The following is a 140,554-nucleotide window of genomic DNA, read 5'->3' as shown; positions in this document are numbered from 1 at the left end:
CCATTCCCAGCAGCCGCAGCCATGGAGGCTCCCAACTCCAGCTCCAGGGAATATGATGCCCTCATCTGGCATCTCTTGGGCACCAGGCCCAAGCATGGTGCATAGATACACATGCAGGCAAAACATCAAACACATAAAATAATAATAAATACATCTTTTAAATATGTATATACACTTTTTTTTTAAAGAATGCTTAACCAGAGCCAGATGTGCTGGCACCAGCCCCCAACCACTCAGAAAGCTGAGGCGGGAGAATCACTTGTGGTAGTGAGACCACCATCTCTCTCACACACACACACACATGCGCACAAAGGTGACCTACTTGGGCACAAAGTAGCTGTGATTAGGTTTTCTGAAGAACCACCGTGTGGGTAAACTACTAAACATTTTCCAGGCCACGTTTCCAAGGGAGAATGCGGTGTACAGCCTTGAAGAGATTAGCACCAACCCGCGAGGTGAGCTGCCCTGTGAGGTAGGGAACTCGGCAGTTTGCAGCAACGGCCTACCACTTGGCAGGAGTGGGTTTTCCGTGATACGGAGACAGAGGCAGAGCCAGGAAGGTTCTGCCCTCTACAAATGAGGTTTTCGTTTTCCTGACTGAATGGATTCTATACACACAAACTAAGAAGGCAGCCCTGCAGAGATTGGGGTAGAAACACACCCACGTTATTTTAAGATGTTAGCGTGGAGAACTTTAATCAAAGGGAATCATCTCTCCTGATAACTGTTCTAGGCGTGCTGTAAGGCAGCCAGTGTGGTGGACTACACCAGAGTTCAGAATGTGGAGCAGGGGACCAGGGTTTTAGTTCTGCTCCCGCTCTGTGTGACCTCTGAACCCCTCCCTAAAGTGACCTTCCATAGTCTTTGCCATGCTAAAGGGTACTGCTCCTCTGACCCAGCCCTCCTATAACAGGTCTAGGGCTACCATTGGGGGTGCTGGGGCTACACTTGTGGACGGCCAGAGACCACCTCTGTCGGAAGCATCGGCCACACTCAAGGCAGGGGAAAGGCTTCTCCCCCGTGTGCAGAAGCTGGTGCTGAGCCAGGTGGCTCCACTGGGCAAAGCGTTTGGAGCACAGGTCACAGGCATAGGGCCGCTCGCCTGAGTGCACACGCCGATGACTGGCCAGCAGCGAGGGGTAGGCAAAACGGCGGCCACAGTCCTCGCAAGCGTGCAGCTTCTCCTCCGTGTGGGTGCTGCGATGGATGGCCAAGGAGCCGCTTCTTCGGAAGGCACGTCCGCAGTCCGGGCAGGGGTAGGGTTTCTCGCCTGTGTGCAAGAGCTGGTGCTGGAGCAGGGTGCTGCGCTGGGAGAAGCGGGCTTCACAGTGCTCACAGGCATAGGGCCGCTCCCCAGAGTGCACACGCCGGTGGCTAACCAAGCGAGAGGAGGAAGAAAAGCGACGCTCACAGTCAGGGCAGGGGTAAGGCTTCTCTCCAGTATGGATGCGCTGGTGGATGACCAGGGCAGTGCGCTGGCGGAAGCGACGGCTGCATTCTAGGCAGGTATAGGGCTTCTCTCCGGTGTGCGTTCGCTGGTGGATAGCAAGCAGAGATGGGTAGGCGAAGCGACGCCCACAGCTCGAGCACTGATGGGGTTTCTCGCCCGTGTGCGTGGTCCGGTGATTGGCCAGGGACCGGCTCCGTCGAAAGCAGCGGCCACAGTCAGGGCAGTGGTAGGGCTTCTCGCCTGTATGTATGACCTGGTGCTGAGACAGGTTCTTCCGCTGGGAAAAACGTTTGCCACACTGGTCACAAACGTAAGGGCACTCACCAGAGTGTGCCCGCCGGTGACTGACCAACAGTGATGGATAGGAAAAGCGGCGCCCACAGTCCGGGCAAGGGTAGGGCTTCTTCAGGTTCTGGGCGCATTTGTGGCTCTCCAGGGCGGGGTGGTCAGGGAAGGTACAGCCACAGTCAGGGCAGATGGGGCCCCCAGATGTCTGCCTGGGAATCAGCCGGGGTTTGCTGGGTTTCCGCCCACGCTTCCCCTTTCGGGGTGCTTCCTTCGGTGGGAAAACTTCCTTCTCTTCATTCTTCTGTCTGGTTCTGGTTTCTACCAGGAAACAGAAAAATTAAGTACCGGTTCCTATGCTTGCCTTTTAATGTTAAGGGTTACGAGAGCGATACACTCAGATCCTGTCAAGTGTTAGTGTCAGAGAGCTAAGAGTGGGGTGCAGATGTGGAAGGCATGAGAGCTCCTTATCCAGCCCGTGTAAGATGCGGGGTGGGCGCTAGTCGGACTTTTAAAACCGTGTTTGGGGGCGTTTGGCTTGATTGGCAGAGCGCTTGCCTCAACTTCATGAAGCCCTGGGTTTAATCCTGCACCACATAAAGTGGCTCACCTTGGCTACATCACTTTACTAAGATGCACCAGACTTTGTCCTTAAAAACAAACAAAAAACTTGAATGTTTCTATTAGCCGTGGGGTACCCAGAAACCTTGGTAGGAACTGTCAGTATCTTCCGATGTTTGGGGGGTTTGTTTAAACAGGGTCTCATGTACTTACTCTAGGCTGGCCCCCAACTCACTAAGGGGGGTGACCTTGAACTTCTTATCCCCCCCCCCCTTCTTCCACACCCCGAATGTTAACATTACAAGCAGGCACCACAGCTTCCTGATCCAGGGCTGGGATCAAACCCGAGCTGTATGCAAACGAGGCAGACACCCACCCAGTAAGCGGCTCTCTCAGCTGCCCTCCAGGGCTTTCTGATATGGTGCAAATGTGTATGGCTCCCCATACCTGTCCTGCATACAAGAGCACACAACTCGCAGCTGTATGCACTCCACTGACTTCCTTTCTCCCACTTAATGTGTATGTGTATCCTAAGGATCTTTTCCCTAAAGAGCATGGTGACGGCGCTCCTGCAACTGGACATAAGGACCCTTGTAAGCTGCCCCAATGTGGGTTCTGGGATGGGACCTTAGGGCTTCTGGAAAAGCAGCAGCTGCTCTTAACTACTGGGCCTTCTCTCCAGCTCAGAACTTCCATTTTTAAAGCATTCCTGTACTGGTTTTATGTCAACTCGACACACACTGGAGTCATTTGGGGAGAGGGAACCTCAATAAAGAAAATGCCAGGGGCTGGAGAGATGGCTCAAAGGTTAAGAGCACTAGCTGCTCTTCCAGAGGTCCTGAGTTCAATTCCCAGCAACCACATGGTGGCTCACAACCATCTATAATGAGATCTGGTGCCTCTTCTGGTGTATATATGTTAACAGAACATTGTATGCATAATAAATAAATCTTTTTAAAAAAATAAAGAGCCGGGCGATGGTGGCGCACGCCTGTAATCCCAGCACTCGGGAGGCAGAGGCAGGCGGATCTCTATGAGTTCTAGGCCAGCCTGGTCCACAAAGGGAGTTCCAGGACAGGCTCCAAAGCTATAGAGAAACCTTGTCTCGAAAAAAAAAAAGAAAGAAAGAAAAAAAATAAAGAAAGAAAATGCCTTCACCAGGTTGGCGTGTGGTACATTTTTCTTAGTGAGTGATTGATGTGGGAGTGCCCAGCCCATTTTTGGTGCCATCCCTGAACAGGTGGCCTTGGGGTGTATAAGAAAGCAGGCTTAGCAAACCATGAGAAGCAGGCCCATAAGCAGCCCTCGTCCGGGGCCTCTGCTTCAGTTCTTGCCCCTGACTACCCTGATGTCGTGCCATGATGAGAAAGTGTCATCGACCCTGTCCTCCCCAGGCTGCTTTTGGTCACCGTGTTTGTCACAGCAGCACAGACCCTGAGACAGGAACTGGCACCAGGAGTCGGGTACTGCTGTGGCAGACAGGGCCATCTGTTTAGAGGAGGAGTGTGGTGGGAAAGCTGTTGAGGGCTGGGGGTGCAGAGGGCTGTTCTGTGGGAACTCAGAAGACAATGCCGAGAGCAGGACACGTGACGAAGGCCTGGCTTGTGAAGAGCCAGAGGGAAGTCTGAGACTCCTTAAAGACTCAACCAAGACCATTTATGTGATTATATATATATATATATATATATATATAAAACATATATTGAATATATAAATATATTTTGAATTTTTGAGACAGGGTTTCTTTGTGTATCTCTAGCTGTCCTGGAACTCACTCTGTAGACCAGGCTGGCCCTGAACTCAGAGATCGCCTGCCTCTGCCTCCCAATTGCTAGGATTAAAGGTGTGCGCCACCACCACCTGGCTATGTGATAGTTTTAATTAAGAACTACTAAACTGAAACCTTTGCTTAGCTAGGACAATTAATGCCAGCCAGGTGGGTCTGAGAAATTAGCACGATTAAAAAATACCAGTACCACCAAGGATCATAAATGTCGGAGTATTTCCTCAGGGTCAGTACACAGAGCTGCGGTCCATGATGGGGCCAAGGCTGCATCTCATGTGGGCAGCTGAACTTGGTTACATGTAAGTCTGCCAGGTCCTCTTAGTTTGGAAGGCATAAAGGGTCATGGGGAGCAACTGAGGCCTGGCACTGTGGCAGGCAAGTACAGACCACTGGTGAACATGGCAACTTCAGCTGAAGTTGGAACCTCGGGACCGAAGGGGTCAGGGAGGGAAACTGGAGCTGGGCAGGGTATGGCAGGGTCAACGTCTCTAACGGGAGCCCAGCAGAGGATAGTGGGGAAGGGGTAGCCTCAGCATTTGGCAGATCCATTACCACAGCTGACCAACACCCACAGCAGCAGCTGCCGAGTGGAGCTGGCTTAGCAAACAAGGTGCATGTGCTGGGGATGGTGGTCATGGAAGTGCCACTGCCAAGTCTGCTGGGCCCAGAAGACGGTGCGGCCGGCAGTCTGAAGCTGAGAAGTTCATACTGTTGGACCTTCCTTTAGCTTTGATTTTATTGTAACTGTGCTCTGGTGGTTACTATTTGGAATAAAGTACACAACTTCTTGTTGTTGTTGTTTCTTTTATGGGAACCTGTAGTTAATTTTAGAGAGATTTGGGATATTCTAGAGAAACTCTTTGAAAGAGAATTTGGACGTTGTAAGGAGACCCAACTTTTGGAGGGTCTGAATTGAGGCCCTGGGATGAACAAGGGTAACAGGGATGTGTTTGTGTGTCAAGGTGACAAGGGGCCAGTGTGGATTGTTTTATGTCAACTTGATACATACAAGCTAGAGTCATTTAGGAAGAGGGAACTCAATGGAGAAAATGCCCTCACCAGACTGGCCTCTGGGCAAACCTGCATCATCTTAACTAGTGATTGGTGTGGGAGGGTCCAGCCCACTGTGGGTGGTGCCATCCCTAGGCAGGTGGTCTTGGATATATAAGAAAGCAGGGGAGCCGTCAGTAAGCAGCCTTCCTCATGGCTTCAGCTTCAGTTTCTGCCTTGAAGTTCCTGCCCTGACTTCCTTTTGATGATGGTCTATAATATGAAAATGTAAGTTAAATAAACCCCTTCCTCCCCAAGCTGCTTCTGGTCATGTTGTTTATTACAACATAGAAACTCCTGACTTAAGACAACTCCCAGATAGGCAGCTGCTGGTCTAGGACTTTGAGAGCCGCAGCTGTAAACAATGTTGAAGACCTTTGAGCCCATTTCATCCAGGAGTGCACAGCCTAGGAGCACGTTCAAATTAACGGGCCTTTTCTTTTCTTTTTTAAATTCAAGAGTGAATCAGGGCCTAGAGGGATGGCTCAGTGGTTGAGGCTTCCTACTCTTCAGAGGACCCGAGTTCCGTGCAATGGACGGTAGGTCCCAGATCCTGGGGAGCAGGATCTTTTCCAAAGCTCAGTGATTCATTTATGTCAATGGACTACTACAGGTAGTTAGCTTGCTACAGTACAAGCAACCGGTTACCCCTAACCAGACCAAAATTCTGAGTCGAAAGAGTTTAGAGGGCTGCAGGGTCTCCGCGGGCACTTTTAACTCACTTCTCTGGAATGTTACCCATCTCCGGTACTCCAGCGGATCTAGGGCTGCCGGTTCCCAATCATCGGTATTTCGTTCCAACCAGGAGATGAGAGCTGGTTTGGGACCCGCACATCCTGGGGGAGGAGAACCAGTCAGAGGGCTGGCCTCGGGAAATGATGCTTTAAAAGAAAAGTATACCGAGGCTCTGCCCCCACCCCTAACAAGCTGGCCGCAGGTCAGGACCCTGGGTCCCTGCCCCCAGTCTACCCCGCCCTCAAGCTCCATCATCCCTTAGGCCCCGCGTAAGCCGATTGGGCCGGGCCTCACCGAGCGCGCCCAGGAGGCCGTAGGTCTCGCGCATCACATCCCGGTACAGAGTCCGCTGCGCGGGCCGCAGACAGCACCACTCCTCCGAGGAGAAGTACACGGCCACGTCCGCGAACTTCAAGGCTCTTGGCCTCCTGCCCCTTCTCCGAGTAGGTCCGGTCTCTCCGGGTGCCCGCGCGGGGAGCGGAGCCGGAGGCGGCGCCATCGGACCTGCGTCCCCGCCTTGCCCGGGCACCGCGCACCCTGAGACCTGGGAGCCCGGCCGGGAAGGCCCGGAGTAAATCCGAATCTGCCGCCGGAGGGGTCAGGCGGCCCAACGCCGACCACACCGTTATTCAGGAAACTCCCGCTGGAACTTGGGTGACAGGCACCGGAAGATGCCTTCGGGGAAGATGGCGGCGCCGCTCCTGCACCGCCGCTGCCTAGAATACAGGCAGGTTCCAGCTATCGATTTTATTGACCCGAGCGCCATGCCGGCTTCTTAACCTCCCTGCCCTAAAGTGTAATGGCGCTGCGAGATGGCTTCATGCCTACTTTCCACCTTATCTATTGCATTCCTTCATTGGTCGGTAGCTGAAGATCGGACGTTCTGATTGGGTGTCGGCGAAGGCGGCCCGTTTGAATGAAGCCGAGCGATTCTTAAGGGCAAGAAGGTGGATGGAGTGTTCCGAAACAGGTTTTGAGAAGTGTAGAAGTAGGAGGCCCTCCTTGTGTTCTCCAGCGTTTGTTTGCCCAGCTGGGGAAGACGTTTCTACGTATTCCCCCTAGGGAACGTCACAGAACGTCAACATGGATTTGTTGAATATCTGCTTTCTATACCATAAAGTTGTCTCAGCGAGGAATTCTGAAAAGTCCTAGGAAGGACGGGAGCAGTAATAACGTTTTTTGGCACGTCTAGTAACACTGAATGACTCGAAGGGTAAGTTAACTAATCTTGTACCTTGGGCAGCTCCTAAGTAGTCTATGGACACGAACGACTCACCTTTCAATGCTTTAGGAAGTTTGACTTTTGTTTGGAGGCTAAACCAATAACTTGTGCCTACTCTTTCTTTGTACAGTGGGATGCACATTTAGGCTGCTAAAGAGCAGATGGCTAGCTGGTCAGTTCACTTGGAAGGAAGCAGGGAAGTCACGTCTCCACCGGGGCTTTCCTAAATAGTGTGGTTGTGCCATCAGCATGTTCCAGGATAGCATGGACAGCAACACAGGGAGAACCTGTTTTTAAAGGAAGGGTATGTAGCCCAGTGGTAGGGCATTTGCCTAGCATGCATGAGGCTCGAAGTTGTATAAAAATATCTTTAAAAATGGATAACCAGGACTGGGTGAGAAACCAAAGCCTCGTATAAATATCAGGACAAACTGTAAGGAAGATTGCCTGCTGTTGAGAAGTGTGGAGAAGATCTACACATCAAGAGGCTACACAGAGACCTCTGTGCTTTTGCTGTTCTTCCCACACCAGTTGAGGACAACCAAGAACTTCTAATCCTCCTACCTCTTAACTCCCGAGTGATAGAATTAAAAGTTGCATAGCACATTCAGCTTTATTTGGTGCTGGGGATGGTTTAGGTATATTAATTAGGGTTTCTATTGGTATCATAGATGAAACCAAAAATCATGTTAGTGAGGAAAGGGTGTGTTTGGCTTACAGTTCAGGGATGAACTCAAGGAGGGCTAGAACCTGGAGGCAGGAGCGATGCAGAGGCCATGGAAGGCAGTTCCTGGCTGTCCTAGAACTCACTTTGTAGACCAGGCTGGCCTAGAACTCGGATTTCCCTGCATGTATCATCTCTGTTGAACCACGTTCTTACTTAACAGATTCACCCAGTCCAGTTTCAGACTGTCCTTTCCTGGACTACATGTTCTTCTCTGAAGCATCTTAGCTAAGCACAAACCCTATCCCTGCACTGTGTGGCCAGCACTCACCAATTCATTTCTGATTACTCCTATATCCACTCTCTGAAAGGGGATTTTCTAGTTCCTACAGACCTTGTCACTCTGTGCACTGTACTTTATTCTTCTCCTGCCCCTGCTTTATCTATGTTCTATAGATAACATAGAACATTGCCTATAATTTGGCACTCATTGTACCAGCTGGGAAAGTTCCTTCATTACCAGCTCATACACAAAGATGTGTTGTGGAACTTTCACTATGTAAAGGTGTGTTGCATTTGTTCAACTAGGCAAAGATGTGTTACATTTGTTTATGTAAAGATGAGTTGCTGTTTCACCTTTCCTGCCTAAGGCTCCTGATTGGTTTAATAGAAAGCTGAAAAGCCAGTAACTAAGCAGTAGAGGGATAGGTGGGGCTGGTGGACAGAGAGAATAAGTAGAAGAACAGAAGAAAAGAGAGGAGAGAGACGAGAGAATGAGGAAGAAAGAAAGGGAAACATGGGAGCTGGCCAGCCAGGCAGTCACTAACCAGTCAGACATGGAGTAGGACATACAGAATGAAAGAAAGGTAAAAAGGCCCAAGGCAAAACATAGATGAAGAGAAACAGGTTAAATTAAGTTATAAGAGCTAGTGGGTCAAGCATAAGTTAAGGCCAAACATTCATAACTAATATTAAGTCTTTGTGTCTTTATTTGGGAGCTGGACGTTGGACGCCATTTGTAGGTGGATTTTTTTCATCCTGCCTGCCAGCTCTCAAATAACCAACACAGAGACTTCATATTAATTATGAAAGCTTAGCCTGGCGGTGGTGGCACACGCCTTTAATCCCAGCACTCGGGAGGCAGAGGCAGGCGAATCTCTGTGAGTTCGAGGCCAGCCTGGTCTACAAGAGATAGTTCCAGGGCAGGAACCAAAAGCTACGAAGAAACCCTGTCTCGAAAAAAAAAAAAAAATTATGAAAGCTTAGCCAATAGCTTAGGCTTGTTTCTAACTAGCTCTTATAACTTAAATTAACCAATATCTTTTCATCTATGTTCTTTTTAAATATTTATTTATTTGTTATGTATATAATACTCTATCTGTGTGTATGCCTGCAGGCCAGAAGAGGGTACCAGACTTTATTACAGATGGTTATGAGCCACCCTGTGGTTGCTGGGAATTGAACTCAGGACCTCTGGAAGAGCAGGCAATACTCTTAACCACTGAGCCATCTCTCCAGCCCTCATCTATGTTCTTTTACATGATTCAGTTACCTTTCTTTACTTTGTAATGCCATGCTGCTTGCTTTGTGTCCTGGCATCTCTGCTCTCCTTCTTCCCAGTGTTCTCTCTGCCCTGAAAATCCTACCTTGCCATTGGCCATTTAGCTTTTTATTAAACCAGTCACAGTACCACGCACACGATGTAAAGGAATATTCCATAGTAGGTTGTTGTTATTATTTTGTTATCATTGTGACCAAATGCTTGACAGAGACGAGAGGATGAATTTATTTTGGCTCACAATTTCAGAGGGTTTGGTTCACAGTAATGTGGCTTCATGCACTTGGACAGAACAGTATGGAGGCAAGAACATGCTGCTCATTTCACATCAGACAGGGTGGAGAAAGAGAGAGAAATAGTAAGGGATCAGGAACAATATATCCTCAAGGACCTACCCACAGTGATCTACTTCTCCTGCTAGGTCCTGCCTTCTAAACTTCCCTGTAACAGGCTTGTCCCACTAGCTCCTATAACTTATTTTAACCTGTTTCTCTTCGTCTGCATTTGCCTTGGGCTTTCTACCTTTCATTTCATTATGTCCTGCTCCATACCTGTCTGTCTGGTGATGGCCTGGCTTGCTGGCCCCAGCATTTCCCTACTGTTCTCCCTTGTTCTCTCTTCTCTCTCTCTCCTCTTACTCATTCTTTCTGCACACCAACCCCACCTATTCCTCTACTGCCTAGCTATTGGCTGTTCAGTTTTTTATTAGACCAATCAAGTGCCTTAGCCAGGCAAAACAATACATCTTTACATTGTTAAACAAATGTAACCCATCTTTACATAGTTATATTCCACCGTACTTTCTAGAACGAAATAGCACCACTGGCTTTGGACCAAGCATTCAACACTGAGCCCATAGAGGACAGTTCATACTCAAACCATAACTGTGGCTGGGCAGGAGAGAGATGAGGAGAAGATGAATTCTATGTAGGGCGAATCTCATCCTGTTTACCACCTGTGCACACACCTATCTGTGAATGGCTGTGGGAGCCTCTGTGGCAGATGCTCTGCCCGTGGTTACTTCACCAGTAGAGCATCTCTCTGTGTAGGAATAATGAAGGCAGTTTCCTAGCTGGCACAGTGAGTGGCAGATTATAGGCAATGGTGGCACTGACCGTGAAAATGTTTGACAGTGGTAGCCAGAAGGGAGAGGTAGACACAGTGGCACCCACAGCCTGCAGACATCTGCATCTGTGCACAGACAGGCTCAGGTGGAAGGTACAGCCAAAGTTGGCGCAAGGTGTAGTCTGTCTCCAGGACGGAGTAAGCTCTCTGAGAGAAGTAGGAGCAAGGGCTGGGGGTGTGGTTTAGTGGAACAGCGCTTGCCTAGCATGCATGGGACCCAGGATTCCGTTGATAGCGCTGTTAAAACATACAAAAATGAAATAAAAAGGTAGTATTATAAGCTGGGGTCTCAGCAAGGGCAAAGAGGGCATCTTCTAGCTGGTGTGTTGGTGCACATCTTTAATCCCAGCACGTGGCAGGCAGAGACAGGCAGATCACTGAGTTCAAGGCAGCCTGGTCTACAGAGTAAGTTCCAGGACAGCCAGGGAGAGCCACATAGGAACCCTGTCTCAGAAACACACACAACCACATCTTCTGAGCTTGGGTAGCCAAGAATCACTGAAGCAAGCAGGTCCTTATGGCTTCAAGTCACTGCACAGGGTCTTGCCATACGTTCATGTGAGTATTCACTTAAACAGGCTGTTTCCTCCTCCTCTCAAACAAGGTTCCACTGTGTAGTCCAGGCTGGCCGTGAATGCATGGTGACTACCCCTTCCTGCCTCCCATGCACTGCCACATCTGGCTTCATCAAGACTCTTGATGCTTGATCCTCCTTTCCTCTGTTTTCATTTCTTACTCTGGCTTTTTGTAAAGCAAGAGAGTTTGGGTTTCTTTAAGTTTGAGGCCAGTCTGGTCTTAATGGTGAGTCCCAGAATAGTCAGGACTTTTATTAAGAGAGACTGTCTCAAAAATCAAAAGAAAAAGAAAATTGTCTTTGTGGGTACAGTTTGGGCTGAGACCAGCACGAGAGATTGTTCACACAGGGCGCTTATGTGGAAATCTTTATCCAGAGACGCCCCATCTGGTGAAGCAGAAGCAGCAATTTTCTATTTAAGAAGAAGAAGAGGAGGAGGAGGAGGAGAAAAGGCTGCAGCATGATAGAAAGACAGGGAAAATTCTAGTAGCACAGGAAGGAAAATGAGCCCTCACTCCTGAGTGAATGATGCCTCTCACTGAGATACAAGAGTCCAGCACAATTAACATCTGTTGTGAAAGCTGCCAAAAGCACAGAGAGAGTGTTTCTTTTATATAGAGATGTGAACAGCAGAGAGACAGTGTTTCTTTTATATAGAGATGTTTCAGCCAGGTGTGATGGCACACACCTTTGACCCCAGCACTCAGAAGGCAGAGGCAGGATGGATCTCTGAGTTCAAGTTCAGCCTGGTCTTAATTTTTTTGCGTATGGGTGTCTGTGCACCACCCAAATTCCTGCAGTGCTTTTGGGAGGCCAGATGAGGGTGTCAGATTCCCTGAGACTGGAGTTACATCTGTGAGCTGCTGTGTGGGTGCTGGGATGAACCCAGGTCCCCTCAAAGAACAACCAGCGCTCTTACTGCTGAGCCATCTCTCCGGATCCCATCCCTGTCCCCACACACCTTAACCCGAGTTTTTACCCTGTCAGAAGGTGATCCTATCCAGGGCACCTTGGGAATCAGCCTATGACCTCATACCCAAACAGACTAGTGGGAAAAGGCTTCTCAGCAACCTCTTCAAGTAACTTGGGTGCCACCAAAATGGTTTAAGTGGCCACTCATGACCTTCCTATAAGAAGTCCGTGCCCCTACTTTCAAGGGCGCCTGGGTACCTTTTGATTTTATGTGACCTCCGACTCTGCTTTATACTGGCTCACACTGAGATTCTTTTTTAAGTTGATTTTGTTTGGTTTTGTTTTTTAATTATTTCTTCGGGCATAGAGGAACTGTTCTTTCCTGCTCCCTTGCGGGATCCAGGGATCAAACTTAGGTCCACAGACCTGTAAGTGCGTGCCTCTGCTCCTGAAATTCCACTTCTGAGAGCACATCAAAAGAACTTACTGAGCATGGCAGCACATGCCTGTAATAATGGCATTTCTGGAGGTTGAGACAGAAGAATCCTGCGTTCAAGGCCACCTTGGGATAAATAGGGAGAGCCTGTGGGGGAGGGCAGGGGAGGAAGCTGGAAGGAGACCCTCAAAGGGACATTCGTAAGCCTGTGTCCTTAGCAGCATTCAATGAAATAGCCAAAGATGGTGGCATCAATAGCTGAATGTATAAACAAAAACGTACAGTGGAATATCCAGCTTAAAATAGAAGGTAATTGCTGACACATACTGAACATGGATGAAGACTGTGGTATGAGATGAACGAAGCTGGTCACACAATGGTAAGTGCTATGGTACTCTACTTAGAGGAGACATCTACAGTAGTTCCTGTTTTGAGACAGGGTTTCTCTGTGCAGCACTGGCTGACCTGGAACTCACTCTGTAGACCAGGCTGGCCTCAAACTCAGAGATCCGCCTGCCTCTGCCTCTGGAGTGCTGGGATTAAAGGCGTGTGACAGCACCTCCCAGGCTAGGAAATGAAATTATTTTAGTAGATAAATATTTGAGTTGTGAAAGGAAAAAGTTGTGGGGAGTGGATACCTATCGATGACAGAACACCTGACTACTGAACTATAAAATAAGATGGTAAATTGTATATCGTGTATGATAATAAAGATGCTTTTTGAGCCTCTCTTTTCCTAGCTCACCATCCCACTTCCACCCTTTGGAATACCTTTTTCTTTCTTTTTTAATGTATTTATACAGTGTGTGTATTTGATGTTTGGGGAACAGTGCGTGTCTGGAAGCAAGAGGACAACTGTAGAGTTGGCTCTCTCCTTCCACCTTTGTGTGGGTTCTGGGGATCACATTCATGTCACCAGGCTTGCACAGCAAGCCCTTTATCCTCTGAGCCATATTATAGCCAGCCTGTTTTCCTTTCTGAATAAACTGTCTCTATTACTAAAAATAAATAAAGCCAGGGCCTTGTTGGAGGAGGTGTGTCACTGGGAGTGGGCTTTGAGATTTCAGAAGCCCCATCAGGCTCAGTGTGTCCCACGCGTGTGAATCATATGTGAACTCCGAGCTGTTCTAGGACTTTGCCTGCCTGCAGCCACGTGTTCCCTGCCATAATTGTGGACTAACGAATGGTAAGCAAGCCCCCAATTTTAGGAAGCATGGAGTTTCCTGACTCACTGATAGGCACTAGAGGAACGTGGAATGTTAAACATACAAGGTTATTCATTCAAAGTAAGGGATACATAACCTGCCCAGAAGGCTGGGAGCAATGTGGTAATAGCCTGATGACCTTTGCACTATCTGTGTGGCAGGAATCCACACCAGATCCCCAGACCCTTATCATAAGCTTGTTTTTCTCAGCCAATCTATAGATCCCATCTTTATGGAAGGTGTCATGTGTACTTTACAAAGAGTTTCTGCGTAGACACATCTGATCTTTATTTAACTTGGTTCCACAAAAAGATTTGTGAGTGCTCTCTTGTGCACACGGGATTAAGTTAATTGTCACAGGAATGGTTACACTAAATTGTACTGTGCTTAAATATGCCTAAACTGTTCAGGGTCAGACTCCCCACGTCTGGCCAACACCAGCTACTTGGCCGTGTTAAGCCAAGCTCGCCCCCATGGATCATTACTGTTTGTCTTGGTTACAGAGATCCCCGCATCAATTAAACGCTTGTCTTGTTCATGGCATCTTTTCACAGTAACACAACAGTAGCTGTCTTATTGCTGTGGTGAGCATCGTGACCAAAGCAACTTGGGGAGGAGAGGGTTTTTTCAGTTTATGCTCCTACATCATAGTTAATCATCAAAGGTCGAGACAGGAACTCAAACAGAGCAGGAACTTGGAAGCAAGAGCTGATGCAGAGGCCATAAAGGGATGCTGCTTGCTGGCTTGCTCCCCATGGCTGCTCAGCCTGCTTTCTATAGAACCCAGGACCACCAGCCCAGGATGGCACCACCCACAATGGGCTGGGCCCTTCCCCATCAATCACTAATTGAGAAACTATCCTACAGGTTTGCCTACAGACTAATCTTATGGAAACATTTTCTCAGTTGAGGCTCTCTCCTTTCTGATGACTCCAGCTTGTGTCAAATTGATATAAAACTAGCTGGTCGGGTAACTAAGACATTTCTTATACCTAACCTACTGAATGCAATAGCTCAGACTCTAGAGCCGTGGTTCTCAACCTTCCCAATGCTGTGACCCTTTAATACAGTTCCTCGTGCTGTGGTGACCCCCAACCATAAAATTATTTTTGTTGCTACTTTATAACTGTAATTTTGCTACTGTTATGAATTGTAATTAAATATCTGGTATGCAGGACATCTGATATGCAACCCCCATAAAAGAGTCAGTCAACCCCCAGGAGGTTACGACCCACAGGTTGAGAGTATAAATGATTGTGTGGCTGATTGGGAACAGTGTCCAACTCCCTTTTTTGGCCTGTGAAGACATCAGACATGATATACATAGTGCACAGACATAAATACAGGCATAAAATAAAAATTTCAAAAATAAATGCAAGATGGGCATGGTGGCTCAGGTCTATAATTCCAGGATTTAGGAGGCTGAGGCCTAATGAGTTCAAGGATAGCGTGGGCTACAGTATAAGATGCTGTCTCAAAAAGTCAGTCAGGCTTTGTTAGTGGATTTTTCTGAGCCTCCCTCCAGCTCTCAAATCACGACTTGGAGACTTCTATTAGTTATGAAAGCTTGGCCAATAGCTTAGGCTCGTTTCTAACTAGCTCTTATAACTTAACCCATTTTTATTTATTTACTTAATGTCTTATGGCTTTATTACCTTTGCCCTGTACTGCCCATGCTACTACTTGTCAGTCCTAGCATCTCATCTCGACTCTACCCTTCTTCTTCCCAGAGTTCTCTCTGCCCTGAAAATCCTGCCTAGCCACTTGGGCGTTCAGCTGTTTATTAAACAAATCCAAGTGATACATATTTGTTGTTGTTTTGTTTTGTTTTTACTCTTTTGGGGGCCTGCCATCCAGCTCCCATATAAATACACAGAGACTTTTTCTTTTTTTTTTTTTTTTTTTTGATTTTCGAGACAGGGTTTCTCTGTAGCTTTTGGTTCCTGTCCTGGAACTAGCTCTTGTAGACCACGCTGGCCTCGAACTCACAGAGATCCGCCTGCCTCTGCCTCCCAAGTGCTGGGATTAAAGGCCGCCTGGTGGAACTAGCTCTTGAGACTTATTCTTATTTATGAATGTCTGGCCTTAGTTAGCTTAGCTTGTTTCTAGCCAGCTTTTGTAACTTAACTTATCCCCTTTCTCATCTACATTTTGCCCTGGGCTTTTTGCCTTTCTTACTTCTATATATCTTCCTTTTCTTCTTAGTCCGTGCCTGGCTGTGTGGCTGGTGTCTGGCCCCTACCGTCCTCCTACCCTCCTTTTCTCTCTCCCTCTCTTCTCATTGCTCTACTTCTGAGCCTAGATTTCCCCTCCTCTTATTTATTCTCTCTGCCTGGCAGCCCCACCCATCCCTCTCTCCTGCCTAGCTATTGGCCATTCAGCTCTTTATTAGAACAATCAGGTGTTTAGACAGACAAAGTAGCACAGCTTCACAGAGTTAAACAAATGCAACATAAAAGAATGCAACATATCTTTGGATCATTAAACAAATGTTCCACAGCATAAACAAGTGTAATACTAATCTTAACTAATATTCCACAGCACATATTCACAGTGTACAAAAAGATTCCACGGCAAGGCTTGATGTTGCAGACCTAATCCTATTACTCAGGAGGCAGAGGCAGGATGATCACTGTGAGTTCAAGGCCAGCCTGGTCTACAGAGTGTGGTGTTATTTTGTTTGTGCTCTAACAGATAAAGCTTGCCTGAAGATCAGAGGGTGGAGCTAGCCACTAGTTAACCATAGAGGTCTGGAGGTCTGTACAGACAGACAAGAAATGGTATGGCTGGGTAGAGAGAGGAATGTGAGGTGGGAGGAGACAAGAGCTCAGCCCTTTTTTTGGCTGAGGGGTTAGCAAGGTAAGAGTTGGCTGTGGCTCGCTCCTTTGTCTCTCTGACCTTTCAGCATTTACCCAGATATCTTGCTCTAGGTTTTATTATTAAGACCAATTAGAACTCATGCAACAACAGACCGAGTTCCAGGACAGCCAGGGCTACACAGAGAAACCCTGTCTCCAAGAAAACCTAAAAAGAAAAAGCAAACAAACAAACAAACTGCTAAGGCTTTAATCATAATAGCCAGAAAGTGGAAACAAACTAGACATCCCTCAACCAAAACATGGATAAAGAAAATGTGGTATATTTACACAATTTACTCAGCTGCTAGAAAACAGACATCATGAAATTTGCAGGTAAATGGATGGAACTAGAAAAAAAAGCATCCTGAGTGAGGTAACCCAGACCCAGAAAGACAAACACGGTATGTACTCACTCATAAGTGGATGTTAGCTGTAAAGTAAAGGAAAACCATGCTACAGTCCACAAATCCAGAGAAGCAAGTAACAAGGAGGGCTCAAGGAGAGGGGAGACGTGCATGGATCTCCCTGGAAAGGGGAAATAGAATGGATTCCAAGTGTGGGTTGGGGGTGGTGGGAATGGGAACAGGAGAGATCAGGTGCAAGGGAGGGATGGAGAGAGTATTGGGGGACATTATGGGTCGAGGTTAGAAACCTAGTGCAGTGGAAATCTCTGGAATCTATGAGGGTAACCCTAGTGAACACTCCTAGTAATGGGGGATATTGAGCCTGAACTGGCCATCTTCTGTAACCAGGCAAGGCCCCCAGTGGAGGGAGTGGGACACCAACCCAGCCACAAAACCTTCGACTTACAATTTGTCCTGCCTGCAAGATAGATGTGCTGGGGTAAAGATGGCGCAGAACTGGTGGGAGTGGCTAACACTATAACTTGACATAAGGGTATGTGCCTAGTTTTATTGTAAATTGTTATGTCATGCTTGCTTGATATCCCTGGTAGATCTGATTTTTTTTCTGAAGGGAAATGGAGGAGTAGTGGATCTGGGAGAAAGGGAAGGTGTGTTTGCAGGGGGGAACTGGGAAGAGAGGAGGGAGGGACAGCTGAGGTTAGGATTAACATATAAGAGAAGAAAAATTAATTACCTTGAAACCAATTAAAATTAATTAACAAATAATTAAATGGTTGTTATTTTTGACAAAAATTCAATGTTCAATTTTACCAATAAAGACTTGGGAGACAAATGCTGGGGTGGAAACCTACTAGCTCAGAGGCAGAGAAAGCACCCAGCTGACCTTCCTCCAATCCAATGTCTCCCTTCCACTTCCTGTATCTCTCTCTGTCCTGACTCCCTCTTACTCTCTATGGTTTTTTTCTTGTTCACTTCCTGTCAATTTTATTTAATCCTATTTGCAATAAGCAGAAAGCTCTTGGGTTAAAGGTGTGCACTAGGACTGAGCCACACCACAACTAGAAACAGGCTTTTCCAGGATATAGTGCAATCTCAGTGTGATAAACTACCCTGCAGCAAATAGTGCCTTTAAAAAAGCATGAATACTGCCAAGGCTGGGACTGGGGTCTAGTCAGCAGTTAAGAGCACTTTCCTGCGTGCAGAGGGCCTGGCTTTACTTCCCAGCACCCATAGTGCTTCACAACCATCTTTAGATCCAGTTCTAGGATGTGAAGCCTTCTTCAAGCCTCTGGACACTGGGCATACAAATAGCATACTCACATAATGCAGACAACCTCCACACACATGAAATAAAAATAAACATTTAAAAATATTACTAAAGGGGGGGCTGGAGAGATGGCTCAGAGGTTAAGAGCATTGCCTGCTCTTCCAAAGGTCCTGAGTTCAATTCTCAGCAACCACAGGGTGGCTCACAACCATCTGTAATGAGGTCTGGTACGCTCTTCTGGCCAGCAGGCATACACACAGACAGAATATTGTATACATAATAAATAAATATTTTTAAAAAAATATTACTAAAGGAAGAAGTTAAATACAAAAGACAATCTTATAGTTGCATTTGTGTGGCCAGTGGTGGCGCATGCCAGTGGAACTTGCTGAAGGAGGCGTGTCATCTCCAGTGTCCTGGCTTTCCTCATTGTCGCTGCCCTCTGAAACAGCGTTCCTATCCACTGGGAAGGAACATTCTCCTCTGCTGACTGACGATTTCTAGCCTGAGTGTCTTTTATCTTCCTGTTCCACCTCAGATTCGGCTTTAGGTGACTCCTCACTCTGCAGCGGCTCTAGAGCGTCTGATATTGAGTGACTTACAGACCACATTTCTAACTGTACAGGCTCTCCCTTCCGATGAGCTCTCCTCAGAGCTCTCCTCACCTGCTTCCATAGCTGCTGAAGCCAGTGGCAGGGCTGTGGCATTAACACCAAGAGCTCTGTAGCTGTTTTCCTTGGCTTCCACGCCATCTCCTTTTAACAGGTGTTGTAATAACTGCACAGACCCTAGCTCCTGAGATGGAGAGTCCCCTTCCACTGAGGGCACTTGTCCTACCAGTTCTCAAAGTGGCAGGCTTCTCTGTGCTTCAGCAGATATTTGTCCTATTTCAAGCCACGCATTGGGCACCATAATGTCACGTGTGTTGTGGGCACTGGTGTGGGTTCACGCGAGGCCATCAAAAGAAGGCTGGAGACACTTTAAGAATGAACTTAGTCTTTTGTGGCTGCAGGGTCCAGCCTCAATGGATTGAAGCATTTCCCTTTGCCCAGGGCATTTTTATTTTTCCCATATTTCCAATTAAGCCAGTTGATTTCCATATGCCCAAAACAGCCTGGATGAAGCTTCCAAAATTACAATGCCAAGTGCAAATTCTTGATTCATCAGGGAACACAAGTTTTCCAGACTTCTTGAACCACTTTTCTCATGGCTCTGGGGACTAAGAATTATTTCATTGTACATTTGGGTGGGTGGATTATATGGTATGTGAGTATTTCAAGAAAAGTATTAGCTAGCCAGACTTAGCGGTGCTTATCTGTAATCCCTGCACTTGGAAAGCTAAGAAGGATTGCTGTGAATTTTCAGCCGTCCAGGGCCCTGTGATGGCTGTTCTTGGTCGTCAGCTTGACTACATCTGGAACTAACTAACCACTTGTAAAGGGTACTTTTTAATTAAGTCTTTTGAAGTGGGAAGACCCACCCCTTGGGGGTGAGGAGAGTTGAGACAGGGTCTCTTTGTGTAGCCCTGGTTGTCCTGGAACTCTGTAGACCAGGCTGGCCTCAAACAGAGATCTGCCTGTCTCTCCTTCAGAGTGCTGGGATTAAAGGTGTGCCTCACCACTGTCTGGCAATAAACATACTTTTTAAAAGTAATTTTTCTTTTTTTTTAAAAGAACAATTAAGAAAGGCACCCTACAATGGTTTCTTGCCTCCACATAAACCAACACACATGCGCGCGCGCGCGCACACACACACACACACACACTGATTTGGAACAGGGAATCCTAGGGAAGTTGGGGGCTTTGGCTAGGCGGGAAGAGCACATTCACAATGCAGAACGCCAGTAAATGCCCATTTCTTCCCCACAGCAGTCCAGCTCCTAATAAAGGGTCTGCTGGTGCAGGCTCTGCAAGCATTAGGACTCTACTCCTTCTCACGCATTCCTAAAGACTACCTGACCCCCTGCATACTACAGGCTCCTCTTCAGAATAGAAAGGACACTGAACCTGCTCCACCCAGCAACCCTTTGGTCTCCTGCAGTGGAGCCTCTACTGAACCTTCCTAGAGGCACACACAGTTCTCTAGGAAGAAGTAAACTTAACACCAGTGAATGAATCCCTCTGCATCCACTTAGGCTCTAACCAGTCTGTCCAGAAACTGAACAAGTCCAAGGACGCACCAGCCCTAATCGTTAACCTTGTATATTCAGGGTCCCCGCCCTGCTTTTTCCCTCATTCCCAGAGCCTCAACCTCGAGGAACCCAAGAGAATGGAAATTTCTTAGCTCTCAATATTTACTGGCATAGGAACAAGAGGAAGAAAACAAACGTAAGGTTTTATGAAATGTGGAGAACTTCAGCTTCACTACTGTTGTCCAAATAGATCAAGAAACTTGACATAGTAGTTGACCATTGACTGGCCTTTGTAAAATTCGGTCGCCTAGTGCTCCAGCCGTACTGCCCTCAATTATAATGGCGGCGCTGTCCCAGTTTTAGCTTCTTGCCCCTAGATATCATGGCTGCCTGGCGGTTTCACGTAGCTTCGCCTAACCCCGGAAGACCAGCACTAGCGATTGGGCGGTGCCCAAGACACAGAGAAGAAGGCCTCCGACGGTTGGACAGAGCTGCGTAAGACTGGTTTTAAAGAAGCCGGAGGTGGGAGCTGTCGAAAACCCGGGATTTTAGGAAAGCTGCGGTGAGCGGCACAGGGGAGGGGTGGGAATGGGGGGGACCCGGCAGGAGAAAGGGCAGAGAGGCGGGCGTTGAAGGAAACGTTTGAGCCATCTGGTCCCGAGCTCCCGAAAACGCGGGGCGGGGACCCAGGCAGGGCGGGGGCTTGGGGTGGGCTGTTACCGGTAGGCTGGACCTTCCGGGATTGGAGTGAATGGGTTGTCGGTTTGACAGGGTATACCCCGGCATCCCGGCTGAGTTCGTTGATGAGCTTGGGCCTCCCCCGAATGGAACTTTGTTAAGACGAAGCTCACAGTGGGAGGAGGCGAGTCGCGCGGCTTCTGATTGGAGACCCGCGCCGTAGGAGTCTTTCCACAGAGATCCAATTTAGGCGATCTGGTGGGAGGGAGGGCTGTCAGTATGTGGAGTAATTCTTCTGGAGCCCTTGTTTGGCGGGGCGAGGATCACCGAGGAATCTAGCGGAAACGGAACCTCCCAGGACCGGGATCCCAGCGGATCCTTGAGAACCCCGGGGAGGCTTCTACGGGGACAAAGGTCCCAGAAGGCTCGAGCCTTGGGAGAGCTGTGACCTCCGCAATCCAGTCTAGGCAGGTGCCCGGCAGGGCCCGAGTGGTCAAGGCGGCTGCCGCGGGAGGACCCGGCTCCGAGCGGCCAGCTGGGGGCGCCCTTTCGAGAAAAGGCCCGTGGCCTACCGGGAGCCGCAGGCGGACCATGAAGGGCGGAGTCCCGGGGGAGGAGCTGGCCCTCACTCCCCACTCCCCTGTTCCCCCTTTACCCCAGGCCGGAGCCTGGGATCCCCCAGGGACTCCCTGGAACCACCGCTTTCCCTATGGACTTCCCTGGGGACTCCAGGTGAGAGCGCTCCCCGCCCGCCTGCCTGTCTTGAGCCTGGGACACGGGGATCCTGGCGGCTGTACCCGACCACTACAGAGCCAACAACTGGTTCAGGCAACTGTCTTCTACTTCTTTCATCCTCCAGCCCTTCTAGACAGTCAAACCTGTGCCGCCAGCCCCTAACGCGAGCATTATGGGAAGCCAGGAGCCCGAAAAGACCGAGGCTGCAGCACTTGGGGACTCCTTCGCCCCTGGAAAAGGCCTCTCGGAGGGTCCTGGCCGTGGTGCTGGAAGATGTCATGGCTACAAACAGGGTGAGCCCTTTAACTGAAAGACGCCTCCCCTTCCCAGTCCTCCACCCCCGCCCTGGCTCAGTACTAAAGTCAGACCAGATCCCTTAAGCCAGCATTCAAAGCAGTCTCCTTAATGCAAGACTTCTGCATGGTTCTGGGGTGTGCCTGTCCTCCCCGCACCCTCCACTGAGCTCCTACTAAATATGAGAAACTTCTGGCTACCCTGCCCCCCCGGGAAGCATGCTGGTTGTGTCTTTGGTTACACGACAGAGATGAGAAAAACGTCACTTCTTTTTCCATTTCTTCAGAGCCTAGGTTAGATTAGATGACTTACATTTCACACCTGCAGGTCCTGACTCTACTATCTCACTCCTAATTCAGACCAAATCACTTCCTTTAGGGATCTGAGTGAATTCTAGCTGAAATCTGTCTCCTCTGTGACTAGGGACACTGAGACACAGGAGCTCCTGTCCAGTTGGCCTCATTCCATTACTTTGGTCTTTGCTGTCGTTTTGTCTTACTGAGACAGAGTCTCTCCTTTTAGCCCAGGCTGACCTGGAACTCTCCATCTTTTTTGTGCTAGCCTCAGAAGTACTGGGATTATATAGGCATGAACCCAGCTTGGCTCCTTTTTAACAACTCTTCCTCTCTTAGGTCCCCCTGGCATACCAAGAGGACACCTCCAGCCGGATGCATCACAACAGTCACCCAGATTCTGTCTGCAGACAGTCACCAGCTTTACCACCCCAGCAGGTCAAGTGGCCCTTACAAGCCAGGTGAGTGTGGCAGGGAAGGGAATAAGCTGAGAACGCAGCTGAGCCCACTGATCCCCCCACTTTTTCTCTAGGCCTCCTGACCCACTGCATTTGTGCCGAGAACCCTTAAGCCGCATCCACCAGTCCTCTCCCACCTTGCGGATGAGCTCAAGGGCAGCCTCTGGCCCAGAAGAGAGCCCTTCACAGAAGGTGGACCAGGTCACCCAGCCCACCCTAGTGGTGGTACTGGAAGACATTGCCAACTCCAGACAACCAGTTGAGGTATAAGAAAGTATGGTGAAGGGCTGGAGAGATAGCTCAGTGGTTAAGAGCATTGCCTGTTCTTCCAAAGGTCCTGAGTTCAATTCCCAGCAACCACATGGTGGCTCACAACCATCTGTAATGAGGTCTGGTGCCCTCTTCTGGCCTGCAGACATACACACAGACAGAATATTGTATACATAATAAATAAATAAAATATTTAAAAAAAAAAAAAGAAAGTATGGTGAAGATCTCTGGTTCCAACTAGGGCAAGCATGAGGCTGGGTGAGGTAAAGGCAGTACAAAAGAATTTTAAAAAATAATTTATTTTTATTTTATGTACATTGGTGTTTTGCCTGCATGTACATCTGTATGAGGATATTGGAGCCCCTGGAACAGGAGTTAAACAGTTGTGAGCTGCCATGTGGGTGCTGGGAACTGAACCTGGGTCCTCGGGAACAGTAGCAGTGCCTCAACCACTGAGCCATCTCTCCAGCCCGCTTCACCGCCCCCTCCTCCCATTCACTATGTAGACTTGGGTGGCCAAAAACTTGGTGTGTAGACCAGGCTGACCCAATTTATAGCCTGCCTCTACCTTGCAAGTATAGGGATAAAGGCTTGTGCCACCACCCCAATAACAACATTTTATGTGGTAGACAGTACCTGCTTGGTTGTAGACAAAAGATTTTTTTTCTTCTACCCTTTATTGAGGTAGTGTCTACCACATAAAATGTTGTCATTGGGGTGAGCAGATAGCTGGGGAATAAGTTAGGCCATGGGGGAACAAAGATGGCTTCCTGCTTTTTCAAATCACCTCCCCTGTTTATATCCAGGGTTTGGCTGAAGAAGGGCCCAGCTTCATTGTCCCAGCACAAAGGTGAGATGGCTGGAGAAGGGATTATCAAAGCTATCACTCAGACATCCAGAGCTGGGGACGTCAGGATTTACTTGTCTAATCCTTCCTTATAGCTCCTTCAGAAGTCTTAAGGGCCAGGGGAAACACTGGCCTAGGAGGGACCTGGACTTGGAAGCACCCCCAACTCTTACTTTGTCCCCTCACCCCAGAGCTGAGCCTATGACAAAAGTTCATCAGCCAATGCCTGCGCCCAGAGAACTAGACCCTCCATTCCAGCCGTCCACTCTGCCTGCGGACCCTCCAGAGAGCCCACTACCGGGTAGGACTTGAATAGAGGAATAAGACTCAAAAGTCTGGAATAGGCAACATAAGCTTGAAATATCAGGGGAAGAACTATGGATGGGACTTAACCCATCCATAGTTAACCCATCCCAGGGCAGAGCAGGATGGACAAAAATGGGATTTGGACCTCAGGGACTTCAGAGGGTTTTTATTTTATTTTTCAGCACTGGGGATCAAATCCAGGGCTTAGGGCATGTTAAGCAATCCTACTTCTAGGACTTTAGGATCAGGTTCACTCCTCTAGAGACAGGTTAGTGTTGGGGAAAAGAGACTGAGGCTTGTGAGGTGGTGCTTAAATCACCTGAGGGTAAGGAATACCCACCTGTGACCCTCTCCTTTCCTCAGCCCCAGATCCTGCTCTGGAGGCCCCATTGACCCCACCACCGTCCAGCCTTTTACGCCCCCGTCTCAGTCCCTGGGGCTTGGCCCCTCTCTTCCGTTCCGTCCGATCCAAGCTTGAGAGCTTCGCTGACATCTTCCTCACGCCTAACAAAGCACCACAGCCTCCACCCCCATCACCTCCCATGAAATTGGAGTTGAAGATTGCTATCTCAGAGGCTGAGCAGTCCAGGGCTACTGAGAGAATTGCATCTGTCAGCCCCCGGCCCCCTATCCGCCAGTGGCGGACTCAGGACAGTGCCCCACCACCTGTCCCTAAATTAGCTCTGGGCCGAAGCTACTCCTGCCCTGATCTGGGGCCCCCTGGCCCAGGTAGCTGTACCTGGCCTCCTGTTCCATCCCAGCCAAGCCAGTCCAGGCCCCGGAGACATACTGTGGGTTGTGGGGAGATGACCCGGACCCCACCGCCTCCTCGGCCCTGTCTCCGGAAAGAGGTCTTCCCTCTTGGAGGAGTGGGAGTCTCACCTTCTCTCACTACATCTTCCTCATCCACTGCATCCACTTCCTTCTTCTGCGAATCAGCAGAACCCAGGTAGTGCTCTTAATAAACCTTTCTGGAAGCCTTGGCTACAGCCTGAGCCCGGCCTCCTTTGCTCAGTAACCAGTGACAGAAGACGGGTGTATGCTCTGTGTTTCCTTGTCCCTGACTGTTGACCATCTCTGCAGATTGGGTTCAACCAAGGGGAAGGAGTTAAAAGCCTCAAAGGACAAGGTGCTTTCTGACCCAGACACCAAGGTAATGAATAAAGAGACGGGAGCTAGCTGAGGCCTGAGCCCATGCCTTCCCTTCACCCTCTGCCCCATTTCTGCAGACCACGGGAAAGGTTTCTGGATTCAGAATACGGAGGACGCCCGTCCGACTACAACCAAACCTTACACCAATGGGGCTGCCTAGACCAGTCAGGTGAGAGGCTCAGAGGGCAGGGAGCTACCATGACCAAGTAGGTGACAGCTCGTATCCCTCAAGTACAGCCTTGGCTCCTCTCAAGGAGCGTAGTCCAGCCTGGAAGACTCAAGTTTAGCAAGGACGTGGCTTGTGCTTAGAACTTCCTCACGCGTCACTGCTGACTCTCACATGGCCCCAAACCCGAAATTCAGTGGCTTTCCCTGGACCTTCTCAGGACCTCCTTGCTCAGGGTTTCTCAGTGTCCTTTGCTTTTGCTTCCAGATTGAACAAGAAGGAGTTTACTTTGGAAGAAATTTATACCAATAAGAATTACCAATCACCAACAGCCAGAAGGTGAGAAACTTGGAAGGTCTGAGGGCAGCAGAGGGCCGTTGGAACCAGGGAGCATGCTCGTAAACACCTCTTCTCCCTGCCCGGCCCAGGACCTTTGAGACCATCTTCGAGGAGCCGCGGGAGCGCAATGGGACTCTGATTTTTACCAGTTCTAGGAAACTCCGACGGGCTGTAGAATTTCGGGACAGTAGCCTTCCTCGATCCCGTCGACCATCACGAGGGGCCCGCGCTGCAGCTGGCAGGACCCTTACTCCTAACCTGGCACCCAGCCAGGACGTGGGACGTCTGCTGCAAGAACGGCTGAAGGAACTAGACGCCTTGCTCCTAGAGGAGGAGAGAGACTGAGAACAGCCCTGTCAGCTCTAGGAGCTCTCACTGTTTGTCCATCCGTCCTTCAGGGAGGGGGGAAATCTCTGGGTCAATTGTATTTTTTTCTCTATATTTCTATAAAGTTTTCAATATGTTTCCGATTCCTTTGTGTCTTCAACAGAGTTTAAGACCAACTAGTTACACTGCTTCTATGTTGGTCGCCAAAGGAGTAGAAAAAGGGGACAGACAGTGCCAGAGAAGAAAAAAGGGGGTTGCAGACAAGTGGGTAGCGTGAACCTAGAGATTCCCCACCCCACTCTCGTCCCCGGCAGTACTAGGGGATCAAATCTAGACACACTCTCTCCAGCCCATAGATATCGCTCTCGAGAACATTTTTATGGGGGGGATATTTATGAAGGAAAAACAGAAACGCCACTATACACTCACTACTCATATACATCCTAGAAATTTAAAGACTTTGGAATAGACTAAGGCCTTGATCAAGATGGTCTTGAATTCCTTCCAAACACTGTAATCACCCACCTAGAACAACCAACCATAGATACTTGTCCGGTACAAGTCCTATTAGGGAATTTATCAACGAGAACACCAGGTGAGTTTGTCAGGGAAACGCACATTACAGTAAGAGCCAGGGCCAGTGGCCAGCAAGGCTCATAAAAGGCGCTCAGCAGATACACCTGGAAACCAGAAATCAATCCCCAGAACCCACAAGAAAGTTGAAGCCTTCACAAAGTTGTCCTCGGGCTTCAGCGTGCACATCACGACACTAACACCCCTACATACATCAGGCCCACCGCCACACAATAACGATACATAGAAAAACCAAAATCCAAAAACCAGAGATCAGAGTCACATAACAGAAAGGCTTCGGACAGTGGCCAGGGCCCTCGCTCTGGAGCAAGAATCCAGTCTGTTCGTACAGATCCCCTTAATAAAATGGAGCAAACAGCAAATATTTACCTCGAACACGATTACCAAGTGAATTAAGGAGAAAGAGTACTCCGCACACGAATGCAAAGTGCTTTTTATTGCTGAGCGCAAGAAGGGGAGGCCGCCGCTCGATGCCCGCAGGAACAGGAGCTCGGTCTCCGCCCCGCTGCTGACGCTCGCGCGCTCGCCGAGCCTCCCCGCACGGAGGCGACGCGGTGGAGCGAGCCGCCCTAAAGCCGCAGGCGTGGCTTCCGCCGTGCGCCTGCGCGAAACGCCGACAGGCGGACAGGCATAAGTCAAGTCCCGACCCGTCAGAGAACGCGCCCAGGCGCCAGCGGCCCGCCCACGCCAGGCCCCGCCCCCCGGCGCCGCGCCTCGTCGCCGTCAGGAAGCGGCCAATGAGCAGAGAGCAGGAAGGGGCGGGGGGCCCAAAGGGCCGCTCCAAACACCTACTTCGGACCAGCCTAGTCACAAGACCTGGGGGCGGGGCCAATCGGACCGTCCAATCCGAGGCCTGAGGGCGGTTACATCCGGCACTCCCGCGACTCTGGCTCCGCCCTTCGCGTTGACGTCTACTTGCCAACCTATAAACGCCTGAGCCGCGGAGGGAGGAGGAAGGAGGCGGAGAGTGGGAGGAGGCGGAGAGAGGAAGGAGGCGTTGGCTGAGGAGGAAGAGGGAGGAGGGGCAGGGAAGTTCTGGCGGAGCGGAGGCCGAGACTCCCGAGGAGACAGCGGGAGGCTACGGCGGAGTTCCTCGCTGCTCGGCGGCCTCTCCGGATCTTTCTGGACACAAGTCAGTCGGAGACGAAGGAAAGGAGGAAGCGGCTTTTATGTCGGCGGACAGAGGAGCTCTATCCGTCACCGTTGCCTCACATCCGGGACTTTGGAGGGCAGGCTCCGCCCCCTTGCACCTTTCAAGGCTACCGGAGGCGTAGACCTCTTTAAATCCCCTTAAAGGGGTGGGCACCAAACTCGGCCGACTCCAACGCCAGCCTTAAAGGGGAAAGCTGCCGAAGCTGACAAACAGAACTGTTGGAAGAACTGGGGCGAGCGGAGTTTTCCCACCTCCCGTCCCACGCAAGAAGTTCTTTAAATTCATCTTAAAGGGGAAGTGGCAGCGTGTGGCGGACTAGAAACTTAACTGCGAGCTCTTAAAAGGAACGGCCTACTGTTTGAAAGCCTCTGGACTCTTTAAAGGGGTGGCCTCTTTCAGCCGGAGGACTTAAGACACTTTTAAAGGGGAGGTCGCGCTTTCCGCCCCTTTTAAAGGGGTGGCCCTTCCTCTTCCTCTGGGAGACTTGCCTCGACCCCTGGCACGGGGCCGGCGCCGCACTAGACCAGCCGGACACTGTGGAGTCGTCTTAAAGGGGCCGGGGGCTGGACAGTTTGAGGCCTCGCCTTAAAGGGACGGCCGCTCAGTTTTCGTCGTCGCGGCCCCGCCAGCCCTACAGGGGGGGCCTTCAGGCTTGTCGCCCCGGGGGCGGCGCCGGCTCTCTGGGCCTTGGCCTTGGGGCAAGCCAAGGGCCAGCGGATCCTGTTTTAAAGAGGAAGCCGGAGCTCTCCCGTCCCTGTGCGAACGGCAGCACCGCGCTCGAGACCCCGGGCCTTTGGACAGGCCGCTTCGGGCCCCGCCGCCTCCGGATGCGGCGCTGAGGGCCGTCACCATGGAGACGGCCGCGGCCCCAGGCCCGGGCTGGGCAGCTGAGGGGGAGCGGCGGCGAAGACGTTGCTCGCGGCGAGACCGTGATCGGGAGCAGCGGCGCCGCCGAGGTCCAGGCGGTGACGCGCCCCGGGCCTTGTTGGCCGCCCCGCGCGGCTCTTCATCCTCGTCGTCACCGCCGCCGCCCGCCCGGCCCTGGTCGTCAGCTTCGTCTGGAGAGCGGCCTGGGGGCCTGAGGCGGCGGCGGCCCCGACCCAGGCCTCGACCCCCGAGACCGCGAGCTCGGAAGCGGCCTGCCGGGTCGGGCAGCCGCGGAGAGGAAGAGGAGGAAGAGGAAGAGGGGCCCGCAGACGACGGGGAAGCCGAGGAGGAGCCTGAGGAGGAGGAAGAAGAGGAGGAAGACTTGATCGATGGCTTTGCCATCGCTAGCTTTGCCAGCCTTGAGGCCTTGCAGGTGTGTCCTGATAGGAATTGGGGGTCTTTGGGAGGAGAGTCAGAAGGGCAGAGAGAAGGATACAGCTCTCGGAGCGGATGGCATTGAGGGGGCAGTGGTGACACCCCAAACCAGAGCAACCGGCTCCTCTGGCCTGGCTTCTGCCCCACCCTGGGGTGGGAGGAGGTAGAGCTAGTCTCTAGGGACTACCTAAGTTACCCCGACTGAGAGGCAGTGAGTAGCTTGGTCACCCTTAGTTGGGGAGCTTTCCTTTCTCCAACCATTTCAGTCCCACCTCCTCTTCTACAGAAGGATGCATCTCTTCAGCCCCCAGAGCGACTGGAACATCGGCTGAAGCATTCTGGGAAACGGAAGAGGGGGGGCTCCAGTGGGGCCACTGGGGAGCCAGGGGACAGCTCAGAACGTGAGCCTGGCCGGCCCCCTGGGGATAGGCCCCGCAAATGGCCCAATAAGCGAAGACGGAAAGAGGTGAGCCTGTCCCAGATCCCAATCCTTCAAAAGTCTTCAGTCAGAATATCATTCGAGTAGGTTGGTTTTAGCGTGAGCATCAGAACTGCCAGTCCTAAACAGTAGTCCAAGTTCTAAGAGCAGAGAGGAAGCCAGAATAAATTGGACAGCAGCCCCCCCACCCAGAGCAGGCCTGCCAAAGACTTGACTGCAGTCAAACTCGCTTGCTTTTGCTTGTGCTGTGTACTACAAACATGCTGATAATTTAAGACTCATCAAAGACACTTGACACTTGGTTGAATTGTAAATAAATTAGATGTCCCTGCCTTTCCCTCTAGCTGGTGACAGCCTCTAGGGAGAAAGAGACAGTCAACAAGCAAACACCTAGCCTCATTTGAGCAGCTGTACAAGGCAGTGATCCAGGAGCAATCTAGAAGTGCTGCAGAAACCCACATGAGGAAGCCACTCATTCTGTCTGGGGGATGGGCAGCAGGTTGTGGTTAGGGAAAGCCCCCTAGAATGTCTTGGGCCCCAAAGTAAGAGTCAGAAGTTTGCTGAGGAAAGAAATGAAGAAAAGTTGTTTTGAACAAAATATATGAGAACCTGGTGTATTAAGAAGATAGTAAGAGCGTTGGGAATGGAGGTGGGAAGCACCCAAAGAAAAAGCTAGAAAAAGTGGCTGAGAAGATTGTAAATGCCCTTGAATGCCTTTCTGGGAGTTGTGGCTTTATACAGTTTCCTGGCCAGTCAGCCTCCCTCACCTCTGGACTCTGGTCTTTCTCAGGCCTTCTCCCGTCACTCTGTGGAAGCTGGATATATAGTAAGTGTTATCCACCTATAATGGCTCCTCCCTTCCCTCTTGGGTCCCACTCCTCTTCTATCTCCTGATATCTCTCTCTTTCCTTCTCAGTGTGACGCAGAAAGTGATCTGGATGAGAGGGTGAGTGGGGCTAGGACTTGTTGGGTGGGCATTGTTCCATGTGTTTAAAGAACTTCCACAAGTAGTAGACATCCTTCCCTGGGATGGGAACATGGTTATACAGAACAGGATTAAGTTCTGAGGAGGAAGGGAGGGAAAAGGAGGTGTTGGGGTGAGGGATGGTGCCACAGTGTGTGTATCAGAGGACAGCTTTCAGAAGTCAGTTCTTCCACCATGTCGGTTCCAGGGCTGGAACTCAAGGCTTGAGGCTTCCCAACAAGCACTTTTACCTGCAGATTATCTGCTGGCCCTGGTTTTTTTCTTTGTTTGGATTTTGAATTTTGGTTTGATTTGGGTTTTTGTTTGATTGATTGGTTGTTTTGGTTTTTGTTTCTCATTTTAGTTTGTGTATGGGTGTTTGTCTGCATGTATGTTTGTGTATCACCTGTATGCAGTGCTTGAGAAGACCAGAAGAGGGTATCAGATCCCCTGGAACTGAAGTTACAGGCAGTTGTGAGCCTCCACGTGGGTGGACCTTCTGGAAGCCAGGGCTCTTATATGCCGATCTGTTTCTCCACATATAGACCCCACCCTTCCACCCATTATATTTAATGGTGGACTTGGCTAGGTAATCAGAGAATTGAAAGTTTGCTTATTGATCAAGCATCCTTCTCAGAACCTTTGAAGCATCCACTAGCTTTCTCCAAGAGTCCAAATTGAGTCTGGAATTGAGTGGTCCTTCCTATGGCCATCAGCTTGTTTGTATAATTTGAGTTTTGCAATAAAGATACCAAACCATGGTTGATCAATGCAGATGCTCAATCCTGTAAAGGTCTGTTTCACTTTCCTTCTTTTTTTTTCCACCTCAGGATAGGGTTTCTCTGTACAGCCTTTGCTGTCCTGAAACTAGCTCTGTAGACCTAGCTGGCTTTGAACTCTCAGAGATCCACCTTCTGCCTCCCAAGCACTGGAATTAAAGGCATGCACCACCACCCAGTCTATTTCAGTTTCTTATTAGTGATTTTTGGAAAATAATGTGCCCTTGGAGGTAATGTTTTACCTCTTTACTCCTATAAGTAACTACTTTTATACAACCTAAGGTGTGTGTGTGTGTGTGTGTGTGTGTGTGTGTGTGTGTTTCTTTTAAAGTTTTTAAACAGGGACTCTGGTAAGCCAGAGGGTTATTATGGTCTACCTAAGGGGATGGTCCCTATCCAGTTCTAGCTAATTATTGTCATGTTAGAACAGGGGACCTTGTCAAAAGGCCCTCAAGTCTTGTTTTAATAAGGACTCTTCCAGCTCTGAAAATATAACCAATTTAAAGGTGTTGTGGGATTTTTTTTTCTTCTTTTTATTACTATTCACAAACCATACAGATTTGCAGGCCAGATAGTATTTTAAAGATTATTTTATTAGGACCAGGCATGGTAATGTTACCTTTAACCCCAGCACTCAGGAGTCAAAGGCAGCTAGATCTCTCTGACTTCGAGGCCAGCCAAGGCTAAATAGTGAGATCCTGTCTTAGAACAAGCAAAAATATTATCTTACTTTTTAACAGTATGTATGTGTGTGTGTGTGTGTGTCCATACAAGTGAGTACAGATGCCTGCAGAGGCTAGCAGCTTTGAATTCCCCTGAAACTGGAGTTAGAGATAGTTGTGAGCTGCTTGACATGGGTTAGGACTCTAACTCCTCTGTGCCAGCAATACAAGCTCCTAACAACTTAGCCCTTTCTGCAGCCTTCCAGCAGTCAGTCATAACTGACATTTTTCCTTTGATCTGCTGTCATCTCAGCCATCTCTGCCTGGCATAGCAGATTTTTGGCCTCAGTGTACCACTTCCTTCTTTAAGCCCCATAAAGTGCATATTCCAGTGGATCATAGCTAGGCTGATGAAATAGATTTGCCACCACCACCAGTTGATAGCAGGCTCCAGAGGCTTAATTACCTACCGTCCTCTACCTTTCTCTCCCAGGTCTCCGATGATGACCTCGACCCTTCCTTTACTGTCTCGACCAGCAAAGGTTGGTCTAAGGGCTGGGGTGGAAGCATGAAAGGGACACGGGTGAGCATGAACCTCTGCTGAGCATGTCTACCATCCTGCTCTCACAGCCTCGGGTCCTCATGGCACCTTCAATGGGAACTGTGAAGCAAAACTGTCTGTGGTCCCTAAAGTGTCGGGCCTGGAGCGGAGCCAAGAGCAGCCCCCAGGGCCCGACCCGCTGCTAGTGCCTTTCCCCCCAAAGGAACCACCACCTCCACCAGCCCCTCGGCCTCCTGTCTCATCCCCTACACCCTTACCAGCTACCCCCAGTCTGCCACCCCCACCCCAGCCCCAGCTGCAGCTTCGGGTCTCACCCTTCGGCCTCCGGACTTCTCCCTATGGCAGCAGCCTGGACCTCAGCACTGGCAGGTGAGTGTACAGGGTCTGGTCTGATCTGGAAGAGCTACATTCTGTAACAGGGACATGGGATGAGGTCTAACTTGGGAGAAATTGGAAAGTTGGAGTGACACTGGGAAAATAAATTGAAAGAGATTACTACAGGGTTTATACGTTCATATACAGGGGAATCTACTTGTGCCTTTTCAGAACTGTATTTCCTGGTGAGAACTTGGTGTAAGGTGCATCTGCTACAGATAATGTTGGGAGCATACTTTGGGAAGTGCACGCATGATGATTAACAAATGCTGACTTCGGTGTCAGTCGGACCTAGGTTCAGATTCTTTCTCTCCCACTGTGTTTTTTGACAAATCATGAGAGCCCCAATTTCCTTTCTTATGAAATGAAATAATAGTATTTCTTTCTTAAAACTGTCTTGAGGATTGATTCTGAGTGAATGCAGTGTTTCCCAAAGTGTGTACACTCGTCATTGGGGGACATGGAGTGATTTCAGGTCTTGGCCTGGTAAACTCTAAAATATTTAAAGTTAGCTGCTTTAGGAGAATATGATGATACCTCAGCTTTTTGATTTAACATGTTACTGCTTAGGATAAGGCCTGAAAAAAAGTGAGTTATGTTATAGAAAAGGAATTGGTATAGTACAGATGGTTGCATGGCTCCAGTAGCACTGGGGAAGGTGATGCGACATGTTGGAGACTTGCATTGGCTCCTAAAGCAGATGCCAGCAGTTGCTCTACAGTAAGTACTCATTAAAGGGTAAGAGTTGATGACACTACTGTTATGGGTTCCTCACTGTTGTTTGTCCTCATTGTTATTATTGAGAAAACTAAGGCTCAGAGAGGGGCAGTGACTTGCTCAAGGTCACCCAGGGTGTTAATGGCAAGATGGGCATAGAGTTCAGGCTACCTGATTCGCAGAACAGGATAATGTGGTGCTGCTTCCTGTGTCTTAGGGTGGTAACTTTGGTGGCCCATTGTAATTAAGCATCAAAATGAATGTTCTGTTTTGTGCTGTGGTTGAGTCAGAAAAAGGAAAGTCATATGGCAAGAGATAACAGAGGCATCTTTGTGCAAACCAGATCTAAAGAAGAGAAGGGGTTGTTGGGTGTGGGAGGCATCTCATCCTGAGACTGGGTTCTCTGCAGGGAGTCCATGGGGGCCAAGTTCTACCATCTCCCATATTGGAGAACCAAGGCCACAGCATCACCCAGGCTTCTGACCCACCTCCTGTTAGAGCTAGCACCTCCCACCCCCTCACTCATCTCCCCACTTCTCTCCCCAGCTCTTCACGGCCGCCCCCCAAGGCCCCGGCCCCTCCCGTGGCTCAGCCTCCCCCCTCATCATCCTCTTCGTCCTCCTCCTCCTCATCTGCCTCCTCCTCGTCCGCGCAGCTCACCCACCGGCCCCCGACGCCCTCACTGCCCCTGTCTCTATCCACCCACAGCTTTCCTCCCCATGGGTTGCGCCCACCACCACCACCCCACCACCCCTCCTTGGTCTCCCCTGGCCCCACCCTGCCCCCACCCCCACCTCTGCTGCAGGTGCCAGGGCACCCTGGGGCCTCAGCCGCTAACGCCCTTTCTGGTGAGTTTGGGGTCCTGGCAGGGTGGAGTGGTGGGGGGCCATGGCCCCAAGCATGGGCTCAGTTGACTTTGGCAGGGACCAAGGGCCTGCGGAGGGAGTGGCTCAAGGCTAAAGGGAAGGCCAGTTCACCTGGGCCCAAGGAGGCTGACTTGGTGGCGCCAGGTATTAAAGCCTTCTTCCCCTCCCCTCCCACAGAGCAGGACCTGATCGGCCAGGACCTGAACTCTCGCTACCTGAATGCCCAGGGTGGCCCTGAGGTGGTGGGGGCAGGGGGCTCAGCCCGGCCCCTGGCCTTCCAGTTCCACCAGCACAACCACCAGCACCAGCACACCCACCAGCACACCCACCAGCACTTCACCCCCTATCCCCCGGGCCTGCTGCCTCCCCACGGCCATATGGTGAGCTCCTCCTTGGGCTGCTGATGAGGCTCAGAGGCCTAAGGGAGGGTGTCTCCTGCAGGAGAAGGAAGATCCTGGGTCCCTGGCTGGCAGCTCACTCTTCCCTTCTCTTCCCTAGTTTGAGAAATACCCAGGAAAGATGGAAGGCCTTTTCCGACATAATGTGAGTGTGTGTGAGGGTGTGTGATGTGTGGGAATGTATGTATCGGTGGAGTTCAGTCTTCAACTCCAAAAGCAAGAACCTTAAGCTTGGGAAAGCTCTTTGGGGGTGTTAGGGTGGATTCCAGAGATGGGTAGATCAGACCTGGGCTACACCTCCACTCCCTGCTTGGACTAGTGCCCTTCTCTCCACAGCCGTACATGGCCTTCCCTCCCGCTGTGCCCGGGCTCCCTCCCGGTCTCCCGCCAGCTGTCTCCTTTGGCTCCCTGCAGGGGGCGTTCCAGCCCAAGGTGAGCTCCTGATCCAGAAACTACCACTTCCCATCCCTTACAGACATCCTGGACCCCCCCTATGCCTTCTTTCCATCCCCCAAACTGTATTAGCCTCCTGCCCTCCCTTCTGGACCCAGGTTTTTGCAACGCCATGCTCCCTCTCCTGTCCCATCACCCATCTTAGTTTTAGATCCCTTTTAACTTGGCACTGGCTGTCCTGTCTGATCCCTACACTCCCCTTCCCCAGAACACGAACCCTGAGCTGCCACCACGACTGGGGCCAGTGCTGAGCGGGCTCCCCCAGAAGGGAACACAGGTGAGGGGGGACAGGTCAGGCCCTGGGGGAGTTGAAAGGTATATTGAGGGGAGAGAAGAGTTGACTAGAGAGGAGGGTGAATCACTGACTCTTCCCTGCAGTCCACCCTGAGGAGTCTAAGGAGAGGACTTTCGTATAATAAGTCTGTGCAGGCATGAGGAATAAAAGGTTGAGGATAGGGGCTGGAGAGATGGCTCAGAGGTTAAGAGCATTGCCTGCTCTTCCAAAGGTCCTGAGTTCAATTCCCAGCAACCACATGGTGGCTCACAACCATCTGTAATGGGGTCTGGTGCCCTCTTCCAGACTGCAGGCATACACACAGACAGAATATTGTATACTAAATAAATAAATATATTTTTAAAAAAAAGGTTGAGGATATAGTCCCAAGAATAAAGTAATGAATGGGGCAGTAGTTTTGTATTTTGGTTTTGTTTGGTGATACCGGAGATCAAACCTAGGGTCTCATACATGCATTCTGCTACTGGGCTGTATCTCTAGCAAGACACTGGTTTTTGCAGTTATTTTCAAATATAAATCACATGATTCCTTCCCACCCACAAGTGGGAAACAATGAAAAAATAAACTTACAAAATGACCAGAGTTGTTCCCTGGCTCCCACATGTATCAGACTTCAGGGCTCTGAGAACACTGTAAAATATGTACTGAACATGTTTCCTGAAGGATAGACTAGGCTTTCTGACTTCCTTAAAAGGTTCCCTTGCCTAAGGAATCCGTGTTGCATGGAGGTGTTACAGGACAGGCTGCTCTCTGGTAGAGAAACCTGTCCTACCTAGCCATCCCAACAGGGACCTCCTTAGCATCTTACTCAGAAACCTGGTGTAGAGAAAGCGATGCCTAGAGTGGGAGAGAAATGGGAAAGATGATCTGAGGGAGCCACAGTCTCGGAGATTTGTGGGAAGGGTACTTGTAGAGGTGTGACACTCAGGTCAGTAAAGAGGTCTGAATCGCCTCCAATCTCTCCTTTACCATCCCCAGATCCCTGATCATTTCCGGCCACCTTTGAGGGTGAGTTTGGTGAGGATCTCAGGCTGCATGAGGCTGGGGGCTGGTTTCAGGGTGTTTGGCTGAGGGGGGTGGGGTCCTGCTTGGGAACAATTAAGTTCAAGGTGTGAAGGCAGCCAGATGTAAAACAATAGAAAGTACAGGGCTTTAAGTCACAAACTGGTCTTATATATAACTGGCCATGGGACCTTGGGCAAAACAGTTTAGCTCTCTGAGCCTCAGTTTCCTTAGGCTTTAAGATTAATCTAATTATCCCTCAGTTTGGGGATGATGATTGAGGATGCTGTGTGGCAAGGCTCGGCCCAGGGCCAGGCCTGGAATGGGTGGTGAGTGAACATTTTTCCTTCCCTTTCCCTTTGGTCATCTGGGGGCGACAGAAACCAGGAAAGTGGTGTGCCATGCACGTGCGTGTGGCTTACATGATCCTGAGACACCAGGAAAAGATGAAGGTACTGGGACTGGAGGGCTCGGGAAAGTGGGTCTGAGAGGCAGGGGTCATCTTAGGTAGTGACCTTCAACAAAGCTCAGAAAATTTTTTAACAAGAAGCCTTTTCTCCTGTCTCCATCATTGGTGAGCAGTTCTATGCACCTACGTTCTCTGCCTAGTTTGGTGTGGTTAGAGAACATGCTAGAAGAGGTGGTAGAAAGTATCTAAGTCTCCTTCTGGTACTAGCCAGCCCTTGGAGGGAAGCTAGGGGTGAGAGAGTAAGAGCCAGGGACAATCTAAGAATAATAGGATTAGAAGGAAAACTAAAGTCTAGATCAGACCTAACTCCTCACTGCCCCTCTCCCTATGTCCCATGCAGGGTGACTCCCACAAGCTTGACTTTCGGAACGACCTCTTGCCCTGCCTTCCGGGGCCCTATGGAGCCCTGCCTCCTGGGCAGGAGCTCTCCCACCCGGCCTCCCTCTTCACTGCGACTGGTGAGTCTGGCCAGCCCTCTCAGAGCCTATAGCCCAGTGTCCACCTTGCTCCCACTCATCCTCATCAGAATCTCCCACCTCTCTGCCCCAGGAGCCGTCCATGCTGCAGCCAATCCTTTCACAACAGCTCCCGGGGCCCATGGACCCTTCCTGAGCCCCAGCACCCACATTGGTAAGAGCCAAGAAAATTTTGGGCTTCCTTTACCCTGTTCTTAACATGGAAGTAGAGATGGAAACCAGACGTAAGAAACCACTCTAGTTGAGTAGATAGGATTTTATTTGCTTTGTGACCTTAAGCAGTCATTCTCCCTACTCTGAGCTGATTCCCTCTTCTATGGAATGGTATGGAAGGGTGTGATGGTCCCACCCTGCTGCTGCTACTCCTGTCTCTGAAGTAGTCAGTGATAGAGGATAGTGTTCCCCCTGAGAGTGGAGAAGAAAGATTGTGCAGGCCCAAGGGAGAACATGGTGATTGGCCTAGGGAGGTTTCCTGGGAAGATTTAACCAGACTATAGGTGGACCAAAAAAAAAAAAAAGTTGACTCCAGATAAAGGTGTTTCTGGCTAGAAAGACTAAGGATCCCATGGAGAGGTTTGCTAGTTAATTCTGACAGATTGTGACTATGTATGAAGTAAGGATCAGGCTGAGAAAATGTTACAGATAGAGTGAAGCTGGCAAAAGTCTTCAGGCTAGTAGTTTGCTACAAAATTGAGAGCTGCCAAGAGGTCTCAGATATCTGGAGTTGGTACAGATAAGAATTTGACTTTTGGCTGGGCAGTGGTGGTGCATACCTTTAATCCCAGCACTGGGAGGCAGAGGCAGGTGGATCTCTGTGATTTTGAGTCTAGCCTGATCTACAGAGCGAGTTCCAGGACAGGCTCCAAAGCTACACAGAGAAACCCTGTCTTGGGGGGAAAATTTGACTTTTATAGTTAGACATGCCCCAGGCTAATGATACTTTACAGCTAGATGACTTTTGGCAAGTCATTTCACCTCTCTGAGCCCGTTTTATCATTTGAAAGTGAGAATTGTCCTTTTTACTTATAGAGTTGTTTGTTTTTTGTTTTTTTTTTTTTTTTTTGGTTTTTCGAGACAGGGTTTCTCTGTGGTTTTGGAGCCTGTCCTGGAACTAGCTCTTGTAGACCAGGCTGGTCTCGAACTCACAGAGATCCGCCTGCCTCTGCCTCCCAAGTGCTGGGATTTAAAGGCGTGCGCCACCACCGCCCGGCTCACTTATAGAGATTTTAAAGAGGCTAAACAACAGTGTCTGACCTGGCACAAGAGATGCTCAGTAGGGCTGGAGAGATGGCTCAGTGGTTAAGAGCACTGCTTGCTCTTCCAAAGGTTCTGAGTTGAATTCCCAGCCACCACATGGTGGCTCACAACCATCTGTAATGAGATTGGTGCCCTCTTCTGGCCTGCAGGCATACATGCAGAATACTAAGAATACTGTATACATAATAAATAAATAAATTTTAAAAAAAGAAGTAGCAATTATTAAAAGAGAGAGAGATGCTCAGTAAATGGTTGTTAAAACTAAGTCACTGCAAGCCGTTATACACGCCTTTAATCCCAACACTGGGGGAGGTAGATCTCTATGAGTTCCAGGCCAGCCAGAACTATGTAATGAGACCCTCTTTCAAAGAACAAATACCAAAAGTCTAAGCCACTTAGGACTCTAGCCTCACTACTCACCTGCCTCTTCCCCACCATTTCTTTGGGTCTGCTCAAAATTGCCCTGTGCTCTGACCAGTTTCCCTTTCCCCCCACAGATCCCTTTGGGCGTCCCACAAGCTTTGCCTCATTGGCTGCCCTCTCCAACGGGGCCTTTGGAGGCCTGGGCAGCCCCACATTCAGTGAGTGCTGGGTAGGGTGGGAAAATGAGGGGTGGGAACTGCAACAATAGGGCTATATGCTCAAGCTGGGCCTGTGAGGTTACCTCTGTGGAGTGTTCCCCCTCCTGGCCCCTGTCACTTTCTACTTTACCTTCTACCAGACTCCAGCGCCGTCTTTGCCCAGAAAGAAAGCCCAGGAGCCCCACCAGCCTTTGCCTCCCCACCAGACCCATGGGGCCGCCTGCACCGCAGTCCTCTTGCCTTTCCTGCTTGGGTCCGACCCCCTGAAACTGCACGGACACCGGGCTCAGACAAGGAGCGACCTGTGGAACGAAGAGAACCCTCTGTCACCAAGGAGGAAAAAGACAGGTATGTCCTCTACATAACTGCAACCCTATGCACTGCAGTGCTGTCAGCCACAGGAATTCCTTCATTCTGTTCCCTTGTGCCTGCCCACCTACCCCACCAGGGACCTCCCTTTCTCACGGCCCCAGCTGCGAGTTTCTCCTGCTACTCCTAAGACCAGGGCTGGCGAGGAAGGAGCCCGTCCAGCCAAGGAGTCTGTGCGGGTAAAGGAAGAGCGGAAAGAAGAGGCTGCTGCCGCTGCCGCCGCCGCTGCTGCCGCTGCAGCTGCTGCTGCTGCCGCCGCCGCCGCCGCTGCTGCAACCACTGGGCCTCAGGGCCTTCACTTGCTTTTGGAGAGGCCCCGGCCACCCCCTTTTCTTGGCCCTAGTCTGTCAGAGCGCTGTGCAGGCTTCTCAGAGCCGGCCTGGTTGGCAGGGCCTCCACGCCTGGCCAGGCCACCACGCTTCTATGAGGCAGGTGAGGAGTTGACTGGACCAGGGGCCATGGCCGCTGCCCGCCTCTATAGTCTAGACCCTGCTCATCCCCTGCTCTACAGCCGTTTGGCTCCTCCACCACCACCTACTGCAACTCCAGGAACCCCTCACCTTCTCAGCAAGACCCCACCAGGAGCCCTTTTGGGAGCACCACCACCTCTTGTGCCCGCTCCCCGACCCAGTTCCCCACCTAGGGCCCCTGGCCCAGCCCGGGCTGACAGGTGAGGAGAGGTGAGGGGCAGGGGCAAAGCTCCACCCCCTTTCCCCATTCCTTGTGACAAAGTCCTAGGGCTGAAGTTTTTAAGCCAGGGTTGGAAGGCAAAGGTCACAATCTCATGGCCATCTCTGAAGTCATGGACCTGGGAAATAGAATCCCCAGCCCCCCCTCCCACAAGGTCAAGTATCTCGTGGACTGTGGGGTCACTGGGAGGACAGAGGTCATAAGCCTCTAGAAAGAAGTGTGTGTGTGAGTGTGAATGTGTGAGTGTGCACACGCGTGCACATGAGGGGGTTATTTCAGAGGTTATGGCTCATGACCTAAGGTGCACCATGCCCCCTCTAAGGGCCTCTAGGCCCTTGGCCTGCCTCCCCAAGGGCTCACTAAGCCAGAGGCCAAAGTGCCCCCTCCCCTTCACCTAACACCCAAGTTCTCATGCCCTCTCAGGGCTGAGAAAGGAGGAACTAAAGGAAAAGGGGTTCCATGTACATATTTATCACCCCTTCCACAAATATCCCCAGACCTTTTGTACATTTTTACAGGGGTGCCCCTCCCAACAATCCCCTTCCTGGTTAATTAAATCCTCAGACTGGTGCTGTGTTCCTAGCCTCTGGCCTCTCTGTAGGGGGAGGGTGTCCCAGGGGGAGAGCCTGGAGGGGACAGGCAGGAATCCAGGGCTTGACCCTGGGTGTGTGGGGTCCATCAGGGGGTAGACCAACAGGGAAAGGGACCTAGAATCTAGGCTGGAGGGAAGGGCAAACACTATTCGGCTGTCAGCCCAGGTTCCCCCAGACTTGTTCTATTCATTCTTTGTGGCCCACTACTCTAACAGACTCAGCCTTCGAGCCTCAGACTCCTCTTAATGGCTAAGTTCCTACCACCACCCTATTTCCAAGTGCCCTCAGGACTCCTGGGCCCTGTTCCACAGAACCCTGTCCCAAACTAAGGGAGAGGTGGCCAGAGAAGGTCACCATGAAACACACACCAAAGAAGGGGGTTGGTTCAGGGGTGGGCAACACAGGCAGCTTCTTCAGCAGCCTCCCAGCAGCAGCCCCAGCCTTCCCAAAGCAGCAGCACCTCCAGGCTGGGGCCTAACTAGAAGGCAGGGCTCAGTTTAACAAGACCGGAACTTTGACTTTTTCCCCAGTGGGGCTTATTCTGTAATATGACTTGCGAATATTTATATAAAAATGAGTGTTACAATGAGACACCCCCACCCCCGGCTCCTCTTTCAGTCTGTGTGAGTTGTCTGGCATGGGTTGGATTGGGTCCCAGAATGAGGAAGGAATGAGGACAATACTGGCCATGTCCTCCTGATAGAGGGTTTTTTTCCCCTCCCTCCTACCTGGGGAGTTCTGCCACTTCTGAATGGGTGAGTTGATTAATGATAGTTGTTGACGTTTTCAAATACATTAGATTCAAACAATGTAGAAAGACATTGAACCATCCACAGGGCTAGTCAGTTATTTGGTGTGTGATCTCTTTATCTGTACATCTGTGTTAGAAAAGACCCATAATTTTCACAGATAGATCATTTTTGCCAAAACAACATTATCACTACAAAATAAATACATGAACACAAAGAGCAAAGGAAGGGTACCTCAAATCCTAGCTCAGAAAACCACTGTTTAAAAAGCCAGCTGTATGGCTGGGCATGGTGGTACACACCTTTAATCCCTGCTCTCTGGAGGAGGAGGCAGAGGTAGGTGGATCTCTGAGTCAAGGCCATCCTGGTCTATAAAGTTGAGTTCCAGGGCAGCCACACTTAACACTATTAAGACCTTATCTCTCTCAAAAAAAATAAAAAAGCCATGTGGCATGTGGGACTGAAGAGATGGTTCAGTTAAGAACACTTGACTGCAGGGCAGAGCATGGTGGTGCATGCCTTTAATCAGGCAAGCCTAGTCTGCATGAATAATTTTGGGCCAGCCAGGACTACATAGTAAGACCCTGTGTCCAAATAACAGCAAAAAATTTGTTGCTCTTTCAAGGGAGCTAGAATTATTTGCCCTGTTTTACAACCATCCATAACTCTGGTTCCAGGGGATCCATTGCCCTCTTGTGGCCTCTGAGAGCATCAGCTGTGTATGTGGTGCAGACATATATACACAAGCAAAGCACTGATAAACATACTTTGTTTTTTTAAAGACTTAAAGCATAGTAAGAATTTGGACTGGGGAGAGATGGCTCAGCAGTTTAGAGCATGTATTAGTCCTGCAGAAACTTGGGCTTGATTTCCAGCACCTACCTAGGGCCTTACAGACATCCATAACTTCATTTCCAGAGTATCCATTGCCCTCTTCTGATGTCCTCAAGCACCAGGCATGGACATGGTACACATCAATCTCTGCAAGCAAAACATTTGTACACATAAAAACCTTTTAAAAATTATAATAAAGCCGGGCGATGGTGGCGCACACCTTTAATCCCAGCACTCGGGAGGCAGAGGCAGGTGGATCTCTGTGAGTTCGAGACCAGCCTGGTCTACAGAGCTAGTTCCAGGACAGGCTCCAAAGCCACAGAGAAACCCTATCTCGAAAAAACAAAAAAAAAAAAAATTATAATAAAAACAAATTGTTTAAAGCTCTAAACGGGGGCACATGCTTTTAATCCCAGCACTTTGGAGGCAAAGTTCAGTGAGATTCTGAATAAAAAAAAAAAGAATGAAAAAGCCAGGCATGGTGATACTGCCTATGATCCCAGCACTTAACAAGGCATGGTGATACTGCCTATGATCCCAACACTTAACAAGGCATGGTGATACTGCCTATGATCCCAGCACTTAACAAGGCATGGTGATACTGCCTATGATCCCAGCACTTAACAAGGCATGGTGATACTGCCTATGATCCCAACACTTAACAAGGCATGGTGATACTGCCTATGATCCCAACACTTAACAAGGCAAAGGCAGGAGTATTGATTGAAGGCAGGTATGGCTGCAGTGTTCTACAGCAAGGCCCTGGTTTAAGGAAAACTAACTCACTGGTAAAGTGCTTACCCGGCATATGCAGAGCCCTGGGTTGGAAGGATCCTCAGTGCCTGTGAAACAAGTTAGGGAAAAGGTACACTGCAGAGGTAAAGAAAATAAACCTAGGGCCCTGCATATGGTGAGATAGAAAAAAATACATAAAACTATACACTAATTCAGAAAACCACTATTCTCAAGCCTTGATTCCTCCAGTTATTTTTCTGACTGCTTAAAATATTTTGAAAAAGCCGGGCGGTGGTGGCGCACACCTTTAATTCCAGCACTCGGGAGGCAGAAGTAGGCGGATCTCTGTGAGTTCGAGACCAGCCTGGTCTACAAGAGCTAGTGCCAGGACAGGCTCCAAAGCTACAGAGAAACCCTGTCTCGGAAAAAAAAAAAAAATTTTTTTTGAAAAAATGGGATTGATCCTATGAACCAGTTTTGAACCTCCATTTTATACTTGGCTTGTTTTGCCGTGGTTCTTGCATGATCTCACTAAGTATTCCATGCCAACCTTTGTCCAGCCCAGGACCACCATGCTTAGTTTAGTAAAATGACTACCAGAGTCTATCCAACCTTTCCCAGGTGTTTTCCCACATATACCTCTGATATCCCAAATGGGGTCCTTTCCTATGTCTGAGTTCTACATCCCCTCCATCCCCCTATTTCCACCTCTCGCCAGCACCCAGTTTAGAAAGCTCCTTTTTTTCTTAACTGCCTTTATTTCAACTGCCATTGACATTTTGCCAGGCCTTAAACTAGTAGGACAGAAGTAAACAAATCCTAGGCCACCTGGCATTTGGCATTCAGTTCATTATGAGACAAGGGCAACAAACACATACTATGTAACGAAAATCAAAGCCTTTTGTGCGTACCTGGTGCTTCAGGAGTCCAGAAGAGGATGTTGGAGTTTTCTTTTTTTTTTTTTTTTTTTTTTTTTTTTTTTGGTTTTTCGAGACTCGGTTTCTCAGTAGCTTTGAAGCCTGTCCTCCTACTTACAGAGATCCACCTGCCTCTGCCTCCCGAGTGCTGGGATTAAAGGCATGTGCTACCACCACCCGGCAAGAGCTACTTTTTTGTCTGGTCTCATAGCCACCAGTTCCATAGATTTCTCTGAGCTTCACGCAGGGCAACTCCATAAAGGATTGCCAGCATTTATGAAAATCTAAGCCAAAATTAGTTCCCATAGAGAAACTGATGTTAGGAAATGGGTTTTGCTAGAACAACCTCAACACACTAGCTATTAAGAATTTTAAGATGATGGGCAGTTTGTGGCACTTGGGAGGCAAAGACAGGTGGATTTCTGTGAGTTTGAGGCCAGCCTCACCTACAGAATGAGTTCCAGTTCAGCCAGAGCTACACAGAGAAGCCCTGTCTTGAAAGAAAAAAAAAGGAATATTAATATTTGGGAGCTGATGAGTTGACTCAACAGTTAAGAGCACAGGCATGGCGCATACTTTTAATCCCAGCAATCCTGAGGCAGAAACAGAAGCAGGTGGAGTTCGAGGCCAGCCTGGTCTACAGAGCAAGTTTCAGAACAACCAGGGTACGTAGAGAAAGCATCCTGAGAAACAAACAGAATTGCTGCTTTTGCAGAAGGCCCATGTTCAATTCCCAACCCCTACATGACAGCTCACATCCATCTGTAACTTTTGTCTCCAGAGATCAGCAGCCTCTTCTGGCCTCTGCGAGGCACCATGCAGGAATGTTGTACGTAGATACACACACAGGCAAAATACCCATACATAGTCCTGGGTGTGTTGGCACATAGATCTTTATGAATTGGAAGCCAACTAAGACTATATCGTGAGACTGTCAAAACAAAACAGCCTGTGTGTGTGTGTGTGTGTGTGTGTGTGTGTGTGTGTGCGCGCGCGCACATAACTTTGGGTAGAGAGATGGCTCAGCAGTTAAGAGCACTTGCTACTCTTCCACAGGACCAGTTAAATTTCCAACGCCCACATCACAACCATCTGTAACTACCTCCAGGGCCCCTGGCTTCATGGGCACCTGCACTCAAATACACATACCCCAAAGTGCACACACACAATTTAAAAATATATTTGTGATTTTGGTCCAAGTGTGATGGCTCCGAGCACTTAGGAGGCAGAGTCAGGGGGTCTCTGTGAGTTCAAGGCCACCTGTTCTACATAGTGAATGCCAGACAAGCTAAGGCTACATAATAGTACCTTACTTTGCCTAAAATGCAAAACAAAACCCACATGTACATACATACATTTTATTTATTCTTTTGAGACAATCTCTTCATAGTCTAAGCTGATGTCAAACTTTCCAACCTCCTGCCTCAGGCTCCCACATGCCACTGTATCTAGCTGATAGCTATATAATCTTCAATCTTAGGGGCGCTGATGTTTTAAAACAGGGTCTCACTATATAGTCTTAGCAGATGTGGCATTTACTATATAGACCAGGGTGTCCTCCATCTCAGAGATTTCCTGCTTCTGCTTCCCCAATACTAGGATTAAAGGTATGCACCACCATACCTGCTGAATCCTGAGCATTCTATTGTTTAATATAAATGATTTTTGTTTCATGTGTATAAATTTTTTCTGCATGTATATGTGTGCACCACATGCGTGTATTGCCCTCAGAGACCAGAAGAGGGCATCTGATCCCAAGACTGGAATTAGAGATGGTTTTGAATTGCCATGTGGTGTTTGGGAAATGATTGAGTCATCTCTCTTACCCTTGAACATTGCACTATTTTTATGTTATATTATTCTTATTTGTAAAATACAAGATTTTGGGGTTTTTTGTATTAGGAAGAATCATTTGTAGCCTCACTGGCCTTGAATTCGATACATAACCAAGGATGGCCTTGAACAACTGTTCCCTGTGTGAGAAAAGGTGTCCCAGTAAGTAGCTAGCTCTATCTGACCTGAACTCATCATGTAGACCAGATTATCCTTGAACCTGTAGCACCACCTTGCCTAGTTTTACAAGGCCATGGAATCATACTCTGGGATTTGTACCCTCTAGGCAGGTACTCTACCAACTTAGTTACATACATTCCTACCGTGTTTGCTTCTAGAGACTATATATGGCCAACGCTAATGTTAAGCTCCAAAACTTCCTACTGTGCTCCTCAAGTATTAGGATTATAAATATATGCCACTCTACCAAGTTCAGGTGTTTTTAAACAATTTGAAAGGACTAAGGAGATAGCTGAGTAAAGTGTGTACTGTGCAAACTTGAGGACCCGAGTTCAATTTCCAGAGCCCATGTTAAAAGCCATGTGTGTAGTGATCTTCAGGCCAGTGAGAGAACCTGTCTCAAAAAATAAGGTCATACTTCCTGAGAAACGCCACCAGAAGCTGACCTTTGCCCTCCGTGCAAATGTCCCTAAACAAAACAAGTTACCTTGGAGCCAGCTAGTTGTGTGTATATGGTGTAATCCCAGCATTCAGGAAGCTGATGCAGGATAGCCTGAACTATACAGTGAGACCTTAGGTTTAAAGAAGAAAAAAAAAGAAACCCTGTCTTGAAAAACCAAAAAAAGGAAAGAAAAGAACAAGTGGATTAAGGTTACTCTGACTCCAAACCAGATCTAAAACTGGGTGGGTGGGGTCTGAATCACTGACCTGAAGATCAACGCAAATACAGAAGATTGTTTTGACTCTTGCTTGTAACTAAAAATGCAACTGTGCACACCATACCAGGTGTTTTGGGACAGTCCTGGTATCAAGTATTGCAATGATGAACTGTTAGAGCAAGCTGAAAGGAGTCAAGGTTGGGATGTAGCTCAGCAGAGTTCCTTCCCCAGCACTACATAAAAGTAGACATAGGAGAATGAATGGAGAGTTGGCTCAGCAGTTAAGGGCACTTACTGCTCCTCCAGAAGGCCCAAGTTTGGTTCCTAGCACCCATGTTAGACAACTTACAACCTGTATCTCCAGCTCCTGGGTGATTTGATGCCTCCGGTCGCTATGGTACCTGCATTTCTCTGCACATGCACAAAATAATTTTTGTTTGGTTTGGTTTTGGTTTGTTGAGACAAAGTTTCTCCAAATAGCAGCTTTGGCTATCCTGGAACTTGCTTTATAGACCAGGCTGGCCTTGAACTCACAGAGATCCACCTGCCTCCAGGAGAATGGAGTGCGGGGATTAAAGGTGTGTGCCATCACCACCAGGCCTGACAAAATATCTTTAATGGCTAGAAAGATGCTTAGTGGTTAAGAGTACTTGCTGCTCTTATAGATGACCCAGGTTCTGTTCCCAGCACTCACATGGAGGTTCACAATAGTCTTAATTCTGGTTCCAGGGAATCTGATGCCCTCTTTCCTAGCACCAGGCATGCACATGATGCACACATATGCAGGCAAACAGTCATATACAAACAAATGAAAAAAACAGAACAGTGAATGCCTCTAATCCCAGCACTCAGGGTATCAAGAGTTCAAGGTTATCCTCAACTACGTAGGGAGGTCCAGGCCAGCAAAGGATGTATGAGACCACATGGGAATAGGGGGATTTAAGGCCTGAAGAGATGCTTCAGCAGTTAAGAACACTCGCTGCTCTTGCAGAGTACCCAGGATCAGCTCCCAGCACTCACAGGCATGGTGGCTCACAACCATCTGCAAGCCCAGTTCCAGAGAAGCCCACACCTTTTGACCTCTACAGGCTCCTACGTGAATATGGTGCACATGGATACACCTAAGAACACACACGTAAAATATATTTTTAGCCAGGTGTGGTGGTACATGTTTTTAATTGTTTTTAATCCAAGAACTGTCAAGGTCGGTGAGTTCAAGGCCAGCCCGGTCAACATAGCAACTTCAGGCCAGCCAGGACTACATAGTAAAACACTGGCGCTTGGCTTTTTTTTTTTTACTTTAAAAAAATAACAACTTTGATATAATTCTTCCACCTAGTCTTGTAACTGGCTTTGTTCACTTGGCATTATGATATTAAGATACTTTTTATTACCAGATAATATACATTTGTTCATCCTTCAGTACGTGGATGTTTGGATTTTTTCTGCCCTTTGACTTGTAACATTGCTGTGACTTAATATTAATTTTCATGTGAATGAATTTTTAATATTCCTGGGAATGTAGATCTGATATAGACTGTAGGTGTTGCTGAACTGATTTACAAAGCAGTCACCACCATTTTCGCTTCCATCAGCAAGGTGTGAGGATTTGAGATGTAATTGCTTTTCGTTTGAGTTTTTTGTTTTGGTTACAGTTATGTTTTGTGGTGCTAGGGATCATACATATGGTTCTGGGCATAGTAAGCAAAAACTAAAGGGTTTTTGGTTAATTGCTTGGCTGGGGTGTGTCTGTCTGTCTAACTTAAAATACATATGCGTGTGTATTAATGAGTGGGCTTACCTATGTCAGCATCTTGGAGACTTGAAGTTGATGTTTATCCTCCATAATTGCTTTTCTATTTTATTTTATTTATGAAAATATCACTATTTCATTTTTTCGGTTTAAAGATTTATTTATTAATTATGTATATAGCATTCTGCCTGCATGCACACCTGCAGGCCAGAAGAGGGCACCAGACCCCATTACAGATGATTGTGAGCCACCATGTGGTTGCTGGGAATTGAACTCAGGACCTCTGGAAGAGCAGTCAGTGCTCTTAACCTCTGAGCCATCTCTCCAGCCCTCTATTTTATTTTTTGAGATGGGGAGTTTGCCACTTCAGCTAGACTGGCTGACCAGTACAGACCTCAGATGGAGCTGTGAATAGCAATGCTGGGCATCCAAATTCAGGTCCTCCTGCTTGTGCTGCCAGTACTCTCCTCTGATGCAACTCCCCAGGGTACCTTTTTTCCCTTTTTTTGAGACAGGGTTTTCGTGTAGCCCAGACTAGCCTTGAACTTGATGTGTAATCAAGTATGATTTTAAACTCCTAGTCCTCCTGCCTCTACCTCTCAAGTTCTTGGATAACTACCACAACCAGCTGTTGCTTTCAAAGCAGGAGACCTCAATAGCTGGGTCTGACTTTGAACTCATCATTTGCTTTCCATGTGCTGGAATTACAAGCATGAACTACTTACTTGTGCTTTGATTGAGATGGAGCTTTTTTGTTGTTGGGTTTATATTTTTTAGATTAAAAAAGTTTATTTATGTGATTTTGTAGATGTGTCTGAGTAGTTGATTTTTTTTTTACTCTTTGGGGTTCCACCACCTAGCACCCAAATAAATACAGAGACTTATTATTACTTATGAATGCCCAGCCTTAGCTTACCTTGTTTCTAGTCAACTTTTCTTTTTTTTTTTTTTTTTTTTTTTTGGTTTTTCGAGACAGGGTTTCTCTGTGGCTTTGGAGCCTGTCCTGGAACTAGCTCTGTAGACCAGGCTGGTCTCGAACTCACAGAGATCCGCCTGCCTCTGCCTCCCGAGTGCTGGGATTAAAGGCGTGCGCCACCATCGCCCGGCTTCTAGTCAACTTTTCTAACTTAAATTATCCTGTTTCACTTTGCCTCTGGGCTTTTTACCTTTCTTTATTCTATATATCTTTTTTTCCTTCTTACTCTGTGGCTGACTGTGTGGCTGGGTGACTGGCCCCTGGTGTCTCTTCTTTTCTTGGTCCTCCTCCTCTCTCTTCTCAAGCCTAGACTTCCCCTCCTGTTTAGCATATGGAGTTTGAATAGTTTTACCAAGCCTCTTGTTGTATGAATTTAGTTTTGGCTTTGGTTTTTGAGAGACCATCCTTGCTGCAATCACACGATGTTTATTTGACAGGTACCAGTGCACTGGGGCCGAGACTCATAACCCACGCAGGGGAGGAGTTCGACCCCGAGTAACTAGGAGAAGGTTTTTTTTTTTAAGTTTATTTATTTATTTAGTATACAGTGTTCTGTCTACATGTATGCCTGCAGGCCCAAAGAGGGCACCAGATCTCATTATGGATGGTTGTGAGCCATCACGTGGTTGCTGGGAATTGAACTCAGGACCTCTGGAAGAGCAGTCAGTGCTCTTAACCAGGTTTTTAAGGGAAGAAACCACAGCCCAGTAATCCAAAAGGGTAGGGAGGGTATCATAGAAAATTCCAAAAATACCAATGATAATCACACTCCTCTCAAGATTATTCTCAAGATTACAATCTAACTTTATCTTCAGCTAGTTCCTGAAACTGAACCGGCTAATCCTAGATTTCTGATTCTTCCTTCCCTGCTTAGATTTTTGGCTCTATTTTTTCCTGCTGGGGGGTTCTGGATTTATCTAGGTCTTTCATCAGTATATAGCTCTGGCACTTCTGGAGCTCCATGTAGATTTACAAAGATCTGCATGCCTCTGCCTCCAGAGTACTGGGGATTAAAATGTGTGCCCACAGCTAAGCATCATAGCTCATGCCTTTAGTCCCAGAACTTGGGAGGTAGAGGCAGACAGATCTCTGTGAGTTGGAGGCCTGGTCTACAAAGTGAATTCCAGGACAGCCAGGACTGTTACAGGGAGAAACCCTGTCTCAAGAACAAAATGCAGGGCAGTTGTGACACATACCTTTAATCCCAGCACTCAGAATGCAGCGACAGGTGAAACCCTGTCTCAATAATAATAATAATAATAATAATAATAATAAAGAAAGGAAAAAGCCGAGCACTTGGGAGGCAGAGGCTGGCAGATCTCTGTGAGTTTTGTTACACAGAGAAACCGAGTCTCAAAAAAAAAAAAAGAAAGAAAAAAGAAAAGAAAGAGAAAAAGAAAAAAAATATGTGCCCAGAAGCCCAGTTTTGCTGTATGAATTTGTATGAAAGTGTCCAGGGTGTGACACAGAAAATGTTCAAAGAATGATTGTTGTACTTGCAAGATGGCTCTTCAGGTATAGTTAGCACCTGATAAACCTGATAACCTGAATTCAGTTCCCCAGACGCATGTAGTGGAAGGCCAGAACCAACTCTTTTACAAATGCACATGCATACAAAATTTAGTTTTAAAAAGGAAAGGGGGAATAAAAGGAAAGGGGGATGAGATGACTAGGTGGATAAAAAGCTCTTGCCACTGAGAACTTAAGTTCACTTCTGTGACCCATATGGTAGAAGGAGAGAATCAGCTTCCACAGCTATTCCTCTGGCCACCATGTCCTGTGGCCTGTATGCCTACATGCACATAAATAACATTTTTTAAAATGATTGCTATCCTTCCTGTCAATGCCTGTCTGATTAGAAACTCAAGAAGCGGATTTTGAGAGCCATGATGAAAGGGAATGCTGACCTACATGCAGTTTGTGTGGGAAGCACATGTTTCAAAATTGGCTTTGAGGTGGGCAGAATCTCTCAGGTTGCAGAAGGAAGGGGGCTGAAAGGTTTGACACCAGAGTCCTCCACTGCTTGCCAGTTTTATGGCTTAGATATAGTCTGTTTCTGGTGGGAAAAGAAGGGAAGTGAGGACCATACACAGGTACCTGTGACACATGAGATAACGCATGTGACTAAAAGGTGCTTAGCACAGAACTTAGCACACAGAAAAATTAAACTAGCTGTAGTTGAAAAGATTAGAAATGACACAGCGCTGGGGATGTAACTCAGTTGGTAGAATCCTTGCATAGCATTCAGGAAACTCGGGGTTGAATCCCCAGCTCAACGGGGATTGGGGTTAGTTGCTAGCACCCTGGCACCTGGCCAGGTGCAACCCAGCAGGGATTCTGCCACAGGTGGCAAAGCCTTTAATCCCAGCACTCTGGAGGCAGAGGCAAGTAGATCTCTGTGAATTTGAAGCCAGCATGGTCTATAGAGCAGGATGTGGGCCAGCCAGGCCTAAATAGGTGAGGTCCTGTATCAAAAACAAAAGTTCTAAGTCAATCTTGGTTAAATAGCTGAGCATAAAGCTAACCTGGGCTCTATGAGATTCTGTCTCAAAACAAATAAACCAGAAATTTAGTAGTGATGTAGCTCATTAGTAGAGTACTTAGCTATTATGGTTCCCCTCTACATGATAAAAATAGAAAGTAATTTCACTATTTTTTGTTTATTATTATTATTATGATTAGTTTTTTGAGACCAGGTTTCTCTGTAGCTTTAGAGCCTGTCCTGGAACTAGCTCTTGTAGACCAGGCTGGCCTCGAACTCACAGAGATCCTCCTGTCTCTGCCTCCCAAGTGCCAGAATTAAAGGCATGTGCCACTGCCCAGCTTATTTTTATTATTTTACATGTATGAGTGTTTTGTCTGCATGAAGGACTGTGCACCACATATATGCCTGGTGCTCATGAATGTGGTGAAACTGGGTCATTTGCAAAATAGACAAGTGCTTTAGTCCCTGAGCCAATTCTCCAGCCATAATTTCACTATTTCAACATGGGTAAATTGTGGATGGAGCTCAGTGGTAGAGTGCCTAGCATTCATTAGGTCCTGAGTTCAAGTCCCAGTACTAGAAAGATGGGCAAATTAAGGTTCACAGACACTGTATGACTTAAGGAAACCAGAAACAAAGAATGCCTTTTGGAAAGGGATTAAAACTAAGTTTTCTAAGCTGACAGTGCAGGCTGTGTTAGAATGCTGGTCTAACTAACACATGTCAAACCCTCATTTGGTTCCATCCTTACATTACATTACAACATGGTAATGAGGGTAGATAGGACAGGCTACCAACGGGAGATGCAGTTTATTTAAACCAGCAGCCATGGAGGCAGAGGGAATGAATACACACACACAAAGGAAAAAAAGCCAAGTTCTTAGCAAGTTAGTGCTTTCATAGCATGGCTTGATCACTAGCAACTCTGTCAAAAGATAAGTAAAATAAAAACTTCCTTAGAGCAGGGCCGTGGTGGCACACGCCTTTAATCCCAGCTCTCAGGAGGCAGAGGCAGGTGGATCTCTATCAGTTCGAGGCCAGCTTGGTCTACAAGAGCTAGTTCCAGGACAGGCTTAAAAAAAAAAAAAACTACAGCAAAACCCTGTCTGGGGCTGGAGAGATGCCTCAGCAGCATTTAAGAGGACTGGGTGCACATTCTAAATTCACTGGCTCACATCCCTCTGTAATGAGATACAGTGCCCTCTTCTGGCCTGCAGTTATGTACAAACACCCACGTGCAGCCTGACATATATTTAAACATAATCTAAGCAAGGCAGCACACTCCTTTAATCCCAGCCCTCAGGAGGCAGAGGCAGGTAGATCTCTGAGTTCAAGGACAGCCTAGTCTATATAATAAGTTACAGGCTAGCCAAGGGTTACACAGTGAAATCCTGTCTTAAAAATAATGATAATTGGGGAGGGCTGGAGAGATGGCTCAGAGGTTAAGAGCATTGCCTGCTCTTCCAAAGGTCCTGAGTTCAATTCCCAGCAACCACATGGTGGCTCACAACCATCTGTAATGAGGTCTGGTGCCCTCTTCTGGCCTGCAGACATACACACAGACAGAATATTGTATACATAATAAATAAATAAATATTAAAAAAATAATGATAATTGGGACTGGAGAGATGGCCCAATGGTTAAGAGCACTGCCTGCTTTTCCAGAGGACCCAGGTTCAATTCCCAGCACCCATATGGCAGCTCACAACCATCTGTAACATCAAAGTATCTGACACCCTCATACAGACATAAATAAAAACCATTAAAAATACTTTAAAATAACAATAATGAAAAGGAGATATAAGTATACATTTTAAAATAATGACAATTGTTTGACAGGCTTCTTATGTAGATCAGACTGTCTTTGAACTCACAGAGGTCTACTTGCCTCCTAAGTGCTGGGACTAAAGGTGTGTGATACAATGCCTGGCATAATCACTTTTTTTTTTTTTGGTTTTTCGAGACAGGGGGTCTCTGTGGCTTTGGAGCCTGTCCTGGAACTAGCTCTGTAGACCAGGCTGGTCTTGAACTCACAGAGATCCGCCTGCCTCTGCCTCCTGAGTGCTGGGATTAAAGGCGTGCGCCACCGTCGCCCGGCTTTTAATGACATATTTTTGAGGCAGAGTTTAATGTATTGAAACCCTGTCTCGAAAAACAAAAAAAACTGTGTGTGGGGGGAAGATGTATATACTTATATTGACTTACCTAGGGAGATACCACAGTCACAAAGATCACGGTGGTTTTCCAGGGCGAGGCTTATCCATTGCTATCTGGATATACTGACCCCTGCTATTTCCCCAAATTCAGGAAACTTGACTGCATAATTTGTGATAGTGGGGGGACTGCATTCACACTCTCCCCATGGGGAACAGAGTGGATATTTTACAGAGAGTGCTATGGTAACAATGAGCTAACTGAGATTAACATCTGATGCTGATATGAGCCATCACTAGCCATGATGGCCAGTTCACTGACCTTTTCGGCAGTTCTAGCGGTCTTTATCCCAGTACCATGGGCAGTGTGATCCACACTGCTTCTGGAGTCAGCTGGCTGAGGTCTTAGGATTCCTCTTGCCTTTGCCCATTCACTTTCTTCAAGATCCTTCAAATTAATGGAAGTTGATGAACCCTGAACTGCCTGGCTGAACACAAGTGTCTTCATGTCTCTGAAAAAAATTTTCTGTTCCTTCTGCAAAATGGGAATACAAACAAAGTCTATCTCAATAGAGTTATTATAAGAATTCTTGATGTTCCATAAAGGGGAAGGATTCTTAATACTATTTATCTGTCTCTGTACTGATTTTTTGTTTTATTTTTCGAGACAGGGTTTCTCTGTGTAATAATAGCCCTAGATGTCCTGGAACTAGTTCTGTAGACCAGGCTGGCCTTGAACTCACAGAATCCACCTGCCTCTGCTTCCTGAGTGCTGGAATTAAAGGTGTGCACCACCACTGCCCAACATTATGGTACTGACTTTTTACATTACTTAAAAATACAGAAGGGCGGGCTGGAGAGATGGCTCAGAGGTTAAGAGCATTGCCTGCTCTTCCAAAAGTCCTGAGTTCAATTCCCAGCAACCACATGGTGGCTCACAACCATCTGTAATGGGGTCTGGTGCCCTCTTCTGGCCTGCAGGCATACACACAGACAGAATATTGTATACACAATAAATAAATAAAAGTGAGTTCGAGACCAGCCTGGTCTACAGAGCTAGTTCCAGGACAGGCTCCAAAGCCACAGAGAAACCCTGTCTCGAAAAAACCAAAAAATTAAAAAAATAATAAAATAAATAAATAACTAAATAAAAATACAGAAGGGCTGGAGGGATAGTTTGGTGAGCACTGGTGTCTCTTTCAGAGGACCTGAGTTCAGTTCCCAATGCCCACATAGTGATTTACAACTGGCTGTAACTCTAATCCCAAAAGATCTGATGCCTTCTGCAGGCACTGACAGACAAGTGGTATACAGACATAATACATGCAGGTGAAACATCATACACATAATATTTTTGTAAATTGAAGAAGTATAGAACTGACGATTGTTAAAAGTATTATTGTGGAAGCTGGGTGGTGATGGCGCATGACTTTAATCCCAGCACTTGGGTGGCAGAGACAGGCGGATCTCTGGGATTTTGACCAGTCTGGTCTACAGAATGAGTTCCAGGACAGATACCAAAGCTACAGAGAAATCCTGTCTCAAAAAACCAAAAAAAAAAAGGGGGGGGGGCTGGAGAGATGGCTCAGAGGTTAAGAGCATTGCCTGCTCTTCCAAAGGTCCTGAGTTCAATTCCCAGCAACCACATGGTGGCTCACAACCATCTGTAATGAGGTCTGGTGCCCTCTTCTGGCCTGCACCACAGACAGAATATTGTATACATAATAAATAAGTAAATAAATATTTTTAAAAAAAGGAAAAAAGAAAAAGTACTTGTGAAGCCTTTAACCCAGCACTTAGGAGGCATAGGCAGACAGATCCCCAAGTTCAAGGCCAGCCTGGTCCACAGAGGTATTTCCCCAGGATAGTCAGGTCCATACAGAGAAACTCTGTCTTGAGCCATGCTCCCAAAAGAAGAGTACTTGCTTGCTCAGAGGATCAGAGTTGAGTCTCAGTACCCACAACTGGTAGCTCACAACCTCCCGTAACTCCAGCCTCCAAAGGATCTGACACCCTCTTCTGACAACCACATGCAAATCCACATACAAACATGAACACACACACTCAAAAAAAAAATCTTAGGGGAGAAATACATATATAAATGGGGGAGGGGGGACTGGAGAGATGGCTCAGCGGTTAAGAGCATTGCCTGTTCTTCTTCCTAAGGTCCTGAGTTCAATTCCCAGCAACCACATGGTGGCTCACAACCACCTGTAATGAGGTCTGGTGCCCTCTTCTGACCAACATACATGCAGACAGAATATTGTATACATAATAAATAAAATTAAATAAATAAATATTAAAAAGAAAAAAAATAAATGGGGGAGGGGACTGGAGAGATGGATCAGCTGTTAAGAGCACTGGCTGCTCTTCCAGAGGTTCTAAGTTCAATTCACAGCAACCACCATACTGTGGCTCACAGCCATCTGTAATGAGATCTGGTGCCCTCTTCTGGCCCACAGGCATACATGCAGGTAGAACAGTGTATGCATTTATTAATAAAATAAATCTTAAAAATAAAGAAAAAGAGCCGGGCGGTGGTGGCGCACGCCTTTAATCCCAGCACTCGGGAGACAGAGGCAGGCAGATCTCTGTGAGTTCGAGACCAGCCTGGTCTACAAGAGATAGTTCCAGGACAGGCTCCAAAACCACAGAGAAACCCTGTCTCGAAAAACCAAAAATAAATAAATAAATAAAAAATAAAAAAATAAAGAAAAATAATATGGAGCTGGGCATGGTGGCACACCCCTCTAATCCCAGCACTCAGGGAGGCAGAGGAGAAGAAGAGAAGGAGGAAGAGGAGGACGAGAAGAAAAATATGGGGCTGGAGAGATGGCTCGGTAGTTAAGAGCTTTGCCTGTTCTTCCAGAGGTTCTGAGTTCAAATCCCAGCGACCATATGGTGGGTCACAACCATCTGCAGTGAGATTTGGTGCCCTCTTCTGGCCTGCAGGGATACATGCAGGCAGAGTATTGTATACATAATAAATAAATAAAACTTTTAAAAAAAAGAGAAGAAAAATATGGAGTTGAGCATTGTGGTGCGTCCCTGCAGGAGGAAACGTGTGGCTGCTCTAAGAAACCCTGTCTCAAAAGACTGGGACTGGCATCCAGGTATGCCACACACCTGCCTCTGTACTCAGAAGGTAAACGTAGGAGGATGGTGAATTCATGCCTAGTCTACAGAACAACACCCAATCTCAAAAAGAAACCTACACAGAATATTATTTTTAATGTTGGGTATAGTTTAACCTCATGGTATAACCGTTGGCTTATCCCCTGGCAACACACACATACAGGTTTACCAAAAAAACTGCTACAGGCAGAGTACGGAGGCTGGAGGAGTAGCTCAGTTGATAGAATGCTTGCCTAAAGATGCACAGATCTCTAGGCTCAGTTGTAACTCCATCCCATAAAAGCGGTCATGGTGGCATATACCTGTAATCCCAGCAATCTGAAGGTAGAGATGAGAACCAGAAGTTCAAGGTAATCTTCAGCTGCATAGTAGGCAAGTTTGAAGTCAGTCTGGAATACATGAGACAAGAAGAAAAAGAGCAAAAGCTGGCCTGAAATGATACAAGCAGCTTCTTTTTTTTAATATTTATTTATTATGTATACAATATTATTTCTGTGTGTATGTCTACAGGCCAGAAGAGGGCACCAGACCATACATACAGATGGTTGTGAGCCACCATGTGGTTGCTGGGAATTGAACTCAGGACCTTTGGAAGAGCAGGCAATGCTCTTAACCTCTGAGCCATCTCTCCAGCCCCCTACAAGCAGCTTCTTAACACTTGGAGCATGGTTAACTGCCCCCCAAATGCTTACTCTGGATAATTGCACTGTTTCCTTTTATGGAACTGGATATGACCATTTTATTTGATTGTTAGGTGTCCAGATCCAATCCATCTTTTCTCACTTTTTCTTTTGAGTATTACTATGTCTGCCACCACCTTCCTCCCTCCTGGTATACACATGAGTGTGCTCACATAGATTCATGAGCAAGTAGAGACCATCCTCCATTGCTATCCACCATATTTTTTTAAAGGTTTATTTATTTATTATGTATACAACATTCTGCCTCCATGTATGCCCACACACCAGAGGAGGGTGCCAGATCTCACTACAGATGGCTGTGAACCACCATGTGGTTGCTGGGAATTGAACTCAGGACCTCTGGAAGAGCAGACAGTGCTCTTAACCACTGAGCCATCTCTCCAGCCCCCTCCACCATATTTTTTAATGATTTATTCTTTTTTTTTTTTTTGGATTTTGGTTTTTCGAGACAGGGTTTCTCTGTGACTTTGGAGACTGTCCTGGAACTAGCTCTGTAGACCAGGCTGGTCTCAAACTCACAGAGATCCGCCTGCCTCTGCCTCCCGAGTGCTGGGATTAAAGGCATACGCCACCATCGCCTGGCTAATTTATTCTTATGAGTATTTTGCCTGCATGTATGTCTGTGCACCATGCACCTGATTGGTGCCCACAAAGGACAGATGAGGGAGTCAGATACCAAGACTGGAGTTATAGACCATTGTCTGCTGTCATGTGGGTGCTGGGAACTGAACTCATGTCCTCTGGAAGAGCAACCAGTGCTCTTAACCACTGACCTTCCCTTATTTTTTGAGACAGGATCTCTGGCTGAACCTGGAATTAACCCTTTGTGCTAGGCTGGCTTGCCAGTCCTTGGGATCTACCAGTGTCTACCCACCAGTATTGGTGTTGGGTCCCATGAGTACAGACCTTCACAACCCCACTTGATCTGTTTTGTACTCTTGTGGTTGGTTGTTCTGAAAACAGGAACAAAAACAGGAACAATCTGTTCTCAGCAATGTTTTAAGGATGTTTACCATTAAGCCATGTGAGTTACGGTGATGAGCTTCCTGCTTTTGCTGGCTTGGCCTCCCCTGTTGAGGGCTATATATATACTGTGTGAGAAAGTGGAATAAAGGCTTGTCTGCAGAACCTAAAGTTGTGCTGTGTGTTAACCCTGACGCCCCTCGCTCAGAGAACGACAGTTGCCGTGCTGGTGCAGCAAGCGGAGGTTCCACTGAGATCTGAGAAAGAAGGATGGATTGGGGTAAAATGGGATCCACACGCAGTAAGGGAGACATGATATATCAGATATCTAAATTGTTAGAGCAACAAGGAACTGTGGTCAAACAGAGAACTAGAGAGGATTTTCTTAAGACTACAGCTGCAGCAGGCTCATGGTTTTTGACAGGTGGAGGTTTGACCATCCCTGATTGGGAACAGGTTAAAGGACTGCAAAAGGAGAGTGCTGATAGCTTCTCTATATCTACCTTTTCACTATGGTGCCTGGTCCTCCACACCCTGCTTACTGATAAAGTGAAAATAAGACAGGAGCTCGCCATGGCTAAAGAAATACTTGAAGAAATACATGACAAGGAGACTCGTCGGTCCATAGGATCGGTGGAGGAGTTGCATAGGGACTGAAAGGAAGAGTCAGGAGTACCAAGGGGGAACTTTGGAATCTGGTGCAGGACCAAGGCTAACACCAAAGTCTGCATGCTTTTGGGCACAAAAAAAGATAGCAATAATCTCTGAGTCAGAAAATGGGGAAGGTAGCCTCAGGTCTTGGCTGAAAGAGGCCATGGCAGCATATGGCACTCAGAACCCCTTTACTCTTGCCATGGTAGAATCTTTTGCAGCATTGAATCTTACACTTAGTGTTTGGCAGCAGCTATGCCATAAGGTATGGTACTATCTGGAGGAGATTACTTAATGTGGAGGGGAGAATATCAAGAAAATTGTTTACAAATGGCTAGGTTAAATGCTCAAGCAGGACAGGCACAGTGCAACCTAGACATGCTAACTGGAGCAGGACCTTATGCTGACTTGGCCAATCAAATTGTGCTTGATCAGTTGGGCGGTGGTGGCGCATGCCTTTAATCCCAGCACTCAGAGGCAGAGGCAGGCAGATCTCTCTGAGTTCGAGGCCAGCCTGGTCTACAAAGGGAGTTCCAGGACAGGCTCCAAATCTACAGAGAAACCATGTCTCGAAAAACCAAAAAAAAAAAAATTGTGCTTGATCCTGCCATATATCTCCAAATGGCTGCTGCAGCTATCAAAGCTTGGAAAGCCCTGCCAAACAAGGCTGAGGGGGATCAGCTGTCAAAAGTTTTAGGCTATTGCAGTTGGCAGGGAAATGGTTTGTTGATGTGACCACAGCTATGCCCATAGTTAAGCAGCTGGCATTTAAGAATGCAAATAAAGCTGGGAGGTGGTGGCGCACGCCTTTAATCCCAGCACTCGGGAGGCAGAGGCAGGCGGATCTCTGTGAGTTCGAGACCAGCCTGGTCTACAGAGCTAGTTCCAGGACAGGCTCCAAAGCCACAGAGAAACCCTGTCTTGAAAAACAAAAAAAACAAAAAAAAAAACCAAAAAAAAAAGAATGCAAATAAATATTGTAAGGAAGCCTTGCAGCCATATAAGGCAAAAAGCTTAAATGAATACATCCGCATCTGCTGGAATATTGATGGGTACTTCATTCGGGCCCAGGTGATTGCTGCTGCCATCAGGCCTGGCCGAGGACCCTGGACAACTGGGGATAAAACCTGCTTTAACTGTGATGCCCCTGGACATTTTAAAAGGGAATGTCCACAGCTCTCTCGGGGAACTACTGCCAGATCAGGAAAGTGCCCACGATGTAAAAAGGGCACCCATTGGGCAAATGATTGCAGATTTAAGACAGATATAGGTGGAAGGCCTCTGTCTGTCCAAGGCCAACAGCAGGGAAACTGGTGGAGGGCCCCACTCCAGGGCCCCAGAACCTCAGTGTATGGAGCAATGATATCAGGAATCAGGGGGTCTCACCCCAGCTGTGGTCGTATCCAGTTTGTTCCACAGGGCAATCCTTTAGCATTGCAGACCTTGCTCACATCACCCCAGGAAGTGCAGGATTGGACCTCAGTACCTCTGCCTGAGCAGTCTTAACAGCCCAAATGGGGGTTCAAGCTTTACCCACTAATGTTTTTGGGCCACTCCCTAGAGGGACCTTGGGGTTTATCTTAGGAAGAAGCAGTACCATCTTGAGGGGAATTCAAATTCATCCTGGGGTTGTTGACGCAGATTATCAAGGAGAAATAAAAATTATGACATTGGTTACTCAAGGAGTAACACTCATTCCTCAGGGGGATCATATTGCCCAACTGGTCTTGGTACCCCTAGTTAACACCTCCAACACTGCAGCCAGTTCCAGTCGGGGTACTAAGGGTTTTGGGTCATCCAGCACTGCAGCCTTTTGGGTAACTAATATAAAAGAAAGGTCACAATTAGAATTGATTATTGATAGGAAGTCATTTAATGGGATTTTTAGAGTCTGGAGCTGACATCTTCGTCCTGTCCTTACAATCCTGGCCTAAGAAGTGGCCATTAGAAAGCAGTACTGCCACCCTACAAGGAATAGGTCAAGCAACTCCCAAGAAGAGTGCAAAAATAAATTGGCAGGATAATGAAAGCCATGAGGGTTACTTTCAGCCATATGTCCTCCCAGGACTCCTTATTTATCTCCGGGGAAGAGATGTCCTGAGTGAGATGGGAGCTGTCTTGACAACTCAGCCCACACCACCACCAGCAGCATCCCAAATTATGCAGCAACTGGGATGGAGACCAAGGCAGGGGCTAGAGAAAAATCTGCAGGGCTGGTCACAGCCAGTGACACCAGATAAACAAATTACCAGACTGCTGGGAGACCGAAGTGGTCTAGGCCATTTTTAGTTAGGGTCACTGTTCCCATGCCTTCCCCAATTCCTATAACTTGGAAAAATCTGGAAAATGGAGACTATTACAGGACCTTCAAGCTGTCAATAAGGTGATGCAGCCTATGGGTTCTCTTCAGCAGGGATTGCCCTTCCCTTCAGCCATACCCTGGGGCTGGCATACAATTACTATTCCTCTAGCCAAACAGGATTGCTCTCATTTTGCTTTTAGCCTCCCTTTAGTTAATTTTAAGGAACCAGGTTTGTGATTCCATTGGATCGTACTCCCACAGGACATGGCAAATAGTCCTACCATATGTCAAGCTTTTGTTGCTGCTGCCTTGGAGCCTGTCCACTGTCAGTGCCCACAATTATATATTGTTCATTATATGGATGATTTATTAATAGCAGGGCTTGATCAAGATCAACTGCTCAAGGCTTATATTCAAATGCAACAGGATTGAGAGAAGGCAGGGCTGATCATAGCCCCTGAGAAGGTCCAAATGCAAGCCCCATATATTCCTACCTTGGGTACCAATTGGCCATGGATGGAATTAAACCAAAAAATTTATTGACACCTCTCATCTTAAAACCTTACATGATTGGCAGCAGTTACTGGGAGACATACAATGGATACGCCCCTCCCTAAGAATCAAAACAGGTGACTTAAGATATGATATACTCTTGGGAGATCCCAACCCAACCTCTCCCTGAATATTGACACCTGCAGCTAGACAGGCCTTAAGGCTTCTTCTGGACAACATTGAAAAGGTCCATCTCCAGCATATTAATTATGATCAATCCTTAAATTTTGTAGTTCTTGCTTCCAATTTTGCCCCCATGGGAGTCTTTTGGCAGGATGGACCTATTTTATGGGTACACATGCCTACCTCTCCAGCAAGGGTAGTCACCCCATACTATGAAGCTCTATTACAATTGCTTTGGAAAGCTAAGGTTGCTGCCCAGACATTTGGGAAGTACCCTGACAAGATTATAACACCTTATACAAAAGACCAGCTAGCACATTTTACAGCAGCACCATGATGAGTGGACCCTTTTTCTCACCTCCCTTTCCAGAAGTTTTGATTCTCATTATCCTAAGCATCCATTAATGGTCATATTCAAAAATCATCCTGTTATATTCCCCTGAGTGATTAGAGGATCTCCCATACCCTCAGTGCATGCTGTCTTTACAGATGCTTTCCCTAAAGGTAATGTAGTAGTGATTTCTGGAGGAAAAGTATGTAAACGTCCTGTGGGGGATGCATCAGCCCAACCTGCAGAGGTAACCGCCTGCCTCATTGCACTCCAGTTCTTCCCTGGGGAACCTGTAAATTTGTATACTGATAGTGTGTATATGGCCCACATCTTTAAGCCACTGGAGACATCTGCATATATATCACATACCTCTAAGGTCCATCATTTGCTCAGTTGCGTTCAGCATTTAATTTGGCAGTAGACCAAGCCTTTGTTTGTCGGAAATATCCACAGTCATACCCGACTGCCTGGGCCATTGTCAGCAGGTAATGATTTAGCTGATAAACATACTCATTTGCTTTACTTTTGACCACGCCCAAGAATAAGTATACAATATATACAGGCATACATCAACAATGTCTAGTCCATTTGCATTTGACAAATTCAGAGAAAATACTCCATATCTATGCTATCTTGGTGAGTCTGAAGTCTCATACCTAATTTATTTTCTATCATAACTTGCATTATTATCCAAAACTATCTTTGATATCTCTTAACTTATACACTTTAGGGGGCTGGAGAGATGGCTCAGAGGTTAAGAGCATTGCCTGCTCTTCTAAAGGTCCTGAGTTCAATTCCCAGCAACCACATGGTGGCTCACAACCATCTGTAATGAGGTCTGGTGCCCTCTTCTGGCCTGAAGGCATACACAAACCTATACACTTTACACTTCATTAGTGAATTTCTTTTCTGAGTCTCATAAGCAACGAAAACTATAACTATCTAGTCTTCAGCTACCTAAGAGACGCGAGAAGGAAATAATATAAACTGAGTAAGTGGAAAGTATGAGCAAGCGACTTCCAAAATATGTGAGAAATGAGAAACAGCTGGCTGCCTGGACAATCGCCCAAAGTTCTTCTGTCTTCAGTCTAAAGGCCTGTACTATTTGACAGACTTTCTTTGAAGCAGGATTTATTTATTTATTTATTTATTTATTTATTTATTTATTTAAGATTTCTGTTTCCTCCCTGCCACCGCCTCCCATTCCCCCCTTCCCCCAATCAACTCCCCCTCTCTCATAACCCTGAAGAGCAGTCAGTGTTCCCTGCCCTGTGGGGAGTCCAAGGACCTCCCATGAAGCAGGATTTTTAAAGAACTGTCCTATTTATTTATTATGTATACAATATTCTGTCTGTGTGTATGCCTGCAGGCCAGAAGAGGGCACCAGACCTCATTACAGATGGTTGTGAGCCACCATGTGGTTGCTGGGAATTAAACTCAGGACCTTTGGAAGAGCAGGCAATGCTCTTAACCTCTGAGCCATCTCTCAAGCCCACCCCCCCCCCCCGTCTTGTCTTGATAAGGTTTGGCAATCAATCTTTTGTGTCCTGCTTGTCCAGTTAGGACAGCATACTATCAGCAGTTGAGGCAAGGGCGTTTTCTTGCCCAGTGATTTACTTTTGCCACAAAGAAAGTAAACTACATGTGGAATTAATTCAGTGCCTATTATCTTCTCTGAAGTAGATTGGTGCTGCCAGGAGTAGACATGCCTCATTGTCATAAAAAAAAGAACCTATGTTATTAAAACATGTTAAATGGTACATTCTGCAATCTTTGAAGTGTTTGAAGACAACCTGTCTATTTAAAATATATGTAGGGTCTGTGGAGATTGCTCAGAGGTTAAGGACACTGCCTGTGCCTCCAGAGGACCTGGGTTCAATTCCTAGCACCCACTTGCAGTTTACAACTCTCTGTAACCCCAGTTCCAGGGGATCTGATACCTTCACACCAATTCACATAAAATAAAGCTTAAAAAAATTAAAAAAATATCTGTTTAGGGCTGGAGAGATGGCTCAGTGGTTTAGAGCATTGCCTGCTCTTCCAAAGGTCCTGAGTTCAGTTCCCGGCAACCACATGGTGGCTCACAACCATCTGTAATGAGGTCTAGTGCCCTCTTCTGGCCTGCAGACATACACACAGACAGAATATTGTATACATAATAATAAATAAATAAATATTTAAAAAAATATGTGTTTAACCTTGAAAACATTTATTATGGCAGATTTAATTGTAACAGGCAACTAATTACTAACCTGCATTTCCTTATTATCCTAAACATTTGGTAATAATCGCTTCCAAGAACCGTAAATTTGCATTACATTGTTAAATGAGCTGTATAGGTACAATACCTTGACAAGATTGAAAGCAAATGTACAGTATATTCTAACAAAATTAATCCCAAATTTGTATCAATATACAAAACTTGTATATAATATATAAAAGTTCCATTCAATCCAATACATTTAAAACTAATAGTTGGGTTTTTGTTGTTGTTTTTTTTGTTTTTCGAGACAGGGTTTCTCTGTGGTTTTGGAGCCTGTCCTGGAACTAGCTCTTGTAGACCAGACTGGTCTCGAACTCACAGAGATCCGCCTGCCTCTGCCTCCCGAGTGCTGGGATTAAAGGCGTGTGCCACCACCGCCCGGCTAGTTGGGTTTTTTTTTTAAGGTTTATTTATTTATTTATTATGTACAGAGTGTTCTATAAGGCCATACTACCCTGAATGTGCCCAATCTCCTCTGTATATTATCAACTGGTAAATATGTTGAGAGGATTCTTAAAATACATTAGTACCGAGCCGGGCGGTGGTGGCACACGCCTTTAATCCCAGCCCTCGGGAGGCAGAGGCAGGCGGATCTCTGTGAGTTCGAGTCCAGCCTGGTCTACAAGAGCTAGTGCCAGCACAGGCTCCAAAGCTACAGAGAAACCCTGTCTCGAAAAACTAAAAAAAAAAAAAAAATACATTAGTAGCATGAGAATAGTATATAATTCTGACTTTTGGACAGATTCATTAGGACTTAGATCCACTTTATTTAACATTCCCTGAGAGAGAATCTTCCATTGATGTCTCTTATTAGGTTGAGAATTATTATAAATAATCACTGTGACAGCAAATTATTATCTTTTTCTTGTAAAGGTATAGTGAAGAAACATTCTTTTTTTTTCATTTTTTGCTTCCCTCCTCTCATCCCATTAGCCCCACCTAATCCCACCTTCCATCTGCTCCTTAGAGAGCATAAGGCCTCTCGTGGAGAGTCAACAATGACTGTCCCATCACTGCATTGAAGCCTGACCAATGCCTCCCCTGAGTCCAGGCTGAAGAAGGTATTTTTCCATAGGAAATGGGTTCCAAAAAGCCAATTCATGTACTAGGGATAGATCTGAACCCATTGCCAGTGGCCTCATAAACTACCCAGTCCACTGTCACCTGCATTGGGGGGGGGGTGTCTAGTTTAGCCCTCTGTAGTCCATAACTATCAGTCCAGCTTTGGTGAGTTCTCATTAACTCATGTCACTTGTTTTTGTGGGCTTCCTCATCATGGTCTTAACCCCGTTGCTCATATTACTGCTCCTCCCTCTCTTTGACAGGACTCTGGGAGCTTGGCCTGGTGGTTAACTGTGGATCTCTGCATCTGCTCTCATCAGTTACTGGGTGAAGGCTTGGCAATTATGGAAGTTCTCAATCTGATGGCATGGGAAGGCCAGATCAGTCCCACTATCCACTATTAACTTAAGAGATTCATCTGTGGTCATCCTTGTGTATTCTTGTGAATTTCCCTAGTGCCAGGCTCACCACGAGTTTAACATTTGCTTCACAAAAGGTGAATACATGCCCTATTGCTGCCTTGAATCTCTTCAAATTTAACATTGACACAGGAGTCCAGTTAGCTCTTACATAGTCTCTATCATTTGGCAATTCCTGTAAGGTTACTGGATATATTAAAGTTGGTTGTTTGAAAACCTTAGACTTCCTCTTTAAGTTAAAATGCAACGCTGAAACCGGTTCACCATTAAATTCCTGTTTGGATTTGAATATCTCTATGATCAGTTTTTTTAAGCTTTTCTAAGGCCTGTATCTGTGAATTTGAAACCAGCCTGGTCTACAGAGCACGTTTCAGGACAGCCAGGGTTACAGAGAAACCCCATCTCAAAACACAAACAAACAATGCAATACCAAAAAGAGGCTTTTGGACCAAGCTCAGGTGGCTAGCACTTTTACCCACTGAACCATTTCCCATTCCCCAGGCTGAATCTTGTAGAGTCCGGAGCTCTGGGAATTTAGGCATACAGCGCCACACCCAGCTTTCAGCTATTCAATAGTGAAGCAGAGCTTAGTGTACATTATTAATTATTATTCTGGTTTACTAAGGCAGAATTTCTCTGTATATCCCTGGCTGTCCTGGAACTCATTTTGTAGACCAGAGCGGCCTTGAACACATAGATTTGCCTGCCTCTGCCTCCCAGGTACTAGGATTAAAGAAGTGTGCCACCAGCACCCAGTTCTTCTGTGTTTGGGAAAGAGAAATCACTATGTGGACCAGAATGGTATTGATATCTGTATCTCCATGCTTCTGCCTCTTGAATGTTTCGGATTAAAGTTGTTCGTCATTTTTATTTAAAAAAATTTAAGGGCTGGAGAGATGGCTCAATGGTTAAGAGCACTGACTGCTCTTCCAGAGGTTTTGAGTTCAATTCCCAGCAAGCACATGATGACTCACCACCACCTGTAATGAGATCTGGCACCCTCTTCTGGGCTGCAGGCATACATGCAGACAGAATGCTGTATACATAATAAATAATTTTTTTTCATAATAAATAGTTTAAAAAATTTTTTTAAATGTCGAGGGCTTGAGAGATGGCTGAATTTAAGAACAGTGGCTGCTCTCCCAGAGGTCCTGAGTTCAATTCCCAGCAATCACATGGTAGATCACAACCATCTATAATGAGGTCTGGTACCCTCTTCTGGCCTCCAGGTGTACATGCAGGAGAAACACTGTATACAATAAATTTAAAATGTGTCTTGGGTGATTTGTCTGTGTGCATTGTATTGCGTGCTTTCAGTGACAAAGAGGCCAGAAGAGTTTAAAATGTTTGCAAGCTTTCTTGTTGGTCCCTTTTGTTCCTAGGAACTGAATTTGCCCCCCCCCCCCTGGTCTGTGTCAATGCTCTTAACTGAGACATCTCTCTTCCACTACCTACATTTATCTTATCTTTTTTCCTTACCTTCCTTCTGGCATATCTGCAGGGGCTTCACTATGTAAACAAGGCTGGCTTTATATTCACAGAGATTTGCCCTGTCAGTGCCTCTTGAGAGCTGGGATTAAAGGTGAGTGCCACACCTGGTCCCATTATCTTTTACTATTATCTGAAAAGGTATTACATATATATTACAACCAAAAAGGCAAATTGTAAAACAATATATAGTATGGTATCATTTAAATATGAGGGACTCAACACTGATTACTTCCAGACAGGCACTGAGGACATGTGGGGAAAGCTTTTGCCAATAATTTATACTATATCTTTACAAAGGGAAACATTTATTACCTCTGTAATTTGAGATTTTATCTTTGAGTGGTTTTTTTTTATTCTTTTAAACACTACTTGGCCCATTAACTCTAGCCCTTACAGGCTAATTCTCATATTCCGATCAATCCATCTCTAATAATCTGTGTAGCATCAGTCTTACTGGGAAAGATTGAGCAGGTCTGACCTGGCAGCTTGCTTCATTGCATCTGGCCCAGAGAGGGGAAGCATAGCGTCTGAGCTCACTTCCTCTTCCTCCCAGCATTCTGTTGTATTTACTCCTCCCACCTATGTTTTAACCTATGAGGGCCAAGGAGTTTCTTTATTATAATTAACCAATGACCTTCCTCCATCATTTCCCCTTTTTCTGTTTAAACAAAAAAAAAGGAAGGCTTTAACTTAACATAGCAAAATTACATATAACAAAACAGTTATCAAGTAAAAATTACAATAATCTTTATCATAACTAAGGAAAACTATAACTATAACTAACTATTCTTCAACTCCATCAAAGACTCCAGAAAGATACAATATTACCTAAGTGAACAAGAAATAAGCAACTTTCAAACTCTAGAAATGACAGAGACATCTCGCTGCTTTGACAGTCACCCAAAGTTTCTCTGTACCGTTGGGGCATCCATCTTCGTCCTACAGGCCCACAGTATCCAGAGACATTTCCATGAAGCAGGAAATCTCAAAGTCAGTTCAGTCACTATCTGTTGTGTCCTGCAGAATGTCTTGCAGACTCCTTCATGAATCAGGAACTCCGAAAGATCATCTCACCTTTAGGCAAGTTCAGCAGTCCTCTCTCTGCAGGTTCTCTGTGTCCAGTTTATGCAATAGTCCAGGCAAGAGCAGTTTCTTGCCCAAATGGCTATCAAACTCCATAAGGATCCTCTTCGATGCCCATCTTCCTCTTGAAGTAGATTGGTGCTGCCAGGAGCAGAGTGTCTCATTGTCATGAAAAGCCCTAAGTTATTAAAACATTTAAAATGCCATATTCTATAATCTTTGAAAAATATGAAGAATGCCTATCTAAAATATATCTATGTATATCTAGAAAATCTTAACTTACATGACTACAAGCTTGACTATTATTGATTATCCATTAACAACCTATATACATTACATTTTTAAGTGAACTACACAATCACAATACCTTAATAAAGATCAGAAATACATATACATGTAACAAAATTGACCTTAAATCTCTATCAATAAAGCAAAATCTATACTAATGCAAATTATTCATATCTATATCATATCCCCCTTTAAATGTAAAAGAACGTTTATAAACCATATTTGGGAACAAGGGCGCAGTTTTTTCTCTCCAAACTGCTTCCTGCTGAATGGGGGTGTCGTTAATTAGGTCTTTCATGGTATAACCTGTGTGCTAGTTTCATCTCAGTTGGCAGTTGAGCGAAGCAATTTTCTGAAGGTGTTCACACCAACCCTTCAGGAGGGCGTGGTCCATCATACCATATTGGGATAGAAGCAATCCACAGACTCTCACCCTCTGTGAAAACAAAATAAGAAACTCCTTTCCAAAGCATCATGTCCTTAGATCCAAATTTCAAAGTCAAGGCATTTTCAAAATATCTATGTTGGATTAGTTCAGCAGCATTTATAAACAAATATCTTTTAGCAGCTATAGCTCTTTTCTCAGCATTCAAACAATTCAAAGAGAGCATAATAGCATATAGTATCAAGATTCTCTGTGTATTTTACATCTTTGTGTGGCTTTATTTTAACCTCTATTTCGTTTATTTTTACTTTTATTTTATATTCTCTGTATATCTTTGTCCTGGAATAACTCTGTAGACCAGACTGTACTCGAACTCTCAGAGATCCGCCTGTCTCTGCCTCCCAGGCATTGGGATTAAAGGTGTATGCTACTACACCTTGAACTCACAAAAATCTGTTTGTCTCTGCCTTCTAGGCACTGGGATTAAAGGCGTGTGCTACCACACCTTGAAGTCACAGAGGTCAATCTCCCTCTGCCTCCCAAGTGTTGGGATTAAAGGTGTGTACTACCATACCCAACTACTCTCTTTCTTTCATTTTTTACTTTTAAGAACTTTAACTTTTAGCATATATATATATATATATATATATGTATATTTCGAGACAGGGGTTCTCTGTAGCTTTTGGTTCCTGTCCTGGAACTAGCTCTTGTAGTCCAGGCTGGCCTGGAACTCCCAGAGATCCACCTGCCTCTACCTCCCGAGTGCTGGGATTAAAGGCGTGCGCCACCACCGCCCAGCTCCTAGCTTGCATATATTTTTAACACACTGTAAATCATTTAGAAATTTTCTTTGTCTTTGAATCTCTTTTTACTGTATCTCTCCCTCTTTTTCTGACCACATGAGTCTTTAAATTACTGAGCAATATGGGTAGGATTAAAGCCGTGGCTTTGCCCGCTGGATCCAGCCCAGCCCATTCCTTAGCTTTCTGCCATACCAACCTTGTGGCTGAGGTACCGGAGAGAGCCGCGTTCAGTGCCACAAGTCTACAGTGTTTCAAGGTCCTTGCCAGCAAGTAAGCTGCAGCATTATGTCCACAGACAACACTCAAGTCCTCTCTCTGTAGTTGGTCCTCCAGCCTCAAACAGAGTTTGCCCTGGCAGGATGGCTCAGAAAGCTGGCATTTTATTTTATTTTATTATTTTTTTTTTTTGATTTTTCGAGACAGGGTTTCTCCGTAGCTTTTGGTTCCTGTCCTGAAACTAGCTCTTGTAGACCAGGCTGGCCTCGAACTCACAGAGATCCGCCTGCCTCCGCCTCCCGAGTGCTGGGATTAAAGGCGTGCGCCACCACCGCCCGGCCGGCATTTTAAAACAGCACAACATTTTCCTGCTACTGCTGAAAACAAACAAGCATGCAGTCATCTTTTCAATACCATTTAAGTGTTTCGTGGCAGGACCTCTTAATGAGCTGCAGGGTTTTGCAGCTAAAGCTGAGTCAGGAAGCCTCTCTTAGATGAGAGGGCTTGCTTGCCTCTAACAAGCAGAGTAGACCCAAGAAATTGTTGCTACCAAGAAAACATGCTTTATTCTTTCCCAAGCTTTCTTAGGCTTTCAGCGGATTCAGTTGTCCACACGTCTGGGCGCCATTGTGTTGTGGGAGCTCCGGGCCTGCTTTTTGGCCCGCCCGGCTCCCGCACGGCTAGCTTTACACCAGAAATATCAACACACAAACTGTATTCTTTTAAACACTGCTTGGCCCATTAACTCTAGCCCTTACAGGCTAATTCTCTTATCCCAATCAACCCATCTCTAATAATCTGTGTAGCATCAGTCTTACCGGAAAAGATTCAGCATGTCTGACCTGGCAGCTTGCTTCATTGCATCTGGCCCAGAGAGGGGAAGCATAGCGTCTCTATTTTTGAGTGTTTGTCTGAATGTATGGCTCTGATTCAGAAGAGGGTGTTAAGATCTCTAAGACAACACTTAGAGACTATTAGGCGTTTCCATGAGGGTTCTGGGACTCAAATCCTGATTTTCTGGAAGAGCAGCCAGTCTTAACCACTGAACCATCTCTCCAGCTCTGCCTTTATAATTATTTAAAAAAAAAGCCGGGCGGTGGTGGCGTACGCCTTTAATCCCAGCACTCGGGAGGCAGAGGCAGGCGGATCTCTGGGAGTTCGAGGCCAGCCTGGTCTACAAGAGCTAGTTCCAGGACCACCGGCACCAAAGCTACAGAGAAACCCTGTCTCGAAAAACCAAAAAAAAAAAAAAAAACAAAAAAACAAAACAAAAAAACAAAAAAACAACTTTCCTCCAGAGGTCCTTTGTTCAATTCCCAGCAACCACATGGTGGCTCACAACCATCTGTAACGAGATCTGGTGCCCTCTTCTGGACTGCAGGTTTACATGCAGGCAGAACATACCTAATAAAGAAATCTTTAAAAATAAAGTACTAAACTGAAAAAAAGCAAACATACTTACTGCAAGACTATATATATATATATATATATATATATATATATATATATATCTTATATATATATATCTTATATATCTTATATATATATATATATCTTGAAGTTTAGAGTATTTCCTACTGTATGTGTCTATGTGCACATCCTAGGCTGGCCTCTACCAGTGAGTGCTGGGATTCTAGGCATACATATACCACCACACCTAGCTGTGAAGAATCTTCCAGTCTCTATTCAATTGTCATTTCACCACTGTCCACAATGCCTTTTCCTATGTCTGTCACTGACTTATTTTATCCCACATGCTTTAATTATTAGTTAAGTCTTGGGGCAGGGTCTTGCTATGTAAGCAAGGGCTCTCAAGATCTTTTTTTTTTTAAATATTTATTTATTATGTATACAATATTCTGTCTGTGTATATGCCTGAAGGCCAGAAGAGGGCACCAGACCCCATTACAGATGATTGTGAGCCACCATGTGGTTGCTGGGAATTGAACTCAGGACCTTTGGAAGAGCAGGCAATGCTCTTAATCTCTGAGCCATCTCTCCAGCCCCTCTCAAGATCTTTCTTGCAACTGTTGCTGATTATAAACAGGTCCTTAAAATGGGGAGGGAATATCAGATTCTCAAAGGCATTTTTTTAAAAGGATTTTTATTTGATATGTATGGGCATTTTACAAGTATGTGGGTCTGTTGTACCATGTGCAGTGACCTTTGAAGCCAGAAGAGGGTGTCTGGTTCCCTGAAACTGGAGTTACAGATGTTTGAGCTACTGTGAGTGCTGGAAATAGAACCTGGGTCCTCTGGAAGAGGAACTAGCCAATATTCTTCGTTGCTGAGCTCTCTTCCCAGCCTCTCAAAAGGGTTCTTAATGCAGAAAACCTGCAAACTATGTTTGCACAAACATCTATGGCACAGATGTTTGGGGGCTCATGAAAAACCAATGCTACAAAGTCAACTTCAGTTGGTAGTGATGGCTCGCACCGTTGATCCTAGGCAGAGGCAGAAGCATCTGTTGAGTTTAAGGTTAGCGAGTCCAGGTCAGCCATAGAACATTGTGAGAATTTGTCTTTAAAAAAAAAAAAAAAAAAAAGGTACTGGTGGCTAAGGTTCCACAACTAATTTGTTTGACTTCACTGGATGATCTGAAAAAAAAAAATAAAAATGAAAACTCACAAACCCAAAGGGTGTTCCCCAGAGCAGCTGCAATGCAGCTCGAGTTAAAGTGGTTTCAGATCCGCGGATGCGTGCTGGGCAAGCATGGAACCTCAGGAAGGACTACAACTCCCACCTTGCTTTGCGCTCCAGACAAGAGTCCTACGCTAGCACGCGAGCCTACCCGCCCCTCCAGCCTCCAGTTACTGTGTATCGCGAGAAGACGGGCCGCTCCGGCGGTAGCGATAACGAGCCTTGGTGGTGGTGGTGGTGGTAGTGGCGGTGGCGGCCGAGAAGGCGGCGGCCATTTTGGTGAGGCCTCGGGAGCAGTGGCGGCGGCGGCGGGGTCGCTGGGAGTAGCGTCTCCTCTTTTTCCAACTTACTGATCGCATCTCCGTGGCGCGACTAGAAGCGGCGGGAGCACGGGGGTGGCTCTAGCGGCGGCCCTTAGGGGGATTTTAAGCGGTGAAGGCGGCGACCAAGAGGGGGCCCTCCCCCCTCCTCGGCGGGAGGGGGGGTGGTGAGCACGCCCCCGAGGACGCAGGTAAGGAGAGGGAGACAAGATGGCGGAGGCTTCCCAGCTCCCCCCTCCCCTGGCGGGTGACTGCGCGCGCATCGCCTCGCGCCTCTTCCCACCTTCCCGGGGTGCTGCGCGCGCACCTTCAGCCGGGGCCCTGGGGCCGGTGAGCGAGGCTGCCTGCGCGCGCCCATAGAGACCAAGGGGAGGGGGTTGTTAGGCCGGGTGGCACCTGGTCTCTGCGCGGCTTCCCTGCCCTCCTGCCCTTCTGCGCACGCGTGCGTGAGCGAGCAAACCCCGAGAGGACGGACCCAGGTGCGCTTCTGCCCGCCCACCAACCTGCCTCCCCTTAGGGGAGAGAGAGGAAGAGGAAAGGTTGCATGAGACGAGTAGTCCGGGCTCGTGCCCCCCATACTCCATTTATGAGAGCCCAAGGCTTGGCGCTCGAACCCTTCCTTCCTCAGCTTTTTGCGGTCTGTTGGTGTGAGGGCGCCGACGGACGCAGACTTCGGAGTCCCGCGACCCAGTCTTTGGTTTTGGGTTCTGGCGGGAACCCCCCCAGGCCGTGCGCGCCGCCGGCACACTCCGCCTCCAGCCGCGCACGCGCCCCCCCCCCCCCCCCGCTTGGCGCGCACGTTGGGTGGGGTGGGCGGCCGGGCGGGGGCGTGGCTACCGCCTGAGTGGCGAACGCTTGGGTAGAGGTCGGGGGTCAGGCTGGGTCACTGTCCTGAGAGGTCTTGGGAGACTGCAGGGAAGACTAAGGTCAAGAGTTCAAGCATCTAGGTTTCGGACTTCCTCCGGGCCCCGGAATGTGGAGGGTGAAGCCAGGCAGCGCTGCACCTAGACAGGAGTTAACTGGACAAATAATTCCGGGCCTTGTATAGTTTAACTGCTTGTTTCTGGAGCATGGGTCTCATTGGAGCCTGCCGTATGTAGGCTCTTTGTAAAGTTCTTTGGATGTTCCATCCCGCGTGTACAGATTTCGAAGATCCTTTCCATGTGACCAACTTTTTTTTTTTTTTTTGGGAACTCCACCTTCATTCCTATTAAGTCCTCACTGAAAAGGCAAACCGGCAGTCGGACATCCAGAAGGCTTTGTGAATTTCTGGATGTAACGTTTCTGTCCGTCGCTTCAAGTAGTTTAGCTTTTAAAACTTTGTGTTGTTTCATTTCCTCGCTGCCCTTATTCAACTAGAATGTACAACCCTGTGAAATTCTCTACACAAAGCACGATTCTTTGTTGCCACCACGCTTTTCAAAAAAAATATTTTGCTTTTGCATGTATTTGTGAATTCCTGGACATATGTACATGTGCCACATTCATGCCAGGTGTCCATACAGGCCAGAAGAGTGGGTTGGAGCCACTGGAATTGGAGGTAAAACTGTTGTGAGCTGCCACATGAGTGTTGGGAACCAAACCCAGAATTCTGCAAGAATAATAAATACTCTGAATCGCTCATACATTTCTCCAGAAATTCCCCCAAGGCCTAGCTGAAATCAGTTATTTTTATTTTTCTGAAGCATGAACTGTTCCTACTACTGTTATGTGAGATGACTTTGAGTGTACGGTCTCAGAAAGCTGGTGTAAGTAGTCTTAGACAGGCATTGACAAATGTGGATTGCTTGCTCACTGCTGCTTTCCTCTACTGTTTCAGGTGTGATTTCCCTCTTTACAGCACGGCGGCACCGTGGAAGTGCAGACTTTCACAGGGGGTGTGGTCTCTGCTCACACAGGTGAGCTCACTTCAGATACAATTTTGTGTGCTTATGTTAATAGAGAAACTGATAATGAGAGAGAGGTTACTTGTGGATTTTTACTCAGGTAGACTTCAAATCTTTGCATGTGTTTTCACGGGAGTGTGACGAACATGGTCCAACAGTGGAGTCGCAGCACTCCCGGGAAGAGTACTAGGAGCCCAGTGTTCTGCAGAGGTTCGGTTTTTTTTCTTTCTGGCATAGGGTCTCTCTGCAGAGCCTTGACTGTCTTGGAACTTACTGTATAGACAGGGCTGGCCTGAAAGTCACAGAGATATGCCTGCCTTAGAGTCCCAGTGCTGAGGTTAAAGGCATGGGCCAAAAACAAACAACAAAACAAAAAAATAGTTGGGTAGTGGTGGCGCACGCCTTTAATCCCAGCACTCTAGGAGGCAGAGGCAGGCGGATCTCTGAGTTAGAGGCCAGCCTGACCTACAGAGCAAGTTCCAGACAGGCTCCAAAGCTACAGAGAAACCCTGTCTTGAAGACCCCCAAAAAAAAACAAAGGCATGTGCCACCAAACCAGCTTCTTTAGTGTTTTGGAATGAAGCTATCAGGATTTAAGTTCTCCCACTATTTTCTTCTTTTTTTCTTTATTTTTGAGACAAAAAAGAAAAAAAAAAACCCTCCCATAGTTTAAACTGGCCTGAAGCTGTATAGCTGAGAATAACTGAATAGCTCTGATCCTCTTGCCTCAGTTGTACAGTTATGGCACTCAACTTCATGTGATTCTGGGGATCAAGTCTTGGGCTTTGCTAGTATGAGTCAAGTATTCTACCAAGTAACCAAGTTCTTAGCCCTTTATCTCCCCCTCCCTCCGCCTCAGTTTTTTTTTTTTCCTTAGCGGAAGGGATCTCAGTCTGTAACCCAAACTGACTTCGAATTCATAACAGTCCTCCTGCGTTAGCCCCCTAAGTGCTGAGATTATAGATATGAACCACCACACCTGATATATATCATCATCCCCCATGCACGCTCAGTTTTTTGAAACAGGATTTCCCTGTGTAGCACTGGCTGTATTGGAACTCACTCTGTAGACCTGGCTGGCCTTAAACTCACAGAAATCCAAACCTCTACCTCTGGAGTTCTGGATTCAAACAATCTTCTTCACCCTATGTCGCAAATATGTTCTTCCTCTTCTAGCTAAGCAAGTACTTCCAAGTATTTGACACGTAGTAAATGCTCAAGGAACATGGGGATAAGTAGCATATTGAGACAGGGTCTCCTACTCACTACTGTGTAACCAGGGATGACCTTGAACTCCTGATCTTTCTGCCTCTACTTCCCAAGCTTGAGATTTAAGGTATATGCCACTGTGTTAGTTTTATGCTTTGTTGGGGGATTAAACCCATGTTTTACTTGTGCTGGGTAACCAACTGAGCTACCTCACGGTCCCAGGAAACAGTTCAGCTTTTTGGAGGCTGAGCCAGGAGGATAGTAAGTCCCAAACCAGTCTGTATGGTGTACTAAGACCCTATTTGTCTAAAACAAACAAACAAACAAAAAAAACCCAACAACAACAAACAAAACCAAACAACTTTTAATAGCCTTTAATTTTATCTTTACTTTTTTTTTTTCTTTTTAATCCAACTGTAGGTGCTCCAGAGGTTGGTGGACCTGAGCGGAGGCTGGGACGCCCTGGTGGGCCCCGGGCCCTGGAAGGCAGGTCCCGGTGGCTGGTGGCCCAGAATGAGGCCAGCTCCCAGCATGCCCTGCAGCCGGACACCAGCCCCTCGGCCTGCAGCAGTGGTGATAATAACCCAGTCATTCTTCAGGCATCCAGCAAGGAGCCTGGGAGTGGGACCATGCAGAGCAGTCCCTCCCCTGCTCATCCTCAGCTCCCAATCCTACAGACACAGGTTTGAAAGTGGGGAGGGTTCTTGTGCTTATTCTCTGTGGACTAATGGACTAATGATTTTGAGACAGAAATGGTTTTACAGGTCTTATTACCTGCCTGAGGAGTTGAGTTTGGATTTTCAGATAGATTGGACTGTAACATGTCAAGCCTGTTAGATACTTTTTTTGTTTTTTTTTCAAGACGGGGTTTCTCTATGTAACAGTCCTGGCTCTCCTGGAACTCACTCTGTACCAGGCTGGCCTCAAACTCAGAGATCCTCCTGCCTCTGCCTCCCAAGTGCTGGGGTTAAAGGCATGCTCCACCACTGCCTGGCTTAATTTGTTTTTTTTTTAAGACAGAGTTTATCTGTGTACTGTCCTGAATCTCTGTAGACCACGCTAGCCCTGAACTTGGATCCATTTGTCTCTGCCTCCTAAGGGCTGAAATTAAAGGCATGTGCCACCGTGCCTAGCTTTAGAGATATACTTTCTGCTTCACATAATAATAATGTAGGCTTCCAAGGGTTCAGATCTTGAGGAGTATGGTGGCACATGCCTTTAATCATAGCAATTAGAGGCAGAGACAAGCAGATTTCTATGAGATCAATGTCAATCTGGTCTACTTAGCGCATCTTAGACCAGTTAAGGAAAGAAGGAAGGAAGGAAAGGAAAGGAAAGGAAAGACATAGGTCTTTCTTACCTTAGAGGTCGAATTAGAACAGACTGGAAATGGAGGCAGGAAAAATGCTTCTAAGACTGTAGACTCTGAGAATAGGTTAACTTCATTTGGAACTAGAACAGGGTAAACCTTAAGTGAGGCATTATTTCTTTCCTCATACTGTGGGAGTGTGGGGTTGGGGGGTATTTTTTAAATTAATTAGCTCTACATTTGCATTTAATAGGCTTTCCCTCTTAATAAGACAGGGCTTCTTGTGGAGCTGGGGTTTAACTTAATTGGTACAGTGCTTGTCATGCACAAGGCTCAGAGTTGGGCCCTGGGTTGGTTCTTAGTACTATATATACCATGTATGGTGACACATAATTGTAATTCCAGCACTTTGAAAGATGGAAGCAGAATGATTCAGAAGTTTGAGGTCCTTCTCAACTACGTAGGGAGTTCTAGGTTCACCTGAAGAACATGTGACCTTATCTAAGGAAGGAGAGGGAGTTGGATGTTTCCTTATGTACCCCAGCCTTCTGAGTCCTAGGATTGTAGACCTGTACCACGAAGGTAGCTCAGTTGATAGTTTGTTCATTTACTGTACTGACCTTTGAACTTAGGGCCTTGTACATGCTAAGGCAAACTTTATAATTGAACCATATCCCTTTGGGCTTTCAAATATGTTGCTGGGAGTTCAGTGCATAGCCTTGCACAGTCCAGGTACGTAAGCATTCTGTCATTGCTCCAATGGGTTTGATTCTTAGAATTTTTCTTAGCTTCTGGAAAATTTTGATACGTAGTCTTTAAGCATTTAGCTGGAGTAGGAATTTGATGCTCTCTGAGACTTTCTGTTTTGTAGTGAATTTCATGAGTGAGTTCATTTTCCCTATTGGGACTTTGTTTGTTTTTTAAGACAGGGTTTCTCTGTGTAGCCCTGGCTACTCTGGAACTCAGTCTATAGACCAGGCTGGCCTTGAACGCAGAGATCTGCCTGTCTCTGCCTCCTGAGTGCTGGGACATTGTTTTCAATTATTGCTTTTATGGTCAATACTGTGTAAAATAATGTATGGATATTTGAGAGTGGTGTTTAGTTCCATCCCCTGCATCTAGCGGGCTTTTTTTTCTATTATTTGAAGTTAATTTAAATTAATTACATAGGTGGATCCTTAGTTTATGTGAGTAAAATCAAGGTTCCCTGGGTGGTGCTTGTGCACGCCTTTAATCCCAGCACTTGAGAGGCGGCAGGCGAATCTTTGAGTTTGAAGACAACCTGGTCTACAGAGCAAGTTCCAGGACAGCCAAGGAAGGCTGCACTACTTCTCTCAACCACCCCTCCCCCAAAAAATAAAAAATCAAGGTTCTAAAAGAACCATTAAATTTGAAATCATAGCATTCTTTTGATCATAACACTCATGAGATACAGACAGGCCTACCTCTGTTACTCTCTATAGTGAGATTGTCTCATGGGTTAAAGAACAAAAGAAATCATGCTTTGTAGTAGTCTTGTAAAACAAGTTTTTGTGTTTGAGCTATACATCTAACCTTGTAATAGCAGTCTTGAATACAGGTAGTGTGTATCAGCATGTATGTCTTACATGTTAGATATTTACTAGAAATTGGGCTCTACCATTTTAATTACTTTGTTTTAAAAACAAAAAACCTTCATTTCCAAGCCTGGTGTGGTGGCACTAGCTTTTTAACCCAGTGTTTGGGAGGTGGATTGTAAATCCTAGACCAGACTGGGCTACATAGTGAGACCTTATCTTCAGCTGTAACAACTTCCTCCTCCTCCTCCTCCTTCTCCTCTTCATCATCATCATCATCTCCCCCTCACAAGAAACAAACCAACAAAGTGTTGGCGTTGATTAAAAAATGAGACTAACACAGTTTTTTTTGTTGTGAAGTGAAATAAAAAAAATGTACTTAAAACATTTAGCACAATGCTTATCATCTTTTTTTGTCCATCATTTTCCCCTTTTCTAGATGGTGTCGGACGGCATGACAGGCAGCAATCCTGTGTCCCCTGCCTCATCTAGTTCTCCAGCTTCTAGTGGGGCAGGTGGCATCTCCCCCCAACATATAGCTCAAGATTCCTCTCTGGATGGACCTCCAGGCCCTCCAGATGGTACCACAGTTCCTCTGGAGGGGTTCAGCTTATCCCAGGCTGCTGACCTAATCAACAAGGGCCCAAAGTGGGAGAAGAGCCATGCAGAAATTGCAGAGCAAGCTAAACATGTATGTATTGGGAAGGCCAATGAAGATTCATGGGAATTGTCTGACTTAATTCTATTATGCCATAGATATTTTTTGTGTCTTTGTTTTTAGCTGTAAGTTCAGGATGTGAATTCCTTCTTTATCTTGAGTATATTGCTTGAAGTAAACCAACCCCTCTCTCCCTTCTTCCCTTTCTTTGAGGGCTGGGGAAATGGTTCTGTATTTTTGAGCACTGGTTAGTCTTCCAGAGGACCTGGGTTCTATTCCCAGTACCCATATGGTAGCTTGTAACTGTTTTTAATTCCAGTTCTAGGGGATCCAGTTCTCTCTTGTGCACCAGGCAATCAAGTGGTGTTCAAACATACTTGCTGGCAAAACACTCATACAGGAAAGAAAGGGACCAACCTTCTTTCTTTCAGACTAAACTGAGATCTCATATATGCTAGACGAGTGTTCAATTTTTTTTTTTTTTTTTTTTTTTTTTTTTTTTTTTTTTTTTTTTTTGGTTTTTCGAGACAGGGTTTCTCTGTGGTTTTGGAGCCTGTCCTGGAACTAGCTCTTGTAGACCAGGCTGGTCTCGAACTCACAGAGATCCGCCTGCCTCTGCCTCCCGAGTGCTGGGATTAAAGGCGTGCGCCACCACCGCCCGGCCGTGTTCAATTTTTTTTAAAGTTTAATTAGTATAATTTTTTGTGTATATGAGTATTTTGCCTACGTGTATATATATACTACATTCATGCCTGGTCCTCCTGGTGTTCAGAGAGGACATCAGATCCTCTGGAACTGGGAGTTAGAGCCACTATGATGGTGAATATCAAACTCAGGTCTTCTGCATGAACAATTGCTCTTAACCACTGAACCATCTTTCCAGCTATAGGCAAGTGTTGTTATCACTGAGTTATACCCCAGTTTTTATTTTTCAGAATAAGAGTGTCTGTTAAGTTTACTCTCAGACTTTGTTTTCTTTTCACACTCCTGGGGACTGGGGACTGAACTCAAGCCTTTACGCATACTAGGCAAATTCTCTACCACCAAGCTGTACCCTGAGTTCTGTTACCAGACTTAAAGTAAGAATTAAGCAGGTGTGTTGGCTCTCACTTTTTTTTTAATATTTATTTATTATGTATACAATATTCTGTCTGTGTGTATGCCTGAAGGCCAGAAGAGGGCGCCAGACCTCTTTACAGATGGTTGTGAGCCACCATGTGGTTGCTGGGAATTGAACTCAGGACCTTTGGAAGAGCAGGCAATGCTCTTAACCTCTGAGCCATCTCTCCAGCCCCAAGAGGACAATTTTGTAGAGTTAATTTTCTACCTATAAGCCGGGCGATGGTGGCGCACGCCTTTAATCCCAGCACTCGGGAGGCAGAGGCAGGCAGATCTCTGTGAGTTCGAGACCAGCCTGGTCTACAAGAGCTAGTTCCAGGACAGGCTCCAAAACCACAGAGAAACCCTGTCTCGAAAAACCAAAAAAAAAAAAAAAAAAAAAAAAAAAAAAAAATTTCTACCTATACTTGGGCTCTGGTGATAAAACTAAGGCCATCAGATTTGGGTAGCCATGCTGTAGTGATTCCAGTGTATCACGGTCCTGTACATACACACACATACACAAACTTGTTATTTTCCTAGTCTGACTTCCCTTTGTGACTGAGGATGACCTTGAACTCCTGATCCTCTTTTCTGTCTGCCTCTTTCCTGCCTTCCTTTTCTTTCTTTCTTTTTTTTTAATATTATTTACTTGTTACATATACAGTGTTAGCTGCATGTATGTCTGCCATACAGAAGTGGACACCAGTTCTCGTAGGTAGTATGGTGAGCCACCATGCGGTTGTTGGGAATCAAATTCAGGACCTCTGGAAAAAACAGACAGTGCTCTTAACCTCTGAGTCAACTCTCCAACTCTCTTTGGTCCTTTTCTGTTTGATTTTGATACAGGATCTTAATTCTAGTTCAGACTGCCATAAATCTAGAACTAAGTATATAACTCCCTGTGGCCCACCCATCTCAGCACTCAAAGTGGTGGGATTACAGTTGTTAACACACCTGATTTAGTCTAAATTTTTTTAAAACTACTTGTTAAACAGTTTTTTTTTTTAAATTAATGTTCTTTTCTTTTTTTTTGGTTTTTTAATAAGAAATTTAATGAATTGCAAAAGCTTTTCGTAAAAATAAGAGCTTTTTGTTATTGGTAGCCATTATTAATCTAGTTGCATGTATCTTCAGTGTTTTCCCATAAGATAAGTTTTTATAAAATTATTTTGTGTGACTTGTACTCCATCTGCTATTTTTCTGGTTATCCCTCCATGGTGGAGAGCGTTATACCTGCTAACTATAACCTGTAGCTCTGTCTCCAAAATAGTCTTTTTTTTTTTTTTTTTTTTTTTTTGGTTTTTTTGAGACAGGGTTTCTCTGTGGTTTTGAAGCCTGTCCTGGAACTAGCTCTTGTAGACCAGGCTGGTCTCGAACTCACAGAGATCCGCCTGCCTCTGCCTCCCAAGTGCTGGGATTAAAGGCGTGCGCCACCACCGCCCGGCTCCAAAATAGTCTTTTTAAAAAAATAAATACAGCTGGGCTGTAGTGGTGCACGCCACAGTTTTTAATCTGGAGGCAGAGGCAGGCGGATTTCTGTGAGTTTGAGGCCAGCCTGGTCTACAGAGTAAGGTCTCGGACAGCCAAGGCTACACAGAGAAATTGTGTCTCAAAACAATAGCAACAACACAATGTGTATAGGTATTTGTGCGTGTGTATACACTTGCATGTGCAAATCAGATGTCAGCATTTAATTGCTTCTTGTTTTTGTTTTCTTTAAAACAAGGTCTCAGAATGTAGCCCTGATTGGTTTGGAAGTTGCTATGCAGAGTAGGTTAGTCTGGAACTCAAAGAAATCTGTCAGATTCTGTCTCCCAAGGTCTGGGATTAAAGGCATGCCTCAACATACTAGGCTTCCTAGACCTGTTTTTGATTGCCAGTTCTTTCTCAGCTGTACGATCTCAGAAACACATTTGATTTCCCAGCTATTCCCCACACCATCTGCCAAAAGAATCTATTACCTTGTAGAATTTGTAGGAGCATAAAACAGTCCATTCAGGGGTCAGGAATTCAACCATGGCAGTGAGTTGGCTTGTATGTCCAGGAAGTCTTTTTTTTTTTTTTTTTAATTTATTTATTATATATACTCGCCAGGAGATGGCGCCAGATCTCTTTACAGATGGTTGTGAGCCACCATGTGGTTGCTGGGAATTGAACTCAGGACCTCTGGAAGAGCAGCCAGTGCTCTTCTTAACCTCTGAGCCATCTCTCCAGCCCAGTCCAGGAAGTCTTGATCAATGTCGTTACCCCCCATTAGGAAGCTGAAATTGAAACTCGGATTGCTGAACTTCGAAAGGAGGGATTTTGGTCGTTGAAAAGACTACCTAAAGTACCAGAGCCTCCCCGCCCTAAAGGCCATTGGGACTATCTCTGTGAAGAAATGCAGTGGCTTTCTGCTGACTTTGCTCAGGAGCGCCGATGGAAACGAGGTGTGGCCCGGAAGGTATGTCCTGTTTGCTCTACTGTCTATATATTTTTCAGGTGTGCCTCTGAAACCTTAATGGTTATCCAGGTGGTGGTGGCTGCACACACTTTTAATCTTAGCACTAGGGACATAGAGGTAGGCAAATCTGTAAATTTGAGACCAGTTTGGTCTACAGAACAAGTTTCAGGGCAGGAAGGGCTACACCAAGAAACCGTGTCTTGACCCCCCACCCCTCACATCCCCCATACTCCCTAGCAAAAAAAAAAAAAAAAAGTAAGAAAAATGAAACTTTAATGGGTGAATTATTTAGAAGGTGAAAGAGATGAAATTATAAATCCCTTCTTGGTGTTTTCTGCATTTAGAGGCAGTTTTTAACATCTGTGTTTTCTTACCCATGATTGTCTTTGATTGGGTGGATAAGTAGATTTAGCTTGAGTGATTTTATCCTGGGTATTTATTTCTATAGGTGGTACGTATGGTAATCCGGCACCATGAAGAGCAGCGACAAAAAGAAGAACGAGCTCGGAGAGAGGAACAGGCCAAGCTGCGCCGAATTGCTTCTACCATGGCCAAGGATGTTAGGCAGTTCTGGAGCAATGTGGAGAAGGTGAGGAGTGAGGTTGGCCAAAAGGAGATGGCCTTGCCTAGGTTAGAGGGAGGCATGTTGATAGGACTGACCAGAGTTTACCAAGGAACTCAACACTGCAATTCCAGTTCTTTATGATACTTCCTTATATATTGGACCTTTCCACCACCGAATGTCCCAAGGAAGAAGAAATTCTTGGCTTCCTTTTCCTCAGTTAAAACTTTGAGTAGCATCCAGAGATCTGTTTTATAGTGTCAAAATATATGTTGTGCCTTTGGGGATGAGGAGGACTCCTTGACTCACAGACCATTTACTCTTTGTAGGGTGTGTAGAATGTTTTTTCTAAGATATGTTTTTGTTTACCTGCCTATGCCACCAAAGTTCCTTTTGCTTACATGTTAAGTTGTAATTATCTCTGAAGCCCTTCTCTCCCTTTTTGTGTTTGTGATTGGTTCTAGGACTCCCCGTGGGTATCTGATCTGGAGATGCTCAAGTCCAGTATATAAAATGCATATAATATATGAACAGATAATTGTGGAATTTTAAATATTTCTAGGTCATTTATGATGCATATTTTGGTATAAAAGTACTACATAAATAGTTGTCATGCTATATTATTTGAGATAGGTATAGATCTGCATTTCACAGGTTGGCTTTTTTTCTTCCAGTTCTGAGACAGGGTGTCATGTAACTCACATTGGCCTCAAATTTGATGTGAACGCAATGATAACCTTGAACTCCTGATCCTCCCATCTTCTAAGTACCCTTTATTGTTGTTTATTTTTGAAATAAGACTTTCATGTAGACCAGGTTTGCTTCAAATTCACTATAGCAGAGGCTGATTCTTTTGTCTGTTTCCTCTCAGGTGCTGAGTTCTAAGAGTATAGTATCTTGGTGGTTAGTCTAGAACTCATCTTTTTGTCAGTTTCCATTCCTGGCTACCATGTTTGCTTTGTAGTTTTTGAGACAGGGTCTCCCTATATAACGTCCCCTGGCACAGAGCCATCTTCAGTCTCCTGAGTTCTGAGAATGTGCTATCTAACAACACCCAGGCTTGAAATTATTTGAGGCAAAGCAGTTCTTTTATTAGCATTTACTTATTGTATGTGTATGTAGACTTGAGGAGATACACCATGTTACACATGGTGAAAGTTAAAGAACAATTTGTGGGAGTCTGTTTTCTGTTTCTACCATGTGAGTTCTAAGGATTGAACTCAGGCCATCAGGCCTCCAACTCATAGAGATCTATCTTCCTCTGCCTCCTGAGTGCTGGGATTAAAATATGTGTCACCAAGCCCATCTATAGCTTTAATTTTATTAACCTAGGTCCTTGTGCTGCTAAGTTGGTGCATTGATCACTCTGTTTTGACTTCAAGCTTTATTTTTTTTAAATTGTTTTTAAGACAAGGTTTCTCTGTGTATGCCTGGCTATCCTGGAACTCACTCTGTAGATTAGTCTGGTCTCAAACACACAGAGATCTGTCTGCTTCTGCCTCCTGAGTGCTAGGACCAAAGGCATGTGCCACTACTGCCTCACTTGAGGTCTGTTTTTTTGTTTTGTTTTGTTTTTTGAGGTTGGTTGATAGGCTTGGCTATTCACACATGGTCTTTCTACTGCTGTTGCTTGCCTTGTTGTTAAAGAATACATACATACACTTCCCCCCAACTAGGGCTTTGTTTATGCTTGGCATGTGTCTTCCCACTGCTCTCCACTGGTAGCCCCCATACTCTATTATTTATTTATTATTTTGTTTATATTTAGTTTTTCAAGACATGATTTCCTCTGTATAACCCTGGCTGTTCTGGAACTCACTGGAGTAGACCAGACTGGGCTTGAATTCAGAGATCTGCCTGCCTCTGCTGACACTATAAATGTGTGCTATCACTGACCAACCACTTTTTTTTTTTTTAAAGGTTTAACTTCAGATAGAATTGCTAATCTTCTCCAGGTCCTTGATACTAAGTTGACCTTGCATTTATTCAGTTTCTGGGTTTTTTTTCTTTTTCCAGAAGTACTATTTAAATCATAAGCCCCTTAAGAATTTTTAGCTTTAATTTCTAAATGACTAGGCCAAAGCCTTTCATAAAGGTAGTCTCCCTAAATATTTGGCTAAAAGAGTATGTAAATTTAAAAAGTGAATATATGGGTGACTGATGCCTTTTGTGTTTATGGTAGGTGGTACAATTCAAACAACAGTCCCGGCTTGAAGAAAAACGTAAGAAAGCCTTGGATCTGCACCTGGACTTCATTGTGGGACAAACTGAGAAGTACTCGGACCTTCTGTCTCAGAGCCTTAACCAGCCACTAGCCTGCAGCAAAGCTGGCTCCTCCCCTTGTCTTGGTTCTTCCTCAGCAGCATCCAGTCCTCCACCCCCTGTTTCTCGGCTGGATGATGAAGGTGTGTGTGCTCTTTGGTCCTGTTACTTTTCCCAAATGCCCTTTCCAGAGCTGAAAAACCCACCCTGTGGCTTGCAGGGCCCGTGGATTTTGTGACCTTGTTCTCCTGCTATAGATGGGGACTTCCAACCCCAAGAGGAAGAAGAGGATGATGAGGAGACCATTGAGGTTGAAGAACAGCAGGAAGGCAATGATGCAGAGACCCAGAGGCGTGAGATTGAACTGCTTCGACATGAGGGAGAACTGCCACTGGAAGAACTGCTGCGTTCCCTCCCCCCTCAGCTATTGGGTGTACCTTCCAGCCCCTCTCAAACACCCTCATCTCATGACAGTGATACCCACGATGGGCCTGAAGAAAATGTTGAAGAAGAACCGTCTCAGGATTTGGAGGTACATATAGAAGAGGTACAGAAAGGAAGATTCAGAGAGGAAGTAGATGGAGTTTCAGCTCTCAAATCGTGGTTGTGTTCTTAGGTTGATCCCTGATTTTGAGAATCTGAATTAAAGACAGTTGGGGTTTCATTGCTAGGGAAGATGATGATTTGGGTCAAGTTGCAGGTTTCTAATAATAAGCACATTTATTGTACTTTAAATTTGCAAGGGAAGGGCTAGGGAGATAGCATAGTTGGTAAAGTACTTGAGTTCAATTCCCAGTTTCCCACACAAAAAAGGTTTGTGCAGTGGTATGTTTCAGGAGTTTTGGCTTTAAGAGGCAGAGACAGGAGCATCCTTGGGGCTTGCTGCCTAGCTAGTCTAACCAAATCAGCTCCAAGTTCAGCCAAGAGTGATTGAGGAAGACAACAGATAATGAACTCCGGTTTCCACAAGCATGCACAAATGTGCAAACAAACACGTATACACACATATATAAATTGTTTGGTCATATGAATTTGGGAATTGTGATGTTCATCCTAAAAATCTCTTCGAACTAGATGTAGTGTTATATGCCTTTATACCAGCACTCAAGAGGCAGTCAGGTAGATCCTGGAGGCCAGTTTAATCTTCATAATGAATTCCAAGATAGCAAGAGGTACATAGTAAGATGCTGTCTCCAAAAAAATAAAATCTCTGGCTGGAGAGATGGCTCAGTGGTTTAGAGCATTGCCTGCTCTTCCAAAAGGTCCTGAGTTCAATTCCCGGCAACCACATGGTGGTTCACAACCATCTGTAAAGAGGTCTGGTGCCCTCTTCTGGCCTGCAGACATGCACACAGACAGAATATTGTATACATAATAAATAAATAAATATTAAAAAAAATAAAATCTTTTAGACCTTTGTACCATGGGGTTCTAATGCATATTAAGGGTCTTTTAAAAATTACTATTATTATTATTTTTTGAGCTTATTTTTTAAAAAAAAAAATTTATATGGTGCTGGAGAGATGGCCAGTGGTTAAGAGCACTGGCTGCTCTTCTAGAGGTCCTGAGTTCAATTCCCAGCAACCACATGGTGGCTCACAACTATCGGTAATGAGATCCGGTGCCCTCTTCTGGCCTGCAGACATATGTGCAGACAACATCTTATGCATAATAAATAAATCTTTTTAAAAAATTTTATGTGCTCTTTTATTTGTAATTATGTGTAGATTTGTCTTTCTCTGTGGATATGTATAATTGAGTGTGGTTGCCAACAGAGGCTAGTCTTCGAATCCCTTGAACCTTGAGTTACAGATTGTTGTGAGCTGGTTCCTTTGGAAGAGTAGCAAATATTCTTACTGATAAGCCACCACCCTTCATTTATTTACTTTTAAATTTCATTTTATTTATTTATTTTTGAGACAGGATTTTGCTACGTGGTTCTGGCTGGCCTAGCATTTATTTAGACTATATGGACCTAAAAAAACTTACTAGAATTTTGTATTTGTGGGTATACATGTGGAAATCAGAGGGCAATTTTGTAGTGTTGGTTCTAGCCTTTGTTTACATGAGTTCCAGGAATTGAGCTTTGGTTGTCGGGCCAGCTAATGACCATTTAGCCATTTTGATGGTTCCCTCACTCCTTTTCTTCCTTTTTTCTCTTCTTTTTTCTGTTTTGTTTTGTTTTCGAGACATATTTACTATGCATCCCTGGCTGGCTTGGAACTCATTGTGTGGACCAGGCTGGCTTCAAATTAAAAAAGCTCTGCCTCTAGAGTGCTTGGATTAAGGGCTTGAGCGCGCATACTTGGTTCCACTTTATTAATTTCCTAGCACTTTCACAGGTCCTCCCTCAGTCAGTAGGGTCAGGATTTGGTAGCTGGTGCTGAGATAAAATCCTTGATTACATCCTTGCCCTGATACTGTATCAGTGCAGCTGTTAACTCAAGGGAACAGTAATGCTTTTCTGATCTTCAACTCTGTGTCTTTCAGGGTTTTATTTATTTTGTTTGTTTTTGCTTGTTTTTGGATTTTTGAGAGAGGATTTCTCTGTGTAATAGCCCTGGCTGTCCTGAAACTTGCTTGTTGACCAGTCTGGCCTCAAACTCAGTGATCCCCCCTCCGTGTACTGGGATTTAAGGTGTGTGCCACCATAACTGACTTTTTTGTTGTTACTGGTTTTTGACTCTGGCTGTCCAGGAATTCACTATGTAGACCAGGCTGGCCTTGAATTTACAGACTTGCCTCTGCCTCCCAATGCTAGGATTAAAGGCTTTTGCCACAACACCCCAACTTTGTGCTCAAATGTTGAGTCCTCCCACTTTTTATCCTTTCCCATACAGGTAAACCTTCCACCTTCCTCTGTCACACAGCACAACCAACAGCGTTGGCATCCAGATGAAGATGATGAAGAGTTTACTGCTAATGAAGATGAAGGTCAGACCGGTTTTGTCTTTTTTGTTGTTTGTTTTCTTGGAACAGGGTCTATTGTGTATCCATGATTATAGACCAAGCTGGCCTTGAACTAAGATCCACTTGTGTCTCCTTCCAAGTGCTGGGATTAAAGGCCTGTGTCAACATGCTCTGCTCTCTTGTAGTTAATTAGGTTTATTCTCTCACCTTCCCCCTTCCCTACAAATCCCTTTCCTACATTTTATGTCTTTGTTTTGTTTTCCACTGAGTTTTTAACCACAACTATGTGTGTGACTGTGGTTTTGGAACTATCCTTTTGGCCTCACCAATGGAAACTTCATTCTCTTTTTGTAGCAGAGGATGAAGAAGACACCATAGCAGCTGAAGAGCAGTTAGAAGGAGAGGTGGATCATGCCATGGAACTGAGCGAGTTGGCTCGAGAAGGTGACATTTACTGGATATTTTACTGAAAATCTACTTTCTGTCACTACTCTGTGGAAAATTGGTGGATGAAAAGACAGTAAATCAACTGGGCAGTGGTGGTGTACACATTTAATCCCAGCACTTGGGAGGCAGAGGCAGGTAGATCTCTGCGAGTTCAAGGCCAGCCTGGTCTACATGAACTATTTCCAGGACAGGCTCCAAAGCTACTGAGAAATCCTGTCTCGGAAATTAAAAAAAAAAAAAAGACAGTTGATTAGATAGTTTTCTCTTTGTAGTTCCAGTTACTGGTTATTACATATGTTTCTTATGTATGTAGGTGTAATGACCAAGAAGATTTGTAAATGAAAGGCACTAAGTAGGGAGTGTGTGTTCATGATAGGAGTTTGAACTAATTGGTCTGAGAGCTCAATTGAAGGGTTACTGTAGCAAGATACAAGTTATTTGACCAGAATTTTAAAAGAGTAGTTTAGTGGCTCAGGTGACAACGGTAGGTTCAGCATTGGTGGCTTGGTGTCTGAGAAGTGAAGATCTTGCCAGCTGAGGCTTGAGCTCAGACTGGTAGGAGAGTTTAGATATGGCACCCTTTCTGAGAAATCAGTGGGGCCTTTGGAAGAGAGAGAAGCCTAAAGAGAATCCAAACGTCTGGGAGAAGACTAAAGAGCACCTGGCTGCCTTAAAGCAGAAACAAATTGAGCAAGTCACCTGAATATTAAAAACACACAGTCATCCACTGAATAGCCTGTATCATTGCCCATTTCTATAGAAACACAGTTTCTGAATACTATTCAGTTTGTGTGCTACTAGCAGATAATAAGTTACAATCAGTGAAAAAAGGTGTTTGTGTGTGTGTAAATTTTTTTTCTAATTTTATTTTTACATGAGTGGGTACTGTCCTTATGAGAATGCTGTACTTACTCTGGTTGTTACAAGTATTGGTTTTATTATCTGGTGCTAAAGGCAAACTCTGTAGACTTCCTGTAGATATGGGCCTGGGAGTTGGAGCTTAGGTTAAATAAACAAGTACCACTCAAATAACTCTTTCCCAGTCCTAACAAAAGAACCAAATTTTACTTCTCTTCTCCCTATCAGGTGAGCTTTCTGTAGAGGAGCTACTACAACAGTATGCAGGGGCCTATGCCTATGATGCCTCAGCTCCAGGCTCAAAGCATAGTGAAGAGGAAGATGAGGGTGAAGCCAATAGTTACGACTGTGAACTGGAGGAAACAAGAGAAGTTGAAGAGGCTGCTCAAGAAGATAGTAGCAATCAGTCTGGTAAGTATGTAGTTCAGAGGATAACTGGGGTTGGCAGCTGTTGGAGAAACAACTTACTAAGCTTTTGTTTGTGATTTAGATTCTGCTGAAGAGCAGAGTGAGGATGAGGAAGATGAACATTCAGAGGAAGAAGAAATGAGTGGGAGTTCACAGTCAGAAGAGTCTGAGTCTGAGGATGCTCAGTCGCAAAGTCAAGCAGATGAAGAAAAGGAAGAAGAAGATGATGATGATTTTGGGGTGGAATACTTGCTAGCTGGGGATGAGGAAAGGAGTGAGGCAGATGGAGGCAGTGGGCCTCCTACCCCAGGTCCCACCACTGCTCTAGGACCCAAGAAAGAAATTACTGATATTGCTGCGGCAGCTGAAAGTCTCCAGCCTAAGGGTTATACGTTGGCCACTACCCAGGTATCCATAGGTTATGATTCTTTTTCTCATATCTTGAGTTTACTGTTTCCTACAAAAATGCCTCATATTCACCATGTGTGGTAATTTCCTCTTTCTTAGGTGAAGACACCAATTCCACTTCTTCTACGGGGCCAACTCCGAGAGTACCAACACATTGGCCTTGACTGGCTGGTTACCATGTATGAGAAAAAGCTTAACGGCATTCTTGCAGATGAGATGGGACTGGGGAAGACAATCCAGACCATCTCCTTGCTTGCTCACTTGGCCTGTGAAAAAGGTAGATACCTCCAAGGGTCTCTTAGCTAACTACTGGTAGGACATCTTATTTACTGGAGATTTTCCCCGCAGAAAAGTACTGCTGTCATGGTAACCTCCTTGAGTCTTGTCAGTAATGATATAAGGACGACAGCATAGGTGCTGAAGTCTTAAGTAGCATCAGAAGATGCTAGTCAGGGTCTGTTTAAGAACCAGAGCTAGCCGGGCGGTGGTGGCGCACGCCTTTAATCCCAGCACTCGGGAGGCAGAGGCAGGCGGATCTCTGTGAGTTCGAGACCAGCCTGGTCTACAAGAGCTAGTCCCAGGACAGGCTCCAAAACCACAGAGAAACCCTGTCTCGAAAAACCAAAAAAAAAAAAAAAAAAAAACCCGGAGCTACAAGGTTTACACAGTCTTTTTTTTTTTTAATTTATTTATTTATTAAAGATTTCTGTCTCTTCCCCGCCACCGCCTCCCATTTCCCTTCCCCTCCCCCCCCCCAGCCCGAAAAGCAATCAGGGTTCCCTGTCCTGTGGGAAGTCCAAGGAACCCCCACCTCCATCTTAATATGTCTTTTCTTTTGCTAAACAGGTAACTGGGGTCCTCATTTAATCATTGTTCCTACCAGCGTGATGTTGAATTGGGAGATGGAATTGAAACGTTGGTGTCCAAGCTTTAAAATCCTCACTTACTATGGAGCTCAGAAGGAGAGGAAGCTCAAGCGGCAGGTTTGATCTTCTGTGTGGTCACTTTCCTTATTAATGTCCTTCAGTTTTAGATCCTTATGTTAATTACTTAGCCTTATTTTCCTGTTGCTTCATTCTCTTGCTGGTACTATTTAATTTCTCACAATCTGATTTCTGTCTTTGAGTACTTTAACATGTCTTCCCTTTCCCCTTGTATTTTTCTGTGTGTTTTTTCCACTTTATTATATGCTGCTTTCTTTCTCTTTGACCTCTTAGGGCTGGACCAAGCCCAATGCTTTCCATGTGTGTATCACATCTTACAAGCTGGTGCTACAGGATCACCAGGCTTTTCGTCGCAAGAACTGGCGCTATCTCATTCTGGATGAGGCTCAGAACATCAAGAATTTCAAGTCCCAACGGTGGCAGTCACTGCTCAACTTCAACAGGTAAAAATGAATATAGAGATTTGTCGGAGAGTTGTCTTGAATGAAGGGTTGGCTGCTGGGTTAAGAGTATATTAAGAGTCGGGTGATGGTGGTACACACTTTTAATCTCAGCACTGGGAGGCAGAGGCAAGCGGATCTCTGTGAGTTCAAGGCCAGCCTGGTCTACAGATTGAGTGCCAGGACAGCTAGGACTGCTACACAGAGAAACCCTGTCTCGAAAAACCATAAAAAGAAAGAAAGTTGGGATTCTCCTGACTATCTTCATTCTAATTCCTTCTCTCTTTACAGCCAGAGGCGCCTGCTCCTGACAGGAACTCCCTTGCAGAATAGCCTCATGGAGCTGTGGTCCTTGATGCATTTCTTGATGCCACATGTCTTCCAGTCTCATCGAGAGTTCAAGGAGTGGTTCTCTAACCCTCTAACTGGCATGATTGAGGGAAGCCAAGAATATAATGAAGGTCTAGTCAAACGCCTTCACAAGGTAGGGCCTATGTTGTTTGTAAAAGTATTAATAATAATAAAAATTAAATAAGGACAGTAACCTAGTAAAGTTTTAGAAGTCAGTGCTAGGCTGAACTAAGTTGTCAAACTGTACTGTTCTAGATAATAACCATTGCCAAGCTGAGCTGCTTTGCATTAGATACTCTTTGTTTTCTGTTGTTGTTGTTTTTTTTTTTTTTTAATTTTCTTTGGATCTTGATACTGTGCTATGATTTCTCTTTATCTGGATAAACTTATTTTTTAGGTTTTTATTTTTATATGTATAGTGTTTTGCCTGAATATGTTATTTGCATTACACACTTTGCCTAGTGTTCAAGGAAGTCAGAAGAATGTGAATACTCTGGTAATGAGTTATAGATAGTTGTGAGCCTATGTGATGCTGGGACTTGAACCCAAGTTCTGTGTAAGAGCAGCCAATGCACTTAACTACTGAGCCATCTCCAGCCCCAGTCTAGACTTTTTGAATGTGTGTGTTTGTTTGTTTGTTTGTTGTTGTTGAGACAGGCTCTCTCCATGTAACTAACCATGGCTGTCTTAGAACTTCATATGTAGAACAGGCAGTCTGGCCTTGAATTCACAGAGCTGCGTCTTCCTCTGCCTCATGAGAACTGAGATTAAAGGCATGTGCCTCTATGCCCTTTTGTGGTCCTTGAAATTAAATTTAGGGCCTTATTGCACGTGCTAGGCATGTACTCTATCACTGAACTGTATCTCTTGACTCTTTCTGTTGAGGATGTTGTCTCTGGCTTTTTCAGCTTTTCAACAACATATTTCAACATTCTGAAGCACCCCGTCCGTTTCTTTTTATTTTTTTTCCTTTGGTTTTTCAAGGCAGGGTTTCTCTGTGTAGCCCTGGCTGTATTAGAATTCACTCTGTAGACCAGGCTAGCCTCTGCTTCCCAGGTGCTGGGATTAAAAATATGCACCATCACTTCCATGTGACTTATTTTTGTGTGTGTGTGTGTGTGTGTGTGTGTGTGTGTGTGTGTATGTGTATACACTCATTGGGGACCTTGGAGCTGAAGTTACAAGCTGTTGTAAGCCACATAACATGGATACTGGCAACAGAACTTAAGTCCTCCACAAATCTTTGCATTTATTTATTTATTTTTGTTTTTTTTTTTGAATCAAGATTTCTCTGTGTAGCTTTGGAGCCTGTCCTGGAACTCGCTCTGTTTGGAGCCTATCCTGGAACTCGCTCTGTTGACCAGGCTGGCCTTGAACTCACATAGATTCACCTGTCTTTGCTTCCCCAGTGCTGGGATTAAAGGTGTGCGCCACCTCTGCTTGTCTTCAGTATGCCCCCTTAACCACAGAATAATTTTTCCTTTGTTCTGGTCCTTTGATCTTCCCAATCTATATATTTCACAAGCATACTCATTCCCAAAACATTGTGTGGTAACAACTCTTTTGCTTGTGTTTATAATTGCTTAAATTTCCAGATGACTTGCTCAGCATTCAGGTTTTGGCTAGCTGCATTTATTTATTTGTTTGTTTGCTCGTTCATTTGTTTGTTCTAAAGATTATGTGTACAGTGTTCTGCCTGCATATACACCTGCAGGCCAGAAGAGGGCACCAGATCATATTATAGATGGTTGTGAGTCACTATGTGGTCGCTAGGAATTGAACTCTACCTCTGGAAGAGCAGCCAGTTCTCTTCTGAGCCATCTCTCCAGTCCTGTTTATTATTTTTTTTTAAGATTTATTTATTTATTGTATGCCTTTATTCCAAAAGAGAGCATCAGATCTCAGTATAGATGGTTGTGCACCACAATGTGGTTGCTAGGAATTGACCTCAGGACTTCTAGAAGAGCACCAGTGAGTGCTCTTAACCTCTGAATCATCTCTCCAGACCTACTAGCTATTTTTGCTTTTGAGATAAGGTCTCAATAGTTAGTGATAGCTGGCCTGAAATTCACAGAGAAGACCTTGCTGCTTCTTTCTCTTGAATGCTGGGGTAAAAGGTGGGTGTCACTATACCTAGCTGTTTTTCTTTTTCCTATAAAAAGCAAAACATTATTTTATGACACACTTTTAGTCGCGGCCCTTAGGAGGCAGAGGCAGCTGGATCTCTTGAGTTTGAGGACAGCCTGGTGTATATAGTGAGTTCCAGGATAACCAGGCCTGTATAGATAAACCCTGTCTCAAAACAACAAAAATAGATTTAAAAACAAATTGCCTGGCATAGTGGCACATGCCTTTAGTCCCAGCATTCAGGAGGCAGAGGCAGATAGATTTCTGTGAGTTCAAGGACAGCCTGATCTACATAGTCAGTTCTAGGACAACCAGAGCTACATAGTGAGACCCTGTTTTTTGTTTGTTTGTTTGTTTTTTAGAAAAAGAAAAAGAATAACATTATCCCCACCCCCTTTTAAAGGAAACAGGATCTTTCTGTGTAGCCAAAGCAAGGCTTGAATTTAAGGCTACTCAGTTTCTGAGTTGGTAGTATATAGGATCTTTCTTGATTTTGTTTATTTTTTGTTTGAGACAGGCATAACAGTCCTAACTGTCCTGGAACTGTGTTCTGTAGACCAGGATGGCCTGGAACTCAGTCTGCCTGCTCTGCCTCCCAAGTGTTGGGGTTAAAGGCTAGTGCTATTGTAGCCCGCTGTACGTAGGATCTTTAATTGATAATTTCTCTTGAGGTTATTCTGTTCTCAGCACATATTTTTGGTGTTATCACTCTATCTCCTCGGTCAGTTATATCATCATTTGACAAAGTGACAAAGTCAATGGATTAAAGGCCTGTGCCACTACTGCCCAGCATTTTTTTTTTTTTTTTTTTTTTTGAGACAATGTCTCTAAGTAACCCTGGCTGTCCTGGAACTGGATCGGGCTAGCCTGAACTCATAGAAATCAACCTGCTTTTGCTCTTTTTTGGTTTTTTGAGACAGGGTTTCTCTGTGGCTTTGGAGCCTGTCCTGGAACTAGCTCTTGTAGACCAGGCTGGTCTCGAACTCACAGAGATCCGCCTGCCTCTGCCTCCCGAGTGCTGGGATTAAAGGCGTGCGCCACCACCGCCCGGCCTGCTTTTGCTCTTACAAGATTTTATACCCTGATTACAGATTTTTTCACCTCTAGAACTTTAGACTGTAAAAGCCAGTTTCTCCCTACCCCCAAAGTATTGGCAGTTGAGTCCAGTGCCTTAGACATGTTAAGAATACTCTCTCTTTCACTGAGTTGTATATTGCTCAGAGCCACAAGTTTTATTTAGCTTCTCACCTGGGTTATTTATTTACTTGTTTGTTTATGTTACTCCTTTGGTGAGGATTTCATTAGGTTGCCCAGATTGGTCTTGAACTCCCAGATCCAAGTAATTTGCTTGCTTCACTCTTTCAAAGTGGCTGGGTTTACAGTCACACAGACTTAACATGCCTGGTTTATTTTTGTAGGCATGTAACAAAGAGTCATTCCTCCAAATGTAATTTGAGTCATCTCTCTTTCAAAGTTAATTTGCTCTTGGTGCATCTTTGTATGTTGTGGTACAATTATTTTTGTGTTCATCTTCTCTGTAAACAGTAAGTTACATGAAAGGAAGATTTGCATCTGTGTAATTGGTATCTGACATGCCTGCTGACATTTTGCTGATGAATTAAACCTGTACTCTGACTATCCTGGGCCCGAAACGCATCTGATCTAGATGGACTATGGGGAGCTTAGTGCCCACTCTTCTGTTAGCACCCTGCTTATTTGCCTTTAGGTTCTGCGACCTTTTTTGCTTCGCCGAGTAAAGGTGGATGTTGAGAAGCAGATGCCCAAAAAGTATGAGCATGTTATCCGATGCCGGCTTTCCAAGCGCCAGCGCTGTCTCTATGATGACTTCATGGCACAAACCACGTAAGGGAGGACTGAGGGTAGACCCTGGTACTCTGGGTTAGAATGCAGGTAGCTGGCAGAATGTCCTTTATTGATTTTTCCTCTCTCCCCAGAACTAAGGAGACACTAGCTACAGGCCATTTCATGAGTGTCATCAACATTTTGATGCAGTTGCGGAAAGTCTGCAATCATCCAAATCTATTTGACCCTCGACCTGTTACCTCCCCTTTCATCACCCCAGGCATCTGCTTTAGCACCGCCTCTCTGGTGCTAAGGGCCACTGATGTCCACCCACTCCAGGTATGTAGTTGCCCCTAAGGTTAGTGATTTCTTATCTAAACTTCCTACCTCTTATTTAGTGTCTGACCTTTGGCATATTTACTATTTCCATATTTCATCAATCAGTACTATTTTCCTATCTTCATTATTTTCTAGCCATGTGACCTTTGGCAAGTTAATTATTAGCCTGAGCTTCCTTGTTCATAAAAACAGGGATTATAGAGCCTAGCCTACAATATGCTGGAGAGTCAAGTTAACACTTTTTGAAAATGTCTGTCATTTCTATAACTATTTGATAAATACTAATTTTTCTTATTCCCTTTTCTTCTTTTTTTTTTGTTTGTTTTTTTTTTTTTGTTTTTGAGACAGGGTTTTACTATTTATCCTTGGCTGATTTGGAACTTACTATATAGACCATGCTGAACAGGTCTGCCTGCCTCTGCCTACCCAGTACTGAGATGATAGGCATGTACCACCAGGCTTGCTCTTTTGGGATAGGGTCTCATCTATTCCAGGAAAAGTTCAAACTCCTAATTGTTCTGCATCTACCTTCTAAGTACTGGGATTACAGGCATGTGCTGTCAGCCTGAATTCCCTTAATTTTGTAACTGTGAACCAGACTCAACAAATTATCATTTTAACCTATTTTAAGTCTACATTTCAGCAACATGAGGAATTTCTGTTGTGTAGTCATCCCCACCATCCATCTTCAGAGCAGCTTTTGTTTTCTTAAGCTGAAACATTATACCTGTTGAACAACTGTTCCCTTTCTCCTCATCCCCGACATCTGTCATTCTATTCTACTCTGTTACTATTCTGAGTACTTGATGAAACAGAATCATAAGGTACTTATTTATTTATACCTTAGCATATATGTAAAAAAATTCCTCCCCGACACATTTTTAAAGTTAATACACCTTAAATGAGAATGTTAGGCCTAGGGTATAGCTCAGTTGATAGTGTGCTTCCTTAGCATACACAGATCACCATATCAACTGATCATGGTGGTCCTTACTTGAGGTGTGAAGGTTAGAGGATTAAAAATTCAAATGCATTCTCAACTATATAGTTTTAGCCTAGCCCTGCAGTATCTGAGACTTTGATACCCTGCTTTCAGTACCAAAAAATGTAGGGGTATTTTTATCATTCAGCTCATAATGGCATAGTTTTTAATCCCAGTGTTTAGTAGCAGTGTAACATACAGCGCCACTCTTTCTCCCCTAAATAAATGATATTGCTATTTAAGAGACTGTGGTTACCAAGAGTATAAAGGTCACCACAAAACACTTTCTTAACATATATTTGCATTCTCAAATGTGAACTAGATAGAGACTGGGGTGGGAAATAGCTCCTTGGAGATGCTTTTTTTTTTTCTTGAAGTACAAAAAAGGCCTGGAGTCTTAATCTTCAACAAAGTGGTACTGGCTTTCATATTTACAAATAGCCTGAGAAATGTAGCAGGCTGTCAGATCGCCTTTCAGTTCCTATTTCAGAGCCAACTACTGAGTGAAAGTAGCAGAGTTACTCTTGGGACTTCTATCAGAATCATGGCGCTGTTTTGAATGTAAATCTTGGTAATAGCAGAGCCTCTCATTACCATCCCATTAAATAGTGCTCCTTGAAACTGGCTAGTTAAAAAACCTGGAACTCTGCCTAGCCCTCTCCCACCTTCCCTCTTTTCTCCATTGGGGAAAAAAAGCAAAACAAAACCTGATTTTCACTTTGAAGATTAGAGGCTAGTGTCCCTTGCAGTGGTATTAAGTACCCTCTCACTGCATGGCTAGTAGGTATACCGGATTCCTTTTCCATACCAATCAGCTGTCCTGTTTAGGGGAGGGCAACAGAAACTAGAACTCAACGAGGCCCACAATTTTGTCCACTTCACTTCCTCACTTCTCTTCCAGAATATTTGCTAGCCTTACTTTGACTTTGAAGAATTGGCTCACTGGGGGCTAGCAGCCTGGGAGTTTTTGTAGGGCTGGCCAGCAGGGTGGAAATCAAGGAATTCCAGGTGAGAGTTTTTGTTGGAGAAGCCAAAGCCAAACAGGGCTTCAGATCCTCTCCTCAGGCAGATTTCTTTTCTTAGGACTAAATAGTATTCCATTGTTTGGATAATGTCACATTTTATTTACTTATTTTTCAGTGGGCATTTGACTTGCAGATTCTACCTTTTGAATGAATGAATTTATTTTTTAAATAAAAAAGACAGGGTGTGTTGCTATGTATAGGTCATCCTTGAAACCAAGATCTTTCTGCCTCAGCCTCCTGAATGCTAGGGTTACAGGCGTGCACTGCCATACCCAGCCTACCTTTCAGGTTTTATGAATGCTGCTATGAATGTACAGATAATCTGTTTGAGTCCCTGCTTCCTAGTTTGAGTCAGTGCTCAAAAACAAAGTTCTGCACGCCTTTAATACCAGCACTTGGTAGGCAGAGGTAGGTAGGTCTCTGTGAGTTTGAGGCCAGCCTGCAGCCTGGTCTACAAATGGAGTTCCAGGGTAGCCTGGGCTGTTACACAGAGAAACCCTGTCTTGAAAAACCAAAAAAAAAAAAAAAAAGGAAAAAAAAGAAAAAGAGAAAGAAATAATGCTAGTTTTTTTTTTTAAAAAAAATGAAGTTGCTACATCATGTGATAATTCTGTTTTAATGTTTTGAAGAGCTGCCTTATTTATCCATAGCTGCTGCTGTATATTTTAATTTCTACCAGTAGTGTCACTGGGTTCTGTTCACATCTTTTCCAATGGATTTAAAGAAATATATGAATATTATGTGAAGTGATATTTCATTGTAGTTTTAATTTGTATTTCTCTAATGATATCCACTTTTGGTATCTTTCTATGTGCTTATTTATATGTCATTGGAAATGTGTGCATATCCAAGACATTGCTGAATTTTCTTTTTATAAAGCTAGTTGTTTTGTCAACAAGCTGTAGTTCTTTGTATACTTTAGAAATTAACCTCTTGTCAGATATGTGATGTACCAGGTACCTTGTCGCTTTCTGTGTGTTACCTTTTTACTCTGTCCTTCCATTCATGTAAATTTAAATTTTAAATGTCCAATTGTCCATTTTCTTTGGTTACCTTTACTTTTGGTGTCATATCCAAGACATTATTACCAGAATGGTTCCTTTGATAACATGCTTTGTGTTTCTTGTGGCAGCGAATTGACATGGGTCGGTTTGATCTTATTGGCTTGGAGGGTCGAGTCTCTCGATATGAGGCTGACACATTTCTACCCCGCCACCGTCTTTCCCGCCGCACTCTGTTAGAGGTAGCTACTGCTCCTGATCCCCCACCTCGACCCAAGCCAGTCAAGATGAAAGTCAACAGGTACGTGCATTAAAGGAAAAAGGGGCTGGGTTTCTTGAAATAAAAGGAGAACTTGGAATAGAAAGATTTGTAAGCTAGGTTAGTTCGTACAAGTTGCTTAAAAGTGTATTTGCGGTAAAGGGATTGGGGAAGCAGAATGACCAAGAGCTCTGAGAGGGGCTACTGGTGTTTTTGTTCTCTCTTCTTGGTGCTTTCTGATTATCTTTGTTTTCCTGTCCCACTTTCTCCTTAAAATGGGGGAGGAGTCTCTTCTTTCTTTTTGTTTGTATAGTCTTTCTGCCTTGTCTTAATTACTTTTGTTACTTATTCATTCCTTCTGTGTCTATTTAGCCCTTTAATTTTTTCTCATAGGATGCTGCAGCCAGTGCCTAAGCAAGAAGGCCGTACTGTGGTGGTGGTGAACAGCCCACGGGCACCCCTTGGCCCTGTCCCAGTCCGCCCCCCTCCAGGCCCTGAGGTGTTAGCCCAACCCACCCTTGGTCCAGTACCCCCAGTGCTGCCAGCACCACTCATGGTGTCAACTTCGCCTGCTGGAACCCCAGTTGTTCCTGCATCCCGGCCATCTGGACCTGTTCTCTTGTCTCCCTTGCAGCCAACTACTGGTCCTCTCCCCCAGGGTGAGTTAAAATGAAAACAAGGGTTGCTTCTGGGTATGAACTAGTTAAATTAAGAGAGTTCAAGAATGAGGGAATATACATAGTGTTTAGTAGACTGGAAGGAATAGTAGTAGTATGGACTTTTGCAGCCCAGTTAAGGCGTTTGTCAAGTTGTATCTGACAGATGTTTGTATCTGCAGTGTTGCCATCCCCCATGGGAGTCATGAGTGGGACCTCACGGCCTCCCACACCAACCCTATCACTGAAGCCAGCCCCACCTGCCCCAGTTCGCCTGAGCCCAGCTCCACCTCCAGGCTCTTCTAGCCTGTTGAAGCCCCTCACAGTGCCTCCAGGCTACACTTTCTCTCCTGTTGCTGCTACCACCACTTCTACCACCATAGCAACTGTTACCACTACAGCAGTGCCAGCTCCAAATTCTACACCACAACGCCTCATTTTATCTCCTGAAATGCAGGCTCGTCTGCCCTGTAAGTTTTCAGACATCTATGATGAGGGTCTTCAGATAAAGAAGCTGCATGCTAGAGAGCTATAGGAAAAGAGGAGCAGGAAAATATAAAGTTTTGGCAGCTAGTTCACACTGGGTGTTTTGCTAAATAGTGGTAAATCATAAATAAAAGACCTCAAGGAATTCGGTTTATTATGTGGGGGAGATGGCTCCTATGAGTGAATGGTAGTAAGCTCAGCAAGATGAATGTTTGGAGGAGGATGACATAACTCATTTGTAAATTACTTACCTAGCATGTATAAGATCCTGAGTTTAATCTTTTGAATGCAAAATCATGAGAAAAATAAATGTAAAAAGGTGTTACAGAGCAAAAGGTAGTCTTTGTCTGGTAGCAAGCCATTGGAGAATGTAAAGGAGATTGCAGGTGGCACTGGACACAAAGATTCTGAGTGAAGGCTTTGTTGAGTATGATAAATTATGGAAAAGGTTTAGGCTCAGGAAATAGTTGCTTTGTGGGGGGTCTGAGATGTGGTTTTGAACAGCATGAGCCCTGTGTATATACGGCTTTCTCTGTTTGTAGCTGGAGAAGTGGTCAGCATCGGGCAGTTGGCCTCCTTGGCACAACGTCCAGTGACGAGTGCTGGGGGAAGCAAACCTCTCACCTTCCAAATCCAGGGCAACAAATTGACTTTGACTGGTGCCCAGGTGCGCCAGCTGGCTGTAGGGCAGCCCCGCCCGCTGCAAAGTAGGTAAAACCCACCCCCTGTCCTGCCTTTTTCCTCTTCTGTCTTCTTTGTTTGTGTGACTCTTTGGATGTCAGCCTTTATGTCTCTTAGTTTGGTGGGTAGGGCCAGAGGGAATGGTAGGAAGGGGTCTTTGCTAAAAATAGGAAAAGTTAATTCTAGAGCTGTTACTCCTTGCCTATTCTCTCTCTTGCTCTTGCCTCTGCCCTCAAGCTGATAGGTGCTTCTTTCTTTTTTTCTTTCTCTCTTTCTCTCTCTCTTTTCCCTTAACCCAGGGAATGTGGTGCACCTGGTGTCAGCAGGGGGGCAGCACCACCTCATCAGCCAGCCTGCCCATGTGGCCCTCATCCAGGCCGTGGCCCCGACCCCTGGCCCCACCCCTGTCTCTGTGCTGCCTTCTTCGACCCCCAGCACCACCCCTGCCCCCACTGGCCTCAGCCTTCCGCTTGCTGCTAACCAGGGTGAGGCTCTTGGCCTTTGTATTTACTCAGCCCTTATCTGGCCTTGGTCCTTGCAGGCATGTCCTGGGCCAAACTGTGTGTCTAGCCTTCCTTCAGTGTTGTTTCTCTTGCCAATATCTCCAGTATCTTGTCTACCACTTTTTCTTTCCTCTGGACTTCTTGCATTCTTGGGTCTCTTGTTTCTTTTCTACCTTCCTCTCAATGTAACTTCCTCTTGCAGTGCCGCCATCCATGGTGAACAATACAGGCGTGGTGAAGATTGTAGTAAGACAGGCCCCTCGGGATGGACTGACTCCTGTTCCACCACTGGCACCAGCACCCCGGCCTTCAAGTTCTGGGCTTCCAGCTGTGTTGACATCACGCCCTACATTAACCCCTAGCCGTCTAACGACACCAACTCTGGGCACTACTCGTGCCCCCATACCAACACCTACTCTGGTGAGGCCCGTCCTCAAGCTGGTCCACAGTCCTTCGCCTGAAGTCAGTGGTAAGTTCATAACAGCTGAGGCCAGAAATTTTTATCAGAAATGAACGAGACATTGGTAGCCCCGTATGTTTCTTAGTCACAATCCCTAATGTCTTAATTTGTTTAGTCTCAAACCTTGACCTATTTAAGATACATTTGTCAGAATCTTAGAGAAAGAAAGGCCAAGCTATCCTGTTCCTTAAATTTTTGACCTCATGGGGCTGGAGAGATGGCTCAGAGGTTAAGAGCATTGCCTGCTCTTCCAAAGGTCCTGAGTTCAATTCCCAGCAACCACATTGTGGCTCACAATCATCTGTAATGGGGTCTGGTGCCCTCTTCTGGCCTGCAGGCATACACACAGACAAAATATTGTATAAATAATAAATAAATAAATAAATATTTAAAAAAATTTTTTGACCTCGTATTGTGGGACTGAAGGGTTTCTGGAAGTTGGTAAAGCTTGTGGGTTAGTGGAAGGATGGGGACAGATAGTGGCAGGAGCTGAAAAATAATTCTTTATGAAGCTAACTTTCCTCTGTGTCTCCACAGCATCGGCGCCTGGAGCTGCTGCCATGACCATCTCTTCTTCTCTGCACATGCCATCCTCACTCCCTGGACCAGCCTCTTCTCCACTGACAATTCACAATTCCTCTCCCCTTGCTAGTCCTGTGTGCTCTACAGTCTCAGTCCCTGTGTCATCTTCACTTCCCATCTCTGTCCCTACCACACTTTCCACCCCAGCTTCTGCTCCGCTAACCATTCCCATCACAGCCCCCTTGCCTGTTTCAGATTTAGGTCCGGCTTTGTTGACCAGTGTGGCTCCAGCACTGGCTGTTGTCTCAGCAGCCTCTGGACCACCTTTGGCATCAGCTGGCGTTCCCCCATCAGTGTCAGCCTTGGCTCTAGGTTTGGCTACTACTCCAGCCCTGTCCCCACCTCAGACATCTGGTCACTCTCTGTTGTTGGCGACCACCTCTTCACATGTTCCAGGATTGAACTCAGCTGTGGCCCCAGCATGTTCACCTGTCCTGGTGCCAGCTTCAGCTCTGACCAGTCCTTTCCCAGTATCACCAAGTTCAGCTCCAGCTCAGGCTTCTCTTCTGGCTCCAGCACCTTCTACATCTCAGGCATTAGCCACCTCTCTGACTCCTATGGCTGCTTCACAAACAGCAATCCTGGGCCCTTCTCCAGCTTCTCCTTTGGCTCCACTTTCAGTCCTAGCTCCTTCACCAAGCTCTGTTCCTGTTCTGGCTCCATCACAGACTCCAATTCCAGCCATAACGCCACCATCAATGCCAGGAACCCCTTTACCTTCATCATCACTGGTATCAGCCTCAACTCCTGTGATGGCTCCCTCATCAACTCAAACTGTGGTATCAACCCCAGTTTCATCACCTCTTTCAAGTCAGACATTGACCCTAGCCCCAACTTTAGCAAGTCTTGGTGGATTGTCTCCGTCTCAGACACATTCTTTGGGAACAGGGAGCCCTCAGGGGCCATTTCCAACTCAGACATTGTCATTGACTCCAGCATCATCCCTGGTACCACCGCCAGTGCAGACACTGTCTTTAGCACCAGGAGCACCACTGGGTCCGACTCAAACACTGTCTCTGGCTTCAGCACCCTCTTTGGCTCCAAGTTCTCCAATAGGCCCAGCTCCAGCTCACACACTGACTTTGGCTCCAGCATCATCGTCAGCTTCACTCCTGGTCCCAACTTCGGTGCAAACACTGACCTTGAGCCCTGCCCCTACTCCTGTGCCCACTCTGGGTTCATCTACCACGCAGACTTTAGCACTGGCCCCAGCCTTAACACAGGCTGCAGCTTCCCAGGCGTCTTCCCTCGTCGTTTCATCATCTGGTGCCGCTTCCATACCTGTCACCATGGTAAACAGGTTATCTGTTCCCAAGGATGAGCCTGAGACACTGACTTTGCGATCTGGTCCTCCCAGCCCTATTCCCACTGCTACCTCGTTCAGTGGGCCCCGGCCTCGGCGCCAGCCCCCACCACCACCTCGTTCCCCTTTCTATCTGGTAAGTTTTGTTTTTACAAAGGAAATTGAGTTTTCTTGTGTTGATAGAGTGCATGGAATAGTTACAAAGCCTATCGTGGCCAAGTCACATTTGGATAGACTCCTCTTTTGTGGGTGTGTGTTCCAATCAGTAAAACAGAAATAGTAATGTCTTATTTTCTTGGGGGGTTGTTTAGTTTGGGTTTAGGTGCTAGGGATTGTACCCAGCACCAGATAGTAAACTCAACATTACAAAATTAACCCAGAATAAAAAGGTCTAGGTAGGGGGCTGGAGAGATGGCTCAGTGGTTAAGAGCATTGCCTGCTCTTCCAAGGGTCCTGAGTTCAATTCTCGGCTACCACCTGGTGGCTCACAGCCATCTGTAGAAAGGCCTGGTGGCCTCTTCTGGACTGCAGACATGCACACAGATGGAATATTGTATACATAATAAATAATTTTTTTTTTAAAAAAAAAAAGGTCTAGGTGTTCCCTTCGTATCTTATCCTATCTTTTTCACCCTATCAGAGATGTTGCTTATTCTTTGTTAAACCTCCACACTTTATTAAGCAAAAGTTCCACCACTGAAGTATATCACCAGTGCTTGGCCACTCTTTTTTGTTTTTTTGCTAATTTGGTTGATGGTTTGTGGTTTTTTGTGAGAGGGTTTCTCTTTATAACCCTGGCTATTCTGGACTTTGTTCTGTAAGACCAGGTTGGCCTTGAACTCAACAGAGATCTCCCTGCCTTTCCCGCCTCCCAAGTGCTGGGATTAATGGCATGTGCCACCACTGCCTGGCACTTGCCCTCTATTTTTAAAAAAGATTTTTTTTTAATGTTTATTTTTGAGTATGTTAGGTATCTTTCCATATATGTGCACATTGTACAGATGCTCTTTAAGGCCAGAAGAGGGCATCAGATCCCCTTGAACTGTATTATAGTCTGTTGTGAGCTTCTTGATATGAATGCTGGCATACCTTTTTTGAAGACAGTTTCACTATGAAACTCAAGCTATCTGGCTATCCTGGAATGTGTGTCATAGTGACCAGCCCAATGATGGCACTGGAACCCACAGAGATCTGCCTCCTTTTGCCTCCAAAGTGCTGGGATTAAAGTCATGCACCAAAAATGTCTGCCAACAATTTAGTATTTTTTTTTAAGTCATCTTACTTTAGCATTGGTCGTGGTTTCTTTTTTTTTTAATATTTATTTATTATGTATACAATATTCTTCCTGCATGTATGACTGAAGGCCAGAAGAGGGCACCAGACCTCATTACAGATGGTTGTGAGCCACCATGTGGTTGCTGGGAATTGAACTCAGGACCTTTGGAAGAGCAGGCAATGCTCTTAACCGCTGAGCTATCTCTCCAGCCCCCCAATTTAGTAGTTTTAAAGCCAAACTAGAAAGACAGAAGTGGGAAAGAAATCAATCAAATCTTTCAGATTTCCAGGCTGATAAGTTGCCCCCCCCCCTTCTTTTAAGGTTTGTTTATTTATTATGTATAGTGCTCTGTTTGTCTGTATGCTTGCATGCCAGAAGAGGGCACCAGATCTCATTACATATGACTGAGCCACCATGTGGTTGCTGGGAATTGAACTCAGGACCTCTGGAAGAGCAGTCAGTGCTCTTAACCTCTGAGCCATCTCTCCAGCCTGATAAGTTGCCCTTTTAAAGCTTTACTATACCTAGGTGACTCGTTAGCAAATTCCCAATTTTATTTTCTGGCTCTTGTCAAAAATTTTTGGGATTAGCCTTTCTGTAACTGTTTTTAAACCCTTAAAAAGTAACTAGTGGGGGGCTAGAGAGATGACTTAGTTGTTAAGAGTACTAACTACTCTTACAAAGGATCTGGGTTCAATTCCCAGTGTTCATATGGTGGCTCATAACCATCTGTAACTCCAGTCCTATAGAATATCTGACACCCAGTTCTGTGGGCACTGCACATACATGGTGCAGAGTTATCCAGGCAGGCAGAACATCCATACACATAAATATTTTTAAAAAAATACATGCATGGGTGTGGGTATGGATGCTAGCCGTTTTCCACCCTCCATAAATAACTTCTTTGAATTCCTTCCCACTGTGGTTGAACCCTTCTTCCCAACTCCCCTATAGCAGGCTTTCTTGAACCTCCAACCCCCAAATCGTGACAGAGACTTAGTGTTAATTATGAGTGCTTAACCTTAACTTAGGTTTGTTTCTAGCTAGCTTTTTAACTTAAACGAACCCATTTTTATTCATGTGTGTGCTGTGGTGAGGCTAGTTTGCCTCATTGTGTACTGTCCATCCTGCTTCTTCCGTGTCTGGCTGGCTGGCTGGCTGGCTTCCCTTTTCTCTCTGTCTACCAGCCCTGTCTATACTCTGCCTAGCTATTGGCCATTCAGTTTTTTATTAGACTAATCTTGTAGTGAGGAGCTGTGGGCAGGCCTGCTTTTCATCTCGCCCGGCTCCCACGTGGCTAGCTTAACCCCGGGAATAACAGACAAATTGTATTCATTTAAACACTGCCTCGCCCATTAGCTCTAGCCTCTTACTGGCTAACTCTCACATCTTGATTAACCCATTTCTATTAATGTATGTAGCACCACGAGGTGGTGGCTTACAGGGAAGATTCTAACCTGCGTCCATCTTGGGCCGGAGCTTCATCGCGTCTGCCTCACTGCCTTCTTCCCAGCATTCTGTTCTGTTTATTCTACCTACCTAATTTTCTGTCCTATCAAAGGGCCAAGGCAAGCTCTTTATTAACCAATGAAAATAACACACAGACAAAAGGTCCACCTACATCATAATCTGGTGCCTTAGGCAGGCAAGGTGAAATACCAATACATCTTTACATAGTAAAACAAATGCAGTATACGCAAATGCAACACATCTTTACATAGTTAAACAGTTCTGTGACACAAACAAATACAACAAATACTCTATTCCATAACAGTTCCCTCTTTTATATCTTTTGTGTTTTATTTTTGGTGGTCCACTGAATTTAATTAGGCTCCCTTACCTGAACATGAGTAGGGTGGTTATTAAACTGTGACTGTACTACTGAAGAAAATGTCTCCCCATTTCCTCATGTTGCTATGAGTTCCTGAGGGTAACAGCTATGTCCAGAAGACACTATTTCGTAGCACTCCTCCTTAATATCCAGCTCTTATATTCTTTCTCTCTCTCTTGCTTGATATTTTCTGTTCTTGTGGAAGCGGTGATACAGATGACCTATTTAGGGCTGAGTACTTAACATTTGCGTTACTACCCTCGGCAAACAGAATCTTCTCTGCCCAAAGATGAGAGAGCAGTGCTGATCTCAATACAAGATGATCTAAACCTAGAAGTGTTTAGGATGCACCTTTTATTGTGAATTCAGGTAGTCAGGTTTGTCTGGCAGTACATTTACCCACTGAGCCATTTTACCAGCCCAGCCATGGACTTTTGGGCAGGTTTAAAGTACCAACCTTCTTCCTGTGGAGGATGCCTCTATAACATGCTACTGTTAATTAATGGGCACATCTTTCTTGGTATGTTGGTTTTATAACTTGTAGGATTCATGGCCAGAAAAGGCCTTTGCTGACTTTACTTCCCCAGCAGTTTATTGAACATTTTGTGGTATGCTATGACAGCTGGGTCTACCCAAAATGTGTGAAATCTTCTGCAGTAGAGTTTCACCACCTTATCTCATGGGAAACCACGAGCAATAGGAATAGTCTGTGTTGTTTGGGGGCCTTCTGGGTTCTCTCTGACCAACAATTCATAGGTAGATATCTCAGACCTGGCAACTGGATTTCATTTGCTAACCTACGACTTTTAGAAATAGCCTTATCCACCCATGCAGGTTACCTGCTTGTGCCTTTTTTCTTTTCTTTCTTTTTTTTTTTTCTTTTTGTATTATGTGTGTGGACTGGAGAGTTGTCCCAGTGGTTAAAAGCACTTGTTTTTGTAGAGGATTGTAGTTTAATTCCCAGCACCCACATGATAGTTCACAATCATCCATTACTCCAGTTCCGGGAGATGTAACACCCTCTTCTGGCTTTTAGGGCATTTAATTCATAGACATATATGTATGCAAAAACACCCACACAGAAAAATGTATTAAAATTACATGTTTGTATGTTTTAGAGGGAAAGACTTTAGAAAAGGGCATCAAGAGGTCACACTGTTCACTTAATTTGAGACCTGATGTTCTCTCTGATTCTGGGGTTTACATTTTCTTGACTAGCCTGGAGCCAACAAACTTCATATTTCTCCTGTCTTTTCCCTTTCCAAGCTGTGACCACAGGCATTTGTAAGGATGACTAGTGTGTTACTTGGGGTATTGGGATCCAAATTCAGTAACTCATGATTGTAGAGCAAATACTCTTAAATGCTAGGTCATATTTCTTAGCCCTTTAATTATTTATATACACACAATTTATTTTGAAGCAGGGTCTCTATGTAACCCTGACTGTTCTGTAACTTACTATGTAGACCAAGCTGGCCTGGAATGTGTGCCCTCAATAGTGTTTTTACATATATTAGTTTACAAGTTTCTTTATGATTTCCTCATTTGTAATTTTAGTTTCTCCCTTTATCCTCTGCTCTCCCCCACCCACGTACCTTTCCATAACTGATAGTCTCTTCTAATGCAGTGGTTCTCAACCTTCCTTTCTTTAATACAGTTCCTCATGTTGTGGTGACCCCAACGATGAAATTATTTTTGTTGTTACTTCATAATTGTAATTTTGCTACTGTTATTAATCACAATGTAAATATTTGATATACAGGATACTTTATACAGCCCCTGGGAAAGGTTTGTGACCCACATGTTGGGAACCACAGCTCTAAGGTCATAAATTCTACCCCCCTCATAGCTTCGTAGTCTCTATAAGCGCTCCAAGTTAAACTCAAATTTAAAATTTCAGCACTAAGATATACATATGTGATAGAAAATTTGTAACATCTCTCTAAGGCTGGGTTACCTCACTCAGTATATTTGTAGTTCCATGCAATTTTCAGAATTTGATTCTTCCTTATAGCTGGATTAAAACCCAATTGTGCAAAAATAACACATTAAAATTTTTGTTTTTATTTTTGTGTTGGTGATTAAACCCAAGGCCTCTATCTAATTAGAAGGAAAGTGATCAGAACAATGTAGAGATGGCCGACTCTTGTTAAGTCTACCATATGCCTTGCCACTATGAGGATTATAGAATTATAGAGCCTGAAATATCTGTCAGTCTTTTCGAGTGTATCTTCAGTTCTACTGTGATTCATGAAAGAATTCCCTGATAAATTATGATACATATATGTGTGTGTGTGTGTGTGTTTATGAATGCTAAATGCTAAAACGTATATTTGTGGGGGTTGTGGTTAATCTTGTCAAGGAACATGGGAGTAATTTGATAAATATTACTCTAATTGGTAGCTATATAACTTTAAATACAAATTTGCATGAATAGTTAGTATATTATAAATGTTCCATAATACAGACAGTTTTTGATTTGAACTTACTTGGTTTATCATGTACTTCTAGTTAGAATGTTAATTTTTATTGTATACCCCACTGATTCTATTGGTTAAGGTAAAAATTATGTGCATATAAGGAAAAATAGCCTTTTATTTATACAGTGGATGATATTACTAGTTCTCATTAGCAAATCCTCCCCCCATTTTGGAAATATAGTTGTCTAGCCATAAATTACTATTAATGTCTACTGTGTAGTTTCTAACTTCACATTAACAGTGACAGAACTTGAAAACGAAGTATTACAGTTAAATTATGTTAAAAAAAAGTGTGCGTGTGTTTGTGTGTATGTGTATATATATATGTGTGTGTGTGTATTTATAGAAAGTCTACCCAAAAAAAAACATTAAACCAAAATACAGAAAAGTGTGTTTATCTAAAATCATAATTTCTTTTTTTTTTTTTTTTTTTTTTTTTTTTTTGGTTTTTCGAGACAGGGTTTCTCTGTGGCTTTGGAGCCTGGCCTGGAGCTAGCTCGGTAGACCAGGCTGGTCTCGAACTCACAGAGATCCGCCTGCCTCTGCCTCCCGAGTGCTGGGATTAAAGGCGTGCGCCACCATCGCCCGGCTAAAATCATAATTTTTAAGGTTATCCCCTAAGTAAAGCATGAAGCATGGAGGTTTTTCCTTACTTTTTCCCACACTTCTCTCTACCATCATACAGAAAGATTTTACTTCATAATTAGAAGGCCCTTCCTTAGCCGGGCAGTGGTGGCACATGTCTTTAATCCTAGCACAAGGAGGCAGAGGCAGGAAAATCTCTTAAATCTGAGGCAAGCCTGTTCTACAGATGGAGTTTCAGGATGGCCACGGCTACAAAGGAAAAAACCCTGTCTCAAACAAAACAGAAAAACATCCTTCTTTATTTCATGCTTTCACATTCTTGCTGTTTTAGTCAGCCCCACCCCCTGATTTTTTTTCTTCCTTTTTTGAGACTTCCCTCCCCCCAGAGTACTAGAATAAAGGCTGCACACCTGACTCAATACCTGTTGACTTTTAAATTACATTTATTTATTTGTGTATGTGCATGCAAGTGCCCATTTGCATTCTGTAGACCTACTACAAGAAAATAAGTTATATGTCCTAAAGTTGAATGTTACATAACAAAATTGCCACAAATCAGCTATGCTATAAACTGGGATATGTAGGTCTTCACTTTGATGTTCAGCAATTCTGCTTTAACAAGCACGCAAGGAAAGATGAGTTTTTTCTTGTAGAGGATGGCTTCATTTAACATTGTGAAAACAACAGTTTTCATTGACAAATTTTGAAAATGATAAAGCACATGGTAGATGCCTTAGATCTTATTACTACAGACTCCATCTTTAAGAGTTTAGGTTTTTATAAAGTTTTGTTGCAAATTCTTGAGTACACCAATTTTTGTTTGTTTGTTTGTTTTTTTGTTTTGTTTTGTTTTCCTTTAGGATTCTCTGGAAGAAAAGCGGAAGCAGCAACGATCTGAACGCTTGGAACGGATTTTCCAACTTAGTGAGGCTCATGGGGCCCTGGCACCTGTGTATGGGACTGAAGTCCTGGATTTCTGTACCTTGCCCCAACCTGTTGCCAGCCCCATCAGCCCTCGTTCTCCTGGCCCCAGCCACCCCATCTTTTGGACTTATACTGAGGCTGCCCATCAGGCTGTACTGTTTCCCCAGCAGCGTCTAGACCAGCTGTCAGAAATCATTGAGAGGTTGGCAGGGCTAAGTGATGATGGGGAGTGGGTCTTGGGGCTACAGTGGATTTAGTTCCTAGGGTTAATGAAGGTGCTAAATTCAGTGATAATTTCAGGGTCATATCTTTTACATTGTTTACTTTCTTCCTTTCACAGGTTCATCTTTGTTATGCCTCCTGTGGAGGCACCTCCCCCTTCCCTGCATGCCTGCCACCCACCTCCTTGGATGGCCCCTCATCAGGCAGCCTTCCAGGAACAATTGGCCAGTGAGCTCTGGCCTCGAGCCCGTCCTTTGCACCGTATTGTATGTAATATGCGTACCCAGTTCCCTGACTTGAGACTCATCCAGTATGATTGTGGTGAGTTCTTGGCTGTTGCAGGACCACCAATATTTCTTTGTTTTGCTTTGTTTTGTTTGAGGCAGTAGCTCGTGTATCCCAAGATTGCTTGTGATTTGCTTGTAGAGCTGAGGATGACCTTGAACTTCTGATTAAACCAGATTATTCTGCACTCTTAATGACAAGATAGTTTATATCAATGAGATGTAGCATAGAGGTAGCATTTTGGTAGCTTTTGTGGAAGTTAAGTATATGTGATGTTGATTTATTGACTCAGTGATTATTATCACATCTGTCATTTTGCTTTTCATTTGTGATAATAAGTGAGACCAGCATAGCATAGAGTGTGAAAGCACACCTTCAATCCCAGCAGAGGCCAGCAAATCTTCTAATTCAAGGCCACCCTGGTTTACAGAGCAGGTTCCGGTTCCAGGATAGCTAATACTACACACAGAAACATTGTTTTGAAAAAGCCACAAGTTATGGGAAAAGGCAGCTGTGTGTGATGGCACACACCTGTAATCCTAGCACTTAGGACAAAGGCAGGAAGATTACTCCCAAGTTCAAGACAAATCTGGCCTATATAGCAAGTTTCGGCCATCCAGGGCTACAAATCATGACCTTGTTTTAAAAAGTTCATGGGAAGGTCTGGAGAAATGGCCCAGAGGTTAAGAACACTGACTGCTCTTCCAGAGGTCCTGAGTACAATTCCCAGCAACTACATGGTGACTCACAACCATCTATAGTGAAATCTGGTGCCCTCTTCTGGCCTGTAGGCATACATGAAGGCAGAACACTGTATAACAAATAAATAAATAAATAGTTCATGGGAAGCACTGAAGGTTAAGAGTGCTTCCTGAAGCCGGGCAATGCTGGCGCACGCCTTTAATCCCCTTTCTTGGGAGGCAGAGGCCAGCCTGGTCTACAGAGTGAGTTCCAGGACAGCCAGAGGTATTAGATGGAGAAACCCTGTCTAGAAAAAAGAAAGAAAGAAAGAAATCTTTACCTCTTACTCTTAAGCTATTTATTCTCCTGATTATTTTTGCAGTGTTACGATAACTACCAAAACTAACAATTTCCTAATGTCCTAGAATATGAGAAAAGGTGAATTTTTATTCATGTTTGCTCAGTAAACAAAAGACCTTTTTATGCCTGGGATGTTAGTACATGCCTATAATCCCAGCCTCTGAGAAATTTGAACAGGAAGATAAGTTTGAGGCCTTATTTACACAGTAAGACCTGATTTGGGGCGGGCGGGGTGGAAGGGGAGGTTCTGTGTATGTGATGTGTGTCTGTGCCTGCGTGTCTGCGTAAGTTCTTGTGTCTGAGTTTTGAGGGTGAAAGCCAGAGGCTAATATCAGTTTTTCTTTATTACTCCATCTTTTTTCTATAATTAAATTTGTTTTTCGACAATTTTATTATTGATTGGTACATATTTATATATATATGCAGATGTGTGTGTAGCTGTATCTAATTACTCTCAAATACATTTTATTTCCCTCTCGCTTCCTACTTACTTTTTTTTTTTTTTTTTTTTTTTTGAGTTCCTCGAAATGATTTCTCCTAGAACTTGCTCTTTAGGCCAGGCTAGCCTTGAGCTCAAGGAAAGCTGCCTCCCTCTGTCTCCTAGAGAGCCAGGATTAATTGTTTGTTTGTTTTGTTGTTGTTGTTGTTGTTTGTTTTGTTTTTCAGGACAGGGTTTCTCTCTAGTTTTGGAGCCTGTCCTGGACCTAGCTCCTGTAGACCAGGTTGGCCTTGAATTTACAGAGATCCTCCTGCCTCTGCCTCCCGAGTGCTGGGATTAAAAGTCTGCGCCACCACTGCCCAGCGGCCCCCCACTTTATTTCTTGTCACAGGGTCTCTTATTAAATCCGAAGCTCACTATTTGAGCTAGCTTGGCTGGCCATCGATCCCCCTTGCCCTATCTTCCTGTCTTCACCCCCACCCCCCAGCTTTTCCATGGATGTTAGGAATCCAAACTGAGGCGCTCATGCTTACATAGCAAATCATTGCGCCATCTCCTCAGCCACCCCTCTCCCCCACCTCACCCCTATTTTGGATAACATCTGAAACCATAATGGGTTAATTGAAGGACTTTTGAAACTGGGTTAAGGGTTTAGCTCAGTGATAAGTGCTTTCCTAGCATGCACAGGGCCCTAAACTCAATCCCTAGCCCTACTCCCCTCACCACACACACATTGAAACTTGGAACTAAGAATGAAGTAACTCCAGGTTTCAACTGAGGTTGTCCTAGATCTCCAACACTGCCAGAAATTCTTATTATTTTGTTAGTTTCCTGTGGGTGTCTACATGGTAGGTATGAGGCCCAAGGTAGTTTTTGAGAGTTTGCTCCATATGGGTTCCAAAACTAACTCAAGTTGACAGGCTTGGCAGCAAGTACCTTTATTCGTTGGTCACTTGCTAGTTAGCTCACTAGAAATAATACGTTATTTCTGTTTGTCTTAATTTTTAAAAAATTAGCTTTACCTGCTTGATGTGTTTTGCCTGTGTGTGTATGTATGTATGTTATATGCATCCTGGTGCTCAAGGTCAGAAGAAGACATCAGATTCCCCGGAACTAGAATTACAGATGGTTGTGATCCACCTTGTGGGTACTGGAAACCAAACCTGGTTCCTCTGCAAGAGCAAGTACTCTTGCAATTTCTCGAGTCTTACCATAGCCTTAGCATCATTTCTATGTGTTGGAACATTAAACTAGATTACCTCTTGACATCCTGACCTGCGTCCAGCAGTGATAGTGCACCCCTTTAATCACAGCACTAGAGAGGCAGAGGCAAGTAAATCTCTTAGGTTGAAGTCAACCTGGTATACAGGGTGCATTCTAAAACAGGATTGTTAAACAGAGAAACCCTGTCTCAAAAAAAAAAAAAAAAAAAAGAAAGGAAGGAAGGAAGGAAGGAAGAAAAAAGGAAGAGAGGGAGAGAAAGAGACTAGCAAATGGAGAGAGAATTGTCTTTTATTCAGTGAACCAGTTGAAACCTTTGTGCAAAGGCCTTTCTTACCTTTCAACTGTAGCTTTCTAGTATTATTTTTTTCTATATCATCATGAAGCTAACTGTTTGTGCTCCTTCCTATTTCTTCAGGGAAGTTGCAGACATTGGCAGTGCTGTTGCGGCAGCTCAAGGCAGAGGGCCACCGGGTGCTCATTTTCACCCAGATGACCCGGATGCTGGATGTATTAGAGCAATTTCTCACCTATCATGGTCACTTATATTTGCGTCTGGATGGGTCTACTAGAGTTGAGCAGAGACAGGTAATTTAAGCATCCTTATCCCTCCAGAGACTCCCCTCAGCTTTTGTTTCTTTTTCTCAAACTTCCGGCTTAGAGAAGGGACCTTAAAAATTAAAAAGCCTTTGGTTTGTTTTGGGAATAAGTCTCCAAATACCATCTTTTTTCCCTTTCCTTTTAGGCCTTGATGGAACGGTTCAATGCAGACAAACGCATATTCTGCTTCATCCTTTCAACTCGAAGTGGGGGTGTGGGTGTGAACCTGACGGGAGCAGACACTGTTGTTTTTTATGACAGCGACTGGAATCCCACCATGGATGCTCAAGCCCAGGATCGCTGTCATCGAATTGGTCAGACTCGGGATGTCCACATCTATAGGTATTATTGCCCGATCTTACCTCAATTTACTCCCTCCTTATATTCAGGAATCTTGATATATTTAGCTGTTCACACCTCACTTCCATTTCCTAGGCTTATCAGTGAACGAACAGTAGAGGAGAACATTCTTAAGAAGGCAAATCAGAAGAGAATGTTGGGAGATATGGCCATTGAGGGAGGGAACTTCACTACAGCCTATTTTAAACAGGTACAAAATAAAATCCTTCGGTCTAGACAGAAGAGAACTTTTCTTGAAGAGTTACTCTTGTTTGCTAGACCTCACATCTGTCTCTCAATCTGCAGTGCCTCCATACCTCAAAGGTTTTTGCCTAGAAGTAATATTTCATTGGTTGACCTCTTCCCTTCTGTTCTTTCTAATAGCAGACCATCAGAGAGCTGTTTGATATGCCTCTGGAAGAGCCACCTGGCTCATCTGCATCTTCTGCTCCTGAGGAAGAAGAGGAGGCTGTGGCCAGCAAGCAGACTCATATTTTGGAGCAGGTAACAAAAGAGGGAATAATCCTAAAATAGTACTGCTGCTTAGATATATGTTGGCTTTCATTTATATTTGAGTTTATCCATGAGAAAGTACAGTTTCTATTGGTTCCCAGTTTATAGGAAGTGGATTTTTGTTTTGTTTGATACTCTTTATTTGCTTGCTTATTTGTTTGTTTGTTTTGTTTATTTTTTCGAGGCAGGGTTTCTCTGTGTAACAATCCTAGCTGTCCTAGAACTTGGCTCTGTAGACCAGACTGACTTTGAACTCACTGAGATCTGCCTGCCTTTGCCTCCTGAGAGCCAGGATTAAAGATGTGCGCCACCGCCATCCAGCTGATTTTCTTTTCTTTTTAAAGTTTATAATGTGATTGTATCATTTCCCTCTTTCCTTTTTTTCCCTCCAAGCTTTACCCTCCTTGCTCTCATTGAAATTCATGGCCTCTTTTTTTTATTATTAATTCTTGCTACATACATATATGTGTACATGTGTTTGTGTATATGTTTATTCCTAAATACATAAGTACAACCTGCTCAGCCCATTTAATATTACTCATGTATGTTTTCAGAGCTGAAAGTATTGTAACCGATTGATGTGCTCTTCCCTGGGGAAGACGAGTCCTCCTGCTCTCATCCATCATTTCTTAGTTGCTTCTAGTTCTTTGTGAAGGATCGGGGCCTCGTGCTTTCCGCACCCACTTTGGCACATCTATTAATGTTGTCCTGTTCAACTCATGCTTAGGCAGTCATGGTGGTGAGACTTCATGGGTGTAACTTCTGACATTTGTAAGAGACACAGTCTTATAACAAATTGCCTGATCTCTGGCTTTTACAATCTTTCTGCCCCCTCTTCCAAAGTGTCTCGGGCCTTAGATGATGTATCCTTTGGGGCTCCACTACTGCATTTTGATTGGTTGCGATTTTCCTGGAAAGACACGTTTGGTTTTTGGTTTTGTTTGTTGTTGCATGGTTTTTTGGTTTGTTTGTTTTTTTGGTTTGTTTGTTTGTTTTTAAAGACATTTTGTTTCCTTTTTTAAAATTTTTTTTAAGATTTATTTATTTATTATGTATACAACACGTATGCTTGCATGCCAGAAGAGGGCACCAGATCTCATTATAGATGACTGTGAGCCACCATGTGGTTGCTGGGAATTGAACTCAGGACCTCTGGAAGAGCAGCCAGTGCTCTTAACCTCTGAGCCATCTCTCCAGCCCCTTTTTTGGTTTGTTCTTTGTTGTGGGTTTCTGTTTGGTTTGGATTTTGTTTTTTGAGACAGGTTTCTCTGTGCGGCCTTGACTGTCCTGGTAATCACTCTGTAGATCAGGCTGGCCTGGAACTCTCAAAGATCTGCCTGTCTCTTCCTCTGAAATGCCAGGATTAAAGGTATGCACCACCACCACCCAGCTCTTTTTAACTTTTTAAAAATTATATTTATACTTTGTGTGTCTCTGTATGGGTATGTATACCTTTGTGTATCCAGAGAGATGCACAAAGTAATAAATATAATTTTGTGGAGACCAGAGGACAGCATGTAATAGTTGATTATCTCTTCACTATGTACATTCCAGTAACTAAAAGCAAGGATCTTTACCTGCGAGTTATCTTCCCAGGCCAGATTTTAAAGGTTGTGTTTTAAGGGAAGAGGCCGCTTGTTTGTTCCTAGCTGCTCAACTCTGAAATAACCTCACAGAAACTGTATTAATTAAATCACTGCTTGGCCCATTAGCTCTAGCTTCTTATTGACTCTTACATCTTAATTTAACCCATTTCTATTAATCTGTGTATCTGCCACGAAGCTGTGACTTACCGAGTAAAGTTCTGGCGTCTCTGATGGGGCTACATGGCGTGTCTAAACTCCACCTTCCTTCTCCCAGCATTCAGTTTAATTTTCCTGCCAACCAAAATTCTGCCTCCACAGACCTAAGACAGTTAACCAATGGTATTCACAGCATACAGAGGGGAATCTCACATCAGGGTTGTTTGTTTGTTTGTTTGTTTGGAGACAGTGTCTACTTCCTGGAGTACAGAACAGGCTACAAATATGACTCAAGGACTTCAAAAAGAAACTGGAGCCATGGGTGATCGCTGTGTGTCTGAGTCCAGCCTGGTCTATAGCTACACAGAGAGACTTGTTTCAAAGTGGGAAAGAAGGATCTAGAGAGATGGCTTAGTTTTTAAAAGCATTTACTGTTCTTGCAAAGGTTCAGTTCCCAGCACCCACATGCTGGTGCTCAATCACCTGCAGCTTTAGTTCCAGGGAATCCAGTACTCATCCTTTTCTGACCTCTTAGGGCATAAGGTGTACATACATGCAGGGCAACACTCTTAAACATAAATCTAAAAGGTTGATTCCTGGGCCTCCATTTCAAAGCCTACTAAACTGTAACTCTTAAGTGCTAGATATAAGTAAGCATTAACCTCTTATATTTTTTTCAGAACCACCTTTAAATGTGCCTACGGGGAAGGGTTTTGCTTGAGGTAAATGTGTAAAGATCTGATTTGCTGTTGTCCCTGGATTTGGCACCATGGGTATTCTTGCTACTACTCTTAACCTAGAATAGCCACTGAATGAATCCCTAGGTTTACTAATGGGATCAAGAATAAAGGTGTTGCCCATTTCCTTATTAGTGAAGTTTAATGGAAAGAGATAGGTGCATCTTTAATTGGTAACTATGTGTCTCAAAGCTTGGATAACATTGATGGAAAAAAGTCACTTAGTGTCGGGCGATGGTGGCGCACGCCTTTAATCCCAGCACTTGGGAGGCAGAGGCAGGCGGATCTCTGTGAGTTCGAGGCCAGCCTGGTCTACAAGAGCTAGTTCTAGGACAAGAACCAAAAGCTACGGAGAAATCCTGTCTCGAAAAATTAAAAAAAAAAAAAGTCACTTAGTTATGGTCATCTGCCTTTACTAAATTTTGCAGGATATTATGTAGCATGCAGTATATTGTATAATTCTTAGAAAAATGGAAAATAAACTACAGATGTAAAAGAGCATCTTGAAAGGTTACCTACCAGATGCTTTCTTGTTGCTGAGCATATGCTTTAGACTTTTTTTTTAACGTTTATTTAATTATTGTGTATGGGGAGGGTAAACACATGCCACAGCTTACATGTGGAGGTCAGAAGAGTTGTGCGAGTCAGTGATCTTTTAAAATGTGGGTTTCAAAGATTCAATTCTGCTTGTTAGGTTTGGTGGCCATCGCCTTAACCCACTAAGCTAATTCAGTGACCCATAGGCAGCTTCTTTTAGCGGGTTTGATGTGAATTTAATTAATGGTTGTGTGTGTTTGCGTGTACGTGTAGATTCATTAGTTTCTAGAGTCTAGAAGAGAGCATTGGAATGAATCCCTGGAGTTAGAGTTTACGGGCTCAAAGTAGGTACTAGGAACTGAAAGGATCTTCTGCAAGAACAGCAGGTGTTCTTCTGAGCCGTCTCTCCAGCTCTTACTTTGTGATCTTGTTTTTCATATTTTTGTTGCTGGTGATGGAACCCAGGATTTAGGCAAGTACTCTTAACAGCTGCATCCTCAACTCATTCCTAATCTTTTTTTTTTTTAAGAGAGAAACTCTGAGGCTAAATTATAAAGGAAAGGAAGCAGAGAATAGGGGCTCTAAAATAGTCATTTGTTCCCTAGTGGGAGAGTTAGTTAGTGAAAGCCATTCTGCCTTGTGTTGAGCTTTGAGTTGCTTTGGTAACTCTAGTGTTGTAGACCATTGCTGAGTTCAGCTTTAAATCCGTTTTTATATAAACTTGGATTAAATGTTTTTTGTTTGATTGGTTTTTGTTTTTACTTGAGATAGAGACTCACTGTTAAGGCTTGGCTGATAGGAATCTCTTTAGACCAGGCTGGCCTCGAACTCACAGGTCATCTACCTACTGTTGTCTCCTCAATACTGGGGATTAAAGGTGTGTACTGCCTCACCCAGCTGTCTCTGTTTCTTCAGGAATATAATGCACACATTCAGGAGGCAGAGGTAGGTGGAGCTCTGTTAGTTCAAAGAGCCTAGTCTACACATCGATGTCCAAGCAGGGCCACATAATAAGACCTTTGTTATCCTTGTCATAAATAAAATGTAATTACAAGATATTAATAGTTTATTTTGTTTTGTTTTGAGACAAGGTCTTGTCATGTGTTTCTGGTTTTCCTGGAACATTTTGTGTAGAGCAAACTGACCTCCGACTTTCAGTAATCCTATTTATGCCTCCTGAGGGCTGAGATTATGGGCATGTACCTGCATCATTCCTTGAAAAGTTTTATTGTTTTATTTAAATAATTTTTTTCTTTTTAATTATGTGTATATTATTATGTGTGGGTATTTACATATGAGTGCAGGTACTTTGAGAAGGCAGTGGGGCTGGACTTCCCCTAAAACTGGAATTGAGCCATCTGATAGGTCTTCTGCAAGAGTGGTAAGCTTTCTGTAGTTCTGAGGCATCTCTCCAGCTCCATTCCCCTGTTTTTTCTTTGCTATTTTTTTATTATTTATTATATGCATATGTGCCATTACATGCATATGGAGGTCAGAGAGCAAATTTCTAGAATCCATCCTTCCACTATGGGTTCTGAGGATCAAAGTCAGGCTGTCAGACTTGCTGGGCAAATGCTTTTAACCAGTGAGCCGTTTTGCTGCCGTCCAGATGCTTACATTTCTTATTTGTGTGTGTTTTGTTTCGTTTCTGTGTACCTTGAAGGCATTGTGTCGGGCAGAAGATGAAGAAGATATCCGTGCAGCCACCCAGGCCAAGGCTGAACAAGTGGCTGAGCTTGCAGAATTTAATGAGAATGATGGGTTTCCTGCTGGTGAGGGAGAAGAGGCCAGTCGGCCTGGGGCTGAGGAAGAGGAGATGTCCAGGGCTGAACAGGAAATTGCAGCACTTGTAGAACAGGTCAGTATAGATCCACTACTACTTCTCTTCATCTGCCAAAACTTACGCCAGGACGCAGACCTGTTTCCCCCCCCCCCCCCCCCCCCCCCCGTCTTCCTTGGTGATAATAAATAGTGGTGATAGGCCCCGCACTCTTGGTCCTTCTGTTTATCCAGTTAATCCAGTTACTCTTCTCTACAGCTGACTCCTATTGAGCGCTATGCCATGAAGTTCCTAGAAGCATCATTGGAGGAAATAAGCCGAGAGGAGCTCAAGCAGGCAGAAGTAAGTCTTTCTGGGGAATGAGGTAGTGGGGAACCGATCGTTTCTACTACGCCTGGCTTTGCTCTACCCCTTGCTGACCATATTGGACTTGTTGTTGGTAGGAACAAGTGGAAGCTGCCCGAAAAGACCTGGATCAAGCCAAGGACGAAGTGTTTCGACTGCCCCAAGAAGAAGAGGAAGGGCCAGGGGCTGGGGATGAGATGTCTTGTGGGACTAGTGGAGGCAGCCACCGGCGCAGTAAGAAAGTCAGGGCTCCTGAAAGGCTGGGGACTCGTGTCAGTGAGCGTCTTCGTGGAGCTCGGGCTGAGACTCAAGGAGCAAACCACACTCCTGTCACATCTAGCCATCTTACCTGCAACACCATCATGCCTCCCCAATGCAGCCCTGTGAGAGAACGAATTCCCAGGCCAGTGCCTAGGCCTCGACCTGCCCCTGCTCCCGCCCCTGCCCCTGCTCCCGCCCCTGCCCCTGCTCCTGCTCCTGCTCCTGCCCCTGCCCCTGCCCCTGTCCCTGTCTCTGCCTCCACTCCCGCTCCTACTCCTGCTATAACTTCTGCTCTAGCCCCAGCTCCCATACCCATTTCAGCCCCAAATCCAATAACCATTCTTCCTGTCCACATCTTGCCTACTCCTGCACCTCTGCTTCAGCTTCCTCCATCTTGTTCTCCTAATTGCATCCCTTCTGCTTGTGCCCCAATACCCACTTGTGCCCCCTCACTAGCTCAAACCTCTCATTTGACCTCTTCACCAGCCCTGCTTGATTCCCTTCCTATTCCCATCTCTCCTGGAGTTACCAATCTTCCCTTGGACTCAGGAGATGTGGAGCTGTGTGCACAAGAGTTGGTACCTATGGAGTCTCTAGAACTGCCTGGAACCGCCAATTCTGAGGCTTCCCTAGTTAGCCTTGCTCCCCCAAATGATCTTTTGCCAGGGCCTGTTGATATTCTGCCTGAGTCAGAGAAGAATTTTCTAACTCCTGTACCCAGTTCAAACCTGGAGGCTGACAGCATCCCCAATGGCCAGGAGCAGGAGGTGCCAGGTCCTGTCGAGGGGACCAGTCCCACACTACTACCTGGTAGTGAGGAGTTGACCACGAGTCTGAATGAGAGCAATGGGCTGGAGCTGCCACCCTCAGCAACGTCTGATAAGCCACTTCAGGAGGTTTTGGAGGTTCACAGAAACTTGGAAAAAATGGGAGAGGTTCAGATCCCAATTTCTAACCCAGAAAAACCACAAGAACTTGTTAGAGCTGAGGTTATAGCCCCATCAACCTCATCTTCAGCCACCTCCTCTCCTGAGGGTCCTTCGCCTGCCCGTCCCCCACGGCGTCGCACCAGTGCTGATGTAGAAATCAGGGGTCAGGGGTCTGGCCGGGCAGGACAACCCCCAGGTCCCAAAGTGCTTCGAAAGCTACCAGGACGGCTAGTAACTGTAGTAGAGGAGAAAGAGCTTGTGAGACGGCGGCGACATCGGGGAGCTGCCAGCACCCTAGTTCCGGAAGCTAGCACCAGTCCAGGAAGCCCATCAGCCCACAGCATATCAGGGCCAGAATCTTCACCTCCCAGCAGTGGGCCCTGTGAAGCTGCTCCATCATCCTCACTGTCCACCCCAACCCAGCATCCCTTAATAGCTTGTCGTCACATTGAACTGGGTATGACTGGTGGGGGCAGCCCAGAGAATGGAGAAGGAGCAGAACTTGCCATCACTCCACCTGCTGTGAAACGTCGGAGGGGGAGGCCCCCTAAGAAGAACAGGTCTCCAGCAGATGCTGGGAGAGGGGTGGATGAGACACCTTCATCCGTCTCTAAGGGGAAGACCAATGGGGTTGACCCAGTTCCTGGGCCTGAGGCAGTATCTGTTGCAGAGCCTGCCCTCAGGTCTCAGGTTGTTCCTGGACCCCAGTCTCTTGGACCTGTACCAGTTCACAGACCAGAGCCCATCCTATCACCTGTGGAGAAAAGACGACGTGGGCGTCCCCCTAAAGCAAGGGATTTGCCTGTTCCTGGGACCATATCCTCTCCAGGGGATGGCAATTTAGAGAGCCGGACACAGCCACTCCCTTTCCCAGCCACCCTGACACCACTCCCACCACTCCTAGCCTGTCCCACTGCTGTCGCCAACACTGTCACCACTGTCACCATTTCAACATCGCCACCTAAGCGGAAGCGGGGTCGACCTCCCAAGAATCCACCATCACCACGGGCCAGCCAGCTCCCTGTCTTGGACACCGACAGCCCTTCTGTCCTTGAGAGTTGTGGATCGGGCGTGCGGAGGCAACCCCTGGGCCAGGCGGAAAGTGAAGGCAGTTCCTCTGATGAGGATGGAAGCCGTCCTCTCACCCGCCTGGCCCGCCTACGGCTTGAAGCAGAGGGGAAGCAGGGAAGAAAGAGTGAAGGGTCCATGGTGATGGCCGTAATTCAGGATGATCTGGATTTAGCAGATAGTGGGCCAAGTGGGTTAGAACTGACACCACCTGTGGTCTCATTAACTCCCAAATTTCGGTCAACCCGTCTGCGTCCAGGGTCTCTAGTTCCCCCACTAGAAACTGAAAAAATGCCTCGCAAAAGGTCAGGGGCTCCAGCCGGGAGTTCTGGGATGGCAAAGCGGGGCCGCTTGCAGCCCCCAAGTCCCCTGGGGCCTGAGGGTTCAGTAGAGGAGTCAGAGGCAGAAGCCTCAGGTGACGAGGAGGAAGGAGATGGAACCCCACGCCGCCGAACCGGTCCCCGCAGGCTCGTTGGGACCACCAACCAAGGGGACCAGCGTATCCTGCGTAGTAGTGCTCCTCCCCACCTATCTATCCCTACTATTAGTCACAGAGGTCGCAAGGCCAAGACGTGAGTGGGTAGGCCCTTCACCTAGGTATTCCACCATGGTTGCTTCCCCACGCCCAGGCCTGACTCTGTTAACCACTACTTGAAGTCTGAGGGGAAAAGCCTCCAGGGAGACATAGGGGGCTGTCTCCCTTTCCACCAAAGTAGGGGGTAGGTAACTGGTTGTCATGGAAATGGGGCTTATCACAACCCCCCTTCTACCCTACATGGCTGGGCAGTGTTAAGGGTGGCAAGGTAGTCTCTGACCCCACCCCCTTGTACTTGATTCCCCAGCTGTCTTTCACAGCCTCAAACCCTTAGGGAAAAGGGGGAGGGGCTTTTCTTCAATGAGGTGGGGTGGGTTTGGTTTTTTTTTTTTTTTTTTTAAAGAAAACATAATAAACTTAGTTTCTGTACAAGCATCCGTGTAAGGAGGCTTCTGATTTTATGGTCTGGTGGAGGGTTGGGTGGGAACTTGGATGTAATTTTTCACCTCCCTCTTGCAATGATCCCATACCTGATCTTTAATACAAGATTGTATACTTTTAAGTCAGAACTTAACTCCTCTCTCAGTCAAGAAAAGGGAAGATTGTCAGATACGATCTGTTAGGCTGGTAGTTCTCAGTTCACTCAGACATACTCTTCTCTGACTCTTGAACTTGCCCTCAGCTCCCCACACCTTGGAGTCCCTTTCACCCTCCTTGCTCAGGTGCTTCCTTACACTCCTTTCTTCAGAAAGCAGGCATCCTCCACTTGCTTCATGCCTTGGCCCTCCTCTGCTCTCCACCTAGCCAAACTGGTTTGAGTTGGCCATGCCCCTTCCCAGCTCCCTGGGCTCTTCACATGGTGGCTGGCCCCACAACTCTACCTTGGCTTGGCTTGGAGCCATGAGTCAGCTTCATCTCCACCCAAGCCAAATCAAACGTGAGGCAGGAGCCGAAACTCACAGTCCCTCAAAGCCTATAGCCAGGTAAGAACCTGTTTGTGTTTATAGTTTCTGACCTAACTCCCTGGGCCCTCTTGGGCTCTTCTCATTGGCTGACAACTTCAGTTCTTGCCTCAACTTGCACTGCAGCTTTGCTACACGTCCTTTTGTGCTCTTGTCTCTCATTTTGTGCAGTCTCTTTACTTGTGCTTGGCGAACCACAGGTGGTTTCACTTTGTCTAAGCCGTAGGAGAATGATTGGGCATGAGAGTGGAAAGGTATTGTGATGAGCATGGAGGGCCTGAGAAGGAGTGAGAAAAAGGCACTATGCAGGTGTCTGTGGGCAATGAGACCATTTGGACTCTGGCTCAGTCTGATTTGTCTTACGGGGCATGGGTTAAAATGAAGAGAGAAGGTGGCAGGAAGGCATCATTACAGAGCTATGTTCAGCGTTTGGGTTTTAGTTTGTTTTTTTTTTCCTGTTACATTTTTGTTTTGAGACAGGATCTCCTATATCCTCAAACTCCAAGGTAGCAATGCTGGTCTTGAACTCTTGATCTTTCTGCTTCCACCTGTCCAGAGTTGAGATTAGAGATGTCTGCCACTACTCTTGGGTCAGGTGTTTGTTTTAAATTATTTGGTTTTTTGTTTTTACTTTTTATAAACAGCAAGAAAAGATCTTAACTGTGATTTTTTTTTTTCCCCTTCCTCCCTAGAACTGTTTTCATGCTGGGTGAGGTGTCACTTGTCTTTAATCCCAGCACTACCACTCAGGAGGTAGAGCCAGGTGAATCTCTGAGTCCTAGGCAGCCTGGTCTACATAGTGAGTTCCAGAACAGTCAGAACTATATAGAGAAACCCTGCTCAAAAAAAGAATTATCCTAGTACAAGGGAACAAAGGCAGGCGATCTCTGTATTTGAGGCAGCCTTGTCTACATACTGAGTTCCAGGCCAACCAGGGAGAGCTAAACGGTGAGACCCTGTCTCAAAACAAGGCACCTTCTTAAAAGGTTTTGAAATTTTATATCCTGCTTCTCAATATGCATGTCAGTTTGCTTCTTTGTGCTTATCAAACTACGAGTATATTCACATATTTGCCTTCAGAGACTTAGGACTCTACAGTGAAGGAAAGCAGTCCACGTATTTATTAGTTTCCTGCCTTGAGTCATTGGAGGAATTTCCCAGTACAACAGCATTCCTAAGTATAGGGTAGGACAGTAGACAGCATGCTTTGAGAAGGGTGGAGTCACCACGCCAGAACAAGAGCTCATTTGTTGGGCTTAAAAATACCTTGACTATCGCCCACAGGTGATGGAGGACGAGGAGAATGCAGCGGAGAGCTTGATGAGCAACATGGAAGCTGCTCATTCTCCATCCCCTATCCACTGCTGCTGGCTCCGCCTCCGATACTTGGCAGCTACTAGCATTATCTGTGGCTGTTCTTGCCTGGGAGTCATGGCTCTTGTGTTTGCTGTCAAGGTGAGGAATAAAATTTCTGTGGGTATGGGGGTGGGTATAAGAAAATGATTTTGTGTATCTGATAGGTCTACAGTTAAATAGTTACTAAATACCTAGTGATTCTTAGCTAGGGGCTTAGTGCCTGAATAGGAATGCATTCAAAGGACCCATGTCTTAATGGAAGAGATAGCTGTAGAAACAGAGAATTAGTAGAGTGCAGCTCACCAATACTATGGGACAGAGGGGAAGCACAGGGTACTTTAGGAACAAAGGAACAAGGAAAGTTGTTTGTGTATGGGGGTGGAGTGAATCTTTTAGAGTAAGTGGCTTCCAAAGGCCCTAAAAGACAACAAGGAGAAGGTAATTTTAAAGGGTGAATGGGGGTAAAAGGATAATCCAGATAGCAGCAGCAGTGAGCACTGGTGTGGGCTAAATGAGGAGCACTGAAGATTGACACCAGAGATCTAGATTACTGAGGGCTTCCAGTTCTGTACTTGGAAATTGTGACTTTATCACGAATACTAGAGAGCAATGTAAAAATTATTTCAGGGCAGTGACATGGCCAGATTTGTGTTTTTGGAAGATCTACTCAAAGCCTCCTTTGAGGTTGAACCACAAGGGGCCAAACTACAGGCAGACAGTTGAGTAGTGATGAGAGCAATATCCAGGATGTGGAAGAAGTTCAGTTACTAAAGATTTGCCTGTCCCCTTTTTGTGGCTGGGGTGGGGATGGCATTACTAGGAATTGAACCCAGAGCCTTGCCCATGGTTAAGTGCATTGTCACTGAGCTCAGCATACAATGTATGCCTCCTGAAAGACTATTCAAGTTAACATAACATTCTGGGATTTTCTCACCCCTCTTGACAGTCAGAAAATACCCCTCCTGTCACCATAGGAATTTCACTGGGGCAAACTCATAAAAAAGAATCCTTGATGATAAAAATGATGATACATATTGGACCCTGAGTGATCTGACTGGATGTGACTCACTAGAGTTACAAATTTCAAATTCTGAATGAATGAACATAGGACAGATAGAAAATAATGGGACTAGACGGACTCAAAAGTATTTTCCAGTCCAGAAATGTAATTCAGCAGAGTACTTGGCTGGTGTGCCCAAGCCCTGCTTTCAGCACCATACCATAAAATCAGCCAAAGTCATTAAACAGCACTTTCCCAGTGCAGTCTTCTAAGCTGACTATGGCCAATTGAAAGGTACGCAGGAAGGCAGTGAATGGTTTGTGTTGTAGAGGAGAAGAAAGGCAAACGAAAGGATGTAAGATGTTTGGATGTGCGGTCATGAGCTGTGATAGATCAAAGAGTGGAATGGGCAGTGGACACTTTGGGACTGAAGCAGGGGGAGAATCTAACCAAGAACCTGCCCCCACAGGCAGAAGAGCGGCATAAGGCAGGCCAGTCGGAGGAGGCCATATACTGGGGGGCCCGGGCCCGGAGACTCATTCTGGCCAGTTTTGCTGTCTGGTTTGCTGTCCTTGTTCTGGGTCCCCTGCTGCTGTGGCTTCTCTCCTACACCATTGCGCAGGCTGAGTAATCCTGGATGGCCTTTGCTGAGAGCCAGTCAAGACCTGGATCCAGTCCAACAGTGCGGCAGTGCCCGGTTCTGGTGACAGGAGTGGTTCGTGGTTCTTCCTGTCTGGAAGGACATTGCCTTTCTCGGGAGCCATTGGAAGAGCCCATCTAGGCTACTCAAAGCACCTGAGACTTCACGGGGAGGTCAGCCTGCTCTGTTCTCTCATTACCCTCTGCTTTGTCTCCCCTGCCCCTCCATCCTAGGAGCCTCCATTCAGAGAAAGGGTTGAAAACCAGGCTTGATTTTATTAGAATTTGTTTTGTAATAAAAATCTTTTTTGGTGGTGAAATATTGTCTTAATTGTTTTTTTTTTTCCTGCTTTCCCTTGGGCTTTTGATAAAGGCAAGACTCATATCTTCTTCCGCCTTCTAACTTCTATCTAGTTGCCCCCAAGACAAGGATAGGATGATTGTGTGTGTGTGTGTGTATTTTGGAATTTTCCTTGGGGAGAAAGGGAGGGAACAGCTTCTTATCTATCAGCCATGACTGTTAAATCAGACAAGAATAGTAATGGTAGCCGGGTGGTGGTGGCGCACGCCTTTAATCCCAGCACTCGGGAGGCAGAGGCAGGCGGATCTCTGTGAGTTCGAGGCCAGCCTGGTCTACAAGAGCTAGTTCCAGGACAGGCTCCAAAGCTACAGAGAAACCCTGTCTCGGAAAAACTAAAAAAAAAAAAAAAAAAAAAAAAAGAAGAAGAACATTCACCCTTTATACTGATGGTTAAATGATTAAGTATATTTTATATTCTTTATCTTGGGGTCTACAAATTTACATATCGGGATATGTTTCTGGGTTTTTATTTTGGTGGTTTAGTTTTTTCTGTTGTTGTTATTGCTGTAGTTTGTCAGATTATGCTCAGAGTTGCTGTGCCTGTGCTGGAATTACTGGTGTGCACCACCATGGTTGACTGTTGTTATTTTTCTTATTGTTGTTTTGTGTTTTAACATAACAAGGTCATGTTGCCCATTCTGGCCCCAAATTTGATCCTCCTGCTTCTGCCTCCGGAGAATTACAGAATTAATTATGGTAGAATTACAGATGAATACCACCACATTAAGCTTAAATATTTTCATAAAGTTTTGAAATGTAACCCACGAGCAGATTTCCAGACAAATAGACAGTTTAAATTCCCACTTAGCCAGTACCTGAAGGCTGTTATCCAAACTGATTGTTTTCGGCACTGGGAAACCTTGATACCCTCTGATCATTCCTCACAAGTAGCTACTATTCTGACTTCTCACAATGTAATTTTGCTTGAATTTGCTTTAGAGAGATGACAATCAACCAATCAAGAAATAAATGTTGTGGCGCACACCTTTAATCCCAGCACTCGGGAGGCAGAGGCAGGCAGATCTCTGTGAGTTCGAGGCCAGCCTGGTCCACAAGAGCTAGTTCCAGGACAGGAACCAAAAGCTACGGAGAAACCCTGTCTCAAAAACAAAAAAAGAAATGAATGTTTAAATTGGGATATATGGGCTGAGTGTTGGTAGCGCACCCCTTTAATCCCAGTACTTGAGAAGCAAGAGGAGAATCTCTGGAGTTTGAGGCCAGCCTGGTTACAGAGCAAGTTCCAGGGCAGCCCAGACTGTTACACAGAGAAACCCTGTATCAAAATAAGAATGGGGGGGGGGGTGCTGATATATGAAGGCCAGAGAAACCTTCCACAACTGAGAACACTTGTTTTTGCGGAAGACCTGGGTTTCGTTCCCTGTAGCTACCTGCTATTCCCACCTCCGTAATGGCAGTTCCAGGAGTTTCCAGTGCCCTCTGATCTCTACAGGGCAGACAGTCTTACACAAAGTATATATGCATATATACACACAAAAATCTTAAGGTGATACAAGAGCACCTTCCTCAAAAATAGTGACTAGAGAAATGAGTGAGGGAGTTAAGAGCACTACTGCTCTTACAGAGGACCCAGGTTTAGTCCCCAGCACCCACATTCAGCAACTCTCTGCCCCTAAGGGCACACACATAAGTAAAAATAAATTGGGCTTTATAGAGATGGAGTCATATCTTTGTTGTCCTTGCTCTTAACATTGCATAGTGAGTATTGTGTATAGCTGTAGTTTTGTTGCTGTTATATGAATGCATTATAATTTGTTAATTTTCTGTTGGTAGCATTTGGGGGTGTTTGCATTCATGAACATTATAGAACCATGCTACTATGGATGTCCTTGTACCCCTACCCCCTCGTTGTTTTTTACACAGGGTCTCACTATGTAACTCTAGCTATCTGAGAATTCACTATTTCAACCAGGCATCACCATGCCTGCCTGGGCTCTTGTACTTGTCTTTTGAAGTTTATGTGCCTCACAAGTAGAATTTTGAGTGACCTTACCATAATTCAGAAAGAAAACAGAAAAGATACAGCTAAACAAATTAGAGATGCATACACTGATGAGAAAGAGAGAGAAGCACATGATGTCTGTCTTCAGCGTTCCAAAGTCCTGTGTTACTTCTGGAGAGACAGGAACAAATATGTTCATCCTAGATAAGACACCAACAGCAGACCAAGGAAACAGTTCAAATCTAGTGTGATGAACCAGTGAGTTTATTGGGGTCATTTACAGGAACATGGTAACTCAAAAGTTACTGAAAAATCCACCTCACCATGGAAAATAGCTCATGAACACTGCAGCCCTGGAGCTCGGTGACCATGTTTTCTCCACAGTAGTTGCTTACTGATTATACAACTTAAAAGAAGGACTTCATGGGTCTTACCTTTCTGAACTTCCTCATTCCTAAGGGCCACCTTTCTCTTGAAGGGAGCAACTTTCAGTTAGACCGAAACAGCTGTACAACACTCCACCGCTTTAGTTCTGATACATCGATTTCACCTCTTTGAGGACATTCCCTGGGGGATTTTTTTGGGGGGGAGGGGTGTTTTGGTGGCTTGTATGATAGCAATGTCTGATCAGTTTTCTTCCATTTGTGTTTGAGAATTGCCACAATGCCATAGTCACTTACTTTCAGTAGCTTGAGTAGCTCTGAGTGTCTGCCATCACTGCAAAAACTTTACTGGGCTAGACAAATGACTTTGCAGTTAAGATCCATATCACCCTTGCAGAGAAGTTCTGGCTTCAGTTCCCAGCACTCTCACTACCAACTTTGAACCCGCCCTAGGGAATCTGCTGTTCTCTGGCCTCCACTGCAGCTATATACATGTATACACATATGCATGCACATAATTTAAAGTTAAAAAAATGGTTTTTTGTTTTGTTTTTTAGTTGTCCTGGAACTCGCTCTGTAGATGCTGGTCTTGAACTCACAGAGATCACTTACTTGCCTCTGCCTCCCAAGTGCTGGGATTAAAGGTGTGTTCCACTACCACCTAGCTAAAGTAAAAAAAAATAAAATAAGTTTCTTTTTATAACTGAGGCTGATAATAGCAGTAACTGATGGATGTAAGCAAAAATCATTGTTACCCACATTGTACCTTCTGGTGTTTTTCGTTGTTGTTGTTTTCTTCTTGCTTTGTTTTTTTGAGACAGGGCTTCCCTGTAGCCCTGACTGTCCAGGATGACCTTGAACTCAGAGATCCTCCTGTCTCTGCCTCCAGTGCTGGGATTAAAGACTTGCACCACCACTGCCCAGCTGGTGTTTTTGTTTTTTGGTTTTTCTTTTGTTGTTGTTTTGTTTTGTTTTGTTTTCCCTAAAAAGCTAGCCAGCAGGAATGGGAGCTCAAGACTCAGTCTAGCCTGATTTCGCCATATCCTACAACCAGTGTAGTGTTTCAGCAACAGAACTGCCAACTAGTTTTGGGATGCAAACACAGCAATGACAGACAAGCTCTCCTGAGTAAAATGGGAGCCTAAGGATCTTAGGAGAAGGTAGAAGGGGAAGGGAGAAAAAGGAGGGAAGCAGAGAAAAATATATAACTCAAAAAATTATATAAAAAAATGCCTCCATCAGAAACTCAATGTGGGTTTAATTTCATTGAAAACTTCCATTTTCACTGGAGATATAGTCTTAAAATAGTTAAATTCTTTTATTGGATATTCTGGAAATACAAGTAATTGAGACAAGGACATTCTCCACCCTAAAACAATCTGCATCTAAAATCATCAATAAACAAACAAAACCCAGCAATAACAATGGCCTTTAAGTGGGGGCTGGAGAGATGGCTCAGCAGTTAAGAGCACTGGCTGTTCTTCCAGAGGTCCTGAGTTCAATTCCCAGCACCCACATGGTGGCTCATGACCATCTACAATAGGATCTGATGCCCTCTTCTGACACGCAGGTGTACATGCGGAGTACTCATACATAAAAATTAAATAAAAGTTAAAAAAAAAACAAAAACAATGGCCTTTAAGGTTTGCAGGGCTCCAGCGGTATTCGGTCTCCATTGCAACAGCTCTAAGAATGGTTTCAGAGTGTCACTTTCTAAACACTGGGTTCCCCTGCTGAAATTACTTCATTGGCGTTGTTACTTCTCTTCCAGATGTTTCCCAAGTCTGTGAGACAGTCCAGGGTTAGCATTATATATAATGAAACTTTTATCACAGAGGACCGGTGGCTCTCTTAAGTCCTTTCCAGCAGAGGATACTATGAAAACATTAGCAAGATGCAATACAACATGAATTAATTATCGGGAGTGTAATGTTGGGTGCAGTAGCACAGACAGGACAGTACCTTCCAGAATTCACATTTTCCTTGAGCCATCTGGTCCCATTCCCAGGACACTGCCTTTGGACTCATAGGGACGTGTCATCTCCGGCATCCTGAATGATCTCAGGAAAGATAACCTGCATTGCCTAGTCAGGTCCAAGTGAAAATAAGGCCAGCGAGGCACGTATTAGTCGGCTGCACTTGTCACTGGAGCCAGCTTCCAGGGTCCACAGGCCCTAAACTTAGGCTTGACTACTACTCTCCATTAATCACACCTAACTGCAAATCAGCTCCACCCTTTGTATCTTTTTTCATAGGGAAGTAATGTGCTCTGGGGAGGAGACTTGCCCACTTCTCGGAAAAACTTTGGTGAGGCTTTTCAGGTTTTTTGTTGTTGTTGTTTTGTTTTTTAACAGGAATGCTGGCTTTATAGAAATCTTACTACATTTGTCTCAATTTCTTTTTGTTTGTTTTTTTGTTTGTTTTTTGTTTTTTTGAGACAGAGTTTGTCTGTAGCTTTGGAGCCTGTCTTGGAACTAGCTCTTGTAGACCAGGCTGGCCTCGAATTCACAAAGATCCACCTGCCTCTGCCTCCTAAATGCTGGGATTAAAGGTGTGCGCCACCACCGCCCGGCTCTCAATTTCTTTTTTATTCTTGTAATTTAAAGTTTTTATTATTTCATATCTAAGTGTTTCGCCTGTGTATGGGTATCTGTGCCACACGCTTGCCTACTACCCAAAAGGATCAGAAGCCGGCGTTGGATCTGGAACTGAAGTTATGGATTGTTGCCAGCCACTATGTGAGTGCTGGGAACCAAACCTATGTCATCTATAAGAGCAGCTAATGCTTTTAACCACTGATCCATCTCTCTTATTCCCATTTGTATTGGTCTTGTGTGTTGTGTGGGGGAGGGCTCCAGCACAGCATGCATAAAGAAATGAGGAGACAATGTTCAGAAATTGGTTTTCTTACATCACATGAGACCTAGGAGTTGACTCATCACTAGTGTTGGTGACAAGTACCGAACTATCTCACAGGCTGTTTTTAGTTTTTCAGATGCACTCATGTATCCCAGGCTGGCCTTAAACTCCTGAGTACTGACAGACATGTCGCCAAGGGTAAAAAGAAACAGTACTTTTCGTTTATTCCGGCCGCTCAATCCCAAATAATCACACAGAGGCTTACATTAATTATAAAACGTTGACCTATAGCTCATATTTATTACTATTTAGCTGCTACAATTTAAATTAACCCATTCCTATTATTCTATATTTTGTCACATGACTCATGGCTTTACCTATCCTCTAGCATCTCCCTTCTCTCTCTGGCTGCTGGCTCACATCTCTCTCTGACTCCGCCCCTCTTCCTCTCTGTAATTTCAGTTTGGCTTTCCCACATAACCTTATTCTGTCTTGCTATAGTCCAAATCAGTTTTACCACTAACCAATGAGCGTGATACATATTCACAGCATACAGAAGGATTATCCCACAGCAACCAAGCCGAGGTGTGGTAGTCTTTAAGTGATCCAGACGGACCCTTTTGCCTTTTTTTAATCCCCTTTGATTGTTTTCACACCTTATAAACTTGCTTTACATGTCTCACCATGTAGTAACACGAGTGGCGGAGCTGCATCCCTAGCACCCTGGCCGCCTGGCTAGCTTATGCCCTGAAATAACAACACACAAATTGTATTCATTTAAACACTGCTTGGCCCTTTAGCTCTAGCCCTTACTGGCTAATTCTGATATCCGGATCAACCCATCTCTAATAATCTGTGAGCACCGGTCTTACCGGGAAGATTCTAGCCTACGTCCATCCTGGGTCTGAGCTTCATCGCGTGTGTCTGCCCGGGAGCTGGGCATGGCATCTCTTCTGAGGCGTCTGCTCCCAAGAGGAGAACTGTCGAGTCTGAGCTCACTTCCTCTGCCTCCCAGCATTCTGTTCTGTTTTCTCCACCCACCTGTGTTCTAACCTATGAGGGCCAGTCAAGCAGTTTCTTTATTTTTTTTAACCAATGACCTTCCTCCATCATTTCCCCTTTTTCTGTTCAAACAAAAACAAAGGAAGGCTTCAACTTTAACATAGCAAAATTACATATAACAAAACAGTTATCAAGTAAGAATTACAATAATCTTTATCATAATTAAGGAAAACTATAACTATAACTAACTATTCTTAACTCCATCAAAGACTCCAGAAAGATACAATATTACCTAAGCAAACAAGAAAAAAGCAACTGGGGGCTGGAGAGATAGCTCAGAGGTTAAGAGCATTGCCTGCTCTACCAAAGGTCCTGAGTTCAATTCCCAGCAACCACATGGTGGCTCACAACCATCTGTAATGGGGTCTGGTGCCCTCTTCTGGCCAACAGGCATACACACAGACAAAATATTGTATACATAATAAATAAATAAACAAACAAATAAATAAATAAATGCCGGGCGATGGTGGTGCACGCCTTTAAAAAAAAAAAGCAACTTTCAAACCCTAGAAATGACAGAGACATCTCGCTGCCTGGAAAGTCATCCAAAGTTTCTCTGTACCGTTGGGGCATCCATCTTCAGCCTACAGGCCCATGGTATCCAGAGACATTTCCATGAAGCAGAACATTTCAAAGTCAGTTCAGTCACTATCTGTTGTGTCCTGCAGAATGTCTCGCAGACTCTTTCATGAATCAGGAACCCCGAAAGATCATATCACCTTTAGGCAAGTTCAGTAGTCCTCTCTCGGCGGGTTCTCTGTGTCCAGTTTATGCAATAGTCCAGGCAAGAACAGTTTCTTGCCCAAATGGCCATCAAACTCCATAAGGATCCTCTTCAATGCCCATCTTCTTCTTGAAGTAGATTGGTGCTGCCAGGAGCAGAGTGTCTCATTGTCATGAAAAGTCCTAAGTTATTAAAACATTAAATGCCATATTCTGCAGTCTTTGAAAGATATGAAGAATGTCTATCTAACTGAAATGTATCTCTATATATCTAGAAAAATCTAACTAACATGACTACAAGCTTGACCATTACTGATGATTATCCATTAACTGTGGCGGACCTCTCGACCGGCGAGAAAGAATGACCACCACACCAGGATTCCACTCAGATCACGCTTTTACTGGAGTGCCCTTGATTGATGGGGAGCATGGAACGAGAGGGGGGCAGGAGAACAAGGGGCAAGAGGGGAAAGGCAGGGAGAGCATGAAGCGAAGGGGCAGGGAGCTAAGGGGAGAGGCAGCAGGAAGCGAAGGGACCAGGGTGCACTTAGGCAGCCGCTTAAATAGGGAATTGGCACACGGGTCGCCCTGTGATTGGCTGCCACCAACAGCTGACACCAGACCGCATCAGGATAGGCTCAAGGATCCTCATCCACCGCGCATGCGGAAAGCGGGGACGTGCAGCTCTCAAAGCCATAGCCAAATATGGAGTTGTTTATAACCAACAAGACAGGATGTCGGCGCCATCTTGTAATGGCGATCCTGTCCGGCTCACTACAATTATCCTATTTCTTAATTATACATTACATTTTTTAATGAACTACACAATCACAATATCTTAATCAATAGCAGAAATATGCATATACATATAACAAAATTGACCTTAAATCTCTATCAATAAAGCAAAATCTATACTAATACAAATTATTCATATCTATATCATATCCCCTTTAAATGTAAAAGAACGTTTATAAACCATATTTGGGAACATGGGCGCAGTTTTTTCTCTCCAAACTGCTTCCTGCCGAATGGGGGTGTCGTTAATTAGGTCTTTCATGGTATAACCTGTGTGCTAGTTTCATCTCAGTTGGCAGTTGAGCGAAGCAATTTTCTGAAGGTGTTCACACCAACCCTTCAGGAGGGCGTGGTCCATCATACCAAATCGGAATAGAAGAAATGAAAAGGGTCTCATCCTCTGTGAAAACAAAATAAGAAACTCCTTTCCAAAGCATCATGTCCTTAGATCCAAATTTCAATGTCAAGGCATTTTCAAAATATCTATGTTGGATTAGTTCAGCAGCATTTATAAACAAATATCTTTTAGCAGCTGTTGCTCCTTCCTCAGCATTCAAACAATTCAAAGAGAGCATAATAGCATACAGTATCAAAATTCTCTGTGTATTTTCCATCTTTGTGCACTTTATTTTAACCTCTATTTTGTTTATTTTTACTTTTATTTTTTGCTTTTTTTATCTTTTTTTTAATATTTATTTATTTATTTATTTATTATGTATACAATATTCTGTGTGTATGGCCAGAGAGGGCACCAGATCCCATTACAGATGGTTGTGAGCCACCATGTGGTTGCTGGGAATTGAACTCAGGACCTTTGGAAGAGCAGGCAATGCTCTTAACCTCTGAGCCATCTCTCCAGCCCCTATTTTTTGCTTTTTGAGACAGGTTCTCTGTATCTTTGACTTGGAATAACTCTGTAGACCAGGCTGTCCTTGAACTCTCAGAGATCCACCTGTCTCTGCCTCCCAGGCACTGAGATTAAAGGTGTCTGCTACTGCACCTTGAACTCACAGAGATCTGTTTGTCTCTGCCTTCTAGGCACTGGGATTAAAGGCGTGTGCTACCACACCTTGAAGTCACAGAGGTCAATCTCCCTCTGCCTCCCAAGTGTTGGGATTAAAGGTGTGTACTACCACACCCAACTACTCTTTTTCTTCCTCATTTTTGTTTTTTACTTTAAGAACTTTAACTTTTAGTCTGCATATATTTTCTTTTTTTTTTTTTTTGGTTTTTCGAGACAGGGTTTCTCTGTGGCTTTGGAGCCTGTCCTGGAACTAGCTCTGTAGACCAGGCTGGTCTCGAACTCACAGAGATCCGCCTACCTCTGCCTCCCGAGTGCTGGGATTAAAGGCGTGCGCCACCATCGCCCGGCTAGTCTGCATATATTTTCAACACACTGTAAACCATTTAGAAATTTTCTCTGTCTTTGAATCTCTCTTTACTGTATATCTCTCTTTTTCTGACCACACGAGTCTTTAATTTACCAAGCAATATCAGAAGAACTAAAGCCGTGGCTTTGACGGCTGAATGTAGCCCATTCCTTAGCTTTCTGCCATTCCAACCTTGTGGCTGAGGTACCAGCCAGAGCCGCGTTCAGTGCCACAAGTCTACAGTGTTTCAATGTCCCTGCCAGCAAGCGAGCTTCAGCAGCCTGTGCTTGCAAACCGCACAGCACAAACTGCCTGCGTAAAAGAGTCAGAGTTTGCCCTGGCAGGACAGCCCAGAAAGCCGGCATTTTTAAATGGTGCAGCTTTTTTCCTGCTACTGCTGAAAACCGAAAAGCATGCGTTCAGCTTTTCATCAACACCGTTTAAGTGTTTCGTGGTAGGAACTCTTAAGAGCTGCAGGGTTTTGCAGCTGAAGCTGAGTCAGGAAGCCTCTCTTAGATGAGAGCACTTGCTTGCCTCTAGCAAGCAGAGCAGACCCAAGAAATTGCCACAAGAAACTAGCTTAACTCTATTCTTTTCCAAGCTTTCTCAGGCTTTTTGTGGACTCAGTTACCCACACGTCTGGGTGCCATTATGTAGTAATATGAGTGGCGGAGCTGCGTCCCCAGCACCCTGGCCGCCTGGCTAGCTTATGCCTGAATAACAACACACAAATTGTATTCATTTAAACACTGCTTGGCCCTTTAGCTCTAGCCCTTACTGGCTAATTCTGATATCTGGATCAACCCATCTCTAATAATCTGTGAGCACCGGTCTTACCGGGAAGATTCTAGCCTACATCCATCCTGGGTCTGAGCTTCATCACGTGTGTCTGCCCGGGAGCGGGGCATGGCATCTCTTCTGAGGCGTCTGCTCCCGAGAGGAGAGCTGTCGAGTCTGAGCTCACTTCCTCTGCCTCCCAGCATTCTGTTCTGTTTTCTCCACCCACCTGTGTTCTAACCTATGAGGGCCAGCCAAGCAGTTTCTTTATTTTTTTAACCAATGACCTTCCTCCATCATCACCATGGGACTCTGTAAAGCTATTAAAGCTCCATATGATTCATGAATTCTCTGCTGAATTAACTTGCTCTTCTCTTGTGTCCCCCATGAAAATAGTCCTGTCAGGCCTGGTACACTTGGTACTGAGCACTGACTCTTGAATGCCCAATTTCCCTAGTAGTGCCTGTCATTTTTCTGGGGTCTTCCAGAACTTGATATTATGAAGCTTTAGTTACTGATAACTACGCTTGGTGTTTCATATGAACTAGTCTACGAGGAATTGTTTATTTGTTTGTTTGTTTGTTTTTTGAGACAGGATTTCTCTGTAGCTT

At 45.3% G+C, this 140,554-nt stretch overlaps 5 protein-coding genes, 1 long non-coding RNA gene and 2 other non-coding genes across 15 annotated transcripts in view; 6 read left to right on the top strand and 2 right to left on the bottom strand.

Moving 5' to 3' along the window:
- LOC121457591 (zinc finger protein 689) overlaps positions 1-6,686 on the bottom strand; it is an 8,578-nt gene extending 1,892 nt beyond the window's left edge. Inside the window, exons 1-3 of the mRNA XM_041666488.1 lie at positions 6,162-6,686; positions 5,855-5,968; positions 1-2,056 (exon numbers count right to left, since the gene is read on the bottom strand). The exon at positions 1-2,056 is cut by the window's left edge and continues 1,892 nt beyond it. Coding sequence (XP_041522422.1) covers positions 873-2,056; positions 5,855-5,968; positions 6,162-6,366 — 1,503 coding nt within the window. The 5' untranslated portion in view covers positions 6,367-6,686 and the 3' untranslated portion in view covers positions 1-872. The remainder of the gene's footprint in view (positions 2,057-5,854; positions 5,969-6,161) is intronic.
- Positions 6,666-26,192, top strand: Prr14 (proline rich 14). 4 transcript variants are annotated; one of them, XM_041666483.1, is made up of 13 exons: positions 6,666-7,080; positions 20,592-20,746; positions 21,523-21,594; positions 21,722-21,890; positions 22,524-22,645; positions 22,717-22,906; positions 23,719-23,762; positions 23,855-24,060; positions 24,429-25,014; positions 25,149-25,218; positions 25,295-25,386; positions 25,651-25,722; positions 25,812-26,192. In XM_041666483.1, the coding sequence occupies exons 3-13, from the start codon at positions 21,572-21,574 to the stop codon at positions 26,065-26,067; spliced, it is 1,830 nt and encodes a 609-aa protein (XP_041522417.1). In that variant the 5' UTR covers positions 6,666-7,080; positions 20,592-20,746; positions 21,523-21,571; the 3' UTR covers positions 26,068-26,192. The 4 variants fall into 4 exon arrangements, with proteins under 4 accessions (XP_041522417.1, XP_041522421.1, XP_041522420.1 ...); XM_041666487.1 differs by lacking the exon at positions 21,523-21,594; XM_041666486.1 differs by lacking the exon at positions 6,666-7,080 and having other exon boundaries at positions 20,621-20,746; positions 23,951-24,060.
- Positions 26,193-27,612: 1,420 nt separating this feature from the next.
- On the top strand, positions 27,613-41,634 carry Fbrs (fibrosin). 2 transcript variants are annotated; one of them, XM_041666481.1, is made up of 18 exons: positions 27,613-29,096; positions 29,385-29,564; positions 30,328-30,363; positions 30,454-30,483; positions 32,436-32,484; positions 32,573-32,873; positions 34,143-34,444; positions 34,640-34,842; positions 34,961-35,005; positions 35,197-35,292; positions 35,522-35,590; positions 36,587-36,616; positions 36,991-37,062; positions 37,420-37,537; positions 37,629-37,709; positions 39,310-39,393; positions 39,534-39,741; positions 39,842-41,634. In XM_041666481.1, exons 1-18 carry the CDS (start codon positions 28,647-28,649, stop codon positions 40,434-40,436), a joined length of 2,949 nt encoding a protein of 982 aa, XP_041522415.1. In that variant the 5' UTR covers positions 27,613-28,646; the 3' UTR covers positions 40,437-41,634. The 2 variants fall into 2 exon arrangements, with proteins under 2 accessions (XP_041522415.1, XP_041522416.1); XM_041666482.1 differs by lacking the exon at positions 35,522-35,590.
- Positions 41,635-54,363: 12,729 nt separating this feature from the next.
- On the top strand, positions 54,364-54,529 carry LOC121458158. The gene has a single exon (XR_005975803.1). It is a non-coding gene; the product is annotated as a U1 spliceosomal RNA (small nuclear RNA).
- Positions 54,530-73,174: 18,645 nt separating this feature from the next.
- On the bottom strand, positions 73,175-74,491 carry LOC121458005. Its single transcript, XR_005975797.1, has 3 exons — positions 74,355-74,491; positions 73,831-74,140; positions 73,175-73,684 (listed from the first exon to the last, which is right to left on the bottom strand). It is a non-coding gene; the product is annotated as an uncharacterized LOC121458005 (long non-coding RNA).
- On the top strand, positions 74,103-126,117 carry LOC121458002 (Snf2 related CREBBP activator protein). 4 transcript variants are annotated; one of them, XM_041667115.1, is made up of 34 exons: positions 74,103-74,238; positions 75,867-75,945; positions 77,563-77,825; positions 80,447-80,698; positions 84,024-84,209; positions 84,658-84,798; positions 86,954-87,176; positions 87,291-87,565; positions 89,874-89,967; positions 90,301-90,387; positions 91,477-91,659; positions 91,739-92,064; positions 92,164-92,341; positions 92,911-93,047; positions 93,282-93,451; positions 93,740-93,932; positions 97,653-97,789; positions 97,882-98,068; positions 101,208-101,377; positions 101,729-101,994; positions 102,174-102,461; positions 103,020-103,184; positions 103,458-103,643; positions 103,864-104,130; positions 104,659-106,142; positions 113,039-113,304; positions 113,443-113,645; positions 116,729-116,898; positions 117,056-117,252; positions 117,346-117,460; positions 117,634-117,753; positions 122,442-122,636; positions 122,817-122,900; positions 123,002-126,117. In XM_041667115.1, exons 3-34 carry the CDS (start codon positions 77,772-77,774, stop codon positions 125,735-125,737), a joined length of 9,735 nt encoding a protein of 3,244 aa, XP_041523049.1. In that variant the 5' UTR covers positions 74,103-74,238; positions 75,867-75,945; positions 77,563-77,771; the 3' UTR covers positions 125,738-126,117. The 4 variants fall into 4 exon arrangements, with proteins under 4 accessions (XP_041523049.1, XP_041523047.1, XP_041523050.1 ...); XM_041667113.1 differs by having other exon boundaries at positions 90,298-90,387; XM_041667114.1 differs by lacking the exon at positions 74,103-74,238 and adding an exon at positions 74,426-74,526 and having other exon boundaries at positions 90,298-90,387.
- Positions 89,361-89,489, top strand: LOC121458184. Its single transcript, XR_005975822.1, has one exon. It is a non-coding gene; the product is annotated as a small nucleolar RNA SNORA30/SNORA37 family (small nucleolar RNA).
- Positions 126,118-126,185: 68 nt separating the features above from the next.
- On the top strand, positions 126,186-129,964 carry Tmem265 (transmembrane protein 265). The gene is made up of 3 exons (XM_041667117.1): positions 126,186-126,679; positions 127,943-128,113; positions 129,484-129,964. The coding sequence occupies exons 2-3, from the start codon at positions 127,946-127,948 to the stop codon at positions 129,643-129,645; spliced, it is 330 nt and encodes a 109-aa protein (XP_041523051.1). The 5' UTR covers positions 126,186-126,679; positions 127,943-127,945; the 3' UTR covers positions 129,646-129,964.
- The last annotated feature ends 10,590 nt before the right edge of the window (positions 129,965-140,554 follow it).

The sequence above is a fragment of the Microtus oregoni genome, unplaced genomic scaffold (assembly GCF_018167655.1).
Source record: "Microtus oregoni isolate MIOR12 unplaced genomic scaffold, Mior012 000016F_ref0000370, whole genome shotgun sequence".
Lineage (NCBI taxonomy): Eukaryota > Metazoa > Chordata > Mammalia > Rodentia > Cricetidae > Microtus > Microtus oregoni.
The sequence above is the reverse complement of the archived record's forward strand: the minus strand, read 5'-3'. Positions and strand labels throughout refer to the sequence as shown.

Excerpts from the sequence above, each read along its gene's own strand:
- Fbrs (XM_041666481.1), top strand. The coding sequence starts at position 28,647 with ATGGAGACGGCCGCGGCCCCAGGCCCGGGCTGGGCAGCTGAGGGGGAG. Across the intron at positions 29,097-29,384 it reads CCAGCCTTGAGGCCTTGCAG|AAGGATGCATCTCTTCAGCC; the intron begins GTGTGTCCTGAT and ends CCTCTTCTACAG. Across the intron at positions 35,006-35,196 it reads AAGGCCTTTTCCGACATAAT|CCGTACATGGCCTTCCCTCC; the intron begins GTGAGTGTGTGT and ends TTCTCTCCACAG.
- Tmem265 (XM_041667117.1), top strand. The coding sequence starts at position 127,946 with ATGGAGGACGAGGAGAATGCAGCGGAGAGCTTGATGAGCAACATGGAA. Across the intron at positions 128,114-129,483 it reads CTCTTGTGTTTGCTGTCAAG|GCAGAAGAGCGGCATAAGGC; the intron begins GTGAGGAATAAA and ends CTGCCCCCACAG.
- Prr14 (XM_041666483.1), top strand. The coding sequence starts at position 21,572 with ATGGACTTCCCTGGGGACTCCAG. Across the intron at positions 21,595-21,721 it reads GACTTCCCTGGGGACTCCAG|CCCTTCTAGACAGTCAAACC; the intron begins GTGAGAGCGCTC and ends TTCATCCTCCAG. Across the intron at positions 24,061-24,428 it reads TCCAGAGAGCCCACTACCGG|CCCCAGATCCTGCTCTGGAG; the intron begins GTAGGACTTGAA and ends TCCTTTCCTCAG.
- LOC121458002 (XM_041667113.1), top strand. The coding sequence starts at position 77,772 with ATGCAGAGCAGTCCCTCCCCTGCTCATCCTCAGCTCCCAATCCTACAG. Across the intron at positions 87,566-89,873 it reads AACCGTCTCAGGATTTGGAG|GTAAACCTTCCACCTTCCTC; the intron begins GTACATATAGAA and ends TTTCCCATACAG. Across the intron at positions 106,143-113,038 it reads CTCGTTCCCCTTTCTATCTG|GATTCTCTGGAAGAAAAGCG; the intron begins GTAAGTTTTGTT and ends GTTTTCCTTTAG.